General features: G+C 41.4%; 1 protein-coding gene and 1 non-coding gene across 2 annotated transcripts; one reads left to right on the top strand and one right to left on the bottom strand.

Moving 5' to 3' along the window:
- The first annotated feature begins 2,414 nt into the window (after positions 1-2,414).
- On the top strand, positions 2,415-87,522 carry LOC126473932 (UDP-glycosyltransferase UGT5-like). The gene is made up of 7 exons (XM_050101290.1): positions 2,415-2,545; positions 31,644-31,846; positions 50,694-50,875; positions 50,971-51,430; positions 63,032-63,254; positions 63,340-63,559; positions 85,513-87,522. The coding sequence occupies exons 2-7, from the start codon at positions 31,664-31,666 to the stop codon at positions 85,787-85,789; spliced, it is 1,545 nt and encodes a 514-aa protein (XP_049957247.1). The 5' UTR covers positions 2,415-2,545; positions 31,644-31,663; the 3' UTR covers positions 85,790-87,522.
- Trnas-uga (transfer RNA serine (anticodon UGA)) lies at positions 20,299-20,373 on the bottom strand. Its single transcript has one exon. It is a non-coding gene; the product is annotated as a tRNA-Ser (tRNA).
- Positions 87,523-144,179: the final 56,657 nt, after the last annotated feature.

The raw sequence follows: 144,179 nt of genomic DNA on the forward strand, positions 1-144,179 counted from the left end.
TGTGCTAAAGAAGAGCGATCTGACGATACTAGATGAATCTGACTTAAGTTGCTGTTGTCACGAGAGATCTGCGACTTTCTTCCGTCATGTCTCTCGTCTAACCGATTTAAAATTTTATGGAGCACTGTTTTCAATTTTTCAGGACGACAGCAATGATAGCCCGGCGGTACGTGCGAGTTATAACATTGCGCTTAATCCAGCGAGAGCTGGAAAACCATTTGCCTGAAGGTGAGTTTATAAAGGAGTGCATCAATGACGCTGCTGATTTACTTTGCCCACTGAATGCAAATCAGTTTTGAGCTATCATTCTTTCTCGGCGGACTGTAAGTCGTCGTATAAGTGCCGTGGCGGGTGACGTTTACCATTAATTAAGGAGTGCAGTGCAGGCGTTTATTGCGTTTTTCATCGCACTTGATGAGTCCACAAATATTTCAGACACCGCGGAATTAGTGATTTATGTCCGCGGTGTGGACACTGCTCTCCACATAACAGAGGATTTTTTTGATGTGATATCTTTGAGAAGCACGACCACTGGCTCCGACATCCTAGAAGCCGTTGAAGAAGCTGTCTATTCAGCTGGCTTAAACTGGGAACGTTTGGTGTCAGCGACAACAGACGGAGTACCTGCAATGAAAGGGGAACAAATGGGATTTGTTGGATTACTAAGGAAGAAGCTGCAGCGTACAGAAGAGTCATTGTACAGCATCCACTGCATTTTGCACCAAGAAGTACTCTGTGCAAAAGCAGAAAAACTGGGGGACGTCATGCAAGTGGTTATTCGGGCAGTTAATTATTTGAGATTCCACGGGCTTACACATAGAAAGTTTCTCACATATTTAGCTGAAATTGGGGTAGAGTGGGGTGATCTACCATACTACACCGCTGGCTTAGTCTCCGTAATGTACTCAAAAGAATTTTTGAGCTGAGAATACCAATAAATCAGTTTTTAAAGGACAAAGAAAGTTACGACCCCAAGTTAGAAGATCCAGAGCGGGTTGTCGACCTCACATTTTTACTGGACATTACCGGATACATGAATGCATTGAACACAAGTTTGCAAGGAGAAAATCAGCTAATTTGTGAAATGGCTGAAAAGTGCAAGCTTTCACTAGCAAGCTTGAGCTGTGGGAACGACAGCTCTCGTCAGGGAACGCTGTGCATTTCCCTACTCTGTCTACTGTGCGAGAACAGAATTGCAAAGAATATGTTTCCGTACTTAGTGCAATAAGAACGGAATTTCTGAAGCGATTTTGGGATATATCATATTTATCCCAAGCTTTTGTATGGTTCTCGAGACCATTTGATGTTTCTGTAGATGATAATCATCCCTCTTTGCAAATGGAATTAATTGATCTAGAGTGTAATTCTCGTCTGAGAGACAACTTCCTTTTGGCAAGACGTGTAATAGACTTTTATCACGACTTTCCACAGCAAGAGTTTTCTCGTCTCCATCGTGAAGCCGCGAATATAATGTCAATGTTTGGCTCGACATACGTTTGTGAGAGATTTTTTTCTGTTATGAAAATTAATAAGTCTCGGTTAAGAGCAAACATCAGTGATGAAAATTTACATAACTGTTTGCGTTTGTCTGTATGAAGAAATTTTGTTCCAGACATTAAACGTATTGTAAACTCCACCTGTGATAATTAAATAAAACGTATTGTAGGTAATAGGTACTCTTCCAAATCATGATTTCTTTCAAGCACTCCTACTAACCTCATTCCTTGATTCAATAAAGCAAGCTAGGAAACAAATTGCATTACAGAGGAAGGAGCGGAGAGACGGTGGGGAGGGGAGAGAAGCGGGTGGCCAGCTTGCCCCGGTGTGCACGCAGAACGCCTGTTAATTGCACACGTGCAAGTGCACCGCACACGTGCAGGATTCCAGCCCGCTCCTGATTCTAAGGAGTCAACATGAAAGACTGGCACAATGGAGACGTAGTTTCGGCCTCTTATATTGGCAGAGATTTTCCCAGTTTGGTGAACCGTGCAGGATTCTACTGTCACCCTTAATGAGGCGTTACTTACATGTTAAATAACATTAGTGGCCAAGAAAGTGTAGTGGCAATTCTGAATCCTTACAAAACTGTGGCCCACCCGCGCACAGAATGCGGTAGCAGTTGCTTGATACCGCACGGGTCCTAAAGATCTGTTGGGGGTCCTAGTCCTGCTCAGGAGAAGCCTCGTCATCTTTTAAAGCCGCTGTTGTTGTGAGACGTTACACTGTGCGGTAGCTCAGTGTTACATCATTTGCAAATATGTGTGTCATGCTGACTGTGACTCTGGACCGCCTTTTGCAAGACAGGTCCACGCCTGCGGCGTGTGCTGTCCCGAGCCCACGTTCCCCCCACCAGCGTGGAGGAGCACGATTTCGCTTCTGTGACCTTGCAGTGGTTACGTCCGTCAGGACCGCGGAGGGAGCGGGAGGGGATAAGTTGTGCTGCTGCCGCCATCGCAGCAACACTCAAACGGGAAGACCGGTCGCTGTAGTCGCCACCAAGAGGAAGAGTAGCGACGCCGCTACGGTCGCCATCCCTGCATAATAGGTAAACGTACTTCTCTAGCGACCAGCTCAATTGTCTCTATTTTTTTCCTTTAGAATTTCGTAATAAGGTTCAAACGCAAAATATAGTCATTAGTTAGGTTTGTTGCCTTGAGGAAAACAGTAGTAGCATTACTTTCTATGGAGCGAAATATCTCACCAGCCATAAAGACGTAACGCAGAAGATTTTTGAGGGTAAAAAATTATATTTTATCTGCCGGTCCAAAGCAGGAAGCGAATTCGTGAAATTTAATCAGTAAACTGATCATACAATGAGAAACAACGGAAAATAATATTTGTATAACTGCAGTAGACAGCCACATACGACACGCAACGATATGAGGTATTTCGGAAAAGCAGTTTATCAATGGGGCTGCAGCGGTACGGACGTATATCTTGGTGAACGCAAATCAAGAAGAAACAGTCTTTGGCTGAAGGCGTTGACAGAAGTAAATATGCAAACGCTTTAGGTGTCCTCCGTCTTCTCGTTTCCATTCATTCATTCGTTCATTCATCGTGTCCCGTAGACATTATCAAGAAACTTCAGGGCTATGGAACGAGTCGTGCTGTGCATGCACAGAAGGTAAAACGTCAGAGAAGCGTAATATGTATATTGTAGCAACAACAGACTGTCATAATGCATAATGCTATTAGCACTCAGTCACCTAAATTTAGAGAGGAGGCTGTTACTTAAAAGAAAAAAACTATGCTGCCTCCTCCTGAGCTTTACTATAGAGGTATTATATATCTGCTATTAGTAGCTGAATGTTTGCTTCATCATACTGATATTTTTCAAAGTTTTTTTTTTTTTTTGCGCCTATAAATACTGATTATAGAAGGCAGGATTCCGGGAGGTTTTTGACACTGTACCACACAAGCAGCTTGTAGTGAAACTGGTGCTTATGGAATATCTTCTCAGTTATGTGACTGGATTCGTGTTTTCCTGTCAGAGATGCCACAATTCGTAGTAATCGACGGAAAGTCATCGAGTAAAACAGAAGTGATTTCTGGCGTTCCACAAGGTAGTGTTACGGGCCCTTTGCTGTTCCTTATCTGTATAAACGATTTGGGAGACAATCTGAGCAGCCGTCTTAGGCTGTTTGCAGATGACGCTGTCGTTTATCGACTAATAAAGTCATCAGGATTGCAAAACGAATTAGAGAAGATAACAGTATGGTGCGAAAATTTGAAACTGACCCTAAATCACGAAAAGTGTGAGGTCATCCACATGAGTGGTAAAAAGAATCCGTTAAACTTCGGTTACACGATGAATTAGTCAAATCCAAAGGCAGTAAATTCAACTAAATACCTAGAAATTACAATTACTAACAACTTAAATTGGATGGGAGACATAGGAAATCTTATGGGGAAGGCCAACCAAAGATTGCATTTTATTGGCAAGACACTTAGAAAATGTAACATATCTATTAAGGAGACAGCCGACACTACGTTTGTCCGTCCTCTTTTATAATACTTCCGCGCGGTGTGGGATCCTTAGCAGACAGGACTGACGGAGTACATCGAAAAAGTTCTAAGAAGAGCAGCACGTTTTGTATTATCACTAAACAGGGGAGAGAGCGTCACTGAAATGATACAGGATTTGGTGTGAACATCATTAAAATAAAGACGTCTTTAGTTGCGGCGGAATGTTCTCACGAAATCCCAATCACCAACTTTCTCCTCCGAATGCGAAAATATTTTGTTGACACCGACCTACATAGGGCGAAACGATCACCACGACAAAATAAGAGAAATCAGAGCTCGTACGGAAAGACACAGGTGTTCGTTCTTTCCGTGCGCTATACGAGATTGGAATAATAGAGAATTGTGAGAGTGGCTCCACGAACCCTGTGCCAGGCAGTTAAATGCTATTTGCAGAGTATTCATGTAGATGTAGATGTAGACGACGCAGCGGTGACAGATTTACTTCAAACTTCGCACACCTTTAGTAGGCCAGTAAAGCAACATAATGTGCAAGTAGTAGGGTGCTCTGGCAATTCCGAGAAAATCACAAGAGAAATTTGACGCGTCTGTTACGTGGTTTATGTATGTGTGAGAAGGGGTGGATGTTAGAGTTCCTGGTGGACAAGTGACTAGCGTTCGAGCTATCTAATACGAACTCCGCTCAGACTTAATTATTAATCTAGTTTTTCATTACTGATCATATTATTTAATTTGAATGGCGCTTGAGAGGTAATATAAATATGAAAAACCACGTTCACTTGCATGAAGGTTTAGCGCATTTCATCTTATTTGACTACATACTAATTTTAATTAAATTCCATCGTACAACACCTATATTTGTCAAAATGTTGCGCTATGCACGGTTTGCATCCAAACTAGCGAAAGAAAGGGAAATTTTCCAAAATGTCAACGAAGTGTGTTTTCCCTTAGAAACCCTAAACATTTTCTGTAAATGCGAGAAAACTGTTTTCATTCGATGAAGTAGATGCCCTTTCAATTTATGTTTTCCATGTCTATACGACAAATAGGGTCCTGCAATGCATGATGTCCAGAGCCCATCCATCGAGTGGCACATTGTGACTTACTATATTACTAATTGTGAATAACGTCACTCACATCTCTGTTTATCGAGGTTTGCCCTGTGCTTTCCAAGCCTGTCCCTCGTACTTGAAACTTGAATTAAAAATGGTAAATAGTCAAATAACATATGAAATTCACTACAATTTCATGAAAATGTACATGGTTTTTTCCCCTTATATTACCCAAAAATGTCATATAAATCAATTAATGTGGCCAGTGATGAGAAAAATGTAGTTAAAAATTTAAATGTCAGAGGGATTCCAATCACCTCCTCGTTCACGACCTTATTACTACGCGCAAACGCTAAACACTTGAGTACAATTACTTCTTACAGCCACCGTTCTCACACAGGTATTTCACTTACATAAGAGACGTGTAAAACTTCTCTTGCGATCTTCTCAGAACTGCCAGCGTAGTGCACCTTATAACTTGCATATTGTGTGCGTTAATGGGCTGTTAGAGATGTACAAAGTTTGAAGTAAATCCGTGATCCCAACGTCGTGGCCTCCCCGTGTGAGTCCTAATATACACACGTCAAGAAAAGTTTTGCATCACCTCCGTTCCGTGAGTTCAGGAACCTGTACAGAAAACTGGAATAGAGATCAAAATAAACACCATTTCTTCCCTTTTTAATGCTTATGAAACCACACATTGCATGTTGTACTACCATACAGCGAGACCCTCAGGGGTGGTAGTCCAGATTGCTGTACACACCGGTACTTCTAATACCCAGTAGCGCGTCCTCTAGCATCGATGCATGCCTGTGTTCGTCGTGGCATACTATCCACAAGTCCATCAAGGCACTGTTGGTCCAGATTGTCCCACTCCTCAACGGCGATTCGGCATAGATGCCTCAGAGTGGTTGGTGGTTCAGATGGCTCTGAGCGCTATGGGACTTAACATCTATGGTCATCAGTCCCCTAGAACTTAGAACTACTTAAACCTAACTAACCTAAGGACATCACACAACACCCAGTCATCACGAGGCAGAGAAAATCCAGAGCGGTTGGTTTGTCATGTCGTCCATAAACAGCCCTTTTCAATCTATCCCAGGCATGTTCGATAGCGTTAATGTCTGAAGAACATGCTGGCCACTCTAGTCTAGCGAGGAGGAAGTCACTCACAAGATGTACACGATGGGGGCGCGAATTGTCGTCGATGAAGACGAATGCCTCGCCAATATACTGCGGATAGGATTGCACTATCGGTCGGACGATGGGATTCACGTATCGTACAGCCATTACGGCGCCTTCCATGACCACTAGCAGCGTATGTCGGCCCCACATAATGCTACCCCGAAACAGGAGGTAACCTCCACTTTGCTGCACTCGCTGGACAATGTGTTTAAGGCGTTCAGCCTGACCGGGTTTCCTCCAATTATCTGGTTGAAGGCACATGCGACACTCTTCGGTGAGGACGTGATGCCAATCCTGAGCGGTCCTTTCGGCGCGTTGTTGGGCCCATCTGTACCGTGCTGCATAGTGTCGTGGTTGCAAAGATGAATCTCACCGTGGACGTCGGGAGTGAAGTTGCGCATCGAGCAGTATTGTGCACAGTTTGATTTGTAAGACGACGTCCGGTGGCTGCACAAAAACCATTATTCAACATGGTGGCGTTGCTGTCAGGGTTCCCCCGAGCCATAATCCGTAGATAGCGGTCATCCACTGCAGTAGTAGTAGCCCTTGGGCGGCCTGAGCGAGGCATGTCATCGACGATTCCTGTCTCCCTGTATCTCCTCCATGTCCGAACAACATCGCTTTGGTTCACTCCGAAACGCCTGGACACTTCCCATGTTAAGATCCCTTTATGGCACAAAGTAATTATGCGGACGCGATCGAACCGCAATATTGACCGTCTAGGACACCGTTAAACTACAGACAACACGAGCCGTGTATCTCCTTCCTGGTGGAATGGCTGGAACTGATCGGCTGTCGGACCCCCTCCGTCTAATAGGTGCTGCCCATGCATGGTTGTTTACATCCTTGGGAGGGTTTAGTCACGTCTCTGAACAGTCAAATGGACTGTCTCTGTGACACAATATCCGCAGTCAACGTCTATCTTCAGGAGTTCTGGGAACAGGGGTGATGCAAAACTTTTTTTGATGTCTGCATAATAAATTATCATTTGTCACACAGCTTTATAATAAACATAACTAAACGCCATTTGACTAACAAGCTTTCAGTCCTTAAAAGCTTGTAGAAATTGTGGCTAATGATGAGTAGAAGTTAATTTTCTGTGGCAGTTATAACTGACAGATTGATCGTCATCTGTGGACATAGACGTCAATAGATCAGTATACCTGTAACTTTTTGTTCTGTGGCAGTTCTTTTTCTCTGGGAGTTACGGGCTAGCACAACAGACAGTACATCAGGACGTGCTGATGCAGATAACCTAGAAGATGGCAACTGAGTCCCGGACTTCTGTAGGTCGAAGCAGATGATATTTTGGTTCTTATAAGGAAATAACCACCCGCCATCTGTTACTTCCTCACAGTTGATTTCAAATTAACTTCCCGATGAGCTACAGACCTGAAACTTTCAATATAACTCAGAAGCGGATTTTACTACAATAATAACTGGCTTAGTTGTCCTGTGTGTTCCAGAGGGTACTTTGTTTTTTGTATCTGGTGAACAGTACACATTGATTTTAAACTAACTTCCCGATGAGCTAGAAACTTAAAACTTTCCATATAGCTTAGAAGAGGATGACAGTGAAATATTAATTTGCTTTCATGTCTGTTGTGTGGCGGAGGGTAGTTTCTGTACCACTGCTACTTCTCACTTTTCAACTTTCCAGTTGCGAATGTTTCTCAATTAAGCACGATTGCTGGTAGGTCTCTGTGTGACTTCGAATCTCTCTAATTTCTCGGTCATTTCGCGATATAGTACATACGTTGTAGGATGATCCTCGGATGAGGAGAAACTAAAATGAATCTGAAATTTACCAAATGTGTCTGTTATGACGTCATCAAAGAGTTTGAAATTGATGGACAAATTTCAGACTCACGAGACTAAAAACAAAAGGTAATTATTTAAATAAAAAGTTGTTAATATAAAATAATTTCTCCTATCCCCAGACGGAGTCCATGCCTCATACTGATAGTCCTGAAAATCTGTGCTATGAGTTTTTAGAAGCTATGACAACACATATAAAATTTAAAACGAAAAATGCGAAGCACATGCAATAGATAATAGTAAGGAGCATAAAGAGTAGCTATAATTAAGAAAAATCACACAGCAGTAGATATCATTTGCAGTGCAATAAAATTTTTAGTTACTAAGGTGAAGTATTCATGCATTAATTGACTCCTAACTGTGCCCCAAGTTTTTCTTTTTATTTTTAGAAATGTTGTCATAAGTACTAAAGATCCACAAGAAGAAATGTTCAGAACTATCTCTTTGGGGATTATGAACCTGTATCGGGTTAGAAGAAAATATTTTATACTTTTTAGTCCGTTTGAGAAAGATGTTATAAAAATGCTAAACGTAAGAAATGCACAACACTCTGAAGCCTTGGAGAAATTTAATAAGTCATTCTCACACTAAAAATCTAAGACCCAATAGGTACCTAAAGAAATTTTGCAGATATCGAGCAATTTTTCAAATCTCACATAAAACTTTATTACCAGGCTGTCAGCTTTCTTAAATGAAATGTCTTGCAGTGGAGTAAACGAATCTCTCATGTTACGTTCATTTTTGAGTTGTTTTCATGGTCATACACTTATTGCAGTAAGTGAACAGCACCAGAAATTAAGCTTAGAATTTTGCCTACAGTATTCAGCTTACATATTAGTTAATACTTGCAAAAGATCTTCTTTAACATATTACTTTTCATAGTTCTGTAGCAAAATTTCATGTAATTTCTGTAGTATCTTCGAGTATTAATTTCTAATAGCGACCGATAACTTATATGCACGTAGCATGAAAGAGAGGTAACGCTTCAAACATCAGTTGAAATAGTAAACAAGCCATTATTACACTACTATGTACTTCCCTCCCACTAAGTTCATTATCAGGTGCCGAGTTGCCCACAATGCCTGCGACGTAAACTCATATTCGAGATAGGAAATCTGTCTTCACATCGATATGGCGTTATTAGTTTTGTTATCTTGATAACCACAGTGGATCTAAACCGGATGTAGATAAAGACTATAATGCAACTAGTGCTGCTGTGTATTTACTGTTACTTTCTTGATTTTCTGTAGCGCGATCGCTTAGTAACATTGACATTAATGCTGCGAATGTTGTCCAAATAATCATTGGTTTCATTAGATCAATGGTAAAGGTTTTTGCAAGCTGAATGTTTTTTTTACTCCTACTTTCCGATTTTCCGGACTTTCAAATTCTTGTTAGCAAACGTAAATAAATTAGAATCATGTGGGAAGCATTTTCCTTTGGATGTAAGAAATGTAATGAAAGTGTACTCAGTGTAATACTTTTAATTAAGTTACTGTACCGTACTTACACAGCCTCTCTTCAACTATGTTTTCATTGTCATATTGTGTTATCGAAGTTCTGCCGTTTCCTTAAGACTGTCTGCGCTGTGAACAGACTGCATCTATTGTTACACAATGTGTTTGGAGGATTGTTTTACAGATTTTAGTTTGAAATGTGTCAGTCACTTTCAAGCCATTCTTTGAGAAGTCAGCATTTCGATGCATAGAGCAGACTACGCACAGTTTTAACGGAGCATACATTGTCTTTTATGTTGAGGTGGCACCACAGCTCTTTATTATACTTGATGGCGCACGAATAAAGCCATTTAAAAGTAATTTTGCGTTAAATTTTTAAATTCGCTCATTAGCAGTTCTTAAATACATATATTTAACATTCAGATTTTTGTTGCTGTGAAGTCTCAGTTTTCCCACGTATATTCGACTAATATGCCAGCAAGGAACCAAACGATGCAAATAATAACGTTATGGCCTGAAAACTACACAGTTTTAAGACGATATGCTAATTTCACGAAATTTTAAACTTTTGAAGCTGTTATTCTTCTATGATGGCGAACTTTCCACTTAGTACGAAAATGTGGAATACACTTGCGTGGTGTTACGATGCAGATGAAACTTCACAATTACTTTTGCTTCACATAGCAATGGCACTTAATATAACGAAACTGAAAACATTTTTGTGATAGCTGACTACTACAAATCAGTAAAACTGGCAGAGCCGTGTACATATATGGTTCGGTGCGAAACTAGTAGATGCTGTTCACGTATTGGACCTCCATGTGCTAGAGAAACGGGGTTCAACATCAATTTGCGATAACCACAATTGAGCAGGCGTAGAAAAACAAATGTTGAAAGGCTAGCAAACTGCAGTACAACTGATTAAACATGATTATTTAAGAACATTTGGCTAATTATGAGTATACAAATGCAAAGGGCCGATTACGAACAGGTATCTGGCTACAACGGAAATTTAAAACCAGCAGAATTCATTGACTGTTATTTAAAAACATAATCCATACATAGATAACGATTTTTATTGCATATACCACAATATTATATGCTCTATTGCTCTGTATCTAACCAAGTCTTCAACATTCTAGTTAACTTGGGGACATAATGGACAATTGGCACTTACTTGTGATCTTGCTTGCAGCGCACTTTATGCCAGAACAGAAAGCCGAAAAGAAGAAGTGCTGTACACTGCTTTGTAACCAGCAATCGTGCAGTGGACTAGCTTGCTGCAGACTACGTGGTGGCCCAAACTTTCGCATCCTTTAGTGTTAGCCATCTTGTACTAACTTCGTGGAGATATAGCTTAATGTTCAGACGGAAGGATTGTTACATTACAAAAGGAATCGAAGCTGTAGACATAGACATCACGTGACTAATAAGTGCGTAATAAATCTACAGTACAGGTTAATAAAGCAAGAGGAAAATCCGTGTGCATTATTACCACGTAGCAAAATTTATACTCGGTATACTTTAAACTAAAGGTACACGTGTTCATCACATTGTTCAGGACAAAGCATTCAGGAACAAAGGAACCGAAACTCATGAAGCCCATTTTTATTTAGGTTTTGTATAAAAAATCGAATTAACAATAAAAATTTTACGATACATAATTTAAATGTGAAACTATAAGACGACCCTTCAGACCCTGTCACACTTTATACATATTAGTGTTGGAGGCCTCGGTTTTTCACAGGTAACAAAATAAAATTGTCTGGACGCTGACTCAAATAAACATAACTTGCGATCCATATGAGAGAGAAGTCTTACCTCGTAAAAGCCGTACGGATTCTGGGCTTACTAACCACTACTTGTTCAGACAATGGATTTTGAGCTTGTTAGTCACACAGTGGGGAACAAAATATCGAATTTACAGGAATTCCTCTGCAGGTAGTTACAAGTACACTATACATTTCCATATAACAGATTCCCGGATAGTTACCAAACACGCGAGCACAACAGCATCATGTGAAGTCACACAAAGGCAAGAAACTCCAACCAACATCTAGCTACGCTGGTTTACGAACCAGTACTTGTACGAAAACACGCAAAACACAGCAAGGCAAAGTATCTGTGAAATAAATGAGCAAGTTAATTTCAAAACTGACTAGTGGCTGAGATCCACACGCCTTTGAAGAAACCTTATTCAATAAGTAATCTTACAGGAGACAGATACTGACCAAGTGACGAAATTAATTCTGACTTAAGCAGCGTTTCGCTTCAAGTATTCCGATAGCGGCGGTATCGACCCGTCGCGTATGATATCGCCTGCTGTCGGTTGTTCGCCTCGTCAACCCACAAACGTGCGAATTTTGAAGCAACTACAAACGGTATTATGAGTTCCACTGTGTCGAGAAGTTCTGCTGTGGAAAATGATCCATGAGTATTTGCAATTGATTTCTATATCCCCACGAATACTTGTAAAAAGTAGATTTAAAACGAATGTGACTTACAATTTGATAAATTTATTTTGAAACGCTTTTCTTGGAGATTGTAGGTTACTCTGTAACACATTATATTCTTCGCTGACGCTAAATGGGTTGTATATATCTTTCCAGTGTGCTAATACAATTAGTTTTTCTTTCATTGGTCCTTAATTGCTTTTCTATTCATTTGTCTTGTAATTAAACTGCAAGTATTTATTCAATTTGTTTGTGTTATACATATGGCTATAATGATGTCAATAGCCGCACTACTGATTACCATAACTCTTGTTATAAACTGTGTAAGGGAGAGTTAGATTACATGAAATGTCAAGGGACATGACTAAGCTGTGTAATAGATACGCTTAGAATGTTTAAATTAAAATGTCATCTTAATATTACAATATATATGTTATTCTGTTTAGAATATAAAAAACTTTAAAACGTGTGTAATTATTTCATAAATAACTAAGAATCATCAGATGGAGCCCACCGCATCGGGACTGTTACTGAAAATTCTCCTCAATTCTATGTCTATAGTGTAAGCTCCAAAATGATAATCAATGCAGAATGGAAGGATTTATTTTGTATTGCTTCTTAGTACTGAAGACATCTCTGGCTTCCACCTTACTTCTCTCATTAGTTCGTGGTCTCTGAATAACTATAATGTCTAACGTCAAATTCCTACTCAACGAGCCGGCTGAAGCGGCCGAGCGGTTCTAGGCGTTACAGTCTGGAACCGCGCGACCGCTACGGCCGCAGGTTCGAATCCTGCCTCGGGCATGGATGTGTGTGATGTCCTTAGGTTAGTTAGGTTTAAGTAGTTCTAAGTTCTAGGGGACTGATGACCACAGCAGTTAATTCCCATAGTGCTCTGAGCCATTTGAGCCTACTCAGCGAGGGCAAAGCGAAACGAAAATAACTGCACAACAACGCTTAATACCTAGAGTTACGACTCGCAAACATATTGCCACACATCACTGCAAACCAGCGAGGTAGCCACCCTGCAGATATGAATCTATGCGATGCTTCGGATTCCTGGGATTTCCTTGCGATCAGTGAGCAGTGACCGATCGCTTCGATTTGCCCATACACGTGTGGTATACGAAGCGATCGGTCGACCATTTAACGGATCGTTGCGATCCGTCGCTTGTGTGTGGGGCCCTTAACTGAACCTAAGACCAGTGATCACAGAGTGTGCTCAGCCCGACACACATTTGTGTTACTGAACCTAGCTAACGCAGCGTCTTTGACTGATACATGAGCCAGACTACGCGTGAGAAGCGAATGTTTACGGCACTTGGAGAGCTCACTGCCTGCTCGCGCACGTCGTATACAGGGTGGTCCATTGATCGTGACCGGGCCAATATCTCACGAAATAAGCGTCAAACGAAAAACTACAAAGCACGAAACTCGTCTACCTTGAAGGGGGAAACCACATGGCGCTATGGTTGTCCCGCTAGATGGCGCTGCCATAGCTCAAACCGATATCAACTGCGTTTTTTTAAACAAGAACACCCCCCCCCCATTTTTATTACATATTCGTGTAGTACGTACACAAATATGAATGTTTTAGTTGGACCAGTTTTTTCGCTTTGTGATAGATGGCGCTGTAATAGTCACAAACATATCGCTCACAATTTTAGACGAACAGTTGGTAACAGGTAGGTTTTTAAATGAAAATACAGAACGTAGGTACGTTTGAATATTTTATTTCGGTTGTTCCAATGTGATACATGTACCTTTGTAAACTTATCATTCCTGATAACGCATGCTGTTACTGCGTGATTACCTGTAAATACCACATGTATGCAATTAATGCTCAAAATGATGTCCGTCAACCTCAATGCATGTGGCAATACGTGTAACGACATTTCTCTCAACAGCGACTAGTTCGCCTTCCGTAATATTTGCAGATGTATTGACAATGCGCTGACGCATGTTGTCAGGCGTCGTCGGTGGATCACGATAGCAAATACCCTCAACTTCCCCCACAGAAAGAAATCCGGGGACCATGGTATGGTGCTTCGACGACAAATCCACCTGTCATGAAATATGCTATTCAATACCGCTTCAACCACACGTGAGCTATGTGCCGGACATCCATCATGTTGGAAGTACATCGCCATTCTGTCATGCAGTGAAACATCTTGTAGTAACATCGGTAGAACAGTATCTAGGAAATCAGCATACATTGCACCATTTATATTGCCATCGATCACAATACATTAACCCGCCAAGGTCGCTGATGTTCCACTTGTCGCAGCCATCGTGGATTTTCCGTTGCCCAATAGCTCATATTATGCCGGTTTACGTTACCGCTGTTGGTGAATGGCGCTTCTTCGCTAAATAGAACGCGTGCAAAAAATCTGTCATCGTCCCGTAATTTCTCTTGTGCCGTGGCAGAACTACAAACGACGTTCAAAGTCGTCGCCATGCAATTTCTGATGCATAGAAATATGGTACGGGTGCATTCGATGTTGATGTAGCATTCTCAACACCGACGTTTTTGAGATTCCCGATTCTCGCGCGATTTGTCTGCTAGTGATGTGCGGATTAGGCGCAACAGCAGCTGAAACACCTACTTGGGCGTCATCATGTGTTGCAGGTCGTGGCTGACGTTTCACATGTGGCTGAACACTTCCTGTTTCCTTAAATAACGAAGCTATTCGGCGAACGGTCCGGACACTTGGATGATATCGTCCAGGATACCGAGTAGCACACGTAGCACACTCCCGTTGGGCATTTTGATCACAATAGCCATACATCAACACGATATCGATCTTTTCTGCAATTGCTAGACGGTCCATTTTAACACGGGTAATGTATCACGAAGCAAATACCGTCCGCACTGGCGGAATTTTACGTGATACCAAGTACTTATACGTTTGTGACTATTACAGCGCCATCTATCACAAAGCGAAAAAAGTGGTCCAACTAAAACATTCATATTTCTTTACGTACTACACAAATATGTAATAAAAATGAGAGTTCCTATTTAAAAAAACGCAATTGATACCCGTTTGACCTATGGCAGCGCCATTTAGCGGGCCAACCATAGCGCCATCTGGTTTCCCCCTTCAAGCTATACGAGTTTCGTGCTTTGTAGTTTTTTCGTTTGATGCTTATTTCGTGAGATATTTGGCCCGGTCACTATCAATGGACCACCCTGTATATCAGCAGCTTAAATTAAAAGAGACACGAATTCTAAAACGTCAAACAAAAATATAATTTTAACCTGTTACTCACTCAGCCTCATATAGAAGGCTTAATAAGTCTTTATCTACTTTGACGAGAGTAAACACATAGCCTTTACCTACCTCAAAACTAACTCTTCATAAGTCTTTATCTACTTTGACGAAAGTAAACACATCGCCTTTATTTATCTCAAAACTAAAGCAGCCGCTACTGAGCGCGAAATGGAAACAAAACACGACCTTAATTCATGTCCGTCGAGCGCCGGAGCAGGGCCTGTGCACTGACTTGCGATGTCTGCGAGTTGATACCATACGTCCGTCAGCCCTTCCTTTTGTTTCTGCCTTGGCAGATCATTTGTGAAGCGTCAGTTGCACTGAGTGGTTCTGTTGATGTTCTTGGTTCTACTATTACTACCTGTGAATAAACGATCACGAATTCACAACCGAGGTCTTGTACTTCTCCTTCAACATATCGAAAAGGAGTAAAAGGTAAGTGCAGTTCATTGTACTCACACAAAGAAAGGAGTTGGTGTTTGTCTGTAACGCTCTCTCTTAGTGTCTGACTCTCGCAGCACGAGAAAATCACTACATTGTCTTTCCTCAAACAAATCGCCTTTCATTTTCTTAAAATTTCGCGTACACGCAAATAACAATCAGGAAGAGAGTGTCTCATGACTTGTTTATCGACGGTACATAATTGGAGAAATTATATGCTTTGTCCTTGCAACCTATTGTCCCTGTATTTGTGCGTACTGCATATCATTGCAGTCAAAAACAATACGTAACTGATGCCAAATTTGGTGTATTCAGTTGAGTTCTAACGGCACTGTCTTCCTACTTCAATGCTTTTGGGAAATTTCAAAAACTAGGGACAAGAAATAAGAAAATGAAAACATTTGTTTCCCTCAGTCAGTTTTAAAGCAATTGAGGACAGAGTATGTAAACTGAGGACAGTCCCCAGAAAATGACGATGTTTGGTCACTTTAATTTAATGATTAAATGGGTAATAGTGGATTAGCGTTGTCGTGCAGTCGCATGTTGTTCGTGGTGGAGGGGGTTGGGGAAGAGGATATCGAGGAGGTCAATGGAAGTAAAATAGAGGGGGCGTTATTTTTCAGTTCTCGCCTAGGGCGGCAAAACACCTAGCAACGACGCTGGCTCTCCGATCATCTGTGTCATTCTTCGATGAATTCTCGTCCCCCGTATCCCTTCCGCTGTAAGGAAACCCACTTTTTCCGTTTTCTCTTCGTTTAAGGCCTCCATTTCTCTGGTTTTGGTGTTACTGAGTTTTGACACGTGTTGTGATCGCTCTGTGGTCACATGGTTGTGAAGCCGTGTCCCTCTAGTGACGAGTTTCGGTTCTCAGTGCTTTTATAGGATCCACACTTTCTTTCGTACGCAATGACATTACGGTCTCTTTAGCAGGTTTCATTTTAAAGTCTCTGGTTCGTTCCTTTTTGAATGCACTTTATAGATAGGTCGATGGAGCAAACTTGAGGTAGTAAAAGAATGCTTGGGCTTAGCCATGTTTATAATGCTAATCGCATTAGAATCTATCACATTGAAAGTGACTCGAATGTACAAGATTTCGTCTCCAGATTCAATCCATCGAAGATATCGGTCATCAAGGAATAGGAGCACAAATTATTTCACAAAAATGGTAAAACTCTTTTCGACTAAGTCGTGTTCTTTTATTAATATCGGGAGTCATCTCATCAGGCACCGGATACGTTGTGAGCATGCGGTGTGTTGAACAGTGCCTCCTAGGTCAGTAACATCTGCCATGGCTTCCAGAAGTCTGTTTTCCTGCTCTTCGATATACAGCGACTGTTTGTCGATTTACAAGTTCCTCAAAGAGTAATGATGTGAACATGAGAAATCTCATGTAGTTAGCGAGAGAGAGAAAGAGAGAGAGAGAGAGAGAGAGAGAGAGAGAGAGAGAGAGGTGCCACAAAGCGCACATCAGTGCACGGATTTTATGGTGTCGAGTGCTAATTGCTAACAGTAAATCAGAAGCTATTGCTATCTCAGCAGCCGCTACATTTTACGCACTGGGCAGTGGACAACGCAAAAGAACGAAACTGTTACTAAGGGCGAAAAAATGGGTAAAGTGGAACTCGATATTTCTTCGAAAAAAAAATCTTTTAGAGGACGAATACTCGTTTCGAAATTGAGGATGAGCTAGCATAATTTCTGTTTCTACTGCACCTTACACAACAGAAGCGGGCTGCTGGGATGGAAAAACAATTACTACACTACTGGCCATTAAAATTGCTACACCACGAAGATGGCGTGCTACAGACGAGAAATTTAACCGACAGGAAGAAGATGCCGTGACATGCAAATGATTAGCTTTTCAGAGCATCACACAAGGTTGGCGCCGGTGGCGACACCTACAACGTGCTGACATGAGGAAAGTTAGCAACCGATTTCTCGTACACAAACAGCAGTTGACCGGTGTTGCCTGGTCAAACGTAGTTGTGATGCCTCGTGTAAGGAGGAGAAATGCGTACCATCACGTTTCCTACTTTGATAAAGTTCGGATTGTAGCCTATCGCGATTGCGCTTTATCGTATCGCGACATTGCTGCTCGCGTTGGTCGAGATTCAATGCCTGTTAGCAGTATATGGAATCGGTAGGTTCAGGAGGGTAATACGGAACGCCGTGCTGGATCCCAACGGCCGCGTGTCACTAGCAGTCGAGATGACAGGCATCTTATCCGCATGGCTGTAACGGATCGTGCAGCCACGTCTCGATCCCTGAGTCAACAAATGGCTCTGGCTCTGAGCACTATGGCACTTAACATCTGAGGTCATCAGTCCCCTAGAACTTAGAACTACTTAAACCTAACTAACCTAAGAGCATCACACACATCCATTCCCGAGGCAGGATTCGAACCTACGACCGTATCGGTATCGCGGTTCCAGACTGAAGTGCCTAGAACCGCTCGGCCACACCGGCCGGTCCTGAGCCAACAGATGGGGACGTTTGCAAGACAACAACCATCTGCACGAACAGTTCAATGACGTTTGCAGCAGCATGGTTCAAATGGCACTGAGCACTATGGGACTTAACTTCTTAGGTCATCAGTCCCCTGGAACTTAGAACTACTTAAACCTAACTAACCTAAGGACATCACACACATCCATGCCCGAGGCAGGATTCGAACCTCCGTCCGTAGCGGTCGCGCGGTTCCACACTGTAGCGGCTAGAACCACACGGCCACTCTGGCCGGCGCAGCAGCATGGACTGTTAGCTCGGAGACCATGGTTGCAGTTACCCTTGACGCTGCATCGTAGACAGGAGCGTCTGCGAAGGTGTACTCAACAACGAACCTGGGTGCACGAATGGCACAACGTCATTTTTTCGGATGAATCCAGGTTCTGTTTACAGCATCATGATGGTCGCATTCGTGTTCAGCGACATCGCGGTGAACGCACATTTGAAGCATGTATTCTTCATTTCCATACTGGCGTTTCACCCGGCGTGATGGTATGGGGTGCCATTGGTTACACGTCTCGGTCACCTCTAGTTCGCAATGATGGCACTTTGAACAGTGGACATTACATTTCCGATGTGTTACGACCTGTGGCTCTACCCTTCATTCGATCCCTGCGAAACCCTACATTTCAGTAGGATAATGCACGACCGCATGTTGCAGGTCCTGTACGGGCCTTTCTGGATACAGAAAATGTTCGACTGCTGTCTGGCGAGCACATTCTCCAGATCTCTCACCAACTGAAAACGTCTGGTCAATGGTGGCCGAGCAACTGGCTCGTCACAATACGCCAGTCACTACTGTTGATGAACTGTGGTATTGTGTTGAAGCTGAATGGGCAAAAAATGGTTCAAATGGCTTTGAGCACTATGGGGCTCAACTTCTTAGGTCATTAGTCCTCTAGAACTTAGAACTAGGTGAACCTAACTAACCTAAGGACATCACACACATCCATGCCCGAGGCAGGATTCGAACCTGCGACCGTAGCGGCCTCGTGGTTCCAGACTGCAGCGCCTAGAACCGCACGGCCACTTCGGCCGGCTGAATGGGCAGCTGTACCTGTACACGCCATCCAAGATCTGTTTGACCCAATGCCCAGACGTATCAAGACCGTTATTATGGCCAGAGGTGGTTGTTCTGGGTACAGATTTCTCACGATCTATGCACCCAAATTGCGTGAAAATGTAATCACATGTCAGTTCTAGTATAATATATTTGTCCAATGAATACCCGTTTATCATCTCCATTTCTTCTTGGTGTAGGAATTTTAATGGCCAGTAGCGTAATTCCGAGAAGTTACCGGCAACTTTGAGGTTCCATGCCATCGTTGAATCAAAGTTTGACAAAAAACTGTACTTATAAACCCCCGCTGCCATAACCACTTCTCTTTCGGATATAAATTATATGGCTTTTCCAGCAGTACTTTGGCCGCTGAGTTATTATTTTCTTTTCAATTCCCTCCACTGTGATCATTGACCAGAGAATTTAGTTTAACGCTACATCACGTTTGTTATTATGGTGACAATCTTCACTGTCGATGTGAAGAAGCCACTGTTTCGATTCGTTTTATTAAGTTAAACGACCATGTGTTCTTTGCACCGAGTTGCCATATTCTTTGTTCTTTCCCCTCAATATCAGTCTGCTAGCGCTCAGCGGGAGTTGTGAAGTACACAGCTGCAGACATCTTCGCTACAGTAGCTCTTGTGAGTGAACGCATCGGCTTCTATCGGCACCAGTCGTGGAACATCGTGTGCTTTGACAAGCACGGATATAGATGTGCCTTTGGTTCTGTGCAACATGCAGCAGGAAAGTTGGGGTGACGAATTTACACAGTCTGTGCGACTTCGAGGCTCTCGTGCAGTGTAAATAGGCACAAACGCGTACTCGACATGCGCACATCTGGAGTCCATCTGCGTCTGTTCCGTTCCTTGAAGTGCTAATCCTTGTGATGGTTAGAGCCTGAAGACGGAATCTTGTGCTTATGAAATGCGTCAGTTTCCATATGATCAGATTTTAATATGATTAACATTTAATCGTTGTTTAGCCCAGTTATTCCCTAAAATTCCAGAATGAGATTTTCACTCTGCAGCGGAATGTGCGCTGATATGAAACTTCCTGGCAGATTAAAACTGTGTGCCCGACCGAGACTCGAACTCGGGACCTTTGCCTTTCACGGGCAAGTGCTCTACCAACTGAGCTACCGAAGCACGACTCACGCCCGGTACTCACAGCTTTACTTCTGCCAGTACCTCGTCTCCTACCTTCCAAACTTTACAGAAGCTCTCCTGCGAACCTGGCAGAACTAGCACTCCTGAAAGAAAGGATATTGCGGAGACATGGCTTAGCCACAGCCTGGGGGATGTTTCCAGAATGAGATTTTCACTCTGCAGCGGAGTGTGCGCTGATATGAAACTTCCTGGCAGATTAAAACTGTGTGCCCGACCGAGACTCGAACTCGGGACCTTTGCCTTTCGCGGGCAAGTGCTCTACCAACTGTGGCTAAGCCATGTCTCCGCAATATCCTTTCTTTCAGGAGCGCTAGTTCTGCCAGGTTCGCAGGAGAGCTTCTGTAAAGTTTGGAAGGTAGGAGACGAGGTACTGGCAGAAGTAAAGCTGTGAGTACCGGGCGTGAGTCGTGCTTCGGTAGCTCAGTTGGTAGAGTACTTGCCCGCGAAAGGCAAAGGTCCCGAGTTCGAGTCTCGGTCGGGCACACAGTTTTAATCTGCCAGGAAGTTTCATTCCCTAAAATTATTTTTTCATCCTACTACGAGTAGTTACAAAACTTGTGTGATAATTGTCAGCTATTATTTTTCCTTTTAGAGATACATAATAAAACTAATTTATTTATTCTCATTTTTATCTTTTGTGGATGCAGAACAACCGGTTTACAATGATTGCATTGATTGTTGGTTTCAAGTGATGAAGCTATGCTTTATTTACAGTACATATTAGTGCATATAATGGTAAGATAGAGATTTAGGAACCAGGTTTTAAATTGTAAGACATTTCCTGGGGCAGATGTGGATTCTGATCACAATCTATTGGTTATGAACTGCAGATTGAAACTGAAGAAACTGCAAAAAGGGGGGAATTTAAGGAGATGGGACCTGGATAAACTGAAAGAACCAGATGTTGTAGAGAGTTTCAGGGAGAGCATAAGGGAACAATTGACAGGAATGGGGAAGGAAATACAGTAGAAGAAGAATGGGTAGCTCTGAGGGATGAAGTTGTGAAGGCAGCAGACGATCAAGTAGGTAAAAAGACAAGGGCTAATAGAAATCCTTAGGTAACAGAAGAAATATTGAATTTAATTGATGAAAGGAGAAAATATAAAAACGCAGTAAATGAATCAGGCAAAAAGGAATACAAACGTCTCAAAAATGATATCGACAGGAAGTGCAAAATGGCTAAGCAGGGATGGCTAGAGGACAAATGTAAGGATGTAGAGGCTTATCTCACTAGGGGTAAGATAGATACTGCCTACAGGAAAATTAAAGAGACCTTTGGAGAGAAGAGAACCACTTCTATGAATATCAGTAGCTCAGATGGAAACCCAGTTCTAAGCAAAGAAGGGAAGGCAGAAAGGTGGAAGGAGTATATAGAGGGTTTATACAAGGGCGATGTACTTGAGGACAATATTATGGAAATGGAAGAGGATGTAGATGAAGATGAAATGGGAGATAAGATACTGCGTGAAGAGTTTGACAGAGCACTGAAAGACCTGAGTCGAAAGAAGGCTCCCGGAGTAGACAACATTCCATTAGAACTACTGATGGCCTCAGGAGAGCCAGTCATGACAAAACTCTACCATCTGGTGAGCACGATGTATGAGACAGGCGAAATACCCTCAGACTTCAAGAGGAATATAATAATTCCAATCCCAAATAAAGCAGGTGTAGACAGATGTGAAAATTACCGAACTATCAGTTTAATAAGTCACAGCTGCAAAATACTAACACGAATTCTTTACAGACGAATGGAAAAACTGGTAGGAGCCTACCTTGGGGAAGATCAGTTTGGATTCCGTAGAAATGTTGGAACACGTGAGGCAATACTGACCTTACGACTTATCTTAGAAGAAAGATTAAGAAAAGGCAAATCTACATTTCTAGCATTTGTAGACTTAGAGAAAGCTTTTGACAATGTTGACTGGAATACTCTCTTTCAAATTCTGAAGGTGGCAGGGGTAAAATACAGGGAGCGGAAGGCTATTTACAATTTGTACAAAAACCAGATGGCAGTTATAAGAGTCGAGTGGCATGAAAGGGAAACAGTGGTTGCGAAAGGAGTGAGACAGGGTTGTAGCCTCTCCCCGATGTTATTCAATCTGTATATTGAGAAAACAGTAAAGGAAACAAAAGAAAATTTCGGAGTAGGTATTAAAATTCATGGAGAAGAAGTAAAAACTTTGAGGTTCGCCGATGACATTGTAATTCTGTCAGAGACAGCAAAGGACTTGGAAGAGCAGTTGAACGGAATGGACAGTGTCTTGAAAGGAGGATATAAGATGAACATCAACAAAAGCAAAACGAGGATAATGGAATGTAGTCAAATTAAGTCGGGTGATGCTGAGGGAATTAGATTAGGAAATGAGACAAAGTATTAAAGGAGTTTTGCTATTTAGGGAGTAAAATAACCGATGATGGTCGAAGTAGAGAGGATATAAAATGTAGACTGGCAATGGCAAGGAAAGCGTTTCTCAAGAAGAGGAATTTGTTAACATCGAGTATAGATTTAAGTGTCCGGAAGAAGTTTCTGAAAGTATTTGTATGGGGTGTAGCAATGTATGGAAGTGAAACATGGACGATAACTAGTTTGGACAAGAACAGAATAGAAACTTTCGAATTGTGGTGCTACAGAAGAATGCTGAAGATAAGGTGGGTGGATCACGTAACTAATGAGGAGCTATTGAATAGGATTGGGGAGAAGAGAAGTTTGTGGCACAACTTGACTAGAAGAAGGGATCGGTTGGTAGGACATGTTTTGAGGCATCAAGGGATCACAAATTTAGCATTGGAGGGCAGCGTGGAGGGTAAAAATCGTAGAGGGAGACCAAGAGATGAATACACTAAGCAGATTCAGAAGGATGTAGGTTGCAGTAGGTACTGGGAGATGAAGAAGCTTGCACAGGATAGATTAGCATGGAGAGCTGCATCAAACCAGTCTCAGGACTGAAGACCACAACAACAACAACAACATTAGTGCAAAAACATAGCTGGAATGTTTTCGAAATGTTCCGAGCGTTGGCGAGAAATTCGTTTTCTCTTTACTTGCTGGATCAGAATTTAACTAGTGTCACATCAGTTCCAAACAAACACTTCTCTAGTAAAGTCATCATGTGAATTCTACCACACTCCTTCTTTTCATTTGCCTACAACGTAAGTTGCTTCACATATCTGTAATCAATAGGCATTCAACACCATACTGTGTGGTTTCTTGATTTTTACAGCTAGTTTGCAATTTTCTGTCACTCTGATGTTCGAGGGGACTGCAGCAATTCAACGGTTACGGAAGGGTTTTTCGAGAGCAGATGGTATTTTTTACAGCTAGTTTGCAATTTTCTGTCACTCTGATGTTCGAGGGGACTGCAGCAATTCAACGGTTACGGAAGGGTTTTTCAAGAGCAGATGGTATTTCTGTTCAATGAATAAATTCTGCAGTTTCTTTTGAATGAGGCCATATTATTAACCACTGATCTTATTGGGGACAATATGTGCTAAAATAGAGTAGCTAGAATATCGACTCACTTAACAACAGCGTGCACGAAGTGTGTGAGCAACGTAGCACTCATGCTCAGTCAGAAAGAGAAAACTGCGTCGCTACTTTGAGTTCATCGTAGCATGGCTGACCAGATTTCAGCACTCAACACTAGTTTATAGTTATTGCAGAGAGAGCACTACAAAACCTGTAATCCTACATTTTATTTGCATACTAGCACGCAAAGAAATGGCGAAATTTTCGTGTGATATCTAGCTCGCATTTGAAGAGAAATGGCATAATTTTAGTGCGATTCAAGGAGAAATGGCGTAGTTTTACTGCGACATTTACAGTGTGCGTAGCTGCTCCCTCCTGAAGTAAGAGCATTTTCTCTGAATGCACGGAGTCCCTCCAGAACGTCATATGATGGGAAATTGTATAGATAAATGCGATTATAAAGTGAACTGCCAAATAAAGAAATACTTTTACTTTAAGTTATGAAGACCGACATTCCAGCCTGGCATGTCTTTTTCGAAATTTATTGGGTGATCTACTCGCGTCTTTTGCCAGAGTCAGTGCGGCAACTTAAAGTACCTCGTATCTTTTTACAAGACGTCTTCGGTCAGTGATGCAACTTAAAATATTTCCGAAGCAGAAATAATTTCACATATGAGTTATCGACTTACCTTCGTATCTGAACTTTGACGTTGAAATACTATTCAATTTCACATCTTATCAGTGCTATGGTCACAGTCATTAATTTTCGCACTACTGGCCGATTTTGGGGTGTACCATATTCAACGGCTCAATATGAATCCAACGTAGTACATAAGTAGTTTGATACTGGTTTGTTGGTGATCAAATACTCGTTGTGTCCACCTGGTTTGTCTGACAATAAATGTTCACATAGATTTGGGAGAACTAAGTTTATTTAACAGAATGTATCTTTTCTGTTATGTGTTTTAGTACAATGTTAGAATGAATCAGTTGACAAAGACATTTATTCTTGAATAATGAAAAATAGTACTGGAAAGAAAGTATCATTTTGAGTGCTAAATGAAGATGTATTTACAGGAAGAATAGATAAACATCGAGGCCGGCCGGTGTGGCCGTGCGGTTCTAGGCGCTTCAGTCTGGAACCGCGTGACTGCTACGGTCGCAGGTTCGAATCCTGCCTTGGGCATGGATGTGTGTGATGTTCTTAGGTTAGTTAGGTTTAAGTAGTTCTAAGTTGTAGGGGACTCAGAGCTATTTGAACCAAACATCGACGTTGTCTGAAGATGTAAGAACTATAAGAAGAAAACAAACACCGTTAGAAAATATCACTAACTAGTATATACACAATTCACTCTGTTAATCAAAGTTCAAGTCCTGATGGGACAGGTGAAAGTTAAAGATTTGTGCACTTACACTCAGTATGAGTTAAAACTCCCAGAACGACACCTCAGTCTCAGAGTTCCAGTATGATGAAATGCTGCCTAGTCTAGAGTAGAAACGCAGACATGAAATGTTACAAGTCCACTAGCTGATCACTGACATGAAACACAGCGTCCTTCTTGATTGATGGAATGCGACTGCATTTGGCGCCTGGCCCAGAAAGTGAAATACTCTTCTTCTCTCTCTCTTTTTGGGCATGGGGGGGGGGGGGGGGCAGAGGTTGCGATACAGTGCGTGACTGATTTATACTCGTCTAACTCCAATAGTTTAGGAATAAAATATTTCTATGTTACAATGACATAAATACAATGACACCATTGTATTGGACGTTGAAGGTATGGCGGTGGGATTTGAAGTCCTGTACCAGCCTCCTGTGGTGGAAATTTAATGTTGTCAGTAAGAAGTGACACAACTACATCGGTAGTTATAGTAATGGCCATAGCAAAGATTGCACATAATGAGTGGTATCATCAAATTCTACCGCAGTATGAGTTGCTGTTAGCAGGGCTATCGTTAGCCGTGGTCCAAATCCTAGTCCTCGGGGATCCTAAGAGGAACAGGGTGGTGGTGCCAATGCCTGGGAGTCGTGGTGCCAATGTGTTGACAGCCATTGACCGTGTCACGCAGGGCGTCCAATTTGTCGTACAGGCGCCTCACCTTCTCTCGAATGGTCGTCTTTAGAGAGACCATGTCTGCCTCCTCTTGCAGAGTTAACAATGCTCGTGAGTTGAGGGACATGCAGGCTCCCCGAAGCACCTTACTCTGCAGGCGCTGGAGACTGTGCCACTAATCGTGGCTCACGCTGTCGAACCATAGGTGAGGGAAGTATGGACAACCGTATGGCACAGTTGGAGTCAAGGACCTCTATTGCTACATGGGACGCGATTTCGCGGTAGGTTGGATGATGGCTAAAGTAGGTCTGTCTCCGGGAAGGCCGGCTCCTTTCGGCTATGTAACCACTTTCCTCGGATGTAGTGTTGACTGCTGGCTGCATAGGCGCAAGATGTCCTACAACAATACTGTACCCTTGTCTGGTTAGGAAACAAATGAAAAAGCTCTTTATACCGGGTGGAATATGAAAAAGTGTATATAATTCTGGGATACTGATGAAACAAATCCCTTAGACGCGCGCATTTAAGAGCCAAAGCAGATTAGGACAATCAACAGGGTTGAAAGTATTAAAGCAAACAAAGTAGCAAAGTTACGTGCCTGCGTTATACAAAAATCTTTCATTCTTAAGAAATACAGAATTTTTTCTGTAGCCTTATGTCCCTCAGCATAATAAATACAAGCGAATTTACAAGTACAAGAAGGCTCTTAGATTCTATTTAACATCCAGGGACTGATGACACATTCTTACAGCCCGTAACTTTGCGTTTAGAACAGTGGTGTGTCTGCAACACTAAAATAAGTAACATGTAATGACGTTAACACCTTAAGCACGAAACCTACGGAATATAATCGTCTTTATGCTGTATGTTCCATTAATACAAGTGTGCTTCAATTAAAAGGAATAATGAAAACATGGCCAGGTCATTACTTTGGTATACCTTTTACTTCAGTTCTCTAGACACCAGATGTTGAGGGTCCTATTGAATTCAGAGACGGTAAGACTTTCAGAACAGTTTTTCCATAAGCATTTATACTGATACTATAGTTGCTTGTGCACATCCAATGCGCTATTGCCATTCCTAAACGAACACATGGCGAAATACGCTGCTCTTCTCTGGATTTTTTATCTGGCAAGGGTCCCAGGCTGGCGAACAAAGCAGAAATATCGGTAGAACAAGGCTGAAAGATATCTCCTTTGCTGGTGGACTACGCTTTCCAAGGATCAAGCAATGAATGGCTTGCTCCTTTCCTATGATTAGTTTTATGTACTGTTAACACTTAAAACCACGGCGTACGCATTCACTCGGATATTTAACGGATGTACATGTTTCCATTGAGTGTTCGTGAATTGTGTAATCATAACATAACAAGTTTTTCTACGTATTTGTGCATAATACATCACTTCACGTCACATACATCACGTCAACTGCGAATCCTTGCACTAAGCATCGATTGCGGCAGGTCTTCCAGTATTTCGCTACATTTTTATAGTGTTGTTACTTCTACCAAACCTGGGCCCAGCCGGGACAGAATGAATACATTGAAGCACTCGCCATGTATAACTAGCCAATGAGCGCGTATGGGCTATCGAAATGTCATAGAAACGGCAGTATTAACCCCTCTTTCAAAAGTACACCGAATATAAAGATTTCTGCAGGTCAATTTTATGGTGCCAGCGCTGTTCGGGAGACGCAATCATTTGCTCGCTATCTTACCTGCAGTACAGTAAGCTTGGAAAAATTTGCCAAAGGAATCCTTTAAACAAAGAAAAATGAAAAATACGAAGAATCATCTCGTTTGTAGCATCTACGAGGCCTATTCGGAAAGTAAGGTCCGATCGGTTGCAAAATGGAAACCACTGTGAAAATTAAAAATGTATTACTTGCAACAGTAGGTACACTTTCCAGCTACTTCTCTACGTAGTCGCCGCTTCGACTTAGACATTTGTTGTAGCGTTCTGCGAACTTTTCAATATCCTCATCACAGAAGGAAGCAGCCTGTGCTTTCTGCCATTTCTCTACGCTGGTCTACTGCTCATTGTCTTTGCCAGAACGTCGTCTTCACAGCTAGCGGTTCATATGAGCAGAGATGAAACTTAGGGAGAGTCAATTACGGACTCTGTTGTGGGTGATCAAACACTTCCCATCGAAAACGCTGCAGGAGCATCTTCGTTGCCCTTTCAGAGAGCGGCCGAGAAGTGTCATGCAGGAGGAATGTTACGTCGACTTTTTTTTGTTATGTTACGTGTTATGTTTCGTGGACTGCATGACATCAGGCGAAATCTCACACCAGGCCCTAATGCCTGGCGGGAGACATTATTGTTCTAAGCAACATTACGTGCTCACTGTGCGCTCAGAACCGATGCGATCGACGAACATACTAGAGACACTGCCCAACAGATCTATGCAAAGCTTCATCGGATTTTCACTGCCGTTTCCATTTCGCACCTCGCCGGACCTTACTTTCCGAATAACCCTCGTAGTAGCAAGTCTGTGCCTCACTGTTCTCCGTACGCCATAAGCATTTCGGTCATAGTTGTAATCGAGGAAGAGGATCTACACCGTCATGAGCTTTCGGCCTTATCTTCTTCCACGATTTCATCGTCGCGAAATTGTTCAAGTAGCCGCACTAATTTGGTATCCTGTGACGAGACACAAGTACTTACGCACGACGGTAACTTCTGAGTCCTTTGACGAGAAGATGAAACTCTGTGGATTAGTTCTCACATTTGTTCTTGCTTTAGCCAGAATAAACCAGTGGCCAATTGCCGTGTGACTCATTTATCAATTGTTAAAAGTAAAAGTAGCAGATGTTGACTCCACGAAGCCGTATTTCGTTGATCATAACAGTCAGCCTTAGTAGAAACTGTTTTACCTGAACTGTAGTATTTCGGCAGAATTTTCGACCACGTTAGATTAAATCTGGGCAAATTACTGTCACACGTCCCTCAAAATTATCGTACCGTCGTCGCTGGGAACGTTGTTTGTTTCCTTGTTTTTCAGATGGGGTTGGAGGGGGGCGAGGGCGAGAGGACTCTTAAATTACTATTGTACTCACTCCGGCTTCAGGTCACGACTGGCCTACCGGCACTATCCGACCGCCGTGTCATCCTCAGGGGAGGATGCGGATAGGAGGGGTCAGCACACCGCCCTCCCGGTCGTTATGATGGGATTCTTGACCGAAGCCGCTACTATTCGGTCAAGTAGCTCCTCAATTGGCATCACGAGGCTGAGTGCACCCCAAAAAATGGTAACAATGCATGGCGGCCCGGATGGTCCCCCATCCAAGTGCCGACCACGCCCGACAGCGCTTAACTTCGGTGATCACACGGGAACCGGTGTAGCCACTGCGGCAAGGCCGTTGCCTAAATTACTGTTGTCCACTATGGATTTGCATCTGGACATCCAGTATTAAAGTAAATATCCTTTACTTCACGTCAATGGTCAGAAATATTTTTGTCATAAAACTGCCGGTTTCGGTCTATAATAACCATCTTCTGATCTGCAGAAAAATACGGGAAAAACATAAATACACTAGCAGATTGTCTACAGCTTAAAACAATGAAATCGACAATAATGAAAAGTGTTACTGGCATACATCTGCATTTGTGCACTTTAAATACGAAGCATTAAAGCTTAAGTCTCTAAATACACTTTGTCATCAAAAGTGTCGGGACACTTGGCTGAAAATGACTTACAAGTGGCGCACTCCATCGGTAATGCTGGAATTCAATATGGTGTTGGCCCACCCTTAGCCTTGATGACAGCTTCCACTCTCGCAGGCATACATACGTTCAATTAGGTTCAGGAAGGTTTCTTGGTAATGGCAGCCCATTCTTCACGGTGTGCTGCACTGAGGAGAGGTATCGACGTCGATCGTTGAGACCTAGCACGAAGTCGTCGTTCCAAAACGTCCCAAAGGTGTTCTATAGGATTCAGGTCAGGACTCTGTGCAGGCCAGTCCATTACAAGGATGTTATTGTCGTGCAACCACTCCGCCACAGCCCATGCATTACGAACAGGTGCTCGATCGTGTTGAAAGATTCAATCGCCATCCCCGAATTGCTCTTCAACAGTGGAAAACAAGAAGGTGCTTAAAACATCAAAGTAGGCCTGTGCTGTGATAGTGCCACGCAAAACAAAGAGGGGTTCAAACCCCCTCAATGAAAAACACCAGCACACCATAACACCACCGCCTCAGAATTTTATTGTTGACACTTCACACGCTGGCAGATGACGTTCACCGGGCATTCGCCATACCCACACCCTGCCATCGGTTCGTCACATTGTGTACCGTGATTCGTCACTCCACACAACGTTTCTCCACTGTTCAATCGTCCAATGTTTACGCTCCTTAGATCAAGCGAGGCGTCGTTTGGCATTTACCGGCGTGCTGTGTGGCTTTTGAGCAGCCGCTCAACTATGACATCCAAGTTTGCTCACCTCCCGCCTAACTGTCGTAGTACTTAAAGTGGATACTGATGCAGTTTAGAATTCTTGTGTGATGGTCTGGATAGATGTCTGCCTATTACACATTACGACCCTGTTCAACTGTCGGCGGTCTTCGTCAGTCAACAGACGAGGTCGACCTATACACTATTGTGCTGTACGTGTCCCTTCACGTTTCCACTTCACTATCACTTAAAATTGGACCTACGGATCTTTAGGAGTGTGGAAATCTCACGTACAGACGTATGACACAAGTATGACACAAGTAACACCCAATCACTTGAGCACGTTCGAAGTCCGTGAGTTCCGCGGAGCGCTCCATTCTGCTCTCTCACGATGTCTAATGACTACTGAGGTCGCTGATATGGAGTACCTGGCAGCAGGTGGCAGCACAATGTACCTAATATGAAAAACGTATGTTTTTGGGAGTGTCCGGACACTTTTGATAACACAGCGTAATTTTATGTGCTTTCTGGTTTGTTCCGTCCAAATATCTAGGTATTTTTATTGAGTATTTGTTACTTACAGCCCCCAAAAGACGGATTTTAACGATATAATTATAAAATGCATAAACGATATTGACAAGTATAGAGATAAGTACCTTGATGTACTTAATAGGATGATGACGCGTGGAGTAGTGAAAACTGTGAGGAGTACAGTGCTTTAGGGTGCTGTTACGAATTTCTAGCTGAGGATATTAAATGTAGTGTTATCGGAGAGGAAGTTATGTGATATGGAATGAGTATTGGGAAGAGTGAGGGGAGGGGAGGTGTAGAATTGTTGGATAGGTTGGAGCCTTCTCTTGGAAGAGGTAGTGGTGGGACAGGTTAACAGCGTAGTCTGGGTGGATGTCAGGAATCATTTTATGACCTGGGAGCGGAAGGGTTTGAAATTATCGTGTGGAAGGACGTAGAGTGTAAGGAGAGGTAAGTAAGGTGGCACGAGGTGGGCCAGGATTCTCACTGCTGGGGGTGTGTGGTGCTGGGATTCAATTTTGGGGTGAAGTTATTCCGGGTACTATAAAACACGTGGCAAACTGAACAGGGATATACGGTATGGGTGCGGGAGAGTGAGCGGATACAGGAAGCGAGGTGAGAATTTGGAGGGACAGGGTGTTCGGTATTGCAGCCGCTTACTTCATTAATCACCAGAACGAGTGCTCCGTCTCTGGCGACAATACAATCGACAAGGCATCACATTTTTTCTTTCTTTCGGATGTAGATGTATATACAGCTAATACTGCTCCCATGTACGTCAGTACAATAACATTACTTTCGTTTACAGAGTTTCCTGACAGTGGTGCCATGAAGACTATTTTGGTGCATACATTGACGCTGATTTTGGTTGTTGGAGGTACGCATTCGGCCAGGATTTTGGGTATCATCCCAACTCCCTCTATCAGCCACCAGCTGCCCTTCCGACTGATAGCTCTCGAACTTGCCAAGAGAGGGCACCAGGTCACACTTATTACAACGGACCCTGTGAAGGTAAGAGTGCAAACCATAAAAACCAACACATGAACATGAGTGCATTATATAAATCTTACTCTGAAGCGTAAAATCTTATCTTCATAAACTGAACTGATGAAACTCACTGCCTTTCACTGACGAGTCGCTCGGCTGGGTAGCACTATCTTGGTGGAACGTTTCGTCTATTGATCAAAGCACCATCACGTGGTAAAATATTGGAGTCCGTCAAGCATCTTTTTTTATAAATTCCGAACATCGTTTTACCCGTCCTGAAGAAGGTAAGAGATGCACAGAAGGTACTCCCTCGCAGACGCGCAGATCAGGAAAAGGTGGAGAGGACAATGGTGGAGAAGACAAGTGTTTGGCAACTCGGCCACGCATAAAAAGCCCAGCTATAGGAACCTCGGTAGGATGGGTATATGTAAATTTCGCACTTAAAATACATAACTACGAGATTTCGTTTCACATTCTATTAACGATCCAATTGTGGTATAGGGGTCTCTATTATATTTTATTTTATTATTTTTACTACAGCGCAGTTGTGGTCTTCAATATATGACCAAATACGACGCTATAAGGTGATACAGAACGCAAACTCAGCAAGCCAACAATGTTCGACTAATAAGGTCTAGTGATACTATCCCTACGGATGCTAGGAAGTAGTGGAGATTTAATGTGATACAGTTAGCTGGTTTGCTGGGTCAGTGGCTTCCACATAAGCTCTGCTTGGAAATTATACATCAACACAAATTCGCTGATAACATTCTGACTTCTACATCTACATCTACATCCACATCTACGTAGATACTCCAAAGCCACAGTGTGGTGCCTGGCGGAGGGTACTCTGTACCACTACAACACATTTCCTTTCCTGTTCCACTCGCAGATAGAGCGAGGGGAAAATAACTATGTATATGCTTCAGTTAGGGACCTAATTTCTCGTATTTTATCTTCACGGTCGTTACACCCAATGTGTGTGTCGGCGGCGACAGAATCGTTTGGCACTCAGCTTCAAATGCCGGTTCTCTAAATTTTCTCCGCAGTGTTACTCGAAAAGAATGTAGCCTTTTGTCCAGAGATTCCCATTTCAGCTCCCGAAGCATGGCCGTAATACTTACGTGTTGATCGAACCTAAGAAAGAAGCAGCTATTGATAATTCGGAGAGTACTCTACCAGTATCACTGTCATTGGTTCCACAAACACCTAATATCTTTCGTTTCGGAATGTACGTTGTTATTTCGCCTGTAACGCAAAAATATGAGACCGGATGCTAATCTTCTTCTCACTGGTCTTATCGAAACGTCACGTTGAAGGGACGCTGTAGGTTGATGCTAGCCGAGAAGACTTTTTTTATAAAGGCTTTTTCCAGGCGCATCTTGTAGATGCAGATATTTTATTTATCTACATTGTGAATATGTCTATGCGGTTTTGTAACGTAGACTGCTTGCAATACATCTTACGGGGTATTCAGCTAATTTATTTGTAGACAGTGCACAGAAAATTATTCCTCACAGTAGCTCTTCGTCACAGGCACAGTTGTATAACATCAGACGTGCTGAAGACCAACGTAGCAGGATAACATGATCGCGATGTACCATGTGCTAACGGTTGCCACAAAATTTGCTCAGTTCCCTCAGTATAAAATAGAAGAAAGGAAACCTCCAATTTTATTTAACGAAAACTTAGATAACAGCATTATACAGCTCACAAACCATATTTTTGATCACAGAATCAGAATTTACCACATGATCCAGTGCTGCGACACTCACATCATAAGATATGTTGTTCAAATGTGTGTGAAATCTTATGGGACTTAACTGCAATGGTCATCAGTCCCTAAGCTTACACACTACTTAAACTAAATTGTCCTGAGGACAAACACACACACCCATACCCGAGGGAGGACTCGAACCTCCGCCGGGATCAGCCGCACAGTGCATGACTGCAGCGCCCTAGACCGCTCGGCTAATCCCGCGCGGCTCATAAGATATGTTGCTGGGAATACCAGTGGTGCCGAAAGATAGCTGCAATCGTTCGCACTCGAAAAAGAAAAAAAAAACATCTTTGCGTTGTACAATATTAGCTTGTTATTTAGCTACTCTCTTCAAAAGGAAATTATAAAAAATTACATCGCTATATCAAGCAGGTTCTTGTTCACATTGATTAAAGGAGACTGCATGCTGCCTGTACTTAAAATATTGCAAAAGCAATAGAATTACAAAGGATTGTACCTATCGTACGTAGCTGCAGGGACAACAGTCTGGATGACAGACTAATCTGGTCTTTCAACGTCAAGCAAAACGGCGTTGCTGTGGCGGTACTGCGAACGGCTGAAAGTAGCAGTAATTTTTCCCGAGGACATGTAGCTCTACCGTATAGTTAGCTTTTGACAATGTTGACTGGAATACTATCTTTGAAATTCTGAAGGTAGCATGGGTAAAATACAAGGAGCGAAAGGCTACACTCCTGGAAATGGAAAAAAGAACACATTGACACCGGTATGTCAGACCCACCATACTTGCTCCGGACACTGCGAGAGGGCTGTACAAGCAATGATCACACGCACGGCACAGCGGACACACCAGGAACCGCGGTGTTGGCCGTCGAATGGCGCTAGCTGCGCAGCATTTGTGCACCGCCGCCGTCAGTGTCAGCCAGTTTGCCGTGGCATACGGAGCTCCATCGCAGTCTTTAACACTGGTAGCACGCCGCGACAGCGTGGACGTGAACCATATGTGCAGTTGACGGACTTTGAGCGAGGGCGTATAGTGGGCATGGGGGGAGGCCGGGTGGACGTACCGCCGAATTGCTCAACACGTGGGGCGTGAGGTCTCCACAGTACATCGATGTTGTCGCCAGTGGTCGGCGGAAGGTGCACGTGCCCGTCGACCTGGGACCGGACCGCAGCGACGCACGGATGCACGCCAAGACCGTATGATCCTACGCAGTGCCGTAGGGGACCGCACCGCCACTTCCCAGCCAATTAGGGACACTGTTGCTCCTGGGGTATCGGCGAGGACCATTCGCAACCGTCTCCATGAAGCTGGGCTACGGTCCCGCACACCGTTAGGCCGTCTTCCGCTCACGCCCCAACATCGTGCAGCCCGCCTCCAGTGGTGTCGCGACAGGCGTGAATGAAGGGACGAATGGAGACGTGTCGTCTTCAGCGATGAGAGTCGCTTCTGCCTTGGTGCCAATGATGGTCGTATGCGTGTTTGGCGCCGTGCAGGTGAGCGCCAGAATCATGACTGCATACGACCGAGGCACACAGGGCCAACACCCGGCATCATGGTGTGGGGAGCGATCTCCTACACTGGCCGTACACCACTGGTGATCGTCGAGAGGACACTGAATAGTGCACGGTACATCCAAACCGTCATCGAACCCATCGTTCTACTATTCCTAGACCGGCAAGGGAACTTGCTGTTCCAACAGGACAATGCACGTCCGCATGTATCCCGTGCCACCCAACGTGCTCTAGAAGGTGTAAGTCAACTAACCTGGCCAGCAAGATCTCCGGATCTGTCCCCCATTGAGCATGTTTCGGACTGGATGAAGCGTCGTCTCACGCGGTCTGCACGTCCAGCACGAACGCTGGTCCAACTGAGGCGCCAGGTGGAAATGGCATGGCAAGCCGTTCCACATGGCTACATCCAGCATCTCTACGATCGTCTCCATGGGAGAATAGCAGCCTGCATTGCTGCGAAAGATGGATATACACTGTACTAGTGCCGACATTGTGCATGCTCTGTTGCCTGTGTCTATGTGCCTGTGGTTCTGTCAGTGTGATCATGTGATGTATCTGACCCCAGGAATGTGTCAATAAAGTTTCCCCTTCCTGGGACAATGAATTCACGGTGTTCTTATTTCAATTTCCAGGAGTGTATTTACAGCTTGTGTGGAGCCTATCCTCGATATCATTCAATATGCACATTGAATAAGCAGTAAAGAAAACCATAGAAAATTTTGAGTAGGAATTAAAGAATAGGGAGAAGAAACAAAACTTGGAGGTGTACCCATGACACTGTAACTCTGTCAGAGACAGTAAAGGACTTGGAAGAGTAGTGGAACTGAATGGACAGCGTCTTGTATGGAAGATATATGATGTACATCAACAAAACCAAACAAGGATAATGGATTGTGGTCGAATTAAATCAGGTGATGTTAAGGGAAACACATTAGGAAACGAGAAACTTAAACTAGCAGATGAGTGTTTCTATTTGGGCAGCAAAATAACTGATGATGGCCGAAGTAGAGATGATGCAAAATGTAGGCTGGCAGCATTTCTGAAGAAGAGAAATTTATTAACTTCTAATATAGATTTAATTCTAAGGAAGTCTTTTCCGAAGGTATTTGTCTGCAGTGTAGCCATGTATGGAAGTGAATTATACACGATAAACAGTTTAGACAAAAAGAGAGTGGAAGGTTTCGAAATGTGGTGCTACAGAAGAATGTTGAAGATTTGGTACGTTGAACACGTAACTAATGAGGAGGTACTGAATAGAATTGTAGAGACAAGAAATTTGTGGCTCAGCTTGAGCTAAAGAAGGGATTGGTTGATGGGACGCATTTTGCGACGTCAAGGGATCACCAGTTTAGTACTGGAGGAACATTGGGAGGGGGGGGGGGAGGGGGAGTAACAATCGTAGAAAGTGACCAATAGATGAATACAGAAGCGTGTTCAGTAAGATGTAGCTTGCAGTGGTTATTTCCAGATGAAGAGGCTCTCACAGGATAGAATACCTTAGAGGCTGCGCTGAAGAAACTGCTATAGGCATATGAGTATTCAAATACAGTGATACTGTGAATAGGCGGAATACAGCGCTGTGGTCGGTAACGCCTGTATAAGACAACCAGTGTCTGGCGCAGTTGTTAGGTCGGTTACTGCCGCTACAATTGCAGGTTATCAAGATGTAGGTGCATTTGGACGTGGTGTTACAATCGGCTCACGAGCGATGGGACACAGCATCTCCGAGCTAGCGATGATGTGGGGATTTTCCCGTACGACCATTTCACGAGTGTACCGTGAATATCAGGAATCCCGGTAAAACATCAAGATAATCTCCCACATCGCTGCGGCCGGAAAAAGATCCTGCAAGGACGCGACCAACAACGACCGAAGAGAATCGTTCAACGTGACAGAAGTGGAACCCTTTCGCAAATTGCTGCAGATTTCTGTGCAGGTCCATCAACAAGTGTGATTGTGCCAACCATTCAACGAAACATCATCCGGCTGGACCCGGCGGAGGTTCGAGTCCTCCCTCAGGCATGTGTGTATGTGTATGTCCTTTGGATAATTTAGGTTAAGTAGTGTGTAAGCTTAGGGACTGATGATCTTAGCAGTTAAGTCCCATAAGATTTCACACACGCATTTGAAACATCATCGATATTCGCTTTCCGAGCCGAAGGCCCACTCGTGTACCCTCGATGACTGCACGACACAAAGCTTTATGCCTCACCTGGGCCCGTCAACACCGACATTGGACTGCTAATTACTGGAAACATGTTGCCTGGTCAGACGAGTCTTGTTTCAAATTGTATCGAGCGGATCGAGGTGTAAGGGTATGGAGACTTGGGCAATTCCAGCAGGACGTTACGACACCGCACATGTCCATAATTGCTACAGAGTGACTCCAGAAACACTCTTCTGAATTTAAACACTTCCGCTGGCCACCAGGCTCCCCAGACATGAACATTATTGAGCATATCTGGGATGCCTTGCAACGTGTTTTTCGGAACAGATCTCCACGCCCTCATACTCTTATGGATTTATGGAGAGCCCTGCAGGATTCATAGTGTCATTTCCCTCCAGCACTACTTCAGACGTGTTGCGGCACTTCTGCGTGCTCGCGCGGGCCCTACACGATATTAGGCAGTTTCTATGGCTCTTCAGTATGAACAGCAATCATGACATCCCAAGCTATACTCCTTGTCTATATCTTCTTGTAACACCCCATTTCTTGGAAATGAACCAGTCAAAGAGGTTTCAATTGTCTTAAGCCACGATTCTTGGTCTGTAAGAGAGCTTTTAAGGAAACATACCCACATAGATCTACCAATAACAACCTAGTTTCTTGGTGACCAGTCACATTATTTCATCTTCATCGTAACCCACCCAACTTGACAAGTCGGAGACCTTCTAAGCAAAAACACACTGTTTGCTGTACTATAATAACAACTCAGTATTATGCCAATGATTTAAGTGAAACATCCAGCGGCAGCGTGGTTCCTTTCGTCCATTACCTACACCTACCTGTGAACGTGTTGCAGTAGGTCAACGGTAGGAAAACTGAACAGAAACCTACCGTACTGCAACTCGCACTAGGCAGCATAGAACATAACTATTCCAAGAATCGGGAGAAGGTTTTAATTTTGAATTAAAGGTGGAAATACTGGAAACTTCGGTATATTCTGAACCTTGATAATGTACACTTTCCCTGCCAAGCCCGTGCTAATCTTAACATAGCCATGCACAAATCCATTCATTCACGTTTTCAAGTTCATGGTAACGTATTTCCCGAAATCTGAACAGCTACTAAGCACGGATTGTTCTTAAATGAAAATGATCGCCATATTATTAGGTTTATCGGTATCTAATGCACTCAAGTTTTTAGTCAGCGATCTGCTCAATATGGCATGCGAAATACACAAAATTTCTAAAAAAATCCGTACTTCCTGAAAAAAACACCGGAATAAATATGCCTTCCCTTTAAAACACTTTTGAAGCATGTAGTATAACTAAAACTGGCAAATTATAACTTCCTTCGGAGCTCATACTACACATGACCGTACCATTGAAAGGCTGGGCTCCGACTATTCTAGACTGCGATTACTCTAGACAGCTGTAAGCATTCTGTATCACCAAGAGAAAAGACGCGCGAAGAGCACTCCGTTCCGACTGGTCAGTTTTCCTTAATGTTGTTGTGGTCTTCAGTCCTGAGACTGGTTTGATGCAGCTCTCCATGCTACTCTATCCTGTGCAAGCTTCTTCATCTCCCAGTACTTGCTGCAACCTACGTCCTTCTGAATTTGCTTAGTGTATCCATCTCTTTGTCGCCCTCTACGATTTTTACCCTCCACACTGCCCTCCAATGCTAAATTTGTGATCCCTTGATGCCTCAGAACATGTCCTACCAACCGGTCCCTTCTTCTTGTCAAGTTGTGCAACAAACTCCTCTTCTCCCCAATTCTATTCAATACCTCCTCATTAGTTATGTGATCTACCCATCTAATCTTCAGCATTCTTCTGTAGCACCACATTTCGAAAGCTTCAATTCTCTTCTTGTCTAAACTATTTATCGTCCATGTTTCACTTCCATACATTGCTACACTCCATACAAATACTTTCAGAAACGACTTCCTGACATTTAAATCTATATTCGATCTCTTCTTCAGAAACGCTTTTCTTGCCATTGCCAGTCTACCTTTTATATCCTCTCTACTTCGACCATCATCAGTTATTATGATCCCCAAATAGCAAAACTCCTTTACTACTTTAAGTGTCTCATTTCCTAATCTAATTCCCTTAGCATCACACGACTTATTCGGCTACATTCCATTATTCTCGTTTTACTTTTGTTGGTGTTCGTCTTATATCCTCCTTTCAAGACACTGTCCATTCCGTTCAACTGCTCTTCCAAGTCCTTTGCTGTCTCTGACAGAATTACAATGTCATCGGCGAACCTCAAAGTTTTTATATCTTCTCCATGGATTTTAATATCTACTCCGAATTTTTCTTTTGTTTCCTTCACTGCCTGCTCATTATACAGATTGAATAACATTGGGGGAAGGCTACAACCCTGTCTCACTCCCTTCCCAACCACTGCTTCCCTTTCATGTCCCTCGACTCTTATAGCTGCCATCTGGTTTCTGTACAAATTGTAAATAGCCTTTCGCTCCCTGTATTTTACCCCTGCCACATTTAGAGTTTGAAAGAGAGTATTCCAGTCAACATTGTCAAAAGCTTTCTCTAAGTCTACAAATGTTAGAAACGCAGGTTTGCCTTTCCTTATTCTTTCTTCTAAGATAAGTCTAAAGGTCAGTATTGCCTCACGTGTTCCAATATTTCTTACGGAATCCAAACTGATCTTCCCCAAGGTTGGCTTCCACTAGTTTTTCCATTCGTCTGTAAAGAATTCGCGTTAGTATTTTGCAGCTGTGACTTATTAAACTGATTGTTCGGTAATTTTCACATCTGTCAACACCTGCTTTCTTTGGGATTGGAATTATTATATTCTTCTTGAAGTCTGAGGGTATTTCGCCAGTCTCATACATCTTGCTCACCAGATGGTAGAGTTTTGTCAGGACTGGCTGTCCCAAGGCCGTCAGTAGTTCTAATGGAATGTTGTCTACTCCCAGGGCCTTGTTTGGACTCAGGTCTTTCAGTGCTCTGTCAAACTCTTCACGCAGTATTGTATCTCCCATTTCGTCTTTATCTACACTCCTGGAAATTGAAATAAGAACACCGTGAATTCATTGTCCCAGGAAGGGGAAACTTTATTGACACATTCCTGGGGTCAGATACATCACATGATCACACTGACAGAACCACAGGCACATAGACACAGGCAACAGAGCATGCACAATGTCGGCACTAGTACAGTGTATATCCACCTTTCGCAGCAATGCAGGCTGCTATTCTCCCATGGAGACGATCGTAGAGATGCTGGATGTAGTCCTGTGGAAAGGCTTGCCATGCCATTTCCACCTGGCGCCTCAGTTGGACCAGCGTTCGTGCTGGACGTGCAGACCGCGTGAGACGACGCTTCATCCAGTCCCAAACATGCTCAATGGGGGACAGATCCGGAGATATTGCTGGCCAGGGTAGTTGACTTACACCTTCTAGAGCACGTTGGGTGGCACGGGATACATGCGGACGTGCATTGTCCTGTTGGAACAGCAAGTTCCCTTGCCGGTCTAGGAATGGTAGAACGATGGGTTCGATGACGGTTTGGATGTACCGTGCACTATTTAGTGTCCCCTCGACGATCACCAGTGGTGTACGGCCAGTGTAGGAGATCGCTCCCCACACCATGATGCCGGGTGTTGGCCCTGTGTGCCTCGGTCTTATGCAGTCCTGATTGTGCCGCTTACCTGCACGGCGCCAAACACGCATACGACCATCATTGGCACCAAGGCAGAAGCGACTCTCATCGCTGAAGACGACACGTCTCCATTCGTCCCTCCATTCACGCCTGTCGCGACACCACTGGAGGCGGGCTGCACGATGTTGGGGCGTGAGCGGAAGACGGCCTAACGGTGTGCGGGACCGTAGCCCAGCTTCATGGAGACGGTTGCGAATGGTCCTCGCCGATACCCCAGGAGCAACAATGTCCCTAATTTGCTGGGAAGTGGCGGTGCACCTTCCGCCGACCAATGGCGACAACATCGATGTACTGTGGAGACCTCACGCCCCACGTGTTGAGCAATTCGGCGGTACGTCCACCCGGCCTCCCGCATGCCCACTATACGCCCTCGCTCAAAGTCCGTCAACTGCACATACGGTTCACGTCCACGCTGTCGCGGCATGCTACCAGTGTTGAAGACTGCGATGGAGCTCCGTATGCCACGGCAAACTGGCTGACACTGACGGCGGCGGTGCACAAATGCTGCGCAGCTAGCGCCATTCGACGGCCAACACCGCGGTTCCTGGTGTGTCCGCTGTGCCGTGCGTGTGATCATTGCTTGTACAGCCCTCTCGCAGTGTCCGGAGCAAGTATGGTGGGTCTGACACACCGGTGTCAATGTGTTCTTTTTTCCATTTCCAGGAGTGTACATTCTCCTCCATTTCCAGATTATTGTCCTCAAGTACGTCGCCCTTGTGTAGACCCTCTATGTACTCCTTCCACCTTTCTGCTTTCCCTTCTTTGCTTAGAACTGGGTTTCCATCTGAGGTCTTGATATTCATACAAGTGGTTCTCTTTTCTGCAAAGGTCTCTTTAATATTCCTGTAGGCAGTATCTATCTTACCCCTAGTGAGATAAGCCTCTACATCCTTACATTTGTCCTCTAGCCATCCCTGCTTAGCCATTTTGCACTTCATGTCGATCCCATTTTTTGAGACGTTTGTATTCCTTTTTGCCTGCTTCATTTACTGCATTTTTATATTTACTCCTTTCATCTATTAAATTCAATATTTCTACTGTTACCCAAGGTTTTCTACTAGCCCTTGTCTTTTTTCCTACTTGATCCTCTGCTGCCTTCACTACTTCATCCCTTAGAGCTATCCATTCTTCTTCTACTGTATTTCTTTCCCCCATTTGTGACAATTGTTCCCTTATGCTCTCCCTGAAACTCTGTACAACCTCTGGTTCTTTCAGTTTATCCAGGTCCCATCTCCTTAAATTCCCACCTTTTTGCAGTTTCATCAGTTTTAATCTACAGCTCATAACCAATAGATTGTGGTCAGAGTCCACATTTGTCCCTGGAAATGTCTTACAATTTAATACCTGGTTCCTAAATCTCTGCCTTACCATTATATAATCTATCTGATACCTTCTAGTATTTCCAGGATTCTTCCATGTGTACAACCTTCTTTTATGATTCTTGAACCAAGTGTTAGCTATGATTAAGTTGTGCTCTGTGCAAAATTCTACCAGACGGCTTCCTCTTTCATTTCTTCCCTCCAGTCCATATTCACCTACTATGTTTCCTTCTCTCCCTTTTCCTACTCTCGCATTCCAGTCACCCATGACTATTAAATTTTCGTCTCCCTTCACTACCTGAATAATTTCTTTTATCTCATCATACATTTCATCAATTTGTTCATCATCTGCAGAGCTAGTTGGCATATAAACTTGTACTATTGTAGTAGGTGTTGGCTTCGTGTCTATCTTGGCCACAATAATGCGTTCACTATGCTGTTTGTAGTAGCTTACCCGCACTCCTATTTTCCTATCCATTATTAAAGCTACTCCTGCATTACCCTTATTTGATTTTGTATTTATAACCCTATATTCACCTGACCAAAAGTCTTGCTCCTCCTGCCACCGAACTTCACTAATTCCCACTGTATCTAATTTTAACCTATCCATTTTCATTTTTAAGTTTTCTAACCTACCTGCCCGATTAAGGGATCTGACGTTCCACGCTCCGATCCGCAGAATACCAGTTTTCTTTCTCCTGATAATGACGTCCTCTTGAGTAGTCCCCGCCCGGAGATCCGAATGGGGGACTATTTTACCTCCGGAATATTTTACCCAAGAGGACGCCATCATCATTTAACCATACAGTAAAGCTGCATGCCCTCGGGAAAAAATACGGCTGTAGTTTCCCCTTGCTTTCAGCCGTTCGCAGTACCAGCACAGCAAGGCCGTTTTTGTTAATGTTACAAGGCCAGATCAGTCAATCATCCAGATTGTTGCCCCTGCAACTACTGAGAAGGCTGCTGCCCCTCTTCAGGAACCACACGTTTGTCTGGCCTCTCAACAGATACCCCTCCGTTGTGGTTGCACCTACGGTACGGCCATCTGTATCGCTGAGGCACGCAAGCCTCCCCACCAACGGCAAGGTCCATGGTTCATGGGGGGATTTTCCTTAAGGCCAATAGAAAAACATTATTCTCGCCCGTTAGTTCGCGCCTTGCATGACTAACAAATCAAAAAATAACCCACTTTCGAACTGTACTTTGTCCCGTAGTAAATATTTGTTTTGTTTATACTTTACATTATTAACTATTTTCATTTGCACTCGATTAGCTTTCATTTTACCATAAACTTACTTGACATATTATGATACAAAATTCCCCGTCGTCTGCATTCACACTGTCTTAAAACTTTCTCACACTCGTTGGTAGAGCGTTCATCAGTAGAGCAATGATCTACATATTTACTTTCGACCACATTCACGCATCATTCACACTACTAAAACATATGCAAAACTTTACAAAGATAAATAACAAAAAAAAGCCCCAAGAAATAAACAGACAAGTTTACAAACACATTCTCTTGACATGTTTCTTGAATGCCTCTGTACACTACTGGACTCTGGTGGATGAAAATTAAAACTACGTACTGGACTGAATCCGCTTCAGACCATCTGTCACTGTGAACGCATGAGTCATTCTCCCGATACACAAGCTCTAGACGGGAGCGATGAAAAGTGGGTATTACACGGCGATCCGCCGCGAACGGTACTGGTCTAGTGCAACAGCCATCTATAATCCGTTCATCATAAGAATAAACCTGATGTAAACAAACACAAACGCGATGATTGGTCATAAGCCGTAGCACTAGTATACTAGTGTTGTTACGTTCTTGGAAGTAGGGTCCTACTTATGTATTAGATATCTTATTAAGAAGTTACGTTAAATGAAACTTTAAGATTTCAAATGTATTAACAGCCATCAATGTTTTTCTTAAACATGCTTTAGCTGTGTAGTTTTTATTTCAAAAATCGTGTACAGTTACAGCCTCTGCACTGTTGTGCTCTCATTGTCGCGCTGTTAAATCGCAGCATGAAAGTGACTGAAGCTGCTTTCTGTTCGTGGTGAAACACGCACATGGAACACTGTTAGAAAGGGCCGAGAAATGAGCTATTCTTAATGTTTTTCATAAATTTATGGAGATTATCGGCTATAAAATTTTCAGAGCGTTGTATATACTGCAAATGACAAAGCCACCTTGAACGTACAGCGCAATCGGTAGTGTGACTGAATGTAGATCCAATCATGCCATTCGTGCGTTGCTTCAAATCTCCTCAGTATCATTTTTTTCTCATTCAATTTGAAATACCTACATCACGTAATTATAAAACTCATCATCACTTTTTGTGAATGATGCACTTTCCATTTCAAATACAAATTCTTAATTATCGATGTTTTATGAAAGACTGTTCATAAAAGTTGTTTAAATTAAGAAATTAAAGTTAAGAAAACATAATAATTTAATTTTAAGGCAAAAATTAAAAACCAAATCCTCTCTATTTGGACTATGTTCATCGTTTTATACCACAGAGTATCGTATATATACGTATCGCAGAAACATGAAAAATAATCATTTTCACATTATCGAGCACATTATACAAATGCTGCATTTCTGCATTTGCTACTGTACCATTAAAATATGAACCCACCAGCACTGATCTGGAGCCAAGTTGCGAGATTTGGCCCGAGAAGTAACAACACTGTTAAGTTGCCAGATGTACTCGAACTAAAGCACGCAGCTTTTTCACACGTCACTGCCGAACGCTGGCGGGATATAGAACGGTCGTCATAAAAGAATAAGAGAAAATGCTGCGCGTGGTTGGATTCGTGGATTCTGTTGTTGATTGGCTCGTTATCAACGTAGGAGGTGACACTTCCAGAACTGAAATGTATTTCTCCGATTCCGATAAGGAAGGAGCTAAGAAATTACCAGACGACTGACTGTAATACCTTCAGTGGCTTGAATATTTAACTGTACGGTGAAATCCTTCAATACTCTCTACCGTTAAACACAGCTTATGCAGAAAAATTACCCTGTCGTTACGTCAGCAATTTTCATCATTCTTGTTTTTAATTAAAGTAGTAAGTTAGCTAAAAACGATAACATGTTGCGGTTTTCGTCTAGTTGTTTAAGGAGCGAATTGTGGGAGATTTAACTATACGGTGAAATCCTTCAATACTCTCTAACGTTAAACACAGCTTATGCAGAAAAATTACCCTGTCGTTACGTCAGCAATTTTCATCATTCTTGTTTTTAATTAAAGTAGTAAGTTAGCTAAAAACGATAACATGTTGCGGTATTCGTCTAGTGGTTTAAGGAGCGAATTGTGGGAGATTTGCAGTGTATTATTTCATTCTGCTTAAAAATTAAATGATATTCGAAGCCGGATTGCTCCCCTGCTCGTCTCTTTTTACTTGTGAACTACAGCTGGTCACATCACTGCAGCCTAGCTGTACCAGCTGATCGGCCAGTGCTGTCCAAGTTAAATGCGCCAGTACATCAGTTGTCCTGTATTACCGCTAAGTCGATGTGCGCTTCACGCACAGCACAAAACGTACCCTTATTATGACAATACCCGAGACAGTTTGGCTGCAGTCCCACGTGAAACTGAAATCTATTGAGGTTCAACCAAACGCGAAAGAATACAAAAAAAAAAAAATGGTTCAAATGGTTCTGAGCACTATGGGACTTAACATCTGTGGTCATCAGCCCCTAGAACTTGGAACTACTTAAACCTAACTAACCTAAGGACATCACACACATCCATGCCCGAGGCAGGATTCGAACCTGCGACCGTAGCAGTCGCGCGGTTCCGGACTGCGCGCCTAGAACCGCTAGACCACCGCGGCCGGCGGAAGAATACATAGTGCAATGCTTACATCAGGTTTATTCTTATGACGTACGGATTATTTCGGTAGAACGCGCGCGAAACTACGAAAATTTGCAGACACATTATCCGCGCGCCAAAATAGAGAGTAGTTCTAAACTGCAGTCAATCCGCGCATGCGCACTAGGCAGCGATAACTCGCGCATGTGCATAAGGCGGTACCACACTGCTTTCTGCTTGGTATTTGCTTACTGTTAGGCGGCTAGTGGCTAGTTCCAGATTGTCATCTGGGGATTTTTCCGCATGTTTTTAGTAAGTAGGTTTCATAAATACAGAAAAAAGCTTTTTTTGCAGTAGACTCTCTTTCATACTGGCTGCTTGTGAAAGCATATTTACTATTGATTGCTTCGTATTCTAGAAATGAAATGGAACAAAGAGGTGTTAAGCATACAGCGAGGGAAGATGTATGTATGAACAGCTGTATAATAATAAGGTACGTCGGCAATTATTTCCTTCTGAGTAATGTGCATATGACGTTATACGGTGATTTTCGTTTTGTATCGTAATGCCTTAATTTACAAAGTTCATGTTTGATTTGACTGCGTCTCTTGCTTTATTTCAGCGTGTCAGAAAAGAGAAACTGGCCGTGATAGGGGAGAAAGTCCGTGAGTTTGACGAAGTGAGACAGACGGGGACTGCAAAACTCTGAGTAGAACACACACATACACACACACACACATATATATATATATACCGGGTGGTCAAAAAGTCAGTATAAATTTGATAACTGAATAAATCACAGAATAATGTAGATAGAGAGATACAAATTGACACACATGCTTGGAATGACATGGGGTTTTATTAGAACCAAACAAATACAAAACTTCAAAAAATGTCCGACAGATAGTGCTTCATCTGATCAGAATAGCAATAATTAGCATAACAAAGTAAGACAAAGCAAAGATGATGTTCTTTACAGGAAATGCTCAAAATGTCCACCATCATTCCTCAACAATAGCTGCAGTCGAGGAATAATGTTGTGAACAGCACTGTAAAGCATTTCCGGAGTCATGGTGAGGTATTGGCGTCGGATGTTGTCTTTCAGCATCCCTAGAGAAGTCGGTCGATCACGATACACTTGCGACGTCAGGTAACCCTAAAGCCGATAATCGCACGGACTGAGGTCTGGGGACCTGGGAGGCCAAGCATTACGAAAGTGGCGGCTGAGCACACGATCATCACCAAGCGACCCCCGCAAGAGATCTTTCACTCGTCTAGCAATATGGGGTGGTTATAATAAAACCCCATGTCATTCCAAGCATGTGTGTCAATTTTTACCTCTCTGTCTACATTATTCCGTGGTTTATTACGTTTTCAAATATATACTGACTTTTTGATCGCCCGGTATATATATATATATATATATATATATATATATATATATATATATATATATATATATATACGAAATCGGAAAAATTAACACAGGTGCACCATTAAGTACTGGTCCTTTAAGGTGTTGCAAATTGCAGTGCATATATCCACAACAACTTTCGAAATGATTGGCAGTGCTATTCTGTAGCTAAAAGCCAGACTCCTAAATGCTTCTCCAGTAGCCAGGAAACGTAATGTTACAACCAGCCTGCAACGTAATAGGGCTTTGACCGGTATTTTATGCGTGATCTAAGCTGGTATGGTTCAAATGGTTCTGAGCACTATGGGACTTAATTTCTAAGGTCATCAGTCCCCTGGAACTTAGAACTACTTAAACCTAACTAACCTAAGGACATCACACACATCCATGTCCGAGGCAGGATTCGAACCTGCGACCGTAACTGTCGCGCGGTTTCAGACTGTAGCGTCTAGAACCGTAAGCTGGTATGACCACAAAACGTATAAACATATGATTTAATTCTTCCTTTCGGAAATGTGAGACAGCCTCCCTTATTACTGTCACACTTGCTAATTCCATGGCCGTGCGGTTCTAGGCACTACAGTCTGGAACCGAGCGACAGCTACGGTCGCAGGTTCGAATCCTACCTCGGGCATGGATGTGTGTGATGTCCTTCGATTAGTTAGGTTTAATTAGTTGTAAGTTCTAGGCGACTGATGACCTCAGAAGTTAAGTCGCATAGTGCTCAGAGCCATTTGAACCATTTTTTTGCTAATCCCATCTTCTATGATAGATAGCAGCTTCTCGAAACTGGCCATATTCATCCTCACGAAGCTCCAAAGTTCATATGGATCTTCGGGCCTCAGTTCTTTCATAAGCAGTGAATATAATCCTCCACCACTATCCCTTCCTTTCAGCAGTGGTCGAACTCAAAAACGTCAGGCTTTTTGTTTTCGTCTTCGTTGTGCCCTAATCCGAAGATTTACTGTCACTGCCAGAGCAATAGTTCTAAAAACAAGTGGGTCCTCCTTGTGCAAAATGCTGTATGAATACATATAGCTGTGTAACCAAGTCTCGTAATATAAAACTAACTGTTGAGTCTGTAATTCAGTACAGTAGTAACCTAAATAAGATAATAGTAGTCACTTAATAAATAATGATAAAAAACAATTTCTTATTAAATAGGAACCTCGAGACACATAAATAATTTGAAAAAATGTTGTCCTAATATGTCACAGGGCACCCCTTGTGTTTCGCGCGGCAGAACGAACGACATTGCAAGAGGTCAGGAAGTTCTGTTTGCGTTTTGCTCGTTATCATTGTGTACTGCGCACGTGCGGCAAGTACAGGGTGTTTCAAAAATGACCGGTATATTTGAAACGGCAATAAAAACTAAACGAGCAGCGATAGAAATACACCGTTTGTTGCAATATGCTTGGGACAACAGTACATTTTCAGGCAGACAAACTTTCGAAATTACAGTAGTTACAATTTTCAACAACAGATGGCGCTGCGGTCTGGGAAACTCTATAGTACGATATTTTCCACATATCCACCATGCGTAGCAATAATATGGCGTAGTCTCTGAATGAAATTACCCGAAACCTTTGACAACGTGTCTGGCGGAATGGCTTCACATGCAGATGAGATGTACTGCTTCAGCTGTTCAATTGTTTCTGGATTCTGGCGGTACACCTGGTCTTTCAAGTGTCCCCACAGAAAGAAGTCACAGGGGTTCATGTCTGGCGGATAGGGAGGCCAATCCACGCCGCCTCCTGTATGTTTCGGATAGCCCAAAGCAATCACACGATCATCGAAATATTCATTCAGGAAATTAAAGACGTCGGCCGTGCGATGTGGCCGGGCACCATCTTGCATAAACCACGAGATGTTCGCAGTGTCGTCTAAGGCAGTTCGTATCGCCACAAATTCACGAAGAATGTCAAGATAGCGTGATGCAGTAATCGTTTCGGATCTGAAAAATGGGCCAATGATTCCTTTGGAAGAAATGGCGCCCAGACCAGTACTTTTTGAGGATGCAGGGACGATGGGACTGCAACATGGGGCTTTTCGGTTCCCCATATGCGCCAGTTCTGTTTATTGACGAAGCCGTCCAGGTAAAAATAAGCTTCGTCAGTAAACCAAATGCTGCCCACATGCATATCGCCGTCATCAATCCTGTGCACTATATCGTTAGCGAAAGTCTCTCGTGCAGCAATGGTAGCGGCGCTGAGGGGTTGCCGCGTTTGAATTTTGTATGGATAGAGGTGTAAACTCTGGCGCATCAGACGATACGTGGACGTTGGCGTCATTTGGACCGCAGCTGCAACACGGCGAACGGAAACCCGAGGCCGCTGTTGGATCACCTGCTGCACTAGCTGCGCGTTGCCCCCTGTGGTTGCCGTACGCGGTCGCCCTACCTTTCCAGCACGTTCATCCGTCACGTTCCCGGTCCGTTGAAATTTTTCAAACAGATCCTTTATTGTATCGCCTTTCGGTCCTTTGGTTACATTAAACCTCCGTTGAAAACTTCGTCTTGTTGCAACAACACTGTGTTCTAGGCGGTGGAATTCCAACACCAGAAAAATCCTCTGTTCTAAGGAATAAACCATGTTGTCTACAGCACACTTGCACGTTGTGAACAGCACACGCTTACAGCAGAAAGACGACGTACAGAATGGCGCACCCGCAGACTGCGTTGTCTTCTATATCTTTCACATCATTTGCAGCGCCATCTGTTGTTGAAAATTGTAACTACTGTAATTTCGAAAGTTTGTCTGCCTGAAAATGTACTGTTGTCCCAAGCATATTGCAACAAACGGTGTATTTCTATCGCTGCTCGTTTAGTTTTTATTGCCGTTTCAAATATACCGGTCATTTTTGAAACACCCTGTATATCCCGCGTGGATGGTGTAATAAGTCTATGTGAACCAGTCTGTAGTTACAGACATGCACGCTTGCAGGGCTGGTGCATAGGTGTACGGTTTACGCGCATCGTGTAATAGGGGCATAAGGCGCCACGCCTCAACCCCACCACAGAGTTTGCAACAACAAGAATGATATCGATCTTACACACAAAGCAGTTAGCCAGAAAATTGAAAGATATGTGTCAGCAAGTTGATGTTTGTCGATGCCAGCAAATCAGACTTATGCAGTGAGTAGACAGTATAAGTAGCCATGTACACAAAATTATTGCTGAAATACTTTACCATTTCTTTTCAGAAAAATGTACAGAATTACACGGAAATAGACTTGTCTAGTACGTACGATTACTGGCGAGCAACGTTTGATTTTACATCCATGTCTGAAACAAGTCCCATTGCATTGATGAGTATGATGGAAGAAGCTGGGAAACGTATTTGCGAACTACAGCTTGGCTCTTCTCAGATCAAAGACTTCCTCAGGTAAGTGGCACAGTGGAGTGTAGATGTGAAAAGCTATATTTGATAGCTTTCCAAGGTTTGATATCGAGTAGTTAACGAGCGGTTTCATGTTTCAGATCCCGGCCGTCTTTCGACGTCATTATTCTGGAGCATCTCATGTACCAGTGCTACTACGGTTTGGTATATGAGCTGGGATCACCGCCGCTGGTTGGTTTCGTGTCCCTAGGTATCCCCTCTCCCGTCCATACCTCGTATGGAAATCCCAACAATCCTTCCTACTGCCCAGATCTCATGCTTGGCTACTCCGATCACATGTCCTTCTGGGAGCGAATGTACAACACGTATATAATACTCCGTCTGAATTACCTTTGGCGGAATGTAATACTGAAGACTCAAGATGAGGTCATGAGAACGTATTTCGGTGCTGAACCGCCATCTGTGCTGAAAACAGAAACAAACATAAGCCTGATCCTCGTGAATAATCACTTCAGCATGAACTACCCACGGCCGATGCTACCAAATGTGATAGAACTGACAGGGCTGCACATCGAAAAGCAACGAAAGCCTCTACCCAAGGTAGGTACTAATGTTGCTGCACTTAAGTGCTTAGTTAAATAAATCAGTGTTGGTACAATATTAGTTCCACATAATGTGAAAGAAGACAAGAATGCATGCAAATCAGGGAGGAGTAAAATTTAACATATATGGAGTAGTATCTTAGAGGGAGAAGAATTAAGCGAGGAATCAGCTGCTCGTTGATGGAGGAAACGAAACGATTTGGATGTATCCTACAAACCTAAAGCAGGATGACTGGAAGGGGGCGATAGCGAATCACCAACCTCCCAAAGACAAACCCGGAGGAATGATATCAGGTGTGTTTTACTCCAAAGTAAGTATCAAGTGAGGAAAGAAGTTATAGTCTATTTGCAAGAGAACCAGGAACAGAGATATGAAACACAGGCATTGTTAAAAATTTTCTGCATCAAATCAGCAACACATTTTAACCTGCAGGGACCATTTTATCCATGATTCATAAAGATACCTAGGTGAATAAAACAGATCTACATCTACAGGGATACTCTACAAATCACATTTAAGTGACTGGCAGAGGGTTCATCGAACCACCTTCACAATTCTCTATTATTCCAATCTCATATACCGCGCGGAAAGAATGAACACCTATATCTTTCCGTACGAGCTCTATTTCCCTTATTTTAGCGTGGTGATCGTTCCGCCCTATGTAGGTCGGTGTCAACAAAATATTTTCGCATTCGGAGGAAAAAGTTGGTGATTGGAATTTCGTGAGAAGATTCCGTCGCAACGAAAAACGCCTTTCTTTGAATGATTTCCAGCCCAAGTCCTGTATCATTTCTGTGACACTCTCTCCCATATTTCGCGATAATACAAAACGTGCTGCCTTTCTTTGAACTTTTTCGATGTACTCCGTCAGTCCTACCTGGTAAGGATCCCCCACCGCGCAGCAGTATTCTAAAAGAGGACGGACAAGCGTAGAGTAGGCAGTCTGCTTAGTAGATCTGTTACATTTTCTAAGTGTCCTGCCAATAAAACGCAGTCTTTGGTTAGGCTTCTTCACAACATTTTCTATGTGTTCTTTCCAATTTAAGTTGTTCGTAATTGTAATACCTAGGTATTTAATTGAATTTACGGCTTTTAGATTAGACTGATTTATCGTGTAACTGAAGTTTAACGAGTTCCTCTGAGTACGCATGTGGATGACCTCACACTTTTCGTTAATTAGGGTCAACTGCCACTTTTTGCGCCATTCAGATATCTTTTATAAATCTTTTGCAGTTTGTTTCGATTTCCTGATGACTTTATTAGCCGATAAACGACAGCGTCATCTGCAAACAACCGAACACGGCTGCTCAGATTGTCTTCCAAATCGTTTATATAGATAAGGAACAGCAAAGAGCCGATAACACTACCTCGGGGAACGCCAGAAATCACTTCTGTTTTACTCGATGACTTTCCGTCAATTACTACGAACTGTGGCCTCTTTGACAGTCACATAACTGAGACGATATTCCATAAGCACGCAATTTTACTACGAGCCGCTTGTGTGGTACAGTGTCAAAAGCCTTCCGGAAATCCAGGAATACGGAATCTGAAATCCCTTGTCAATAGCACTCAGCACTTCATGTGAATAAAGAGCTAGTCGTGTTTCACAGGAACGATGTTTTCTAAACCCTTGTTGACTGTGTGTCAATAGACCGTTTCCTTCGAGGTAATTCGTAGTGTTCGAACACAATATATGTTCTAAAATCCTGCTGCATATCGACGTTAACGATATGGGCCTGTAACTTAGTGGATTACTCCTACTACCTTTCTTGAATATTGGTGTGACCTGTGCAACTTTCCAGTCTTTGGGTACGGATCTTTCTTCGAGCGAACGGTTGTATATGATTGTTAAGAATGGAGCTAATGCATCAGCATACTCCGAAAGGAACCTAATTCGTATACAGTCTGGACCAGAAGACTTGCTTTTATTAAGTGATTTAAGTTGCTTCAGTACTCCGAGGATATTTACTTCTACGTTACTTATGCTGGCAGCTGTTCTCGATTCGAATTATGGAATATTTCCTTCGTCTTCTTTTGTGAAGGCATTTCTGAAGGCTGTGTTTAGTAATGAAATTATATCCATATTCTAATTTTATTTACAAACAACTTCTTTTCGAATCATAGACAACAAGAATGCGTAAACTGTACCTCCTTATAGGTGCTTTGGAGTCTTTGCTTCCCAAACTACCTCCTGTTAATTTATGGAGTATATGCACACTGCCTAAATTTCATTAGCCAGATTTTCTGGAACGTACAGCTTCTTACTTGTAACTCCTATTAATATTCAGTCCAGAACCACGTAGATGCATATTATTACACCATTGTTAATCACTCCCAGATAGTACTGACATCCATGGTCCTAGATATCTGTATAAACTGTTAGTGATCTACAGGTCTTTTGTAATCGTTTTTCAATAGTATTCTACATAAAATTTCACTGTCCACGATCACCGTCAGCACGCTGTCGACGTTGTCTGTTGATCACTACAGTAAATGAAGAACAGTAATTTTCGTGCCACATTTCCTTACATGATGCACATGAATGTTACTGAAAGAATCATTACACGCAAATCATGTAATCCTAGGGCTAAGGGCTTGTATTTCGCAGACAATGGAAACATACCAACATAACTTACATCGAGAACATTTCATGACAGGCAGTTAACTTCAAGAGTCTTTTATACTGGCGACAAGTTTGGAAAACAGCAATTCGCAACTTAAAGGCACAGATAAATTAAAAAGCAACAGCTAACTTTATAAAGTTGTGTCAGAATAACCTTGTACTTCATATAGGTAATTCTGGGGAATATTTAGGAAAATATTTCAGTAGCATTTTAAAGTTTTTAGATTGAATGATTTTCTTAAGTCTCTCACCGATAAACGTACGGAAACAACAAAATGTACGAAATAAATCAAAGTCCCAGATCTTTCTCACGACAAACAAAACCTTATCTATTCAAGAGCTATAAATTTATTTATACATAAAGTATCTTACTCATTAGAGGGACAAGCTGAATTGCGTGTTCTTTTTCTAGAAACAAAGGCACATGAAGCAGGACCCATAGGGGTGAAATGCCATTATGTGAGGCGTAAGTAATGGTATTTTTAACCGAAGGAAGTACCCTCTGCGCAATGGCGGTAAAGAGGCGGTAAAAATGTCTTAACTGTGTGTAGTGTTGGCAAACTTCGTGATGTTTGTGAAACGTTCTTCATAAATACTCTTGATGTCATGTGTTTTAAGATTGTACATTAGCAGGCTGTCATAAAGACTAAGAAGCTGTCGATCTAAATTCAGGAATACGTGCATAGATCTGGAGAAGCGATGGTTATGGCGGTTAAAACCATTAGGGAAGACTGATGTACCTATAACTGATTAGAGAGTAAAAAGCATCGAACAGAAGACGAAGCATTGTTCTCTCGTAATATTTGTTTACAGCATTTTTAATTTTTTAAATGATGTTATCTTGCTTTTAGCTGTTAGTGTTTTATTTTACAATTGCAGTTTTGACATTTATGCCATTTTCAGGTATAATATTTTTGAATATAGGCAGACATTAGACAGGTATGTGGATATTTCGTTGTTATCTCTGCTTAGTGACAACCTATACTTCCATATATTATGCTTGAAAATGGCGCAAATGCCGAAACTGCAATAACAAAATAAAACACCAAAAGCTAAAAGCAAGAGAACATCGTTCAATAGAAGGAAAAGAGGAGGCGACCACACTAATGAAGTATCCTTATCCTAAAGGATATCACTAATCTTAGTATCTTCTGACGCAGCGTTAAGTTTAGAAATAGTGGGTACAAGACATTTTCAACACAGAAACCAGCGGGAGGGGGTTCATATTTGAATGGTTGTTTGATAATAGTCCCATATTATTTCTTCACAAAGCGTATTACAGTTGCTCCTCTACATTAAGCGTCAGATGGAGTCACTTACATCGACCATTTTATGTAAACTTTCAGCAGTAGTTATAAAGCCCACTGCAGATTTAAAATGTTTTCTGTAAACGGTATATTGTTACTTCAGGTAAATGTGAAATTTGTTTAGTTACCAGTTCTCTACATATATTTCACAACTAAAACAAATGTTTTGATAACGATGAAAATTTCGAGTTATGTTTGGCGTCAGTTTTTCGTGTGGCTACATTAAGTAGTGTATAAAACCATTAATTTTCGTACATGTCCACACATTTTATTCTCGTTTACAAGTCTGCTTATAATTCATAAATATTCTAGAGTTGTACGAACTTAATTACATCTCCCACGGTCCGCATAGTTTGTTGTGTCAGTTCCCTACGAAGTCGAAAATAAATAAACTTCCGTAGACAGTTGTATGTAAGTAACACACTATAGTTGAGAAATTCGGAAAAATGAGTTATTATATTATCTATAGACTTAGCTAAATAGTATGGTTACGCTAAGTCTATATCTACATCTACATCCACACTCCGCAAGCCACCTGACGGTGTCTGACGGAGGGTACTTAGAGTACCTCTATAGGTTCTCGAAGTCTAGATTCGTAGATGAGAATTTCTGTACATAATGACTGTATTCTTATTAATAAAAGCATCGATTATTCGACTACCTGGAACCAGTTTCTGTGTCCTTTCATCTTCCATTACTTCATACCTCACGCTCCCTATCTTCAGAGAAGTGAATGTTACGTAATTCATATCCAGTAATTACCCTCCAGTTTTTCTATTGTTAATCAGTCTAGAATGGATATGAGCTGCCTATTCCTTTATGACCTCTTGCTGTATCTGGTCTTTCGAGGAACTTATGTCTAGGACTAGATTTGTCCCCTTGGTTTTCTTTATTATAATTTTTTACATATCTTTGAAGGATCCCTATGTTTGAAATGTTTCTCCACGTCCCGGACTTGTGCTCTGACAAGTAGAGGGCCGTCAGAGTCTGTGGCAGTGGACGAAATTTTCCGTAACTGTATTTTGCTGGTGCGTAATTGGTGATGTGACGGTACCAGGTCTGAGCTGCCCTGTTGCTTATAACAACGGGGACAGTAAACAAGCAATATACTAAATTCTCATCATAGTCGGTTTCCTTAAAAAGATATGCGTTTCAAACATTCGTTTTTAGTGAAACAATGTTTCCCTACCGTACAAGGTTGGCAGCTGGGAGTCTAATGTGCGTTCCCGTTCTGTAAATGTTTTCCACTTCTCTCGTTCCTTTTTTTGTGGTTAATACGGATTAACTAAAAAAATTTAACAATGTCACTCGATGTACTCCGTAGCCATTGGTTCATTTTATAAGAAACACGGAACTCGATACTAAGGGTGTTAAATATAAACAATATTTATAATACCAGTTGCCGCGCGGGATTAGCGGAGCGGTCTAAGGCGCCGCAGTCATGGACTGTTCGGCTGGTCCCGGCGGAGGTTCGAGTCCTCCCTCGGGCATGGGTGTGTGTGTTTGTCCTTAGGATAATTTAGGTTAAGTAGTGTGTAAGCTTAGGGACTGATGACCTTAGCAGTTAAGTCCCATAAGATTTCACACACATTTGAACATTTTTTTATAATACCAGTTAATTTTTATTTTTTGCTCCACACTGTTCATATTTAAATTCTGTGTTTCTGAATATTGTTATTAGAGGCTAATTGTATTTAATCGCCAGTTTCTTCGAGCTTACAAAATATATAATCTGAATTTATGTGCCTTTTGACTTTAAGAGATACTAAAAGAAATCACGAGAAATAAATTGGAATAGGTGTTGAATGGAAGATTTTATCTAATTTTGGAAAAGTCATAGTACGTCTGCTGCTCAACAAGATTCAAACTGGTAGAGCAAAACAAGACAAATTATTGGCAACAGTATACTGTGAGATCGTTTGGTGGAAAATAGCTCTCTACTTTAGTGTGGTAGAAATGGAGGAGGATTTCGACGTGGAAGAAATAAGTTATTCTGTGAAATACCCAGTGTTTGATGGAGCATTGATTGGTAGGAGCTGAAACAAGTCTGCGTGAGTCAATGAGACACCTTCGAAGTTTCTAAAACTAATGGTTGCTGTACACAGTAGTATGACAGTCAAAACCTTATGAAACTAGAAGCTTAATTTCATACTTCCAGAAAACATGAGAAGGCACGAATAAATCTGCTAGGTGTATGAGGACTGTTAATTACAGACTGGAATAGTACTCAGAGGAAAAGAAGCAATTATTGAGAAGTAGCGGCTCCGGCCACGAAAACTGACAACGGCCAGGAGAGCAGTTTACTGATCCGCATCCAGTGACACCTATCGATCGAGAATGACGCAGCGGTCGGTCGCTATCGTTGGGACTTCCAAAGCCTGTTCGGACGAAGTTATTAAAACAATCAAAATCTTTAAGATAAGAAAAATACTCCAATAGGGGAATGACAGTAAGAAAATCAAATAACAAACTTAGAAGGTGACCAATTGGCTTAGACCCAATAAAACATATGTCTCATTGGTAAGCCAGACTAACTTAGGTTACAATTAGGTACAGTACAAACAGTTAACAGAGTAATAGTGCAATACCATTCGAAAATTATTCTTATCAACTGCACCAATGGGTTAGGACCCAATGATAAAAGCGTGTCACAATACGGTAAGCAGTTGCAGTGGGAATAAATAACTATAGATTAAGAACATAAATGCTATGAGATCTCAGGCTTTCCTGGCGAATGTGCTGTATCCAAGGTTCTCGGGTGTCAAGCCGGATCCGTTCGTCGAAGTTCCACGATATTTCGGCGGATAAACGTTCCGCCATCATCAGGTGGTGCTGATGGAATGATCTGTCTGCGCTGTGTCCGTGATATTTATGTCCGCGGGGTCCCGAGTCGTATCCCGGCGCGGGCGACCGGTGGGGCGCCGCGTGTTGGGAGGGGTGGGGGAAGCTGCAGCCACGCCCGGTGCTAGGCGCAGTCCATCTCCGTCCGCCGTGGCGAAAGGATCTCGCGTCCGCTCGTGCCGTTGCTCTTTGATGGTGTTTAATAACGGTTTCCAGGCCTTGCTAAGTTGAAACCTGGTGTCCCTGTTGATGAGGTTATCTGTTACTCGAATTTATATGCCTCCTTGTAGATACTGTCCCAGTAGGCACTTGTGGCAGTCAGGATTTTTGTCTCTTCGAATTTCGCTGTGTGTCCGGTTTCAATGCAGTGTTCTGCTAGGGTCGAATGGCTGGGTTGGCGTAAGCGGGCGTGACGTTCGTGTTCTTTGCATCGGCCCTCGACCGTGCGAACTGTTTGGCCGATGTAGGATTTGCCACAGCCGCACGGGATTTTGTATACGCCCGCTTTCTTCAGCCCTACGTCATCTTTTGCCGTTCCTGGTAGGTCACGAATCTTTGCTGGTGGCCGGAAGGCTGTGTCAATCTTGTGTCGCCTTAACAGTCTCCCTATTTTTGACGACACGTTGCCAGCAAACGGCAGAAAGGCCAGAGCTTGCTTTTCTTTTCGGGTTGTTCTTCATCTCGGTTCTTGCTGCACCTCTGTTGTCGGAAGGCCCTTTGGATTTGGCGGTTGCCACCATCCGGCGCAGCTTAATCGAATGCTCAACACCTTGGTACATAGAGCACACTCGATCTCTGATGAACAGAACTTGCCAACGGAGCTCAAACACCTGGAGACCGTGTTCCGCAAGAAGAAATTCGAGTAACAGATAACCTCATCAACAGGGACATCGGGTTTCAACTTAGCAAGGCCTGGAAACCGTTATTAAACACCATCAAAGAGCAACGGCACGAGCGGACGCGAGATACTTCCGCCACGGCGGACGGAGATGGTCTGCGCCTAGCACCGGGCGTGGCTGCAGCTTCCCCCACCCCTCCCACCACGCGGCGCCCCGCCGGCCGCCCGCACCGGGGTACGACTCGGGACCCCACGGACATAAATACTACCGACACAGCGCAAACAGATCATTCCATCAGCACCACCTGATGATGGCGGAACGGTTATCCGCCGAAATATCGTGGCTCACGCAACACGGCCCCTAGTTTTACTAGGGCCGTGTTGCTCGAATATCAAACTTATCAGCGGAAGTGACGTCACGATAAACGGCGCGTGACGTCTTATCAGCGCTCACGCTGCGCCGCAGCACGGAGCGTCATTCGCTCTGCGAGGAGTGCATAGCTCTGGGTCTCGCTGGGCGTTGGCTTGCTACGTTCTGTTAGTTAACGTGCCACAGCAATGCCTTTGCGACGTGCATGGCGCCGTCGCTGGCGGCGCAGCGTTTCTGTTTATCGTTCTTTGAAGGCAATTGATATTGACTTGGCTGGTCAGTTTAATAAACAACAACTAATTGGAGGTCCAAATGTATTTCGTGGACTCAAATTGAACTTCACATGTGATGTACAAGCTGTGTTTGGAGGTAGTACATGGCTGACACTTGCAGTTGTGTGGGGCAATCATTGTGATTATGGTGGCCTTGAAGCTTTCCCAGATGCAAATATTCTTACATGGAAGAAGTCCCACGAACGGATCCGGTTGGACACCCGAGAACCTTGGATACAACATAAATGCTGAAACCAATGACTATATATAGCAGCTTCACCAAACGGTCCATGTTGAAGCAAAACAAAATTTTAAGAGCACCACAAATTTTACATGTACTAAACTTCAGTAGTATTCAGATAAATAAGAACATGTACAGCTTAATCGAATTAATGGCTGTTGACCATGCAAAAAAGGTTTATAACCGGTGAAAGTGCTCAAAGGTTTGCCTGAAATTTGCCTAAATCGCAAGGAATGCATAAGTAACTACGTACTGAGATTTACAACAAAATGACGAAACAAGAAACAGGCTGATCTTAAAGACGATGTTTCTTAGATTTACTTGAAAATTTAAAAGAAACCATTTATATTAAATCACCTACTGCCTAGATAATTGAAAAGTTTGAAGTGAGGTAAACCCCTAACCTCGGGACGACCGGGAAACAAAAGCAGTAGCCGATCAAATACACAAACACAATGTGTAGGACCTGGCAGGTAGCAACGCAAATAAAGGGACGACAGATGACATCCACTCAGCTTCTTCAAACAGGCAGCAAAGGACAAGTAATACGAATTTGATGTAATCAACTGCCCAGCTGCCTTACTAAAATAGATACCTTTTCAACAATTGTATTACAAAACTGGTGAATATCACCGGATCCGTTAGAGCATGCAGTGAAGTCCTTAGCAAAAATTTCATTAAATAAAGACTAGCCTGTCCTTCGTCAAACACATACAGATAGAATTAAACCTTACTATACTTAAATATAAGCCAATACACGAGTTCCAGTAGGCCTAAGTACTATACAAAGCCAACTAGACTGAGGGCTAAATAGTATCTGAATGAAATTCAAAAACGAGCAGAGCCTGACAACTTCAAAGCAACACTATTTTCATTAAAACGGGAGGCAGTAATAGGGACTAAAATACAAGGCGCCCAAAAAGGAAAATAGTAAGCAAGATCATGGCAAGAAATTTACAGATTGAAATTAATGAAAGCGCCTTGAAGAAAGTTCAGTGACATGGCGACGAGACAACAAACTTGATGCACGTTCGCCACAACTTGCGAAAACGTGCTTTGGATCAAAACCACAAATAAGCGCCTTTCGTTCACAACAGACAGATGTAAAAAGACTAATACCGAGCAGGTGCGAAAGGAAACAGGATGCATTTACTGAGCTCAAAATTAATGCCTTTTATCAAAGGGAAGGTTCACAGTGCTTCCTCCAAACAGACTCGTTCCTTCCACGGTTGAATAGCTGCAAGTTAAATAAATCCCCGGCTTGATTCCGCCAAAAACACTCCACAGGTGGGCTCGCCATCTTTCAGCAATGTTCGGCCAAAATGGAGTGCTTACACGCTCCTGGTAAACGCTGACCTCCAAGCGCCACAGCTGCTAACCTGTCAATTTCCCATAGCTCACCTAGCTCGGGCTTAAATCTGGTCCGCCACTGCTTACGTCCGCACTCTTGTGGCCAAGAGTCCTCTGATCTCCCAGCGATGAGCCAGAGACAAACCCAGAGCAGAAAAAAAACGATATTAGGAAAAGACCCGCACATGCATGGCACAGTTTCTAAGCTTATTAATAAAAATAATATTTATGAATTTTTTAGATGGAAGAGGATAATGTACACAGTCATCTCACTAATGGACTGTCCAACATAAAGACAATTACAGGTTATGTAATTGGAAAATCTAAGAAGATATGCTAACGTTCAGAAAGGTGTAGGATGGGAAGTAACTGATCGCCATTCTTGTCTAAATAGTATGTCGAAGACATAATGAACGTCAGCTTAAGAAGAAATACAGTGGTTTTGTTTAATGGACATCATATTCGCCACTGAGTGTGGGATTATTTATTTCACAATTGCCAATTCGGCCTCTGGGCCATTTTCATGAGGTACTTCAGAAGATTTTGCTTCAGCACAAATCCTCTGGCACAACGTCAAAAGTAGGCCTTTTCATTGTAGAGATACAGCAACATCAGACAAGTGCGAAGTTCTGTACGTCGTCAAATGACGTAAATTGTGTACACAGTTTCGCATTCGTCTAATATTACTGTATTTCTATAGTGAAAAGGTCTGTTCATCACGATGACATGCGTACATGTCGGAGGATGTTAAAGTCTGACAAGCACTGAAGCAAAATCTTTTGCCGTTCCACTTGAACATTGCCCAAAGACCGAAACTGCAACTGTGAAGTGAATAATACCCTACAGACAAAGGCGAATATGATGTCTTTTAAACAATTCTGCATGACTGTGAACCCCGATCATGAGACGTTAAACAAGACTATGAGTGTTTTGAGGAAGCTGATAAAGCTCAAATGCCACATAGACTTTTGGCTGAAGGTAAGACTGACTTAGAAGAACTGAGAAATGTAGTGGACAGATTAGTTAATATAAAATATGGGTTTCAGGGATAAAAAAGTAAATATATAGGTTTTGAAATATAGCAGACACGAATAACTAATCACCTACGTACAAAAAGTGGGAAAAACTCATTAAAAGACAGAGATATCATATCCACATACAGGAGAATAATGCCTTTTGAACAAAATAAGTTTGCTGATAGCCATAATAACACAGCAATGGAAAAGCAGCTCCTACGACAGTAGGTATGACAGAAAGCCATTTTACAGGCGTGCAGTGTGGATTGAGGGGAAATTTGTGTAGAAGAAACAGGAGCAGTTGGACAGTGCAAAAAAAAATGTGTACAGTTTAAGTACCGTGACGGAGCACCACCGAGGGATTCTTTGCAAAGAATAAGAGAGGAGATAAGATTTTACATATTACTTATCACGTTAAAGGTTGTATTGTAATGGTTGACCTGGACTTTTATAAGTGAGATAATTTGACATTTGAAAAAAACAGTTGTTTGGTGGGACGAGTATGTGTGAGGGTGGGGTTGGGAGCTGCGGGTGGTGATGAGGGCTAGAACGATGAATTTCGAAGAAATAAAACAATAAAATGTCTATACATATTATGGACGACTAGAAATGTAATAGGCTATGTAGGGATGCACATATTGTAATATTTAATGGAGGAACAGAAGATGGTATCTAAGACGTCAAGGCCTTATGACTGTTAATGCTGTATAACTTAAAGCCTGTTTTATGAAATGTCATAGGATATTCAAAGTTTTCTTGATGGCGCGGAAAATGGAGTCATCTACTTCAGCCTGGGTACCAACGTCCGAGGCAGTACGATGCCCGAGCACAAGCGTCGGGCCTTCCTGGAGGCTTTCTCGCAGCTGCCACAGAGGGTACTGTGGAAGTGGGAAGCAGATGACCTCCCTGGCCGTCCAGGAAATGTCAAAATATCCAAGTGGCTGCCACAGCAAGATGTGTTGGGTATGTGAAACCTTTATGTCTGTCAGGATATCTAATGGTAGCATATATTGGCATAATGAGGCGACATGGTTCTTCTGTTCTGCAGCTCATCCAAACATCAAACTGTTCATTACACAAGGTGGGCTCCAGAGTATGAATGAGGCAGGCTACTTTGGTGTTCCTCTAATCGGAATTCCATTCATGGGTGACCAACAAAACAATGTGGCGAAAATGGTTCAAGCAGGCATTGGCTATCATCTGGAGTTTAAAGATGTCACAACTACTACTGTTTTGAATGCTATTCGCACTGTTCTCGGCGATCAAAGGTAAAACACAAATTCACAGCGATACTTTCAGCACAAAGTTGCACAAAACTCATAATAGGGAATGAGACAAACACTACTGACATTGTGTGAGTACTTTAGAGATACAAAACTTTACAAATAGTCGAAAACTTTGCATTTACGTAATATACCAACATCTGTAAATGAGAAGACTGTTACATCAGTAGAGAATACAAACTAATACAGGGTGTTTCAAAAACCACTTTACAACTTTGAAAATTCATATAAATTAATTCATAGTACCTACAGAGATGATTGTAGTGACAATTTGTAGGGAAATACATAAAGTTTTATCTCACGTAGTTCGCTAGTGCCGAAACGCACCGTAAGGAGCGCTAATGGCAGTTGCGTTAAAGATGGCTGCCTTCACTGGACTCGAGGGTGCTAGCTGTGTGTTTTAGTTTGAAGAATCGAAGTCGGCGACAACAGTTCAGCGTAATTTCCGTACCAAGTATACTAAAGATCCTCCTAAAAGGCCTACAATTTACTATTGGCATAAATGTTTTGTAGAAACAGGGTGCTCGGTAAGACATGTGAAATCATCTGATCTACCAAGCACATCTGATGACGTCGTTGAGCGAGTGCGAGTGAGACAACATTTTGTCAACAGCCCTACGTCCCAGTGTGCATCTCGCGGACTGCAAATCCCACCTATGACTGTTTGGTGTGTGTTGAGAAACCGTTTGCTTTTGAAACCATACAGACTTAAGATCATACAAGTGATAAAAGACACTGATAAAATTGCACGCAAGCACTTCTGTGCGGATAGGTTAAATCGATTACATGAGGATGAACATTTCTTGGTCAAAATCATCTTTAATGATGACTTTTCATTTAAGTGGCATGTTTATCACACAGAACTGTAGGATTTGGGGAGTGAAAACTCCACATCAAACATTTCCACATGTTCGTGATTGTCCTAAACTGAATGCTTTTTGTGCACTGAGCAAGAACAAAGTGTAGAGCCCATATTTTACCATGAGAGAACCATCAATGGGATAGTGTATCTGGATATGTTACAATAATTTTTGATACCACAGATCTATGAGGATAACCAAGAACGAAATGATTGCTTCATGCAAGATGGTGCACCACCTCACTACCTGGCTGATGTCTGGGATTACCTAAAGTAAAGTGACAACTTAACCATGATGTGCCAACTACATGACTCCCCCCTCCCCCCCCCCCCCCCCCCAGACCTGACACCACTTGACTTTTTTTATGGGGATTCACCAAGGATATTGTGTTTGTGCCTCCTGTACTGGCTTATCTACCTGAAATTAGAGCAAGAATTTACACCAGCACTGAGCAAGTTACACTTACAATGCGACACAGAATGTGGGAAGAAATTTACTTCCGATGAGATGTTAGCAAGATAACCAATGGAAGCCACATACAACATCTTTAGTTTAAGATAAAAAAAAAACAACTTGATGTGTTTCCCTACAAACTAGCACTAAACCCAGCTCTAGATCTTCTTTCAATAAATTTATATGAATTTTTGAAGTTGTAAAGTCCTTTTGAAACACCCTGTATGTGTAAACATTTCAAAGCAATTACTAACTCTTAATGTACAGTCTTCGCTGAAATAACAATTTGAAATCAGCGATTTAACGATGACCATAAAACAGAATTGAGAACATTGCAAAGGAAAGAAGATGAAAGCAGAACAAAAGCAGTAGTGGTATGCATTCCCAGATGTAAGTAACTTCAGAGAGATTCTATCATGTTTATGATTCAACCATGCCATTTATATTATTTATATTGTATCATTTTCACATGGATCTCACTCAGAAATGACAAATCCATGTAGATGTACTAGTGAACAGAAACAATGCTGTAATGGATGAACATAATTATACCTTCTTCACTTAGCAATTATTTCATTTTGTAGTTATTCTTGCGTTCTGTTCAGCATTGGCGGAAAATTCATTTAATGCTGGTACAGTATTATTAAACGCTTCCTAATCTATCTATTATTCAGGATAGACTAAATCTAATGGTACTTGTAATAATGAGGCACAGGCTTTATAGGTATTATTCAAACTTTAACTCATGATTAGCAATTCATTTATCTTAAAAATTCATTAATTATTTTCTTTTCTTTTCTTTAGAAACTTACCTTCTTTGCTTCAAATGGATTAAAACTGTTGAAGTCTCCTCATCAGTATTATATAATACAAACTATTGTTTGGTATTTAGCAAATTACATGTTTGTTAGATTTCATTAAGATATGGAAAGTCTCAATTACTTTAAGGAAATAACATTTTCTTTGTGTAAATATATTTAAATGTAGGCTGCAGAAAAGAAGCAGTTATCAACCAAAATGGATTTCAATTTCTATTATAATATCATGACTGAGAGGACTTGGTCAGTGCATAGGACTAATGTTGAGTTCTTATCTGTGGGATAAAGCTTTAGAGGTAGAACCCTGGGAACTGCATTGAAAGCTTAAGAACTCCAGAATATGTGGAAATTATAAGCTGTATATAGAACTCCATTTATCTTCACATAACGCTGAATGTATCTGAGTGTCTGACAGGTGAGAATATACTCGATTACAAGTAATCGATCGTTACAGTTCATCTGTTTTTGCAAAGAATCTATATACTTATTCCTTTCTCTTAATATAATTATTATGTTTTTGTATTTATTGCGACTCTCTATGCAAACATGCATGGTAATACAACTTTTGATTAGGACGCTAGTCTCATGTAATTTTATTTCATGGTCTTCACAATTTAAAACACTTGGGGAGGAAAGAATTAGTTTCCTGTCTTGGTCATCGCCTCTCTGCTTAGAAGTTGTAACAAAACTGAACATGACTTGTAAACACATACATTGAGGATGATTTTAATTGTTTTTAAACAAGTAATGAAGGTTTTCTGTCTTTTCTTGTGTATAAAGTCTTATTTCGACCAAATGCGTTTTGCTTTATTTGAAGTACCTTCAGCAGTCTTTGTTTTGGCTCCTACATTATTTGCATTCCTTCTTCTATATACAGGCCTTCTATATACAGCCCTAAGGGCTCGTACTCTTCTCTATCATCCTGTCACGGTGCTGTTGATTTAGAAATTCCTCCATCAGTGACTGAATGTGATGTGAAACTCAGTATGGTTTCTTGTACCGTCATGGTTAACTCCCTATGGGAATCTAATGCTGCATTATCTGTGTTGCTGACAATTATGTGGGATGATTAGATAATTCCACGCATTCCTCTAACAGATTTTCTGTCTCCTCCCTGTCACTTAATTGCAAATGTGAAGCTCTTTTGACACTCTTCTCCATTGTGTGCCTAAATTGGAATGCTGTCGCCGCTTAGAGCATTCTACATTATCCATCAAAGACTTCCGAGACTGATTTTATTCCTCTCTTATAAGGCATGTGAGTGCCGTTACTATGATAGTAGCTTTAAATAACAACTGTAAACAACACATATGGATTCGATCAGTTATTGTGAAAAGGCAGTTTTAAGTAGTAGAAGTACAGCCATAGCATGTAAGTGTTGTCGTGTCACAAATCCCAATGGAACAATACCTCTAAATCACAAGTCTAGCACTTTATTCAGAATGTTTTGTAGAAGAGGAAGTTTGTCATTCACATCTTGACTCATAAAGAAAAACAACAACACGTGAAAGCTGCTTCAGCTTGACTGAAATTCAAAACGATGAAAACTATTTTATGGAAAACATCATCATGGTTGATGAGAATTTAAATACGAACCTTTCACAAAATGACGAAAGTGCGGAAATCCACATAAAGGGTCAACACATTGACGATGTAACCGACATTAAAGACAATGTGATGCACGAGTTGAACAGAATCCCAAAGAAGGACTTTTCTGACAGTTTCGCATGGCTGTATGAAAGTTGTGTGCGTAGGACACAGCTGGGAGAAGACTATGTAGGATACCTGAAGCAGTAGAACAACCAGCTAAATGTTACTCTAGTTTTTATTAATCCAGTCCCTAAACTTATGACACAGACAGGTATAATGAAATCTCTGTCTACTCTTCTTCCTCCAACACTTGTAGGTTGTCTGTCAGTACACTTTGTGATAGCTCTACTTTTTTTTATTGTTCCATGGGACCAAATTAAGGAGAAGTCACCATGGTCATGGAACGAGTCAATACATGAAATCATAACACGATAGTAGAAACAGATAAAATTAAATATAGGAAACATATTCAGGCGACAAGTCGTAAGTTAAAATAAAGAAAACCAACAATGTAACACTGGAATTTGCTTAATTTTTCAGCTCTTCCAGGAGCTCCTCGACAGAATAGAAGGAGTGAGCCATGAGGGAACTCTTCAGTTTAGACTTAAAAGTGTTTGAGCTACTGCTAAGATTTTAAGTTCTTGTGGTAGCTTATTGAAAATGGATGCAGCAGAATACTGCACTCCTTTCTGCACAGGAGTCAAGGAAGTGCATTCCACATGCAGATTTGATATCTGCCTAGTATTAACTGAGTGAAAGCTGCTAACTCTTGGGAATAAGCTAATATTGCCAACAACAAACGACATTAAAGAAAATATATACTGTGTGGGCAATGTCAGAGTTCCCATACTATTGAATAGTGGTCGACAAGAGGTTCTCGAACTTACACCACATATAGCTCGAACAGCCCGTTTTTGAGCCAAAAATACTCTTTTTGAATCAGAAGAATTACCCCAAAAAATAATACATACGACATAAGCGTATGAAAATACGCGAAGTAGATTACTTTACGTGTTGAACTGTCACTTATTTCAGATACTGTTCTAATGGTAAATAAAGCTGCATTTTGTTTCTGAACAAGATCCTGAACATGGGCTTTCCACAACAGCTTACTATCTATTCGAACGCCTAGGAACTTGAACTGTTCCGTCTCGCTTATAATATGCCCATTCTGTCTGTTCAAAATATCGGTTCTTGTTGAATTGTGAGTTAGAAACTGTAAAAACTGAGTCTCACTGTGATTTAGCATCAAATTATTTTCCACAAGCCACGAACTTATTTCATGAACTACATTATTTGATACTGTTTCAATATTACACACAAGATCCTTCACTACCAAGCTGGCGTCATCAGCAAACAGAAATATTTTTGAATCACCTGTAATACTTGAAGGCATATCATTTATATAAATAAGAAACAGCAGTGGCCCCAGCATCGATACTTGGGTAACGCCCCACTTAACAGTGCCCCATTGGGACTGAACATCACTACCACTCTCAATATTGCGGAGAATTACCTTCTGCTATCTGTTCTTAAAGTAAGAAGCGAACCAACTGTAAGCTACTCCCCTTATTCCATAATGGTCCAACTGCTGCAGTAATAGTTTGTGGTCAACACAGTCAAAAGCCTTCGTTAAATCAAAGAAAACACCTAGCATTCGCAAGCTTTTATTTAATCCGTCCAAAACCTCACAGTGAAAAGAGAATATAGCATTTTCAGTTGTTAAACCATTTCTAAAACCAAACTGTACATCTGACAGCAAATTATGTGATTTTAAATGCTCCAGTAACCTTGTACATACAACATTCTCGATAACTTTAGCAAACACCGATGGCATAGAAATAGTTCTAAAATTGTCAACATTATCCCTGTCTCCCTTTTTATGAAGTGGCTTCACTACCGAGTACTTTAATCGGTCAGGAAACCGACCACTCCTAAAGGAAAAGTTACAGATATGGCTAAGTACTGGGCTAACATACATAGAACAATACTTCAGTATTCTGCTAGATACCCTGTCATATCCATGAGAGTTCTTGGTCTTTAGTGATTTAATTATTAACGCAATCTCCCTCTTGTCAGTATCATGGAGGAGCATTTCAGGTAACAGTCTCGGAACACTTTCTTCTAAGAGCGCTATATGATTCCCTGTTGGGACTAGGTTTCTATTTAGTTCACCTGCTATATTCAGGAAGTGATTATTGAATACTGTTTTAATTTTATCCAGAGACTTAGCTATTCTATCTGCATATCGCATACTTTTTGCCTTCCTAATAACATTTGTAAGCACGTTGGAATACTGTTTGTACTGGGCTGCTGCATTTAAATTTTGATTGTTTCTAACGTTTTGATATAATTGCCACTTTGTTCTACAAGATATTCTTATCCCTCTAGTCAGCCACCCAGGATGCCTGTTTGTGCTAGTACCCAGTTTTGAACGTTCTAACGGAATGCAACTTTCAAAGATCACGAGAAAAGTCTTGAGGAAAGCATTATATTTATCGTCTACTGTATCAGCACTATAAACATCTTGCCACTCTTGTTCCTTGATAAGGTTTACAAAGGTCTCTACAGCAACTGTCTCAGCTTTCCTAAAAAGTTGATAACTATATTTAACATGTGTTGCAGCACAAAAATCTTTTAGAGTTAAAATTTGCGCATCATGACCTGAAAGGCCATTCCCCTTTCTGCTAACAGAATGCCCTTCTAAAGTAGTAATGAGGAATGAACAAAAATGTTGTCTAAGGTTGTTCTACTGTTCCCTGGCACTCTCGTTGAGAAGAATACGGTTTGCATAAGATTATATGAATTAAGGAGGTCTACCAGCATGCGTTTCCTTGCACAGTCACTTATACAATTAATATTGAAGTCACCACATATAACTAACTTTTTGTATTTCCTATAAAGTGAGCCAAGAACCTCCTCTAGCTTTAGCAGAAATGTTTTGAAATCAGGGTCTGGAGACCTATAAATAACAAGTTAGAAGTTTAGCTCCACTAATTTTAACCACACCTGCGCAGCATACAAACACCTTTTCAGTGCAGAACTTTGAAACATCAATTGACTCAAATGGGATGCCGTTTTTCACATACATGGCTACTCCCGCACACCGCAAAGAGCTCATGGAAAAGCTGCCAGCCAATCTGTATCCTGGTAAAGGAAGCCTCTGAATTATCCCCTTATTTAAGAAGTGTTCAGATATACCAATAATTTCAGATTCAACATCTATAAGCAGTTCACTAACTTGATCTCTAATACCCTGTATATTTTGTTGAAATATACTAATTCCCTCATTACTCGGATACCTAAGCTTTGTCGAAAGTGGTTCCTTTGTTAAAATACCTAGCAGCTGACTTCAATCTAAAAAAGGTGCAGCTCTAACACCCACTACTACAGGAATTTTCCCATGAGTGATTCCACTACCCCCACCTATGCTGTCACCTATAAGCTTTGCCAACCTCCCCTTCCCATGTCTGTTGAGGTGCAGGCCATGTCTAGTGAATCCCATCCTGCTGATAGACTCCACCGACACCACTGAAATGTGACCCATGCCTTCTGTCATCAGCGCACCCCCAAGTCTCATGTTATTACACCTGACGGTTGTATTAAGTTGAGGCCGATCGTGACGCTGAAACAGTCCCACGAAATGCACATTCGTGTTGCCAGTCTGAGTGGCTATCTTTTCCAGGTCACCATCTATGTCATACTCCCCATTCCTGTCAATACTATTACCAGCCCCACCCACAATCACTACCTCATCCTCTTTAGTAAAATCCCTACATAACCCCCCTATGTTAACAGTCACTTGAGTCAATCCTGCAATAGGCTTCACAATGCTGGTAACCTGGTACTCACTGCCCAACACTTCCTGCAACTGCTGGCCTACACCTCTGCCATGAGAACTACCTAACAGCAGAACCTTCTTCTTTCTCTTAGACTTTGCAACTGTCCTAGCCACCGTAACTGCTGAGGTCTGCTGCATACTTCCTACACCTACAACTACTAAAGATTCCTCTCCACTAGACTCTGAAAGTTGGTCATATCTATTAAAAACACCAATAGTTAAACTATCTGAAAATCTCCTTCTCCTAGCAGATCTCTTACCAACAGCCAGATCCCATTCCCCTACCCCTTCTCCCTCCTCATCCTATGTAGCTCCTCCTGTGCGTTTTTCAACTGCACCTGAAGGGCACAGATTTTCCACTCATGTTGTTGTTGTTGTGGTCTTCAGTCCTGGGACTGGTTTGATGCAGCTCTCCATGCTACCCTATCCTGTGCAAGCTTCTTCATCTCCCAGTACTTACTGCAGCCTACATCCTTCTGAATCTGCTTAGTGTATTCATCTCTTGGTCTCCCTCTACGATTTTTACCCTCCAAACTGGCCCTCCAATACTAAACTGGTGATCCCTTGATGCCTCAGAACATGTCCTACTAACCGGTCCCTTCTTCTAGTCAAGTTGTGCCACAAACTCCTATTATCCCCAATTCTATTCAATACTTCATCATTAGTTATGTGATCTACCCATCTAATCCTCAGCATTCTTTCGAAAGCTTCTATTCACTTCTTGTCCAAACTATTTATTGTCCATGTTTCACTTCCATACATGCCTACACTCCATACATATACTTTCAGAAACGACTTCCTGACACTTAAATCTATACTATCTATGTTAACAAATTCCTCTTCTTCAGAAACGCTTTCCTTGCCATTGCCAGTCTACATTTTATATCTTCTCTACTTAGACCATCATCAGTTATTTTGCTCCCCAAATAGCAAAACTCATTTCCTAATCTAATTCTCTCTGCATCACCCGACTTAATTCGATTACATTCCATTATCCTCGTTTTGCTTTTGTTGATGTTCATCTTATACCCTCCTTTCAAGACACTGTCCATTCCGTTCAACTGCTCTTCCAAGTCCTTTGCTGTCTCTGACAGAACTACAATGTCATCGGCGAACCTTAAAGTTTTTATTTCTTCTCCATGGGTTTTAATACCTACTCTGGTATTTTCTTTTGTTTCCTTAGCTGCTTGCACAATATACAGATTGAATAACATCGGGGAGAGGCTACAACCCTGTCTCACTCCCTTCCCAACCACTGCTTACCTTTCATGTCCCTCAACTCTTATAACTGCCATCTGGTTTCTGTACAAATTGTAAATAGCCTTTCGCTCCCTGTATTTTACCCCTGCTACTTTTAGAATTTGAAAGAGAGTATTCCAGTCAACATTGTAAAAAGCTTTCTCTAAGTCTACAAATGCTACAAACTTAGGTTTGTCTTTCCCTTATCTTTCTTCTAAGATAAGTCGTAAGGTCAGTATTGCCTCACGTGTTCCAATATATCTACGGAATCCAAACTGATCTTCCCCAAGGTAGGCTTCTACCAGTTTTTCCATTCGTCTGTAAAGAATTCGTGTTAGTATTTTGCAGCTGTGACTTATTAAACTGATTGTTCGGTAATTTTCACATCTGTCTACACCTGCTTTCTTTGGGATTGGAATTATTATATTCCTCTTGAAGTCTGAGGGTATTTCGCCTGTCTCATACATCGTGCTCACCAGATGGTAGAGTTTTGTCATGACTGGCTCTCCTGAGGCCATCAGTAGTTCTAATGGAATGTTGTCTACTCCGGGAGCCTTCTTTCGACTCAGGTCTTTCAGTGCTCTGTCAAACTCTTCACGCAGTATCTTATCTCCCATTTCATCTTCATCTACATCCTCTTCCATTTCCATAATATTGTCCTCAAGTACATCGCCCTTGTATAAACCCTCTATATACTCCTTCCACCTTTCTGCCTTCCCTTCTTTGCTTAGAACTGGGTTTCCATCTGAGCTATTGATATTCATAGAAGTGGTTCTCTTCTCTCCAAAGGTCTCTTTAATTTTCCTGTAGGCAGTATCTATCTTACCCCTAGTGAGATAAGCCTCTATATCCTTACATTTGTCCTCTAGCCATCCCTGCTTAGCCATTTTGCACTTCCTGTCGATATCATTTTTGAGACGTTTGTACTCCTTTTTGCCTGCTTCATTTGCTGCGTTTTTATATTTTCTCCTTTCATCAATTAAATTCAATATTTCTTCTGTTACCCAAGGATTTCTATTAGCCCTTGTCTTTTTACCTACTTGATCCTCTGCTGCCTTCACTACTTCATCCCTCAGAGCTACCCATTCTTCTTCTACTGTACTTCTTTCCCCCATTCCTGTCAATTGTTCCCTTATGCTCTCCCTGAAACTCTGTACAACCTCTGGTTCTTTCAGTTTATCCAGGTCCCATCTCCCTAAATTCCCACCTTTTTGCAGTTTCTTCGGTTTTAATCTGGTCTGTTAGCAACGTTACCGTAGCACACACCTGCAGTCACTTTTATGCCACTTAACACTTGTTCTGCCTCAGAGCTACGCCAACTACCTTCTACCGCCAGTATTACGCGCTCAATCTGTACACTGTTCTCATTCTCGGGGATTCCCCCCAGTCCTAAACACTATTTTACATTACGCCACGTTCTCTATTTACAATTAAACATACCATAGCATTAAAATATTCAATTACAGTCATTTTCATATATTAAAGTAATATTACATTTATATTTTTACTACACATAACAGTATTATTTAGTTTAATTCTTTTGTTATTTCGCTGTCAGAGTGCAGCACAAGCCAGACACTGTCTCTCGCATTTTTTTTTTTTTTTTTTTTTTGGTCATCAGTCTACTGACTGGTTTGATGCGGCCCGCCACGAATTCCTTTCCTGTGCTAACCTGTTCATCTCAGAGTAGCACTTGCAACCTACGTTCTCAATTATTTGCTTGACGTGTTCCAATCTCTGTCTTCCTCTACAGTTTTTGCCCTCTACAGCTCCCTCTAGTACAATGGAAGTCATTCCCTCATGTCTTAGCAGATGTCCTATCATCCTGTCCCTTCTCCTTATCAGTGTTTTCCACATATTCCTTTCCTCTCCGATTCTGCGTAGAACCTCCTCATTCCTTACCTTATCAGTCCACGTAATTTTCAACATTCGTCTATAGCACCACATCTCAAATGCTTCGATTCTTTTCTGTTCCGGTTTTCCCACAGTCCATGTTTCACTACCATACAATGCTGTACTCCAGACGTACATCCTCAGAAATTTCTTCCTCAAATTAAGGCCGGTATTTGATATTAGTAGACTTCTCTTGGCCAGAAATGCCTTTTTTGCCATAGCGAGTCTACTTTTGATGTCTTCCTTGCTCCGTCCGTCATTGGTTATTTTACTGCCTAGGTAGCAGAATTCCTTAACTTCATTGACTTCGTGACCATCAATCCTGATGTTAAGTTTCTCGCTGTTCTCATTTCTACTACTTCTCATTACCTTCGTCTTTCTCCGATTTACTCTCAAACCATACTGTGTACTCATTACACTGTTCATTCCGTTCAGCAGATCATTTAATTCTTCTTCACTTTCACTCAGGATAGCAATGTCATCAGCGAATCGTATCATTGATATCCTTTCACCTTGTATTTTAATTCCACTCCTGATCCTTTCTTTAATTCCATCGTTGCTTCCTCGATGTACAGATTGAAGAGTAGGGGTGAAAGGCTACAGCCTTGTCTTACACCCTTCTTAATACGAGCGCTTCGTTCTTGATCGTCTCCCACATAGCGCTCTTTAATTTAGCTGCCACCAGGCGGAAGCACTTCCGCTTTGCTTTCGATTCTGGCCCACAGATGGCTTAAGCGTCCACTTTCTCTACCGTTGCGCCTTGATTATGCCTGGCTTTCACTAAATGCCACGTTGTCACATTACAAACTCCATCCCATATACTGACATCCAGCATCTGTGCAACACAATGTATTTACGTTTGCATGTTTGCATTCAACATTCTGACCATTACACTGGTTATTAAAGTACGAGCATTTCACAGTTGCGGTGGCTTATTTCGTGCTTACACTAACCTGTGATCTTGCAGTGTTAATCACTTAAATATAGATGTATTCCCGAAATTTCATTACTCTACATTAATTATCTGTTCGCGTTGTAATGTTTCTTCTGTCAATGTATTTACTGGGAAATCCGCCTAGTGGGGGCAGTGTTTCTGTTTTATTTTAACGTCGAAGTGCGAGTTCCGTGCTGCGACGACCTTCCTTGCGCCTGTGGACGTTCCTGCTGAGAATGTCCAATATGCTTACACATTCCAAACTGATTTTTTCCCACGGGTAGATCGACTATGTCTAGACTGACCACAATGATAAGTTTTGATTCCCACTTTAAAAACCACCCTCATTCCCTAGGCCTAGTCACCGCATCTGTTTCCAGCAAAGCTGCCGAAACTTGTACTCTCACTTACAAGGGAACCTCCCCATCGCACCCCCCTCAGATTTAGTTATAACTTGGGACAGTGGATAGGCCTTGATAAACTGAACACAGATCAATTGAGAAAACAGGAAGAAGTTGCGTGGAACTGTGAAAAAATAAGCAAAATATACAAACTGAGTAGTCCATGGACCACATAGGCAACATCAAGGACACGTGAGCTCAGGAGCGTCGTGGTAGCGTGAGCAGCTGCAGAAGGAGAGGTCCTTGGTTCGAGTCGTCCCACGAGTGAAAATTTTACTTGCTTTACTTTTTGCATAGTTATTATCTGTCCGTTCGTTCATTGACGTCTCTGTTCACTGTAATAAGTTTAGTGTCTGTGTTTTGTGACCGCATCGCAAAACCGTGCGATTAGTAGGCGGAAGGACGTGCCTCTCCAATCGGAACCGAAAACATTTGATCGCAAGGTCATAGGTCAACCGATTCCTCCACAGGAAAACACATCTGATATATTCTATACGACACTTGAGACGGCATGTGCGTCACATGACAGGAATATGTTGTCGACCCACCTAACTTGTACACTTGGCGAATGGGTAAAAAGATTCTTCTACCTTGCCCGATTTAGGTTTTCTTGTGGATGTGATAATCACTCCCAAAAAAGTGATGAAAACATAAGAGTTTGTCACATAAACTGAAAATAAAAAATTAAAGTTTTCACTCAACGGTAGATTTGAACCTGCTCACGTTACCACGAGACCACGGCGCTCCTGCAGGCCCAATGTCCTTAATATTGCCTATCTTCCCATGAACTACTCAGTTTGTATATTTTGCTTATTTTTTCACAGTTCCACACAACTTCTTCCTGTTTTCTCAATTGATCTGTGTTCAGTTTTTCAAGGCCTATCCACTGTGCCAACTTATAACTAAATCTGAGGGCGGGTGCGATGGGGAGGTTCCCTTGTTAGAAGAAATTTCAGCTGACAAGCCCGGAAAGAATGCATCTGGTGTCCTATGCTCTGCCTCTTGAAGAACAGTTTTGTTGACTTTGGCATTATGTGTCAGTTTGCAAGTATTAGTATTTAATTTCGTAATTCGATCAATGATATGTTCCATGAACTCCTGTTGCCTCTGAGTAAAACTACTGCGCTGCTGTCGATAATACCTACAGGCGCTCCAACAGCACATTATGCAAATACTGGCAGATTCAAATATTCCACAAATCCCTTGCAGCCCATTTCAATAATGACCGAGACATACTCAGTATCGATGGTCATTCCAGCCCTCAAAACCTACAGCCATCTGTAGGTTATTTATAAAACTAAATATTTCCTCCCCTGATTAACTGAAAAAAGCAGTCACTATCATGGTAGATAGGGACGTACTATTATGAGAATTTTCTCTTCTCGCCATTCGTAACCTCTGTAGTTCCCTACGTAACTCTACGTTATCTGCAAATTACAGATAAAGAATATTTGCAAAATCATACTTCAGTATATACTTCTGATTCTAACTTTGAGAGTTTACTTGAACAAACGACATGAATGAGAGCGCTCCTGAAGATTTGAGGGTTCAACAGTAGATTTGTCAAGGTCGCAATGGTACTGAGACTTGATCCATCTTGCTGCTGATATTTCTGTATGCAAGCAATGTTACAACCCCCCCCCCCCCCTTGGGAGTTGTAATGCGTCAGAACGACTGAGAGCTAGGGTCTGGGAGGAGAGAAGGGTGACTCAGGCGTGCAGAGAAACACAGGGAAGTGTGTCACTGACTGCATTGCATCAAAACCACACAGCGAGCCTTCCACGGATCCCGGTGGTGGCGCCACGCGGCGAGCGTGCGTGTCTCAGCGCCACTGGCATTTCCAGAATCTGCTGCGTCGGCGTTCGTCTACCTTGCAGACAATGCGCTCCCGCTCACACCACGACTAAGCAGTCCCCACTCGTGTTGGCTGCACCACTGGCCCGGGATCGGTAGCCCGGGACACGGCTGGCTGCTCCCTCAAGCACAAGTCGTGGGCCCCATGTAGAGCGTATAACGGAAACAGGCGAACGCCGTCGTGTGCTGAGGCTCAGCAGCTCTGGCCGTCCGCCCAGGGCAGTTAGGTCAGTAACCACAGATAGCTCTGCTCCCAGGAGGTCGCGAGATCGCGCCCTGGCCCTGCCCCTGCCCCTATGGATGACTGCTTGCAGTCCGCAGGACGATGTCCCCAGAGAGTAGAGGCCAGCAGCCCTCTCACTCCTCGCACTGGTGCAGCTCCAAGGTTAAGCCTGTCCGGCCACAACTATGGCTCGTCTGTGCAGCGGATGTTAGTGCTAGTTTCAATGGGCCAGTTGGCTGCCAATATCCATCGCCAGAAGGTCGTCGTCGATGGCCCGCATTCGAGCCTCTGGGATCGGTTGCTTATGTATTTTTCCTACGTTTCTGACTTTGTTCCTCTGGGCTGTTATAACTTCGACGTGCACTATGTGATCGAAACTATCCGGACACCCACCAAAACACACGTTATTCATGTTAGGTGCATTGTGCTGCCACCTACTGCCAGGTACTCATTAGACATAGTAAGAGAACACAATAGGGCACTCCGTGGTACTCAAGGATTTCGAATGTAGTCAGGTGATTGCGTGTCACTTGTGTCATACGTCTCTACGCGAGATTCCCACACTCCTAAACATCGTTAGGTCCACTGTTTCCGATGTGATAGAGAAGTGTAAACGTGAAGGGACACATACAGAACAAAAGCGTACAGGCTGACAGAGACCGCCGACAGTTGAAGAGGGTCGTAATGTGTAATAGTCAGATATCTATCCAGACCATCACACAGGAATTCCAAACTGCATCAGGATCCACTGCAAGTACTACGAAAGAGGTGAGAAAACTTGGATTTCATGCTCGAGCGGCTGCTCATAAGCCACCCATCACGCCGGTGAATGTGAAACGACGCTTCACTTGGTGTAAGGAGCGTAAACATTGAACGATTGAACAGTGGAAAAACGTTGTGTGGAGTGACGAATCACGGTACACAATGTGGCGATACGATTGCTGGGTGTGGGTATGGCGAATGCCCGGTGAGGGTCATCTGCCAGCGTGTGTAGTCCCAACAATAAAATTCGGAGGCGGTGATGTTATGGTGTGATCGTGTTTTTCATGGAGGGGGTTTGCACCACTCTTTGTTTTGCGTGGTAATATCACAGCACAGGCCAACATTGATGTTTTAAGAACCTTCTTGTTTTCCACTGTTGAAGAGCAATTCGGAGATGGCGATTGCATCTTTCAACACGATGGAGCATCTGTTCATAATGCACGGCCTGTGGCGGAGTGGTTGCACGACAATAACATCCCTGTTTGCTGCCATTCCCAAGAAACCTTCCAGCACCTGATTCAACGTATGCCTGCGAGAGTGGAAGCTCTCATCAAGGCTAAGGGTGAACCAACACCATACTGAATTCCAGCATTAGCGATGGAGGGCGCCTCGAACTTGTAAGTCATTTTTAGTCACGTGTCCGAATACTTTTGACCAGATAGTGTACGTGGTTCGTCACAGCACGTTAGTGCCCTGTGCTTCTGTGATTACTTCACACTTGTATGCAGTTCCCGTCGGACTGTACCTTCTTTCGTGTGAGTGGTGTCGGGTAAAACTGCCTCGCAAGTTCATTTGCTGGATATCAAGGTTGCCTCCACCTACCAGCCGATGTAACAGCCGGTCCCGTAAGTACTACCTTCCAGCCATAACTGCGTGAAATTTACAAGAATTCCCCAAATCCACGCCTGTATCTATTCGTGGCGCAGCAGCAATGATGTGGAAGTCAGTTTATTGACATAAAAAGTTGATTAGAAAGTGTCAGGATTTGTAAATGATTTCTCTTACTAGTCAGTATTAGATTAATGGTAATAATTCTGCGTTTACATTCAACCATAGATGTAGCTGTAATTTCGACTGCTATCAGAAATTATTTCAGAGCAGTGGGACTGTATTGAGTTTCTCTATAGAGTCGAAAATTTTTAACTAGTGGCACACATTTTCTTTTACTCCATTTAAAATTCACCTTCTTACATAAACGAAGAATTGACACGTGACATCAGAAAAAACAAAATCCAAGTCTCTAGAGTGGTTTTATGTATAACATAAGACAGAAATAAGTGTCTTCCAAACGTTTGAAATTTGTTATATTCTAGGCAAGATGGTTTATTAATTATGACTCCTTTGAATGTGCGCTCTTCTTCCAACCTTGATAGTATCATCCTAATTCGCAGGGAGTCACTGTTTTCAGTGTTTCCATAGTTTTTACAGCCTCGTCGATCTCTTTTTTTGCATTAAGGATTGAAGAATTTCTGTTTCGCGTAAGGAATAATAATACTTACAAAACTTCTAGCGTCTCATAAAGCGCAACCAGTTCCATTATAAGAGACCGCTTTGCGAGACATTTTAGCAAACCTTCAAAGATAGACCTCACATTAGGTGATGAGGAAATATCATGTCTTTTTCAAAAAGATGGCTACAGAACTGTGACTTTCAGAAAGCGCTCGAACAGCGTTAAGTGACGAGGTGACCAGAGGTACATGAAAAACATGGCCTAATTTTGATACCTGAGAGGATAATTCTTGTGAAACTTCCTTTATTAGACTCTAAGTTTGAGACTTTCATAAAACACAGAAAATAAGGAATTTAAAAAAAAAACAATCTGTATGTGGTACACATCTGCGACGTCATTCATAACACAAGGACAGCTAGTAGCATTTTGTGGCTGGTACATAGAACGACACTTAAGTCCTTTTCTATATGGTTTCGCAATAGAGCAGCTACACTACGCCCTTAATGCACCATCTGTTGCGATACCTACAAGATGGGTTTTTAGTACACCGCATTTAATTTATCACTTTTCAAGAGCTTCTACCAGTGTACTGAAAATCTTCTTCTTCTTCTTGCATTACGGCCTCTGTAGGACTACGGGTAACCCCTTCGTGGACTGCAATCTCCTCTTCTTCTCCCAGAACCTCTTCATTCTTTCTCTTCTTCTCTCCCGCTCTTCTTCCGAAATTTTCAGTGTCCGTTTCTCCTGTTGGCTCCACTGGTGACACTCTAATCTTTTCTGAATTCTTCTCTGTCATTGATCTCCGGCATATTGGTCGGTGTATATTTGTTCGTGCAATTTTCCATTCCTTCGACCTTGATCCCCAATTCCAACCAGTCCTTCCGAAGTTCAACAACCCACTTGGTTCCTGTCTTTCCCCTTCTTCTCCCTGTTGTTTCCCACACTCTCTTCGTCATTCTGTCCATACTCATCCTAACTACATATCCAGCAAACCTTGCCCTTTTGAGTCTGATTTCCCCGGATATTGTTCTCATGTTCCGGTACAGTTCCTCCCTAGGTCTTCGCATCCACTTCTCTCCACCTCTTTTGGGACCTAGTATTTTTCTCAGTATTTTTCTCTCTTCTTTCTCTAGTTGTTCTGCCCCATTTCTTCCTAGTGTCATCGTTTCAGCAGCATATAATACTGCATTCCTCATCGTTGCCTTGTAGTGGCTTATCTTTGCCTCTGTGGATATATTCTTTTTATTGTATATCTCTCTAGTCATGCAGAAGGCTGACCTCATCTTCTTTATCCTCTCTTTTATTCCCACCTTGCTCCTGTTCCTTCTTGTTATAAATTCTCCCACGTATTTAAATTTGTCCACCATTTCCACAGTGCCTTCCGGTGTTCCCCAGTCTGCAGTGGTATTTAATATCTTTCTCTTGTTATAGGCTATCCTCAGTCCCACCTTTCTGGCTACCTTACTTAAGTTGTCGAGCTGTGTGTTTGCGTCTTCTTCCGTCTCACTTACAATTGTACTAGTGTACTGAAAATATCTTTTCCGTCCTACTTTCTAATTTAACAACATCGAAAAAATAATTGGAAGTAACTCTCTCAAACTAGAGGTATTATTAAACACGTTTTATTTGAAGGCGTTGTACTTTCGCCCATCATGATACTAAAATTTGTATCCTATTGTATAAGAAAGTGAACAAGATAATTTATCATTTATTTTTCAATAACCGTAATGATATTCCGGCATGCCTGGTCAGAATGAAGCATTTTACCGACTTGTAAACCGTTAAAATTTTTAGTTCGATTAGCACGGGATGTAATTTGGATGATAATTGTTGTTTAGCTATTACATTTGCAGATCTGAACAACAAAGCAGTTCTGATTATTATTATTATTATTATTATTTGGTGTTGCATTTCCCACAACTTTTCGCTGTCACTCATGCATCTTTCTATACTTTCCTTTTCTTTGCTCGTATGATTCTACGCAATTCATGATCACCGTTTAATCATGTAGTTTTTTGGCATTATTACCAGAATCACTTCTTGAAATGTATTAGCGATTCGTACATGTTCCATACTTCCCACCTTAAGTTCACGAACTACTAAACACGCTGGACATTACCAAGGGTTTTATTTTTCACGTACAGGCAGCAACAGCTTAGTCTTATGCCAATTTTGAAAACGTAGTTTCAAGTCTACTGCCACTCCCGTCCCTAACTTGAGACTTCTCACAGTTTTCAGTTCCCAAACATTCACTATGTTTCTCTTCGTTATCATCGTCATTACCACTTCGTCTTTTAGATTCATCGATTATTTTAACTCCTTTAGCAGTATTCTCAGTATACTAACTGCCAATGTTTAATCACGTTCCCGGTAATGTATTGCTCTTCAGGAATGACGAAATTTTGCTTTGTTTGAAGGATGAGAGGAAATTCCATAGTTCTTCCGCAGCCTGCACGCACTCAAATGAAAAATAATGTTAGTTGCCTCGCAAGCTCGCGAATAACGGATATCGGAACTTACGTTAGATTAAAGCAACAATGACAGCGTGAGATTGAAGATTCTGTGTGAAGTGTTTTGAAATGTTAAAACAAATAACGTCTCTTCCAAAATTATTGAGCAGGCTTGTTACGTTAAAATAGTGACAGTGTAATAAAACTTTCTATGTACAGATCTACAAATTTAAATTGAATGTTAAATTTTATATATCCAGTGAACGAAAAAGAAAAACATCCCTGGCTGGGATAGGTGATTTAAAGTCAGAGGATGGGATGATTTGAAAGAGAGGGGAGGGAAACCCCTATCATTCCCTGCAGTTTACACACAGCGACGGCCTGACAGCAGTAACCCGCAGTAAAGTGGTCGCTGATTTGACGCGTATTGCTGGCTGGATGGCTTCTTGACGAGCAGATATTCCCCGGTGTCACGTACTCTACTGGCCCCAATGCCATCAAAGCGTCAAGCATACCGCTAATGCTATCAGTCATTGACCAAGTGGTATGTTGGTGTACCGAGATGGGTGTGGTGGTGAAATGCTGCTCTGGCTATTTATAGCAAGCCGTGGGATTACGGTAATGAGCACTTGCACGGTCGTGTATCACAAGCCTGCATTGTGCGCAATCTCTGGGTAACAATGTGGAGCACTAAAATATATTATGAATTAGGATTTCAAAGCAAATGTTTCTATAGCCCATGTGTGGTGGAAAACTAAAGACCTGCTTTGGGCCAAATGGGGTTTCCAAGAAAATGTTTGTATAGCTCATGTGTGATGGATAATTAAGGACCTTCTTGTGGTGCTCTAAAGTAAGTAAGTTACTTGTGGGTTCACCCACATGAGACTAGGTGGTTATTGTTCACGGCTTGAAATAAAGGTGTAATCTAAACGGTAATCAGGAAGACAACAAATACTGTGCAAGGTTCGCAGAAAAATCTGATATATGTTCCGTTATGCTGCTAATAATTTAATAAATTAAACAGCAGCTACTGAAATTTGTTAGTAACAGAAAAAAGACACTTTTCGTCATTGTAATGTAATGGTTACCGACTACTTTGTACAAATGTAGAGCCCTCAATGGATGCAAAAGATGATTCTACTAGGAATAACGATGGAAGAGGTTTAATTACATCTTAGATTTAAATGAACCAAACAGAATACACGCAGAAGTGCATTCCGGAAAGTATTGCACATATAACTGTTAGTATCTACAAAGTAACCATCTTCATACATAATTTTGTGAGGAACTAATACGTAGAATCTGCACTCCATTTGCTATTTTAGATAGAGAAGTGAGCCAGTCAAAGTCTGCTACCATTTCGGCAAACATATTACAGGTGAGGCGAAAAGTGATTGCCTAAGTACTACACTGGTTGGTGAATAGAAAACTCTGCTGTGCCGGCCGATGTGACCGAGCGGTTCTAGGCGCTTCAGTCAGGAACCGTGCGACCGCTTCGGTCGCAGGTTCACATCCTGCCTCGGGCATGGATGTGTGTCATGTCCGTAGGTTAGTTAGGTTTAAGTAGTTCTAAGTTCTAGGGGACTGATGACCTCACATGTTAAGTCTCATAGTGCTCAGAGCCATTTGAGCCAAACTCTGCTGCACTATCATCAGTATACCATCTGTTCATGTTAAGCCCAGTTTGAAAGATACAAAATGAAACGGGCATGAATGCAGACTGCAGTGAAAATGACTTTGTCAAAATTAAGCTCAGTTCATACGCCTCAGGAAACTCTTCAGGTCCTGTCCGGTTAGACATCATGCGTGGCGTTGTCCGAGGCACTACTAACACTTGCGTTCTTGAGGCTGGGCGTTCTGGCTTGCCTAAAGAAGTATTGGGCGTAGCTTACTGAAGAACCGACTTCAGTTGGCAAGCTCAGCTACTTCTACAACTTCACCTTTCTAAGCAAAATTTTATTTAATTGACAAAAACATGGCTATTCTCCACCTAATATCCCCTACTAATTTTTGTTGGGGCACTATAAATTACAGAACTTTACATTCACTGGGGATCATACTTTCGTATACTTTCTTACATCTTTATCAATATGATTATGATAATATTACTTGTCTTACCTCAGTTTTCAGATTTCATTATGTGTACACATCAGCTCAATACTTTCTGAACATGCATAAAATTTATGTTTTCGTAACTGATTACAATGAAAGATTTGTAATGTCTATTTAATTCACTTGTTTTTACTAGTAAATATTTTTTTTGCTTCAACACCATTTTCATATCTTTAGATATTGATGCATCTACCATTCATGGATGTTTTCACTGTGCAATTTACTAACTTACCTCATATTTTATGCTATAATAATGAGTATGAAGCTGACCAAACTTTCTGAACAACTATATTAATTGTTATAAATGTGATTTAAATTAGAGTTTTGTGATTTTTCTTTAATTCACTCGATTTTCTAATAAGCAGCATTTTGTTTGTTTCTTTGTCATATTCTGTCGTTTCCCATAGGATGTAAACCCTGTTTCTGGATCTTTCCTAAGCCCAGTATCTTAACTAATCCTTTTATCATACAATGGTCGTTGTTAAACACTCACATTCCGGCTTAAGTATTAATAGATGCAAAAGTGAATTACTTACTAATATGACCCTTCTTTTGCAAATTATTTTTCGTAACACTTTGTTACCCTTAGGGTACCTTCCTCTGCTATCTAATTTCTGTATTTACTTTCTCATATTCTTATATAGCACCACAACTCAGTCATTTGAAGTTTTAGTCTTCTCTGTTTCAGTTAAGTATAATACAATGTAGGTGATATTTTCAAACTTCTTAATCTTAATGTGATTGCCAAGATGAGGGTTGTGATACTAAATGAGTCTCACATTCACAACGCTGTGACTGACACTTTGATTGTTGCTCGACATGGTTACGAGTGTTCCATTAATTCAGAGTGACCAACATGATTTATAGGAGTGCTATAGAAATGTTGTAAGTCTGGTGGTACTTTTCTAGTTCTACTTTTATGTGTTGTACTAGGTGTTGTGTGTATTCTGTTTAGGTAACCAACAGCAACAACTGTAAAAGTTATGACATTTTCTCTCTTTAAAAATGTTTCTGTCATAGTAAGCACGTGAAATTACACCCCTGTATTTACTGCTTAGCTATCGGGAGAACATGGAGCGCTTCTCAGCAGTGTACCGCGAGCACCAGGAGACGTCGCTGGACAGAGCCGTGTGGTGGATCGAGTACGTGATACGCCACAAGGGAGCTCCGCACATGCGTAGTGCAGCCCTCGACCTGAGCTGGTGGCAGCTGCTACTGCTCGACGTCATCGCGTTCGTTGTGGTGACTGCCAGCGTTGCTCTCTACGTCACCTACAAGGGAGTCAGCTACGTAGCGAGGACGCTAAGTCTCTCTCGAAAATTGAAAAGTTCGTGAGCCGTTCAGAGGTCATGATGGGATGACGACAATAAAATTCCACAGTTGTTTGCATAACAAAAGTGCAAAATCTATAAAACAGAAATAAAGATTTAATGGTCAAATCCATAATTCGCAACTGTGGGCACTTCGGTCTCATTACCAAGTGTCAAAATTATTACCAAGTGTCTCGCTGTGTAGGCAGTGATCCGCAGGTTGAACAGTTTTCAGTGGAATTGATTACAATTTTCGTGAATGTGTGAACATACTTGTGGATAAAGACAATCAGACCCATCCCCCGACTGTTCATTCTAAGTGTAAATACAGTCATGAGTTAGGGAGCATGTTGTTCTCAAGTGTATCAGTTATATGTTTCCGCAAGTACAACGAGAATTGCATGCAGTGTCTCCTTCCCCAATAACATATTATCTTCGATATTTTATTTTCTCTTAACACTACTCCCTCCCTTTACGGACTGCACTGGTCTTCTTATCTGGTCAAGGACATTCCTTGCTGATGCTGCTTAACGATGAAAATCTACTCAGGAACACACAGCTAAATTCAGCGAATATGAAAGGAGCTGAGGGTAACCTTGAACGGTGGGTGTTGTAGAGGACATATAAGTGACTGTACTGTATTGCATTGTACACAGTCCACGAAAATATTGTTTTGAGACTGTATTGAACACAAAATGTTTTCAGACTTTCGGGATGCAAGTGTTTCGAATCTCTGCCTGGTCATCCAGACTTGAACTTTTCGTAGTCGCTCGAAATATCTTAAGCTTAAGATTTACGCCGGGACTATTTCCTTGAAATGAGCAGGTCCAATTTGATTTTCCTTTGTTCCCCTACCCGTGTTTGTGCTCCGTGTCTGAAGACGTCTGAGGAACGTTAAACCATAATCTTCCTTTGTTCCTTTATTTAAAGATAGTCCCCTCAAGAGGAATACAGCCAGTTTCCTTCCCCTCATGTACCCAAGTGAACCAGCACGCTTCCTGTAAGTGTCTTGTAATCAACAGGAAGTTAATCCTTTTTCCAAAAAAACTCATTGCGTTACTGAAGATGCTACAATGAATCAGACTTGTTGATATACATTCAGACAGATTTAAACATTTATATTTTTACAGTTCACATCTTGTCCATGTTCTCGGCCATTACAAGAGGCCACAAACCTATGTGCCGACTACATGTGTATCTTTCTAATACAATTTGTATTATTAACACCAGCCCGTGAAAAGAGGTATAATGGTAGTAACCCCATGCTGAGAGACACATTGCGTGTATCTGATCCTCGTAGTAACTCTTCATATGGTCATTTCACCCACAACTTTTGTAATATTCTATTTCTTGAAATGGCTGTGAAGTTTTGTTATGTTATTCTTAGTCTTGAAATGTACTATGTTGATACCTCTATAAATATTATTCTTGCTGGATAACCTAACCGGAATCAACTTAATTTTAACATAAACTGAAGTACTTCCATATCTGCAACCCGCAACTGCCTACTTCTTCCGTGTAAGTAGTGTCTAATACAACTCCACTTTCATATCTATTTAAGTCTTAACGAAGTATGTACTGCGTTATTCTGCACCTCCTCCATGGAGCAAAAGTATTTTTGCAGCACTGTTGTGTGTTAGGCAGTCATATGAACACACTTTTGTTTTCAAACAGCACCTGTTTATGTTACTATGAAATCAATGCTGTATAACGGAAACGTATTTTTGAAAATTTATCCTGTTACTGTCGCCTAATAAAATATCTTTACACAAATGTGTTTTCTGAGATTTTCTTATTTATATTTGATAAAGTGTGACATGAAGGGAAAAGAATCCAGTGTATGAAATTGTAGAATTACCATCGGTCTTTAATTTCAAGCATTTTTTATGTAATCTTTCGATCAGTTAAGAGCAACTTTAGGTAAGACTTTAAATGACAAAAATAATTTTCACAGTTATAAGGTAGAGCAATGGTACAATAAAATGCTATAGTTTGAAGCTTTCCCGACGTTAGTAACTTTTTGACACGTTCTCTGGCAACGTGTCGCATTGTGTCGTAGAAATTGCACAATATCATCTTCCGACTGCACTGTTAAAAAGAATAAGAATTTGCATAGTTATGAAAATGAGCAATGCGGCTGCCAGGCTAAAAACTGCTTTACAGCTTTTCAGGCGTTTCGTAGGATGATATTGCGAAAAGTGATAAATATCGTCTTAGGGCAACGTACCTGTGTTAACAAATTGGCATAGAAACAATTTTTTTAGCCTAAAATGGATGTCACATAATATGAAGCACGAGTTAAGTGAAAAGTACGCATTTGTATGTGTCCCATATTGTGATATCAGCTACCACACACTTAGTCGGTGTCACTCGTTGCATACTCGTTTTGCTGTTCTGTGGATAAGAATGACAATGCTCTACATTAACAGGTATTAAGTTATATTTTAATATCATTACTGTTATTAGCGAAAGCCTCCATTGGAGAACGATAAGCAAGTAATTTTCAATCTGTCTTAGAGTTTTTATTTTCACAATATTTCTTGATTTTCTCCCCGAAGCGTTTTTTTCCTTTCTTCTGTCCACTTTGGTCAGTATGTTTTTGGTTGCATCTCTGAAATACACTTCGACTTATCAATTTTGCTTCTGAATGTATCCCTGTCTGATGTGTTTGCTACGTCAATTTTCGCTTTTGTCAAATCTGTTTTAACTTCAGTTATCCAATGTATTGATGCTTTAAGGGATGTCACGTAGTCCAATAGACGTTTAGTTAGTCTGTTTCCAGATAATCTGTCTACGTGTCCACAGAATTTCATTCGTCTGTTTCTGATGTCAGTTTCGATGTTTGATACTTTTTCTGTTGTCTCGATGGTTTGCAGTGTGTATCCATCTTGTGTGTAAAGTGGTCCCAGAATTTTTCTAATAATCTTCCTCTCTGCTTTCTTAATTGCTTGTAAATCTATTTTTCTATTCTGTGAGAGTATTTCACTTGCATATGTGACTCGGTTAGTTTAATGGGCTGTACTGGTCAATTTTAGTGCCTTTTGACAGGCATTTCTTGTCATAAAAGTATAAAATAAGTTCAGGCGCTTTCTTGATTTTCTGCAATGTATTTTGTCCTTTTTCAAGCCCTGTTGGTTCAATAATTTCAACGAGGTGCTTAAAGTGTCTGTTGATTTCACTATAATTTGTTTTAAGTTTCGGAATGTCTAACTTGTTGCTGTTGTTGTCTTCAGTCCTGAGACTGGTTTGATGCAGCTCTCCACGCTACTCTATCCTGTGCAAGCTTCCTCATCTCCCAGTACTTACTGTAACCTACATCCTTCTGAATCTGCTTAGTGTATTCATCTCGTGGTCTCCCTCTACGATTTTTACCCTCCACGCTGCCCTCCAATACTAAATTTGTGATCCCTTGATGCCTCAGAACATGTCCTACCATCCGGTCCCTTCTTCTTTTCAAGTTGTGCCACAAGCTCCTCTTCTCCCCAATTATATTCAATACTTCCTCATTAGTTTTGTGATCTACCCATCTAATCTTCAGCATTCTTCTGTAGCACAACATTTCGAAAGCTTCTATTCTCTTCTTGTCCAATCTACTTATCGTCCATGTTTCACTTCCATACATGGCTACACTCCATACAAATAGTTTCAGAAACGACTTCCTGGCACTTAAATCTATACTCCATGTTAACAAATTTCTCTTCTTCAGAAACGCTTTCCTTGCCATTGCCAGTCTACATTTTACATCCTCTCTACTTCGACCATCATCAATTATTTTGCTCCCCAAATAGCAAAACTCCTTTACTACTTTAAGTGTCTCATTTCCTAATCTAATTCCCTCAGCATCACCCGACTTAATTCGACTACATTCCATTATCCTCCTTTTGCTTTTGTTGATGTTCATCTTATATCCTCCTTTCAAGACATTGGCCATTCCGTTCAACTGTTCTTCCAAGTCCTTTGCTATCTCTGACAGAATTACAATGTCATCGGCGAACCTCAACGTTTTTATTTCTTCTCCATGGACTTCAATACCTACTCCGAATTTTTCTTTTGTTTCCTTTACTGCTTGGTCAATATACAGATTGAATAACATCGGGGATAGGCTACATCCCTGTCTCACTCCCTTCCCAACCACTGCTTCCCTTTCATAACCCTCGACTCTTATAACTGCCATCTGCTTTCTGTACAAATTGTAAATAGCCTTTCGCTCTCTGTGTTTTATCCCTGCCACCTTCATAATTTGAAACAGAGTAGTATTCCAGTCAACACTGTCAAAAGCTCCCTCCAAGTCCACAAATGCTAGAAATGTAGGTTTGCCTTTCCTTAATCTATTTTCTAAGATAAGTCGTAGGGTCAGTATTGGCCTCACGTGTTCCAACAGTTCTGCGGAATCCAAACTCATCTTCGCCGAGGTCGGCTTCTACCAGTTTTTCCATTCGTCTGTAAAGAATTCGCGTTAGTATTTTGCAGCTGTGACTTATTAAAATGACAGTTCGGTAATTTTCACATCTGTCAACACCTGCTTTCTTTGGGATCGAAATTATTATATTCTTCTTGAAGTCTGAGTGTATTTCGCCTGTCTCACACATCTTGCTCACCAGATGGTAGAGGTTTGTCAGGACTGGCTGTCCCAAAGCCGTCAGTAGTTCTAATGAAATGTTGTCTACTCCCGGGGCCTTGTTTCGACTCAGGTCTTTCAGTGCTCTGCCATACTCTTCACGCAGTATCGTATCTTCCATTTCATCTTCTTCTACATCCTCTTCCATTTCCATAATATTGTCCTCAAGTACATCGCCCTTGTATAGACCCTCTATATACTCCTTCCACCTTTCTGCTTTCCCTTCTTTGCTTAGAACTGGGTTTCCATCTGAGCTCTTGATATTCATACAAGTGGCTCTCTTTTCTCCCAAGGTCTCTTTAATTTTCCTGTAGGCAGTATCTAACTTATCTCTAGTGAGATAAGCCTCAAAATCGTTACATTTGTTCTCTAGCCATCCCTGCTTAGCCATTTTGCACTTCCTGTCGATATCATTTTTGAGACGTCTAACTTAGAGCGCATTTATTCGGTCTTCTCAAAGCAGGACAACCTTCTCTACACATTCTTTGAGGGTCTCGACTTGTTTTACTGCTGTTTCTCCACTGTCGTGACTTCTTCCTAGTTTGACTGACTTCCAAAAATTTTGTTTTCTTTTTTCCATTTCCCATTCTTTCATTACTTCATCTAAAATTATGTTGAATAATAGTGGCGAGATCCCGTTACCTTTGCTTACTCCTGTTTTAACTAAGTATGGTTCCTAAATTTCATCTATGAATTTAATTTTTGATTTGGTTTCTGACAGTGTTTGTTCCATGAGTTTTTGAGTTTTGGTGTCTAGTTCGCGTTCTTCTGGAATACTAGATAGAGATTGTGTATCTATATAATCGTATGCTTTTTAAAAATCAACATATGTGCAGACTATTGGTTTTGGACCTGATTGCTTTAATTTTTAAAATAGTTTCAAGATTAACGATATATTCTCGGCATGATCTGTTAGGGCGAAAGCCTGCTTGGTAACCTGAAATTGTATGTTCCAACTGTTTTTGTGCTGTCTTTACAAGACACACGGATAAAGCTTTGTAAGTGACCACCAAAAGTGAAATGCCTCTGTAGTTGTTTACATCTGATCTCTGTCCCTTTTTGTGCAATGAGTGAATTAGTGCACAGTTCCAATCCTCTGGAATTTTTTCTGTCGGCCAAATTTCTTGGATGATTTGAGTGATCTCTTTTAAGGAATTTGGACCAAGGTTCTTCAGTAGTTCAGCTGCAATTCCATCATCTCTCGATAACTTATTTTTTCTGAGCTCTTTAATGTGACTATAAATTTCTTCTTGAGTTGGCGGTAGTGAAGTTCCATTCGTGTGTTCTGGTTTGTAAGTTATGGAATATCGTAATGGGTTGTTAGCAAATTAGAAGTTGTGAGAAATATTTGGTTAATTCTTGACAGTTTTCTTCGTTAGTTAGTGCCAATTTTCCATATTGTTTACTGAAACAGAGATTTCGTGGATTGTATCTTTTGATTTAATTTGCAAACGTTTAGTAAAAGTTGTGTGTTTTGCGGTTCCTAAAGTCCTCTTCAACTGAGTTTAGTTGTTCATTATGATATATTTTTGTAGGTTGTCTAAGCATTTTAGTTGTTTATTTTCTGACTTCGAAATGTTTCTCTTGTGTGGTTCTGATTTGTCACAATTATAGTTGAAGAAGGCTCGTTGTCTCTCTTCAATTATATTATCACAGGTTGAATTCCACCATGGGTGCACGGAATATTTCTTTCATGGGATCAGTTCTCTGGCTTTCTGTATAATTTTCGTTTGGAAATCTCTCGAGTTGTTTGTAGGTTGTTTTTCTCATACTTCTGTAACTTTCGATTCTTAGATTTTTTCAAATCAAATTTGGGAATTAGTGGTGTTTTCCTTCGGAATTTCCTTTCTAGTGTGAATTTAATTTTTACTCTGGTAAGATAGTGATCAAAATCTATAACTGCCCTCTGCAAACTTCAGAGTCACGTAATTTTTTTTTAAACATAGGAGACCGCTACATGGTCTATTTGAAACTCACCTAGCTGAAGGATCGGGGATCGCCAAGTTTTCTGCTTCTCAGGGTTCTTTCAAAATGGTATTGATATGATTTTGAGATTGTTTTGTTGGCACAACTCGATGAGCCTGACACTGTTGCTCGTGAATTTGTGTACAGCGTAATTGCCGACTGTCTTTTTTTTTTATATTTCCGCTCTTTGCCCATTTGTACGTTGAAGTCACCGAGAAGAATTTTTACGTCCTCCTTAGGAATTTTGGACATTTCAGTATCTAGTCTTTCTCAAAACTTTTCTGACTTTTCAGATTCTTTTTCGTTATCAATGTTAGCAGATGCGTGAACATTAACAAATCTATATGTTTTGTTGGTGTGCTTAATTCGCACGGTCATTAGTCTGTTGATGATTTGATTTACATCTGTAACAGAGTCAAGGATGTCCTTATTCTCAATAAAGGCCATACCGAATAACGCACCTCCTTTGCATATTTTCTTGTCTGTTTTGTTTCTAAAGATAGGGTAGTTGTGGTAGTCTGTTGTTTCCGAATCGGTGAATCAAGTCTCTTGAAGTACGAGGACCTGAATTTTCTGTCTGTCGAGTTCTGTAGTGAGATTCGGTAATTTGCCGGTCTGAATAACTGTTTGGATAATAAAAGTTCCAATATATGTATGTGAGACTTTCGTCGAAATTTACCAGAGAACTCTGACTTCCTCTGTCGTACGAACTCAAGCACCCCAGATTCCGACAGCTTGGTTGTAGTCACAGGGCAAGTGGATTGAACACCTGGACTTAACGTTAATATTACTTGCACGAATCATTTTGCTAGTAATTAGATTCCAGCTAAAGCTGGTTGGGTAGAAACAGGAACTGTTGGTTCCTGGAGCCCAGTGTTCAGCCGCACGTCACCTGGTGAACAGGCGCTGGTCCGTGCACCGGTAGTTACCACACAGACGTGTCTGGACTTTTAAATATGTTGTATCTTGTTTATAAACCTTGAGTCTTCCGCCAGTACCACAGTTCCGATGATCTTCATTTCCGCTTTCACTGCCGTTGAGGTCTTTCCCGTTATCCTGGCAAGGAACCCTTACCAAGTACTATCATCAGGGAGGTGAACCAAGGTTTTTTCACGAGCTGTTACTCCTCCCTCTCCTTCTTTTTCAACCTGGCTTGGGACCGGCTTAGGTAGAGATATTAAATTATATAATTATTAATTTATAATAATTCAATTGTATAAATTATTATTTCAATTTAGATTTAATTTATATCGTCCAATTCTATTATTTCAATATACTTCCGGCTCAAGTTAACGTACGTTAATTTAGACTTCTACTAATCCTTTGTCACATGCAATTGTAAACTGTGTATACAGCTTGCGACACCAGTGGGCTAAGCCTCTTCAGTTATCTGCGCCATGACTGCAAGCATAATTTACCGGCATTGGCCCATCGTATGGCTCAAGTAATGTCATTGTCTACCTTTCAGTTTCATCACGTACTGTATTTTCTGGCTCTACCATCCTTTTTGCTAAAAATTTTATGTTTCTTAAGCCAATTTATTAAGAAAGGTATATTGCTCTACGATGATATTTAATCATTTCAGATGTCACAGTTTTAGTGATTTTTTTTTGTTGCACTGTTGCTACATATAAATATGCACATACTATTTGACTCGTATCTTTCGATACGAAGAAGTCTGTATTTGTTTGAAAATGGTAACAAAATAAAACATTAAAAATCTTGCCATTGCATATATATAAATTTGACAATTTCTTGTTGATGGATAAGTATTATTTAATTACAATTCATTTATTATTCAGTTTTTGTGATTTTTACGTTAACCTTTAGTGAAGAATGATTCATTTGACAACGTCACGAAATTCTATTCTGGCGAACGGATTACATTACTTCACCCAAACGACTTTTCACTAAAACTAAACATAGTTTTCGAAACGCATCACAAAGCATTTGCATACTAAAGAGTAACGAGAACAGTCTCAAGAGCTGACAGCATGGTTTCTACAAACATCTCCATAACAAACAATGCCTGTCTCCTATAGTTCCTGAGATCATAACCAATGGACACTAGGTATCCCAACATAGTGACAAACAGAAAGGTAAGTGACTTTAGCTGCATATGACAAAAGGCTAGATCCTTTATGTTCATCAGACTTATTAACGAGTGTGTATTTCATTGATGAGACGTACGTCAAACAAAAGTCGTGAGGAGTACACGTTTATAGTTTGACGATGGGGTGTCTTATGAAAATACTTGGTTCCCAAGAAATGTATAGTGAAATACTGCTGACTACTTTATTGTGCTTAAAAATATAACATTCTGTGACTATCGAATTAATGAGTGACGTCTTGGTTAATTTTATCATACTAGTAATTGGGAAGTAAAGAAAGACAATTACATAGATAAACTAATTTCAGTACTTTATTCTATCAGTAATATACTGCGAATGCATTGTCTGTCTGCTTAACAGATTGTTTGTACATTGGATAATACTTTAGTGGATGACGTCTATAACACGTAAAAGTAACAAGAAGTGCTGTCTTTATAAATACAAATAAGAGTATAAATGGAGATACAACGTTTGTATCACTCACCAGAGAGTTACTAAAAAGTTCTTAAAAACTTGCTATGATGAACGTTCAGCGCCTGTCTGAATGAAATGCGTTAATATTATAAGTGAGGAGCACGGGCTGTGTTTCACAGATAATGTTTCAGTGTATTAGATACATGATGTCCCTTGCGATAAGAAAAACAGTTTAAGCGTTATGAACAGAGAATTATTAAGATTTTTCGTATTTATTATATTGTCCAGATAGCTAAATAATTCATTAAACACGGCTGAGCGTTTCAAGTGTTTCCATGGAAAATACATTATTTGTGCAACAGGTATCAGAAGTACTCCAGAGTACTTTCTGTAGCCTTGCTAGTTGAAATTACAGAAAAGTCGTCACCGTACTGATACATTACCACGGCAAACCTTAACATCGAATTCTGTCTACTTTTTAAACTTAGTTTGCTTTTGAACCGTGTTCTGTGGATGACTGTCAGCTGCCTGGCATACACAAACTTCCTACGATCTAACGAAGAATCATTTGTGCGTACTGGAAGAACTGCTTGACAAAGCCTACCAATTACGAATTTGAAACTAAGGATACCCTGTTCGTCTGGTATTGAAGCAGCTACCTCTGTTATTGCTAAGAAACAACAATTGAATAGCAAACCCTCAAGAGTCCAGATAGGTAATACTAAGCTTCATTACAATTTTTTTCAGCATAGTATGATAGCTTTTGTTGTTTGGATTCCACTATTAAAAATTTTAGCTCATGAGGGACGACTGATTTGTATAATCTGATTGCTGTGTTGCTGTACGTAAACAGAATAGCACACGAAAATGGAGTGTGCACTGAAGGACCATAAATTATCTTTAATTACTTTCCATGGGATGCAGGAGCAAAAGTGCTAGGCTCTTCTCCACGTTTCCACCACAGTGCGCCGTTCCGATTCCGTTGACATAGCGATCGTCAAGTTTTGTAATACACAGATATATCGATAAATCCATAAATAGAAATATCGGGATTGGAAGGATATACAACACAACACAACGAATTAGAAATAGAGTACCACTGTAAAACCATTAATCAATTCCAACTCTCTCTAGTTCTAGTGTAGAATAATCTATCGGACAATCACAAACAATAAAAATTTTAAAAAGAGTCCGGTGTCGTATTTTCTATGTCCTTAACTGCAACTCCAGAACAAAGTTGTCAATGGAAGAGTTAAAATGTGGTTGTCATATACATATGTAAGAGCTGCAAATACATTCAGACCTAGAGATACAACGCTCGCAGACGACACGTGATTTCCAAAAACGTGATGGATTAGGTACCGCTGACTGTTAGCCATTATCACTTGTTACTTTATTTGCAGGAAAGGAGGAACATCCATGGCGAATTATTAACACTACCGAACAACAGAGCACAATAAGCTAACGCATTTCCGGAAGTACGAAACCTATTACGAAGGTTACTTAACAGTAACAGTGTCCTACTAAACAGAAAAAAAAGAACACAAACAGAAGTTGTGGCTTCAAAATTCGATAGGACACTAACTGTTTCATGGTATGGCAAGGTTCAGACAAAGGACCTTTAAAAAGACAAGCAAAAAAGAAGAGGAATATTCATGTATAAATATAGTACAACCAAAGATACAAGTTCGTATACAGTGATTTATTATTGTTCTTATCTTTTCTTTCCACTACGCCAGAGAGGATAAATAACTGAATACATACATATAACACTTTCTTGCTACTTTGTTGGCTGGGGAGCATGTTTGTGTGGTCTTCAGTCTAGAGAGTGGTTTGATGCAGCCCTCCATGATACTCTATCCCGCGCAAGTTTCTTCATCTCCCAGTACTTACTGCAACCTACATTCTTCTGAATCTGCTTAGTGTATTCATCTCTTGGTCTCCATATTTGATTTTTACCCTCCACGCTGCCCTCCAGTACTAAACTGGTGATCCCTTGAAGCCTCAGAACATGTCCTAACAACCGATCTCTTCTTCTAGTCAAGTTGTGGCACAAATTCTTCTTCTTCCCAATTCTATTCAGTACCTCCTCATTAGGTACGTCATCTACCCATCTAATCTTCAGTATTCTTCTGTAACACCACATTTCGAAAGCTTCTATTCTCTTCTTATCTAAACTGTTTACTGTTCATTTTCCACTTCCATACGTGGCTACATCCATACAAATACTTTCAGAAAAGAGTTCCTGACACTTAAATCTATACTCGATGTTAACGAATTCCTCTTCTTCAAAAACGCTTTCCTTGCCTTTGCCAGTCTACATTTTATGAACTCTCTACTTCGACCATCATCAGTTATTTTGATCCCCAAATAGCAAAAGTCATCTGCTGCTCTAACTATCTCATTTCCTAATCTAACTCCCTCAGCATCACCTGATTTAATTGGACTACATTCTATTGTTCTCTTTGTTGATGTTCATCTTATATCCTCCTTTCAAGACACTGTCCATTCCGTTCAGCTGCTCTTCCAGGTCCTTTGCTGTCTGCGACAGAATTACAATGTCAGCGGAAAACATCAACGTTTTTATTTCTTCTCCACGGATTTTAATTCCTACTCCAAATTTTCTTTTTTTTTTCACTGCTTGCTTAATATAAAGATTGAATAACATTTGGGACATGCTGCAACCCTGTCTCATTCCCTTCCCAACCAATGCTTGCCTTTCATGCCCCTCAACTCGTATCACTGTCTTCTGGTTTCTGTACAATCAAAGAATACTTTTATTTTTCATTAACAATATTTCTTATTTTATTAGCATGAAACCGGTCAAAGAAATGACTCTTGAAGAGTTTAACACTGGTCTAGAGGGGGTCGATGCAGGTTCTGTGAAAGAAATGGGTATGAAAAAATGTGGATAAGAGTACGAATGTCAAAACTTTCGGTCTGGCATTTAATTTTAATCTTGTTGTAAGTGGTAAATGAGCATATCTTGATCAGATTTGAACATGGCTTGTAACAAACAAAATTCCTTGTGGAAAGTACGAATAACGTCGCGGGGTGAACTATCATTTTTCCGGAACGTCGATAAGAGAACGAATGTCAAGATCTCCGGTTCCAGTCAAGGTCTGGCATTTAATTTTAATCTTGCTGGCAGTGGTAAATGAGCATATCTTGATTAGATTTGAACACGGCTTGCAAGAAACAAAATTCGTTGTGGAAAGTATGGATAACGTTGTGGGGTGAGCTATCATTTTTCCGGAATACAAGGTTAATTGCTTCCCAATGGTTTTGTTACTGACTATGAAGAAACCCTATCGGTAATGCAGCTAATTCCTGATTTCATTTAAACACGTCATTTCTAATGCAACGCACATAGCTCATTACAAAACGAACATTTGTACGTAGCACACTGGAATATGAATTATGATTATGTGAGGCAGAAAGGTATATGTCAGATCCATCGAAGGCGAAAGTTTTTAGTTCTCAACTGTTGCTTCAAGATGTGGGATAACAATATAACAGGGCCAGCCTCAGTTATTTAGACGCCCTAGAAAACAAATGCATTTGGAGTCACCCTTTTTCCCCGTCAAGACCTCATTCTTACCTCGCCTCTAAGAAAACAATGCCAGGTATCATTATTACGTTATTAAGATCTAAGGCATAAAAATTATAGGACATCACAAATTTAATTACTAAAATAATGTGAAATGTAATTATAAACACCAAGAGTAACATCGCAATTGAAAATTTATTGTGTGTTAATATTATGGGAGGTAAAACAACAACATTTCTTTTCTGTACTTTTGTGAAATCAAAACAGTATTAAATGCATTGTAATAGTAGTTGCTGTGGCGGACTATCAGTACAATGCATTTCATATAAGAAACAATAATGTTATCAAGGGTCCTTCAGCTACCACAACAGCTTTCAGCCGTTGTATCTACGCCAGTTTTTAAATACGTGTCTCAGTTTCCGATAATAGTTTCTTCGCAAAATACAAATTTTATGTTTTGTGAAATACAAATTGGAGATACTCGATGCTTAAAATCAAAGTGCAGCTACTCACAGAGTTTGGCTGTAATTGTTGCACGGCGGAGAAACTTCAAAAATGGTTCAAATGGCTCTGAGCACTATGAGACTTAACTTCTGAGGTCATCAGTCGCCTAGAACTTAGAACTACTTAAACCTAACTAATCTAAGGACATCACACACATCCATGCCCGAGGCAGGATTCGAATCTGAGACCGTAGCGGTCGCGCGGTTCCAGACTGTAGCGCCTAGAACCGCTCGGCTACTCCGGCCGGCGGGAGAAACTTCCTAGACGTACTAATGCGTTAATGTAGAACCGAGTTATGCTGGGAAAAAAAAATTGTACCAATTTTGGTCATCAGGTGTCAATCTATTGCTGTGAATGGAAGAAAGATATATAGAAATGTTTTCATATCTAATGAATTAGGAATGGGACGTGTGCAGAAAAGGTCAAACAAGTGAGAAAGGCATAATGTTGATTTTGTTATTAACAGTCACTTACAAAATATGCTGATTATGAGCACCGGAGATGTTGGTGAGATGCTGCATCTGCCATACTGGCCTTCAGATCAAATGCTGTTTATTTTTCGAACACAACCTACGACCAGCTTAGAGACAGAAGTGATGACACTTTCTGCAGGACCCGGCCATTATTTTTGCAGGACAATGCTCAAGCACATACAGTGCAAGCTGTTACTGATTTGTTTGACTGATGGGGCTGCTAAGAGCTATACCAACTACTGCTCTCCCCTGACTTAAGCCCTCGTGAGTTCAACTCGATTTCTAAACTGAAGGAAACACTTCTGGGCATTCGATTCAGAACCGCTACAAATTCGTCGGGCCACAGACGGCGCCGCTCGAACTGTCATCACAACTGGCACTGCTAAGAGTATCCCACGACTTTCACATCGCTGGCAACCGCTTATACACATCACTGATGACTACTTTGAAGTTCAGTAACTCTTTGACACGTATCTGTTTTGTACGAGATGTAAATAAATAGTTGCCACTACTGAAGTTCCAACCTTGGTATAAAACACTATTATAAATACACCTTGTAGCTTTTCAAGTTCTTTTGGAAATACTAATGAATGGCGTTACAGGTACGTGATATCTGAGTAGAGTAACAGTAACGATTTTATTAAATGTGCATCAGCAAAGAAAACAACTAACAATTATAGCGGCAAGAAACATCAGCTGTTCCGGTTTTTTGAATTTAAGCTCGAAATTTGGCACCCCTTACATCTCCGTTCCCTAGAAAGCTTCTGGGTTCGCTTGTATGGTGGATCCAGCGCTCCAATAAAGTAAAAGTCGGATGACGCTGGTATAGACTGACGTGATAAAAGTGATGGGATACCTCCTAATTTCGTGACGAACCTCTTTTTACCCGACATAGTGCAGTAAATCGACGGGGCGTCCATAACTGTGACAGTGTTGACAATGCAGGATTTTGTGCACTAACTGACCTCTAGATTATGTCCCATAAAAATTCGATGGGTGTCCAGATTGTTCTTCAGACCTTCTAACACCAACACTAATTCTGTAAATATTTTGTACTGATTAATTCTGTTTAATGTTAAGTATGTACACTACCGGCCATTAAAATTGCTACACCACGAAGATGACGTGTTACAGACGCGAAATTTAACCGACAGGAAGCAGATGCTGTGATATGCAAATGATTAGCTTTTCAGAGCATTTACACAAGCAGCAGTTGACCGGCGTTGCCTGGTGAAACGTCTTGTGATGCCTCGTGTATGGAGGAGAAATGCGTACCATCACGTTTCCGATTTTGATAAAGGTCGGATTGTAGCCTATCGCGATTTCGGTTTATCGTATCGCGACATTGCTGGTCTCGTCGGTCGAGATCCAATTACTGTTAGCAGAATAAGGAATCGGTGGGTTCAGGGGGGTAATACGGAACGCCATGCTGGATCCCAACGGCTTCGTATCACTAGCAGTCGAGATGACAGACATCTTATCCGCATGGCTGTAACGAATCGTGCAGCCACGTCTCGATCCCTGAGTCAACAGATGGCGACATTTGCAATACAACAGCCATCTGCACGAACGGTTCGACGACGTTTGTAGAAGTATGGACTTTCAGTTCGGAGACCATGGCTGCAGCTACCCTTGACGTTGCATCTCAGACAGGAGCGCCTGTTGTAGTGTAATAAATATTTAATGTATTGAATTGGCTGTGAGAAAGCTAAGTGGCAAAGACGTTATCTGAGAGACTCTATGATAATTATATCGTTGACTCGGAATATTACTCTCTCTGTGGTTTATTCGTAACTAAAGGTAACTAGAGTTTTCTGTTCGCTACTTTTGATTTTATGTGGAGAATTGTACAAGAGACACAATAAACCGTTATTATTTCATGAGAACAAAGGTGAGCGTCAGGAACTTTATTAGTATTTTTGGAAGTATTGAAATAACAGAATTGTTTCAGATTGAATGCGACGTGTACGGGAAGAGACGTGGACAACAGCACTCAAACCTGCAATCTTATGTATGAATAGTTGCTAAAAATATCCAGCCGTCTGTCCCAAGACTCTTCAAACGCGCAACAAACAGTAATTCTTTCAACAGCACTACCAGAGACAATTTTATCACGTTATTACGATCTTTTACCGCGAGCATAATACATCGACAACAGACAAATAAAAAATAGACAAACACATAAAAGAATCTACCACACTGCGATGGTGTACTCAGCGTCGAATCTGGGTGCACGAATGGCGAAACGTCATTTTTTCGGATGAGTCCAGGTTCTGTTTACAGCATCATGATGGTCGCATACGTGTTTTTTGCGACATCGCGGTGAGCGCACATTGGAAGCGTGTATTCGTCATCGCCATACTGGCGTATCACCCGGCGTGATGGTATGGGGTGCCATTGGTTACACGTCTCCGTCACCTTTTATTCGCATTGAGGTTACATTTCAGACGTGTCACGACCCGTGGCTCTACCCTTCATTCGATCCTTGCGAAACCCTATATTTCAGCAGGATAATGCACGACCGCATGTTGCATGTCCTGTACGGGCCTTTCTGGATACAGAAAATGTTCGACTGCTGCCCTGCTCAGCACATTCTCCAGATCTCTCACCAATTGAAAGCGTCTGGTCAATAGTGGCCGACCAACTGGCTCGTCACAATGCGCCGGTCACTACTCTTGATGAACTGTGGTATCTTGTTGAAACTGCATGGGCAACTGTACCTGTACACGCCATCCAAGTTCTGTTTGACTCAATGCCCAGGCGTATTAAGGCCGTTATTACGGCCAGAGGTGGTTGTTCTGGGTACTGAGTTCTCAGGATCTATGCACCCTAATTGCGTGAAAATGTTATCACATGTCAGTTCCACTATAATATATTTGTCCAAAGAATACCCGTTTATCATCTGCATTTCTTCTTGGTGTAGCAATCTTGATGGGCGGTAGTGTATTTTTTTTACTATGTAATATCTTTCACCTATTGTAATGAAGTGAAAAGTTGTGTAAAATATTTTCTCTTTACCATTTAAATTCTTTGTATTAAATTGAGGAAAATGTTATATAATCATGTGGCTTTTGTGTTGAAATGTTAATGTATTTAAATATTAAGATTATTTAAAAGATGTTTGTGTACAGCTATGTACAAGCTGGTTCATATCTAGGGACTTGCATTGTATAAAATGAAAAGCAACAGTACTTCCCATTTGTAATGGAAGTGAGTTGATGCGCGCCAAAAAGTGGTTGGCGCGGGCTAAAAGGTGGATGTGGCGCTCGGTCTGGGCGTCAAGTGAGAGAGCACAGTCAGTTGGCAGCTAGCTACCGGAAAATCTGGTCTGAGCAGCTAGTGAGTGAACAGCGCAAGTGCCGAGTGAGGCATTCGGTACCTGGATTAATATGAAAAGGCCGCGGATGTGTGTTCGACTCTCAAATGGTGCTCTATTATTGGAAAATGCTCTGAAGTTGGTAATTTCAGCGCTAAGAAGAAAATAATAGAGTAAATTACATCCAGAGGAAAGACGAGGTAGCCACTATGTACTCGCCACCAATGTTGCGCCATCACTTCAGCAAATCTAAGAAGTCAGATTTATGTCAAAGTATGGACCAGTAGATTTAAGTATTGTTTAATTTGCAATAATAACGCAAATTATGTTAAGCTGGGGTGTCCGACCCTTGTACTGGTTCCTCTCATCACACCTCTTAGGATCCATTCCACATAATTTCTAATATCCGACTACCCTGTATGTGAAAAACGATTGAAAATAAATGATGGTTGGTGTTGCTTAATTTTGAATGGAACAAGATGTATAGAAATATTGTGGATTTCATTGAAATCAAGGGAGGTAGCCAGGATTTAATTTGTGAAACCTCCATAGTATTTGATTGGTTTTAATTCAAAGCATCTGTGCTGCAAAGATTAACTGCATTTAATTCCGTCACTGAAAATTACTGGTTGTGCTAATAACAAAAGGAATCTCGTTGTTTTGAGGTTAGTTAGAGTAAACTGCATTTAAAGTCATACTTAAGGACCTGCATAAAAGATCACTGACATTAACTGTTTAAAAGGTCCTGCAAGGTGAGTAAAATTAGTTAAATAATAATACCAAACTTTGCATCTCACAATTTGTCTCAGAAAAGTGTGTTTAGTTTGCTTTATGGTATTGGACAGTTTACGAGTCCTCACTTTTCTGTTGCTTAATATGAGAAAACATTCTTGAACAATGACTTTACTAATTGCATTTTGAAGAAATTCTATAATTTTGTGTGCTTTGTGTAGTAAAATTTGGAAAGACAGTTTGAGGGCCTCCACCTAAGTTTTTGCCTATGAAAGATAAAGTTACCGTAATTGCCCTTATCCATAAAAATAGAAACAATATTACTTCTCAATGAGTGTAAAAATCCTATTGCGGGTGACTTTTAAATATATTTGTACTATTTGGAAAGTACTGTTGAAATAGGACTAAGTCCATGTCCAATTTCTGGTTTAGTACTGACTTCATAACTTTTGATGATCACATAATTCATATATAACAAAGTAATTTCTGTTGAGAAGAAACAAGCCGTTAGCGGTATCTCTGAGAACTTGCATATACTATTTATAGCTGCTAGCATCACTCTACCACTTGTCTGGTTATGCTAGAATTTATTACACCTCTCTGGGAAAGAAGTAACGGTAGCTTTCCTTTACCAAAATTCAGTACAGATTTTTTAAAAGTAATGTTTCATATTACTATGCCTAATTAAGCTTGCGACCGTATTTTATTTCATTTAAGTAAACTTGGTTACTTAAGCAGTTTTCCAAATTTCAATCTTTAGCTTTCTGGTTTCTACTGTTACATTAAATTCAGGTTCGATAATCCAAATCCATTAGGTAACTCACGGTCAGTTTATTTCAATCCTCCAAGAGGGTAACATTTACTGCAACTAACGCCATATTTGGTAATACACGTTGTGCCTGTATAAGAAACGGCGCAGTATAGTGTCGTATTTGGCTTTTCCCGCTGCAGTACAGTCTGTTGGGCAGTAAGTGTTATATTTGGCATGCCTGTGACGGGACTAAAATCTTATCGTCACTAGGTAAACTGCATAATGATATAACAAACGTTATAGTAGTGTTATAACCTGTTGTCAGCAATTGTGGTCCGGTAAAGCATAGCATTGCCATCCATAAAAATTACATCTTTGTTGGGCAACATGAAGTACATGAATGACTGTAAATGGTCTCTTAGTAGCCAAACTGAACTATTCCCAGTCAATAATTGGTTCAGCTGGACTAGAGGACCCAATCCGTTCCATATAAACACAGCGCACACGATTATGGTGCCACCGCCACGTTAAACAGTGCCTTGTTGATGATTCGCGCCCATTGCTTCGCGCGCTCTGCCCCACACTCAAATCCTACCATCAGCTTTTACCAACTGAAATAGGGGCTCATTTGGCCAGGCCACGGTTTCCAGTCGTCTAGGATCCAACCTATATGGTCAGGACACTCGCTTCGGTCGCCTGCTGCCATAGCCTATTAACACCAAATTTCGGCGCACTGTCCTAACGGATACGTTCGTCGTACGTCGCACATTGATTTCTACAGTTATTTAACTCAGTGTTGCTTGCCTGTTAGCGCTCACTGATAACTCTATGCAAACGCCGCCGATCCTTGTCGTTAATTGAAGGCCGTCGGCCACTGCGTCGTCTACGGTGAGAGGAAATGCCTGATATTTGTGCAGTACAGTGCAGCGAACAGTGATAAAATGCGTGACGTTACAATGCGTCTCTTGCAGTTCCATCACACGAAACTAGCAGAGTAAGAACTCTAAACTCTGAAACAAGAAATACCCTGTAAATTTATGTACGCAAATTGACTAAATAAAACTCCAAACCTTGAAATACACACACACGAATGCAACATTCCACTATAAGAGTAAAAATGAGATGTGAACTGAACTTTACCTAAACTGACCCTGATATTGGTTTTCACATACAAAGCCTGACTGAATGATTTTACTGTGTCCTGACTGTAATATCAAAGTGGTCCTAACAAATTTTGCGAGTTAACTAGTGGACACGGAAACTCAGTACTTCTCGAAAGTGATGAATGTGAACTAGCTAAAGAAAAGAAACTATGCCCAAGTGCAATGCAAGGAAAGGCATCTATGTGAACTGTGTCGAAATGTTTTCATGTTTTTTTGGTCTACTTATCGTCGGGACATGTTTGCAAAGCTACGTAAGTAATCATAAATTACGGAGGAAATTAATTCAAAATTGTATACAGATAATAGTTTATTCATTTGTACTAAAATCCGGTACGAGGATGGCTGCTTCTTAAAAACCGACACAGCAAAGCTGAGAGCGAGGTACGAATTTATCTATTGTAAATGTCTCTGATTTCAAGTGAACAGGTTCCTTTTTATGCTTAATTGGGAATGCTGGTGCGAGATAGCTCATGCTGTAGCTAGGAAGATCTCTTTAAGAGTTGATGCGAATAAGTAGATTAATACAAAAAGTTTAGCACCTGCAGTTCTTACTAATTTCCGCTATTTTTGAAATATCGATTGGTACTGTGGATTTGGTCAGCCTGAGGATCCGATTTGTTTCCTTTAAAGTAAAGGTAGAGGATCTGTTGGCCCACTCAAATGTAACTGAGTGTGAGCATTCTTTTGATTTGACAGTTGATAGCGGTTTGGGATTGTTATAGCACGATGGCGTCTCGAGGTGTGTAAGCGATTATTGTATTTGATATAACAGTTTCTAGCAATGAGAAAATTAGGAAACTTTATGATGAAAGATTACAGAAAGCAGCGAATAGTGGTATAGCTGTGATCTTCCGTAGATGTGATAGTAATATGGAACCGTATTAGGAGACTGCATGTGTCTGTGCTGTAATTTGGTGATTGTGACGAATGACCGTTATCAATCTTAAGTTCATCATTGGGATTCGCGAACTGTCAACGCCTGAAGAGTCGTAGCTTTGTCTATGAATTGTCCTAAGATAAGTGTTAAGTGGTCGTTACACTTAGGGTTTTTGTTTTATTTCTGTTGTCCTTTCGATTTCGTTAGAGGGGATTAAATTGATTTGCTGTCACTCGGTCACTACCTTTTGCAAAATGTGTAAAATGCAGAACTCAATTAACAAACTAAAGTATAAACACAAAGGAGACCCCTAGAAGTCTAAAACAGAAATCAGTATTCTTAATTCAACGTATAAGTTTTACGGAATTTTAGAATGATATTTTTCGAGTTCTTTTCGTCGTAAAGTGACACACTACAAAGTAATTTGTGTGGCTTCTTTAATTACGACTACTATACTCGCATGGAGAAAATTGAATATCTTGGGAGATATCAGAACAAGATCCCTTACGATAATTAATATTGAATGAGGGAATAAATTGAATTTTCTCATTTTCTTCCTAATACATACTCAGCGGTCATAGATATTATTGGTTTTAGTAAACTGAAATAGGGAAATATACTATTAACACCGCTGATATAAACAAAAGACAAAGAGAAAATTTTCATTCGCAGAAGTTGAGAATTTCTACGAAGCTTCTTAATATTATATTATTAAAAGTAATCTATTGACCACAGGAAGACAGCGGTTCTAACAAGATATAGAGTCTAAAGGAAAATATTTTAAAATTCTTTGTTTATTAACAACAGAGATGAATAACTTACGAAGTGGTCATCGAAATTCGACTAGGTACTCTGAATATAGACTAATAAAAGGAAGATGTTTCTTAAAGTTGTACATGTATTTTTGTAGTGACAAAAACCTGTGTAGGTTTTGCAATGAATTATTGATACTTGGTAGATGTTACAGAATTTTTTACTTGGTTTAATCATTCGCCACGTAGACGGAGTTGCAGGGATGTGTTTGATTCCGTAGTGACAATTTTATTGAATATTAATAAGCTTAACGAACTCTGAAAGTGCAGTTACAACAAAAAGAATAACTAGAGAAAAATAGATGATGTGTCCTCAGCTAAACCCATACCAGAAACTACAAATTATTCTACTGCGTACTGGAATCAGAAGTATATCAGGTCTCTTGGCCACATTATTTATCAAAGAATTTTTTGCTGATTTACGTGGTGCGTCTTATTATGGTTGAGTGCAGTGTAGGTATTGTTCAGTAACACCGTCGTTAACATCAAGGTACGGTACTACATAAATCGTATTAAATGAAAGTCGAACTTATAAATGTCACTCAATAGACAGGGTAGGTGGACACAATACATATGTTAACCACATCATACATTAAGCATGAGAAAATGTATTCTACTAAATACGGTGTGGTAACTCACGATTAAGAAATAAAACTTTAGTGAGGAGAACGTGGTAGCAGCTGAATTTACTGACTGATGTAGAAGAGACTAGCATTTATGTATGTATTCTGTGTTATGCAACTCATTCCTTAATAATTACAACATTCTTCACAAAATTGATTTCTTATTTAAAAAATATTACTCTACCATATACACGTTACTGAAATAGTAAATGGGTGATGAAACTATTGCTCTGAGTCCAAGCTATGTGAGCAGATAACTTCGTTTAATCATGTCTCGACCTTCAAACTAACTGACCCGAAACAATAAAGAGAAATCATTCTAAGCCTTTTTCTAAATCATGTTCAATTACGCGCGAGCAAGTATATTGCAAGCAACATTACCTGAATATGTTCACACTTCTCAAATGAATCTCCAAAAAGCAACATCCTCTGCACTCGAAGCTCTGCGTTATTTTCAGACCGCTCAGCTATGTGACCAACATCCGACTCAATCACATGCTTCAAACTGAATGCTGCACTGCCAACGACAATACTAACTACAACTAGAAATCAAGTTGCTTGTACTCATAATCTCTGTGGTCTAACATATCGGCTATTAAAGACTTCTGTTTGAAAAGTATCCAGTGTAGAGATACGAAGTATGACACATCGGATAAAAAGAGAGCTCACATCACTTTCAACGAATACCAAGAATAAGCTATCAACTTTAAAAAATGGTTCAAATGGGTCTGAGCACTATGGGACTCAACTTCTGAGGTCATTAGTCCCCTAGAAAGTAGAACTAGTTACACCTAACTAACCGAAGGACATCACACACATCCATGCCCGAGACAGGATTCGAACCTGCGACCCTAGCGGTCTCGCGGTTCCAGACTGCAGCGCCTAGACCGGCATGCCCACTTCGGCCGGCTATCAACTTTAAAAATGTTTAAAAAAATCTCTCAAAAATAATAACAGTAAGTCACCATTTAAGTCGGAGTGAATATTTTTTGTGTTACTTAAAACTCGAAATGTTCAGTCTTTCATAGATAATGTCTTCCTGATTCACTAACATAACAATGTAGTCATACCATTTAGAGGCCACTTTATTATAAGGTTGCTACAAAACTATTTAACGTGGCAGCGAATTCAAGTAGAAAGTAAGTAGTAACGTCATATGTGTCAACGTGTGAATGATGTTATGTAAAGTGTGTCACGTATACAGGGTAGCGCAGTTAAATTTTACCCGCCTGCCCTTTGAATGCGAATACAATATTTCGACATCTGAAATAAACAGTTACTACAATGGAGAGATATATGGAAATAATCGGTAGTTAGCATTCTTCTGTCAGCATTTCAGTTTATTTCGTTAGAGGAGTTACACGTTTCTCTTTGCGGTTTACAAAATGACTTTCGATAGAAGAAAGAATTGACTCCGCGCGTGGTAGACTTTCGGTCTTAGGCGTCATGTCACGGTTTGCGCGGCCCCTCCTACTGGAGATTCTAGTCCTCCCTCGGGCATGGGTGTGTGTGTTGTCCTTAGCATAAGTTAGTTTAAGTAGACTGTAATTCTAGGGACCGATGACCTTAGCAGTTTGGTCCCTTAGGAATTCACACACATTTAACGAATTTTTTGTTCTCATTGTAAGCTCAGAATGTCTTGCCACGAAGGGTTGCAAAACTGACGATCTAATGTGCCAACTCGACAGATACCCCTCAGGTGGATATCCAAAAACTCTGTCGGTCAATGCCCAACCGAATAGTTGCTTGCATAAGGTCCATAGTGGACCAAGCATTCATTGATTTGCTCAAATTGTGAAGCTCCTTCTCTTGAATAAATCATCCAGTTTCTCGGAAAATTTTAATTATTGGTTAGTCTTTCCAGGTACGTTACATAACCGATTTCCGTGCCATTCGCATTATTCTTTCGTGGTGCGTCTTTTTATTTATTTATTTTTTTTTATTTTTTTTCTTAGGATGTGTTATCACTTTGCTTAAAATGTGACGAGACCGCTAGAGACGCCATAAAAATTAATTGGCACCTATAAACATATGGTTACATAATTATGTAGTTACGTAAATGTTTTCAGGTATATGTCCGCTGTCTTGATACACAGTAAAATCACAGTGTCATAGTACCACAGCACGCTCACTAGATGATCCAAAAGGAAATGGTTCAGCCCACTTGAAGGACAAACTTACTACAGTCCTTGTGAATTAGTGGAACAAAGCAACATGTCTCAGTGGTTAGGTGTTGCAGACGCTCCCAATGTGATTAAACAACTATGAATGATGAAGAACGAAGTGGCAGACGATCTTTTTGTGACACACTGGGAATAACAAGAGAAGTGCTCGAGGACCGACGTATGGGGATCATGGAAAAGGTCGCCGTCCGCTGCATTCCGCAAGTGTTCGCACCAATTCAGAGGGCCCTCCGAAGTTCGGCAGCAGCAGACACGTCTCAGATGTGTCAGTCTAGATGACTTCTTTAGCCAACTAATCACCGTTTGCCGGCCGGAGTGGCCGAGCGGTTGTAGGCGCTGCACTCTGTAACCGCGTGACCGCTACGGTCGCAGGTTCGAATCCTGCCTCGGGCGTGGATGTGTGTGATGTCCTTAGGTTAATTAGGTTTAAGTAGTTCTAAGTTCTAGGGGATTGATGACCTCAGAAGTTAAGTCCCATAGTGCTCAGAGCCATTTAATCACCGTTTAAGACGGGTGTTGTATGTACGAGGTTCATTCAGTATGTAATGCAATACATTCTTCTTTTTTCTGAAAGGAAATTGGTTTTATTCAGGATTAGAATACAGCATACTATTCCCCCTTCCCTCTTTTTCAATCTCCGTTCAATGCGACAACCACTCTACTGATCGGCGTCTTGCTGCATCAATAGCCTCCCCGCCATGTATCATACACTCCTGTGGGCAGACAAATGTAAGTCTGAAGACGTGAGACCCGGGCTGTAGGGTGGATAAGGGAAACAGTCCAATGATGTCCTCTCAGGAGTGCAGACTTGTGTGAGGCCTTTCGTTGCCAAGGAGACGCAGAAGTACATTTGCATTTTTGTGGCGACGAACACGCTGAAGTTTCTTCTTCAGTTTCCTGCGGGTTGATCCCTGCACCGTGAGGTTTGAAATCAAACAAAATAATCGTTTCAGATTCCCAGAAGACGGTCGGAATTACTTTACTGGGTGAGGGTGAGGCTTTCAACTTTTACTTCGGAGGAGATGCAGAGTGGCACCACTTCACACATTGCCATTTTGTTTGTGATTCGAAGTGACAGACCCATGTTTCATTGCCCGTGACAATGTTCGACAAAAATTGTCACGATCAGCCTCGAAAGGCGCAAGCAAGACAGTACAGACGATCCGTCGTTGCTCTTTAGGTCTAGCTGGCCGTTGTGGCCGAGCGGTTCTAGACGCTTCCGTTAGACGGCCAGGAAGCCAGCTGGCATACACCTGTAAGTACACCAACTGGCGAACGAGTGTGTCAGCAGTGCCAACAAAGACGTCCATTTGCGCAGCATCATGTTTGATTGTGATTCGCGGGTCAAGTCGAATGAGAATGTCCGCGCGCTCCAACGTTTCACGAGTCACAGTTGTGACGGGCAGGCGGGCACGTGGGACATGGGAAGGATTTGCGGGACCTTGTTGCGGTGATAACGGACGGTACGCCCAACGACTCATCTTGATTTTTTTCACTGCCAGGTCTCCGTAGACATTTTGCCAGCGCCTATCAATATCTGCGATGCTCTAGTTTTATGCAAAAAAAAAAAAAAATCTCAGAAACAGCTCTCTCCTTGGAACGCATCTCCGTTTGAGACGCCATTTTGGAGGCTATGTTTAGCGTCACTATCTCTCGGAACTTCATGAAACTAAAGGTCTGAAGTAGGAGTATTTCACGACATCTCACATCTTATTCTGCATTTTTTCGACCGAAACTGACCAAGAAAACATGTTTCTTATTACTTATTGAACGGCACTCGTATCACTATTACCTCGAGATAAACGAACAAGCCATACAATGGAATCATGCGGATTCACGATGGCCGAAAAGGTCTGAGACCTAACCATCATCACGCAAGCTGATGTAGAGTGTTTTCTGGCAATAAAAAGTTAAACGCTAACACAGTATGCTCGTAATGGACAAACAAACACAGGAGCGTACTACCGATACCTTTCGACGATCTTATGGGAGGCTGACAAGACGAAACATCTAGGGAAATGATTAAAAGCTCCAAGACAAATCCCAGCTCACTTGGACCAAGACACAGTCACGCGTATCTCCCCTATGTTTACTTGTCTCTAGGAACCTACTAGCACGATTTCAGACCTCAACAAATCATTCCATGGGAAATCCTAAGTTGATAACACTGAACGTTTCATACTTGACCAGATGTCTAAGGAAAAGGGAAAAACGAACGTTCAAAAATGGCTCTGAGCACTATGGGACTTAACATCTATGGTCATCAGTCCCCTAGAACTACTTGAACTTAACGACATCACACAACATCCAGTCATCACGAGGCAGAGAAAATCCCCGACCCCGCCGGGAATCGAACCCGGGCGTGAGAAGCGAGAACGCTACCACACGACCACGAGCTGCGGACGAAAAGCAAACGGTTTCCAGAGATGTATGATATAGAACTCCGGGTGAACTTCGGAACACCTAAATCCTAATTACTATTTCTCCATCCTAGATTACTATCAGTCATCAATAAGTGTCTGTACATTCGTCGAAGTGATAATGTTACAGTCAAAACCCGTTAGAACGCGTTCTTACTAGTTAAAACTAGTTTATACTGAGCCACTTCGTGAAAACGCGTTTTGCCTTGTGAAACTAATTTTAATTTACTTTCGCTTTTGAGAGTCTGTAAATTCTAATTGTAAGTAAGGCTATCAGTATCACCTAGTTTCAACGAGTAAGAACGTGTTCTAACTAAGCTAGACAGATCTAGTTTTCACTAAATTTATTCAGGGGCGAATGTTAAAATTGAGACCACCTACGTCTTGATTGAAATAAAAAAAAAGCATTTTTGTGTTGTGCAATGCAATACTTATTGAGAATATTGATAATGCATCTAAGTCATTAAAGTCAACTACAGTAATACAAAAATAACCTTACACTGAAGGATCATTTTAAGGAACATTACAGAGCCATATTAACAGTATTAGTTACGAAAGTGGAAATAAAATAAGCATACAATACAATTATATTAATTACTCATACATTTGACAAAAGTTGCTACAGTCTCAATAAAAGATAAACATACTAAAAAAATTAACAATTAAATTTTGATTAGTTCTTATTCTAAAGCAAACTGTCGTGACATTTTGAGTTACAAAGGTTTCCCTTTTTCCTACAAAAGCACCTTTTTGAAATACGTACCTTAAAACACACACAGCGAACAAATCCTTGCCCTAATCCTAAGGCTGCCATCTCGGCAGCAATTCTTACTGATACCTTTGCCTCTGGCATGTCTTTCAGCAGCAAGAATTTTTCTTTGGACACGTAGAATTCAGGTCTGGAAAAGAACTTTTAATTAGCTTGTTTGAAAGGCGATTAGGTACTTAATACATATTATAAAATATATTACAATGTAAGTATTAAAACTTAAAATATTAATTAATTACTTGAACAGTTAGCAACATTTTCAGAGCATTAAATCAGTGAAGTAATGAATATGTCTGACATTTGTCCTTAATTATTTGAATCAATTCAGAAATACATACCTGCAATACAATTTGTCGAATATCTCATATTTCGTTCCAATCTTGTGCAAGCCCTGTTCATCTTTCTGAAGAACAACTCCCATAATATTGGGGAGATCTGCTTTGGCTCTGTCGATAACAGGAATCGGTATAATTATGTTGTCACTGGTTTCTGCAATGGCGTGTATTGAATCTGAAGCCGTCTTCATTCTTTTGGCCTGTTTCGTCAGGTTTTCATGAGCGTTTTCTATAGCTGTTCCTATTTGAGATTGTCGTTTCGTAATAGCCTCAGCTTCTGGATCTTCGTGACAAGCAAGAGTTATTTGAGGCTCTGCACTCGTACTAGCTACGGCTTCTGGATCCTCTTGATTGGGTGTTGCTGTTGTTGGAGACTGTATACTTGTACTGGGCAAAGCTTCTGCATCTTCTTGTCTGGCTGGAGCTGTAATCTGTCCATTGTTACCAGCCATAATCACAATCTCCTCTGAGCCGTGTAATATGTTCAGTTCATCAGGTGTCTCATTTACTGCCTCTACCACAATAATTTTATTTAAATCCTCTTTAAGATCATCTTCATCTTGTATCTCCTTAATAACACGTAGAGGCAAACTCGAAATCATAAGCCCTACTCGAGGTCTTGCCAAACATGGCTTTCTAAGATGTTTTCTTGATACCAGAATGATATGCCCGATTTTTCATAAACTGTACAAAGCGAAGACAGTTTGACCAGTTGGTGGTAATGTTGTGTTGCATCCATGAATTTCTCTGCCGTTGTCAGAGTGTAAATTACAAGGAGCACCAAATGTTAAAAATATATCTGCTAAATGATGTGCCACTTCCTCTGCCCTCTTCCTTTGCAGTGCACGTAACAAAACAAATTTTGTCAAGTGGTCCTGATACACCATTATATACGTAAATCCATGATCTTCTTGAGTTTGCATGTCGATCAGATCAACTTGGCAACGAGTGTTCATTTCTGAATGAAGTATATTTTTCGAAACACGCCCCCTATTCTTAATGCTTCATTTGCGCTGACAAGTTGCACACATGGACAGATAAATGTTTATCATCTCCAATGTTATGTTTGCATATTTTCTTGAAGTTTCAAACCTTAATCTGTTTCGACCTCCATGACCAACGGCCTGATGAGCTGCTTCAATAAGATCGAAAATTTTTTCGACACGTAAGTAGTAATGTACAGGCTGTTCTCTTGTCACTAACTCCCTGGTCCCACAAATATTAATAACCTTGAATCGATTTAATCTTCTTGTTATCAATGGAGAGACGTCTACAGACGTTAAAGTAACCTCTGGCGTGCCACAGGGGAGTGTTATGGGACCACTGCTTTTCACAATATATATAAATGACCTAGTAGATAGTGTCGGAAGTTCCATGCGGCTTTTCGCGGATGATGCTGTAGTATACAGAGAAGTTGCAGCATTAGAAAATTGTAGCGAAATGCAGGAAGATCTGCAGCGGATAGGCACTTGGTGCCGGGAGTGGCAACTGTCCCTTAACATAGACAAATGTAATGTATTGCGAATACATAGAAAGAAGGATTATATGATAGCGGAAGAAACAGTGGTAGCAGTTACTTCTGTAAAATATCTGGGAGTATGCGTGCGGAACGATTTGAAGTGGAATGATCATATAAAATTAATTGTTGGTAAGGCGGGTACCAGGTTGAGATTCATTGGGAGAGTGCTTAGAAAATGTAGTCCATGAACAAAGGAGGTGGCTTACAAAACACTCGTTCGACCTATACTTGAGTATTGCTCATCAGTGTGGGATCCGTACCAGATCGGGTTGACGGAGGAGATAGAGAAGATCCAAAGAAGAGCGGCGCGTTTCGTCACAGGGTTATTTGGTAACCGTGATAGCGTTACGGAGATGTTTAATAAACTCAAGTGGCAGACTCTGCAAGAGAGACGCTCTGCATTGCGGTGTAGCTTGCTCGCCAGGTTTCGAGAGGGTGCGTTTCTGGATGAGGTATCGAATGTATTGCTTCCCCCTACTTATACCTCCCGAGGAGATCACGAATGTAAAATTAGAGAGATTAGAGCGCGCACGGCGGCTTTCAGACAGTCGTTCTTCCCGCGAACCATACGCGACTGGAACAGGAAAGGGAGGTAATGACAGTGGCACGTAAAGTGCCCTCCGCCACACACCGTTGGGTGGCTTGCGGAGTATAAATGTAGATGTAGATGTAGATGTACTGCTTCTGTGACTTTTTCTCAGCTGATTGTGCTTCTTCAATTTCGTCTACTAATTTATCGTAAGATTCTTTTGTCATAACATTGTAGTGGTTTTCTCTTTTGTCGTGTTCTTCAATCTGTAACGTCCTTCTCACAAAGTCTTCTTTCCATCGCTTTTCTTGATTTAGATCTGCCATGATAAATACGTAAAAGCTGATCTGCACGTGCTTAACTCTTCGACCGTGTTGTTTGTTGTCGCGAAAAGCGCCCAGTGGCGGGCTATTGTCAGCCGCTGCAGCCTTGCTCCGGGGGGGAGTTTTGGCGCCTAGAACTGATAACGCGCGTGTAATTCTTTCCGCGCCTCTAGCGCTTATTGTAACCGCCCGTTGGTTCAAATGGCTCTGAGCACTATGCGACTTAACGTCTGAGGTCATCAGTCGCCTAGAACTTAGAACTAATTAAACCTAACTAACCTAAGGACATCACACACATCCATGCCAGAGGCAGGATTCGAACCTGCGACCGTAGCGGTCGCTCGGCTCCAGACTGTAGCGCCTAGAACCGCACGGCCACTCCGGCCGGCGTAACCGCCCGTATTTGACACGCTTATGTGCGATTGTTGTGGGGGAAAGTTATTATCTAACACCTAAATACCTAACAATTCGAAGGTTTTTCACAATAGTAACGCTGTTGCAGAATTAAAAATTATTTATTGTTAATTTTTATATAATGAGGAAACGGTTTAGTGGTAGATCTACAGGAAACACAGTTTCTTGAAGAATATTTATTAGAAATAACTCTTTGTATGGTATAGCTCAAACCATGGTATTGCTCACAATCCAACACCGCACTCTTCACAATACACACGCGTTTCTCTTCTTATGTTTTTCCCGTTGTCATCCAGTTTGCAGCAACACTCGCGATTTTCGTGTCGGTGCATTCTTGTTTTCTTTATCTGGGATGTGTTTGGATGTATGGTCAATATTCCAATAAATATTGCATTGTACAATACAAAAATGCTGTTTTTTATTTCAATCAACACATAGTTGCTCTTAATTTTAATAAATTTAGTGAAAACTAGTCCTGTCTAGTTTAGTTCGAACTCGTTCTTACTAGTTGAAACTAGTTGATACTGATAGCCTTAGTTACAACTAGAATTTACTGCTGGTCAAAAGCGAAAGTCAGCGTTTTGACGAAGTGGCTCAGTAAAAACTAGTTTTAACTTGTAAGAACGCGTTCTAACTAAAAACGGGTTTTGACTGTAACAATAATATATCTAAGCGAGACACGGAACAGGATGTGGGCTAAGCGCAATAACTGATGTAGGTGGCGTTTAAATCATCAGAATGACGGACCAGGAGAGATAATGAGCGATAACTTTGCGAATTCGCAGTCCACCTCATTTCTATTTTTCACACACTTTCAAATGTACCGCCTGTGGTGGTATGATTACTTATTGTTCATGGTTCACGTACCTCAGTGAACTCCACAACCCCGCTATCAGATCCAAAGCAACAGCTAATGTAATTGATTCAAGGAAAGACTTAATGTATCCAAAGTGTCCCTAAACTGCTCTCTGTTGAGAGTTAATCTACTGTAAATTTGTTTTCACTACGTTTCTAGATTTACCAGCAAAATGAGGTAAACTGATAAGCTACTTCAAAACTACATGCATTGCATTTTAGTGATGGATAATCTAAATACTTCCACCATGTCCACACTGAATAACAAAGATACTTTCCCAATGCACACACCCTGGTAGAAATGTTAATGTTCATCAGGTTTTTTTAAATTTTCACCGAACTCAAACTACACACTCTTGCTAACACCATCTACACACAACAACAAAAAGTTTTGCATCACCTCGGTTCCGAGAACTGCGGAACGTATACAGAAAATTGGATTAGAGATCGACATAAACATCATTTCCGCCCTTTTTATTGCTCATGAAAACCACACACAGCATGTTGTACCACCATACAGTGAAACCTTCAGAGGTGGTGGTCCAGATTTCTGTACACACCGATACCTCTAATACACACTAGCATGTAGTTTTTCATTGATGCATGCCTGTATTAGTCGTGGCATACTATCTACAAGTTCATCAAGGCATTGTTGGTCCCGATTGTCGCACTCCTCAACGGCGATTCGGCGTAGATCACTCAGAATGGTTGGTGGGTCAAGTCATCGATAAACAGCACTTTTAAATCTATCCCAGGCACCTTCGATAGGGTTCATGTCTGGAGAACATGCTGGCCACTCCAGTCGAGCGATATCGTTATCCTGAAGGGAGTCATTCACAAGATGTGCACTATGGGATCGCAAATTGTCGTGACGAATGTCTCCCCAATATGCTTCCATGACCACCTGCGGCGTACGTCGGCCCCACATAATGCCAACCGAAAACAGAAGGACACCTCCACCTTGCTGTACTCACTGGAGAGTGAGTACAGCCTGACCAGGTTGCCTCTAAATAGGTCTCAGACGATTGTCTGGTTGAAGGCATATGCGACACTCATCGGTGAAGAGAACGTGATGCCAATCCTGAGCGGTCCATTCGGCATGTTGTTGGGCCCTTCTGTACTGTGCTGCATGGTGTCATCGTTGCAAAGATGGACTTCCCCATGGACGTCGGGAGTGAGGTTGTGCATCATGCAGCCCATTGCGCACAGTTTGAGCCGTAACGCGAAATCCTGTGGCTGCACGAAAGCGTTATTCAACATGGTGGCGTTGCTGTCAGGGTTCCTCCGAGCCATAATCCGTAGGTTTCGGGTATCCACTGCAGTAGCAGCCCTCGGGCGGCCTGAGCGAGGCATGTCATCAACTTCCTGTCTCTCCGTATTTCCTCCATGTCCGAACAACATCGCTTTGGCTCACTGCGAGACGGCTGGACACTTCCCTTGTTCAGATCCCTTCCTGGCACAAAGTAACAATGCGGACGAGATCGAACCGCGTTATTGACCATCCAGGCACGGTTGAACTACAGACAATACGAGCCGTGTACCTCCTTCCTGGTGGAATGACTGGAACTGATTGGCTGTCGGACCCCCTCCGTCTAATAGGCGCTACTCATGTATGGTTGTTTATGTCTTTGGGTGGGTATAGTGACGTCTCTTAAGAGTCAAAGGGACTCTGTCTGTGGTACAAGATCCACAGTTAACGTCTGCCTTCAGGAGTTCTGGGAAGTGGGGTGATGCAAAACTTTTTTTTGATGCGTGTATATCGAAACATTGGCATTCCGATTAGGAACTGCAACCAAAATCGGTTTAGTAATAGTCAGATCTTCACACGAAGTTCAATAATTAGGTTTACTCGCCGAAATGTTACACAGTTCCTTATTTCTCATAGAGCCAGTGTCTCTTAGCAAGGCCATACAATACGCCATAATGTGTTACGGCCTTTAGTAAGAGAAGCAAGTTTTTAATTTAACTAAGAAGATTCACTGGAACGTCATTCAGAGTGGGAACAATTTACTGAAACCTCAGAGTAACAAGAGACACACGCTTCCTTTATGACAACTCGATTCTCTCTCCTTGACTTTGTTGACGGGGCCACGACATCACAGCTGTTTGCAGCGCTCCGTCAAATGAAAGTTAAGTCGTCGAAGGTGTTCCTGAAGTTTTTGAAAATTATGACAACCGGATGGGGCCAAGTCGGGACTGATATGTTCAGATGCTTCAAGTGTGACAAAAATGTCATAATAATCTTTGACTTTGTTACACTTTGGGACCATGAGCAATGGGAAATGCACAGTATTCCCCTTGAGGATAAAATCATGTGGATTTGATAACTTAATGAACTATCAAGCGAATTCTTACTTTCGGCTATCACATTACACGGCGACGTTTACGTGGTACAAATGACGCACTCCATGAATCACTGTCTTCTCCTCGCGACATGTTTGCTGTTGTGGGCTGTATCTTTCAAAGTGCAGCGTTCTTTAAAATAAATGTGAAATAATAAAACTTTACGATTACGTTGAATGAAGTCTTAACTGTGGATTGGCTACAGAACTCGAATTGTCAGTTGCGTTTTGTAACTGCAAGTTGTGTGATTACTCTATGTTATTGTTAGCAAAACTTCACCAATCGTTTGGGCAAAGCAACTATCAGTACCAATAAAGAACTACAGTCACTGCAAAATACATTCTGCCCCTTAAGTACTGAATACTAAGGCCCTGTTCACATAACAAATAAATTAAATTGTCTTACCTCTAAAGCAATAACGGAGTAACACGATACATTCTGGACTCTTCCAAAAATTATGAGTGTTAGCTACAGGCTCAGCACCGTGCAATGCTGGCCATAATACTTGAAATGCACCTGAAATTGTTTTGGCTGATAAACGAGAATATCTAAGAAATTTCAACTTCCTTAAAAACTATATGACCTGGATTGGGAGCCAGTACTGATTACGGTGAATTGCTAACATTCAGTTTTTTTTAACAAAATTATATTGCAAGTTAAGTTTGGCTTTTCAAAAACATCTGACTATCGCAGTTACATTATTCGCAATTGATTCTTCTTTAATCCAACATAAATGCATACCAACAAATTACACATAGCTCTGTTAACAAATCTTAAAAGCATTACAGACATGAAATATCAAACCAGTCTCTTTCTCAAAACAGTTTACGTACATTCTGGGGTTACTCAACAGTTACAAATTATCAACCAACTCAGCTATACTAACGCGCTGGAAAAAACAGAAATCATAATTATTTAACATATTTACCTTATTTGCCTGAAGACTTCTGCTTCCATGTTCAACAATATTGGCATACCTATATTAATATAACTCTTGGTGGCTTCACACAGCAAACCACAGAAACTGCCTACTCATCGTCTTTCACTCACAGCTACCTACAACTTTGACCAGCGCTCCTTTACTCCAACAATACAGTACAGTATCTTTGGCTCTCTGGTCGCGCACAGTCAGCGATTCACAGTATCGTTCCCATCAGAGACATTCATTGTTTATAGTACACTAGTTTCATTTTTGCTTTTGACAATGTTGACTGGAAAACTCTCTTTCAAATTTTGAAGGTGGCACGGGTAAAATACAGGGAACGAAAGGCTATTTACAATTTGTACAGAAACCAGATGGCAGTTGTATGAGCCGAGGGGCATGAAAGGCAAGCAGTGGTTGGGAAGGGAGTAAGACGGGGTTGTAACCTATCCCTGATGCTATTCAATCTGTATATTGATCAAGCAGGAAAGGAAACAAAAGAAAAGTTCGTAGTAGGAATTAAAATCAATGAAGGAATAAGAACTTCGAGGTTCACCGATGACATTGTAATTCTGTCAGAGACAGCAAAGGACCTGGAAGAGCAGCTGAACGGAATGGACAGTGTCTTGAAAGGAGGATATAAGATGAACATCAACAAAAGCAAAACGAGGATAATGGAATGCAGTCAAATTAAATCGGGTGATGCTGCGGGTATTTGATCAGGAAATGAGACGCTTAAAGTAATAAATGAGTTTTTCTATTTGGGGAGCAAAATAACTGATGATGGTCGAAGTAGAGAGGATATAAAATGTAGACTGGCAATGGCAAGGAAAGCGTTTCTGAAGAAGAGAATTTGTTAACATCGATTATAGATTTAAGCGTCAGGAAGTCGTTTCTGAAAGTATTTGTATGGAGTGTAGCCATGTATGGAAGTGATACGTGGACGATAAATAGTTTAGACAAGAAGAGAATAGAAGCTTTCGAAATGTGGTGCTACAGAAGAATGCTGAAGATTAGATGGGTAGATCACATAACTGATGAGGAGGTATTCAATATAATTGGAGAGAAGAGAAATTTGTCGCGCGACTTGACTAGAAGAAAGGATCGGTTGGTTGGGCATATTCTGAGGCACCAAGGTATCACCAGTTTAGTATTGGAGGGCAGCGTAGAGAGTAAAAGTCGTAGAGGGAGACCAGGAGATGAATACACTAAACAGATTCAGACGGATGTAGGTTGCAGTAAGTACTGGTGGATGAAGAAGCTTGCACAGGATAGAGTATCATGGAGAGCTGCATCAAACCAGTCTCAGGACTGAAGACCACAATAACAACAGTTTCATTTTAATTTATTAATATGCTTATCTTATTCTGGTGTCACATACAAGTGTGCCCCAGTATACTCCTTCCAGGGCAACAAAGCTTTTTGCAATTAATCTCTGCGAAACTAGTCCTCTTTACACATCTCCGGCTTTGTCTAACTCGTCTTCACTTGGAGATTCTTACCGTACCACGGCCGCTTGTACTTCAGCTCAACAACCGTCAAGTGGTGTACTCACATTTTATTTTCTTACCCAGGTCGGCGGCAGCGGTCGAACGAATGTTTTTCGCGGTAACGTCTGTGTAGTAGGTGGCCAGTACTGCGACGCCGGCCGATGGAATGCCGGCTGGCAGGGGCGCCGCAGGGCGGCCGTCTGTACTGTAACTCAACACACGTCAAGTGATCGCCACTGCAAGGGCCTACCGCCTCAGCGTAACGCCAAGTAAAATCGAGTGTTAAACTACTTCTAGTATTTTGACAAATTATGGTACCCTAGAGAGACAGAAAAACTTTAAATAACTTTAAAAGTCTGAAAAATTGAAGTAACGAAATGGGTTCCATAATGTGCACTACTGGCCATTAAAATTGCTACACCAAGAAGAAATGCAGATGATAAATGGGTATTCATTGGAAAGATATATTATACTAGAACTGACATCTGATTACATTTTCACGCAGTATGGGTGCATAGATCCTGAGAAATCAGTACCCAGAACAACCACTTCTGGCCGTAATAACGGCCTTGATACGCCTGGGCATTGAGTCAAACAGAGCTTGGATGGCGTGTACAGGTACAGCAGCCCATGCAGCTTCTACACGATACCACAGTTCATCAAGAGAAGTGATTGGCGTATTGTGTCGAGCCAGTTGCTCGGCCACCATTGAGCAGACGTTTTCAATTGGTGTGAAGTATGGACAATGTGCTGGCCAGAGCAGCGGTCGAACATTTTCCGTATCCAGAAAGGCCCGTACAGGACCTGCAACATACGGTCGTGCGTTATCCTGCTAAAATGTAGGGTGTCGCAGGGATCGAATGATGGGTGGAGCCACAGGTCGTAACACATCTGAAATGTAACGTCCACTGTTCCAAGTGCCGTCAATGCGAACAAGAGGTGACCGAGACGTGTAAGAAATGGCTCCCTATACCATTAAGCCGGGTGATACGCCAGTATGGCGATGACGAATACACGCTTCCAATGTGCGTTCACCGCGATGTCGCCATACACGGATGCGAGCATCATGATACTGCAAAGAGAACGTGGATTCATCCGAACAAATGACGTTTTGCCATTCGTGCACCGAGGTTCGTCGTTGAGTACACCATCGCAGGCGCCCCAGTCTGTGATGCAGCGTCAAGGGTAACCGCAGCCATGGTCTCCGAGCTGATAGTCCATGCTGCTGCAAACTTTGTCGAACTGTTCGTGCAGATGGTTGTTGTCTTGCAAACGTCCCCATCTGTTGACTCAGGGATCGAGACGTGGTTGCACGATCCGTTACGGCCATCCGGATAAGATGCCTGTCATCTCGACTACTAGTGATACGAGGCCGTTGGTATCCAGCACGGCGTTCCGTATTACCCTCCTGAACCCAACGATTCCATATTCTGCTAACAGTCATTGGATCTCGACCAACGCGAGCAGCAATGACTTAAAATTGATTTACAATGAAAAACAGTGAAAAATACATTTATGGAAGATGTTGAAAACAACCCCCTGCAACATCAATAACAGTTGTGCAAGCATACTCAGATAAACCCGGTGTAAAGTTCGGATATCGATGGGGGCAACTTCACATCTGATGTCTTTCAGTACCTGTATTGTGTGTGAGTTTGATTACAGACCTTGCTCTTCAAGTGTCGCCACAGCAAAAAAATAATCGTTTATTAAATAAATAATGGACAGAAGGAAGCACAAGACGTGTAAACACAGTTCTCCCCAAAAGTGTTATTGATGGGATGTGAAGATTGCTTACTTCGCCAGCGTATGGGAGGTTACATGTAATATATACAAGTAGAAACTAGAAGAAACAGTTGGTTTCCCATACAACAACCAGAATTTTGTATAACTGCTTCTTGTATAAATAATGGACAGAGGCAGGCACATGTGTTGCTGACGGAATGTGAAGACTGGATCTCCCACGCATACATCCAGAATTTCAAAGAAATGTTTATTAAATAAATAATGGACAGAAGTAAGCACTTCTGTAAAACACAGTTCTCTCCAAAATTACTGTTGATGGATTGTGAAGACTCCATACTTCAACAGACTATGGGAGACCATGGCCCGCATTTCTTAGGTCACATCTAATGTACAGATATAGAAACCAGAGGAAACAAATGACCCGAAAATGTTAGACATCTTGTAATATGTTGACACCGTTCCATCGAACAGCTTAATATTAATAATGTGCATCTCATTTCCTTACACAGAAACGGCTTCTAATGAGAAGAGCGAAGGACAGTCTGTGTCATAACTAGCATAGTTTGTAAAAGAATGTTTACAGTTGTGAATATATTTGACCATCACCTGGTCATTAATTTAGGATACCTAAAAAAATCGCCGATTCCCGATCCCTGTCTAAAAACACGACCCACAGCATACCACAGAAATATCAAGATCACCGTTAGAGCTGCTTCCATCTGAGGCAATAGTACCCAATAGGGGTTCCACGTGAGAACATGTAATTATTTGAGTAACAGCAACATCTGATGCATCCTCTGCTGAAGTCAGGCCTGGAATAGTCCGTACCGAAGTCGCCCAAGTTACAGAGGACGATGCAGATAAAAATAAGCAATAGCTCACATGTTTTATCTTCGGATTCAGTTGTTAGTTATTTACTTATTGAGCTAATTACAGTTTCGTGGATTATTTTCAAGATTTTTACCTAAAGCGTGCAGTACAGGTTAGTTACAAGGCATGTATACATTATTTGTTTGCGGATATGATTGCATGATGACAATTTACAGAATACTAAACGTCACAGTGTCTGAAATTTAATTAATATTAGCACGGTTGTCCGTGTTACTAGACAGGTTGAGAATGAAACAAAATTTTAATGACAAAGTTATTGTAATTTTCTACGACGTTATACATGGTATTAGGGGCTAATTAACTAGTCATACACGGTACAAAAAGAATTGTTCAGGATTAGCTTTAAAATTTGTTTTCTTATTCCTTGGCCAAATCATCCAAGTAGCTAAGCGTTTAATCCTTCCTCGAGCCCCTGACAACTTTAGGACTCATGTACGATATTGACTGTTTTTCTTTCATGTAGATTTGATGTTTCCTATGAATATTGGAATATTTGTGTTAAAATTTTCTTTGACTAAACACATATCAAATCAAATATTCTTCTTTTATACGAAGTTATTTAAAAAGAATTATTTTGTGAATGTATATCTTTAAACTATGTTCTTTCCTAGTATAAACTTGTTGAACTATTTTACGTATGAGTGGTTCATGTGCAGGGCATGTAGGATTGTATCAAATGTAAATCCTGGAGGGAAATCCCGCCGCAACGAAAAGCTATAGGTGGGAGAGTAAAAGATGGATTGGCATGAAGTAGCACAAGAGCAGCAGATGTAGTCTGTGGCCAGCATCCGACCAGCTAACGTCCTGAGTGCTTAATGGGACAAGAAATGTAGCAAAATTAGATTAAGTATGCCTCGGATGTGGATTTATACGGTCTACTAGTTAGTGGCATTTGTTGGTTTTCTCTGAAGCTTAAAATTCCGACACCAAGAACATTGTTTGTAGAGCATTTACATAAAGAGCTGTGATTACGCCTGATGGGTTTTCTTTTGCAACAGAAGATCGCCACTGTCACCACCTTCACGACAAGTAAATTTTAGTATTATATTCATTTGCATGGACCAGTAATTTGCTTAATGTTCAAGTAATAAGTGTTCTATATTCAAGTCTGTATGGAGAATACTGATGTATCCTCAGTCATTTTCCTATATAGATTCTTCTTCGTAGTGCTGAAAATACCCCAGTGTCCTATTATAATGGACTATGAAATCATAACTGTTTAAAACAATTATTAATTTCCGTGGAGTAATAATTTTCTCATGTGCTTAGTTAGTTGTTTGCATGAAATATTCCACATGGTTAGTAATGTGAATACTAAAAATTCTACAAGAGAATGAGTGTTTGAAGAAGCCCTTGTTACAGTACTATTTTCATTCTCAGAAAAAGGTTTGCTCAATACTCAATCTAACATAACAGGACACTGACTGAGAAAAATGAAGTGCAGGCCATAGCAGTTACAAAGCCTGTACTTATCTTGTTAGTGCTACAGGTTTTTAATAATGTGATTATATATATATGTTTATCTGCTTATTATAACTGTTTCATGTTAGCAGTTAAGAGACAGATGAGTTTGCGGGTCCCCACTTATGCCGAGCCAGTAGTTCAGTAAATTTGGGAGTGAAGCCTGGTATTCGTACCAGAGACATTTGTGTTCTTGTAAATATAGGTTGCAACGACTTAGAAAAACCATAACAGAATTAATCTCATACTTCATTTCTGCCCTGTAAAATACAAAGACTTACATGCTTCCCATGAAAATAAATAGTGCCCATGTTAGTTAGCATAAAACAGATTGGTAACCTATTCGAAATTAGTTTCTCTCAACAGTGAAGATTAAAGCCACCTAATGTCCCATTTAGCCGCGTTTATCTCATACTAAATATTAATAGGTAATGATCTTTATGTTTCGCACTTCAAAACAGTGTTTGTTAGTGGGAGAAAGTTTGTTGCTAACACATTTTAAACTATTAGCTTTGTTGCTCATGGTTAGCTGCTTTACTGGTATATGCTACGGTGTGCTGTTGTTTACATGTCCGATTTCCAAAACAGATTTATATCCCAATTCATACTGCACTTAGTTTTCTTTATTAGAAATATATTGTAACTACCTTGCCTAATTTGTCTGGCGTCCGATTTGTTTTATATCATTATAAATTTATTATTATTATATTTATATTATTGGCAATATCGCTTTATCCAATTTAATACTGTAGATTTGATCCCCGCCAGTATCACTACTACCCCCTTTCAATAAGCAATTTTCTGCATGACGAAACACAGTTCGATTGCTTCCCAATCGTAAACAGGCACGGTCAAACCTTTGATTTTTATCAAACAGGTAACATTACTGGGGGCTTGCTCTTGTAGTAATGAACCATAACGTTATAAGCTACAGTAAGAATATAAAAGTTTTTCCGTTATTTACTTATTTAGCATGTGGCATCAAATTACATTTCAATGTTGAATTATATTCATTATTTCTAAACACGTAATATTTAATCACAAGCAGGCATCTAGTCCTTGTATAAAGGGTGTAACTAAATTCCACTTACACACTTTGAGGACAGGTTCCTTACACAAAAAAAAGAAAAAAATGTCATGTTAACATGGCACCTAAATTGCAAACCATAAGAGCTATGAGAAGAGCTATGAGCACTTTTTCATCTTCGATACTGTGCAACACATTTTTTTCTACTGCTAGCTCTTAGCTTTCCATATTTTGTAGTTGATGTGAGGTTGGGTTCTCGAGTGATACAACTAACTTCCACTAATTTTTTAAAGCAGGGATCATGTTTATATAACGAATACTTACAAATCCGTTGCATAAATAGTTTCCGTCCATTTTTGTTGTCGCGCAATATCTAGGCTGTGTATCAGACCGTATGCTATTTCTCTGTAAGCGCTGTTTTGAGAATCATTACAGACTTCTTAACATTTCTCATTGCAGCCTAGAATGTGCTCTTTTCGATATCCTTTGAGTTCTTTTTGATGTTATGATAACTGCTCCTACAAACCTGTTGTATTTGTCAGCAGTTGGAGCACGTACTAACCCAGCGATGTTGTTATTATATGTGACAAAACAAAATTCTGCGTCGTACTCTTGTATCCATGTTGTGGACCTAAAGGAACCGTGATCATTGGCATCGAAAATAACATGAATGTTGTTTCCTTTTGCCAAGTTTACTGAGGCTGCACCATTGGTATGAGTTGTTCTATATCGCCATTGCATGTAGTTACCTAAAGTCTCTCACAAAGACTACAGTATGTCGGCATACTTGAAGAACATGAGTCGGCCTGGGACAAATTGATGGTTTATAGATACTTCATATTGTCAGATCCCCGATTTTGATTGTTACTAAGTGAGTACTGTCGTTTGTGGAAGTGGGTATCAGGTGTGCGTTCTCTATTTTATTCCGGACGTATGTGGCTATTCCATAGCCATGCGGTACGTTGCACCAGCGATATCATATTTTGGTATTCTTGCTGAATGGCGTTTGTGGTCTTCATTAACCGTATGAGTTTACTGTAGGGCAATCACGTGGATGTTGTGCTTAATCAATAATTTTATAGTATGTGGCATTCGCTTCTGCTAACGCCCTCAATGTTCCGTTGACATAGTTTAATAATTGATTCAGCTTCTCTGGATGTTTGGTCCTGAAAACGGTGTTTGACGCAGTGTTGGAGATCTAAAAAAATTCTCTGGCAGCCAGTTGATTTCTTAGCACTACCCAGGGTCTCGCGTAGGGCACAGTGAGGTTTACACCCATGGAAATGAAGCAACATCAACTCCATTTGTTGCTCTCTAGTACTGTAACTATGGGCATTACTATTCTTCTAAAATATTGATTAATTATTTATTACTACATTCATCAGTAAATACACTATAGAACCAAAAACCGACGGAGTTATGGAGATTAGTCACAAACTGATATTCATACAGGCATCGACGGCATCGACGGAAAACGCAAAACTGTAAACATTGGTGGCCGATGGATAGATGTTTGACGTTGCAGCGGAATTTCGCCACGCAGCTGACAGGATAGTAAACAGGGATATATCGATACCAGGGCATAAAGTCTTTACGTGTTTCTTTCTGTGTACCCAGTTGTATTGTAATTCTGCTAGCAGAAAGGTACGTGATGAATATACACACATATGACCATTTGAGAGAGAACCGATAGTGCATGTGGTTGTGCTCAAAGAAGCCGGTTGGAGTAATAAGCGAATCGTTCGAAATTTAAATAAGAGCGATGCCACTATTCAGTGTTGTTGGCAGGAATTGGTGAACTATGGCCAAACACAGCATCAAGAAGGAAGTAGTCAACACAGAGAGACGACAGAACTTGAGGCTCGAGCAATCGTCAAAGAAGCACTCAGAGTCTCAGATTCATCATTATCATCGATCCAACGCGCAGCTGGTGATTCAGTGACAACAAGGACTATTTATAGACGGCTCACAGAAAGGAGGCTGAGATCATTGTGCCCCTTGCAGAGACTACCATTGACGTCTGTACACCAACAAGCCCATTTGCATTTATATCAGCCACAATGGTCCTGGAATCTCATTGACTGGAGTAGAATTGTCTCATTTGATGAACCCCGATTCGAACTGAGCCTCGATGACAAGCAAAGACGAGTCAGGAGACGTAATAACTTTACTGTCACCCACCAAATGTCCCGATAACCAGGAGTGATGATATGGGGTGCATATCATAGCAGGGCCCTTTGGTTGTCAGCTGCGGCACCCTCACAGCACAGCGATACGTCGACGATATTCCTTGCCGTGTTCTGTTGTCCTTCATGGTAATCCATCCTGAGCTTACATTTCAATAAGATAATGCCCGCCATACACAGCAAGAGTTTATACTGTTGTCTTAGTGCTTACCAAACCCTACCTTGGCCAGAAAGTTCGCCCGATATCTCACCCAACTGAGAACATTTGGAGTATTAAGGACGTAGTCTTCGCATTATGACGATCTAGCGCGTTAACTGGACACAATTTGAAACGCTATCACTGAGGAGGACATTCAACAACTCTACCAATGAATGCCAACTCGGACTACGATTACTCAGCGAACGTTGCTGCATATGGGCCTCAGCAGAAGGCTCTAGTCTCATGCACCCTTGCTGACATCAGTTCATCGGCGACGAACTGGACGTCCCGTAGTGGCATCTTCTGTCACCGAATGTATCAGGATGACCAAATGTAGCAGGAAGAGGTAGAAGGCACTCATACGAGCTTTACAAGTGATTTATTGTTTCCAACTACAGTACCCCCATTCCTCTCGATCTGTGTCACTGGATCCCGCAATGCTGAGGACACAAACTTCACTGCCTACTAAACGGCTTGGCGAGGAATGGCTGCCTCAGCGACCTGTGCACACAATGCTGTGAGTCAGCCTTATACGGCAGCGGATTTGCGACGTTGTCAGGATGCTGGCAGTCGACTCAGCAGTCTGCATTGCTGCTGACTCAGCACTTCTGGATGGGAACTGCAGGTGGCCAGCTGCGTGCTTCTCGCCGGCGTGGCTAAGGTCGCGGCGACAACAAGCGCCCACGATCCAGAGTCTGAATCTGCAGCCCTCACTTCAGAATGCCTCCAGTGTGTGTTGGAAGCCAGTACGACTGCCTGCAGTCACTCCATCAGTGATTGGCTATCTTCCTGAGTCGTCATCGCTTGTGTTTCTGATCCTGGGTTTCGTTCAAATTCAATTCACCAAAACTGCTATACACTTCAAGTACACAAAAATTCAAAGATTCCCAGCACAAGCATTCGGGTATAAGAACAAGAAGAAATGCCTACAGTCATTATGGTGAATACTTAATCACCTCGGCCTGCTACACTGATTGCCTTTTGCCCATAACATCAGAAGGTAGGCCTACCATACATTTTTGGCACCAAATGCTTACTAGTCAACCTGTGACCTGCCATAGTACAATGCTGGTATCACACTGGCCATAATTAGTGTTTCCTATGTTTCCCTAAACTGAGACACAAGCGTGGTCCTTCTGGTTTCACAAATCTCACCTGCAGCTTTCTATGTCCCCCTCATAGTTCTATAAATATTCCTAGTATTATTGGTCTTAAGTGATACACACAATAAGAATCATTTACTTCATGTTGGTAACATGCAGCCAAAATGGTTTCTTATTTGACTTATCTTACATCCAGTTGGATCATTTCTTTTATGATCTGTAGAAGGAACATTAGCCTATCATTTTCCTTGTAAATATGTGTCAGGTGTTCTTGTATTATGACGTGATCTAGTTCACTAAGGATCTCCAAATTACAAATCTATGAAACAAAAGTGTTTTTAATTTAATCTAATGTAAATAACAACATTAATAACTTCGAAACTTCAATATTCTATGTTTATCTTGCTGTGTCCCGCTTTATGTTTGTTAAGAATGCTAATAACACAAGGATGCGACAGCGCATATATTTCAGGATAGGTAAGGTTTGTTTGAGGATACACTGTATTTCCTACAGAAACTAAAGAGGAAAGGAGAGTAAAGACGACAGTAAAATTACAGAATATGAACCATCAGCAGGAAATCGGGAAGAATGTAGCAATGATTTGGCCATAACCTTCTAGATGGAGGTATTCTCCTATTTTCCTCTCGGTGAAGAAGGATACAAAAGATTCAAGACTAAATTGGTTTACTGAGAAGGTGAAACTAGTACATTCCATAAACTTCTCAGTTTACGACTGAGCTATGTCACACCCTTCATTTCTCCATAATTATCTGTTACTCATTATGAACTTTCGTCTGTTATATGTCTCCCCTATTACAGTACTGATGCATCCCAGGCTTGGTACCATTTAACCATACAAGTTCACCGAACAAAAATTGTTGATGGTGTACAGATGGGAAGGAATGAAAGACAGACCATTCCCAATTCGTGCAGAATAAGTAAATTTATTTTGGTTAGGTTTTCGCGAGGCTATAGCTGACAATGTGGCGAATTCTGTGACATGCACAAGCAATTTCTGACCTTGATAAACTCTGCGTTCTTACATCGGTTTGTTTTCTTTTTTTCCTTTTTTTAAATGAAACTAAGTACATGCTTGCATGGCACTTTAGAGTCCAAATAGGACTTCAGTGACAGAATATGAGTAGAACTTGATCAGTCAATAACAAGATAACAACGCCACAAACTGAACTGCCGTCAGAAGATGTCCAACAAACGTCTGCCTTATTGAACCAAATATAAGCAAGCACTTACCTGAGACATTTCGTTTATTATATTTGCAGCCATATCAAGAGCTGCAAAAAGGTGGGAATTTAAGGAGGTGGGACCTGGATAAACTGACTAAAGCTGAGGTTGTACAGAGTTTCAGGGAGAGCACAAGGGAACAATTGACAGGAATGGGTTAAAGAAATACAGTAGAAGAAGAATGGGTAGCTCTGAGGGATGAAGTAGTGAAGGCAGCAGAGGATCAGGTAGGTAAAAAGATGAGGGCTAGTAGGAATCCTAGGGTAACAGAACATATATATTCAATTTAATTGATGAAAGGAGAAAATATAAAAATGCAGTAAATGAAGCAGGCAAAAAGGAATACAAACGTCTCAAAAATGAGATCGACAGGAAGTGCAAAATGGCTATTGCTTATCTCACTAGGGGTAAGACAGATACTGACTACAGGAAAATTAAAGAGACCTTTGGAGAAAAGAGAACCACTTGTATGAATATCAAGAGCTCAGATGGAAACCCACTTCTAAGCAAAGAAGGGAAAGCAGAAAGGAGGAAGGAGTATATAGAGGGCCTGTACAAGGCGATGTACTTGAGGACAATAATATGGAAATGGAAGAGGATGTAGATGAAGATGAAATGGGAGATACGATACTGCGTGAAGAGTTTGACAGAGCACTGAAAGACCTGAGTCGAAACAAGGCCCCGGGAGTTGACAACATTCCATTAGAACTACTGATGGCCTTGGGAGAGCCAGTCCTGACAAAACTCTACCATCTGGTGAGCAAGATGTATGAGACAGGCGAAATACCCTCGGACTTCAAGAAGAATATAATAATTCCAATCCCAAAGAAAGCAGGTGTTGACAGATGTGAAAATTACCAAACTATCAGTTTAATAAGTCACGGCTGCAAAATACTAACGCGAATTCTGTACAGACGAATGGAAAAACTGGTCGAAGCCAACCTCGGGGAAGATCAGTTTGAATTCCGTAGAAATTTGGAACACGTGAGGCAATACTGACCCTACGACTTATCTTAGAAAATAGATTAAGGAAAAGCAAACCTACGTTTCTAGCATTTGTAGTCTTAGAGTAAGCTTTTGACAATGTTGACTGGAAACAAAAGAAAAATTCGGATTAGGTATTAAAATCCGCGGAGAAGAAATAAAAACTCTGAGGTTCGCCGATGATATTGTAATTCTGTCAGAGACAGCAAAGGACTTGGAAGAGCAGTTGAATGGAATGGATAGTGTCTTGAAAGGACGATATAAGATGAACATCAACAAAAGCAAAACGAGGATAATGGAATATAGTCGAATTAAGTCGGGTGATGCTGAGGGAATTAGATTAGGTAATGAGACACTTAAAGTAGTAAAGGAGTTTTGCTATCTGGGAAGCAAATTAACTGATGATGGTCGAAGTAGAGAGGATATAAAATGTAGAGTGGCAATGGCAAGGAAAGGGTTTCTGAAGAAGAGAAATTTGTTGACATCGAGTATAGATTTAAGTGCCAGGAAGTCGTTTCTGAAACTATTTGTATGGAGTGTAGCCATGTATGGAAGTGAAACATGGACGATAAGTAGATTGGACAAGAAGAGAATTGAAGCTTTCGAAATGTGGTGCTACAGAAGAATGCTGGAAATTAGATGGGTAGATCACTTAACTAATGAGGAGGAATTGAATAAGATTGGGGAGAAGAGAAGTTTGTGGCACAACTTGACTACAAGAAGGGATCGGTTGGTAGGACATTTTCTGAGGCATCAAGGGATTACCAATTTAGTATTGGAGGGCAGCGTGGAGGGTAAAAATCGTAGAGGGAGATCAATAGATGAATACACCAATCAGATGCAAATGGATGTAGGTTGTAGTAGGTACTGGGAGATGATGAAGCTTGCACAGGATAGAGTAGCATGGAGAGCAACAGCAAGCCAGTCTCAGAACTGAAGACCACAACAACAACATCAGGAGCTCAAGACGTTGGCTTTTAACGTTGAACTAAGCCATAAAACAATTCAGGACAAACAATAATGGTAGCCGAACTCCATCTGCAGTTATCAAAACATAGACCTGTGTTATACTGTATTTCATGTCTTCGGGAGTCGTCGAAGATCCCTTGTAGACAACTGGCGTCTTGCAGTTTTAAGCGTAGGGAATGGCAAATCTAATACGTATAAATGCAAGTAACAATGACAATGAAGACTATAGTCTCCGATTACAGGAGTGTTATGAACTCCTACAGTCTCTCATACAGTGTTTTGGCGTAATTTTACGAACCCAAATTATCTGGATTGAACACAGTTGTAGGGAGGTCGATTGAAGGCTCTGTTTTGTTAAAAGGTTTCTGGGTATCTGTGGTTCTTTTGTAAAGAATATCGCATGAAAGAGAGTAGTATTACGTATTATCCAGTATTGTTCTACAGAATGGAGTTCTTACTAAATAGGCGTGACGGAAACCACAAAAGATCAAGAGACGCGCTGCTAGGATTGTAGCAGGTATAGTAAGCATATGAAACGTTAACGAAGATGCTTAGCTAACTCGAATGGGTGTCTTTCGAAGAAAGGTGACATTTTTGCGAGTCGCTGTTGGATTAATTTACAGCTCGAATTATACGACTTCGTTACTGACAGTTTACAGACGTCGGCGGCAGTATTGCCGGCGTGCAGCCAGCCTCGCCTGACACGCTGCATGGGTACAATATGTACAAAACAGGACCAAACCAAAGAAAAAGTTGCGCTTGAGATAGAACGATCTGCCGAATACTAATCACAAACCTATTTTCATCGAAGTATTGAGGATCTGCGTGCGAGGAATTTTGCCTACCATTCTTCGTTGTTTATTACTGTTAGAGACCATGAAAATAAGATAAGAGAGGTCAGTCCGCGAATAATGGCATACAAACAATCAGCCAATTTTATTACACCGTGTGTTGTGTAGAGGGTTTCGGGTTATATATGTAGACAGAGTACACAGAATGGAATCTGCTGCTCGTTCGAAATACAAATTCAACGTTTCAAACAAGGTGTTCGTCGATTCAGGCAACTTGTTTTAGACGTCTTGTGGCAGAGTAAACAGTTGAACAGTTGAGTAAGCGGCATTTTATACAAACAACTTGTAAATCTGAGACATAAGACTAATTAAATTAGGAATACTGTATACGAAGCACAGAAGACGTTGAGTTGAGTCCGGCTATCAATGTCACACTGCGGTTTAAAAATATGACAACTTTTGGGGGGCGCTACGACACAATGTTGGGATACCGGAGAGCGATTGAGCTTCTCAACTGCTGTTGAGCGTAGAATGGATGGCAGCTATGCTTCTCGGTCTTCTTGCCGCCGTTGTGGCCGAGCAGTTCTAGGCGCTTCAGTCCGGAACCTCGTTGCTGCTGCGCTCACAGGTTCGAATCCTGCCTCGGGCATGGATGTTTGTGATGTCCTTAAGTGTTAGGTTTAAGTAGTTCTAAGTCTAGGGGACTGATGACCTCAGATGTCAAGTCCCGTAGTGCTTAGAGCCATTTGAACCATCTGATTCAAATGGCTCTGAGCACTATGGGACTTGACATCTGACGTCATTAGTCCCCTAGAACTTAGAACTATTTAAACCTAACTAACCTAAGGACATCAAACACATCCATGCCCGAGGCAGGATTCGAACCTGCGACCGTAGCGGTCGCGCGGTTCCTGACTGTAGCGCCTAGAACCGCTCGGCCACTCAGGCCGGCGAACCACCTGAACCTCGGTCTTGTTGCTTACATGTAGTCCGTTTGAGTACGTATGGAGTACCACGTGCAAGTTGTGACTCATATCCGTCAGTGTCGTAATCGCACATACAGATAATCCGGCTCTTAGGTAGCAAGGCTGTTGATAACGTCCGTCTGACGTTCTGTGGGCTCTAGAACGCATATTCTTGCAATGTCACTGCCGTTCTTGTTAAAACTGGTTTTCAACACCTCAGTGTTGAATGTGGTAATGAGAAAATGCATTATTATGATGCTACCGAAAAACTGAAGACAGTGTTTATTGTCAATGGTTGTAGTCATGTTAATGAGACAGTGATGCACCTGAGTATTTAATTCACCAAGATATTAAGTGGAATACCCTCCTATAGACGTTTATGCAATATGGGAACATGTAACATATTTTCTACTTACGTTGAGAAATGGACAAACAAACGAAAATCCTCGTGCTACACCTGAGAATACCCACGGTAGTTCCACATCATTTCCCCCGTTAGTTGTAGTAAATCGCCTAAGGAGCCAACACGATCAGTAGTACGATTGCAGCAACGTATATTACACCACAGTGAATTTCCGATGTGTCTCACAAATGCATTATTCATGTTGCTGAACTGTAGTACAACAAGGTTACATTTTTAAAAATATAATATGCGCTCTTACGTGTAGTTTTTAATCAAGTACTATACCATGATGAAACATTAAATACTTTGAAGATACGTTGTGTAACTTTTCATAGATCAATTTTAGAGATCTCTAATAGCCATGATTTATCTCTCGAAAATAATAAGTGATGTAATGACTTTGTAGCAATATTTTTCTACTATTTATTAAGTCAGATCTCGCAACCATCATTAAAGACAGAATTCAACAGGTTTATCTTGTTTTATTTGACGACATCTGTTACATCTTAAAATCCTCAACTGTGGGTAAAATCGTTTTTTTCTGGCAGAATGAATGATGCTGAGGGTGTCAGGAGTCGTGTCGGAATATATATCTGAAAATATTTTATGTCTCGATGGAACATCTGCTCGCCATGCTCGTGTGATGTCGAGCTCAGTTGGGCGTTATCTATCGTATCGAAATACGAGAGTTCATGTACAAAGCAAAAATATTCAGCTACGAGACCCTATTGGGAAGCAGTAGAAATAAATTATCCAATTTATTTTAATATATTTACATATTTCCCTTCATTAATATCATATGGCGTAATTGTCTGGGGTAGCTCACAATTTAGGAAGAATATATCGTTTAAACAAACACGAGTAGTAAGAGTAACACACATTAATGTGAGCACCTGTTAAAAGCCTGAGTGACCTCCTTCTGCAGCACAGCCCGCTGCGAGACGTGCAGGAAGAACTTCAATAAGCTTATGAAAAGTACTGACAGGGATGTGGAGCCACGCAGACTCCCGTACCGTGGCCATCTGCGTCAGGTTTCTCGGGTGAGGATCCGTGGCCGGCCGGTGTGGCCGACCGGTTCTAGGCGCTTCAGTCTGGAACCGTGCGACCACTACGGTCGCAGGTTCGAATCCTGCCTCGGGCATGGATGTGTGTGATGTCCTTAGGTTAGTTAGGTTTAAGTAGTTCTAAGTTCTCGGGGACTGACGACCTCAGATGTTAAGTCCCATAGTGCTCAGAGCCATTTGAACCATTTTTTTGAGGATCCATGGCGCGAACAGCCCAGTCGAGGTCATCCGACATATTCTCGATTCGGTTTACTTGGGCTAACCTTGTGGCCAGGGAAGTACGGTAAACCCATCCTGTTGCTCTTCGAACCACACATGTACACGGCGAGCTGTGTGACAGGTTGCGTTGTCCTGCTGGTAGATGACGTGATGCCGCGGAAAAACAAACTGCATGTAGAGGTGGACATTGTCGCCAAGGATAGAGGCATACTTGCGTTGATCCATTGTGCCTTAGAGAATGAATAGATCACCCAGGGAATGCCCTACTGCTTGAACCGTCCCAACTAATGTGGCTGGGCTTTTGTTTTCAGACGTTTCACGCCATACATACCAACAGCCATCTGACTGATGGAGCATAAAACGCGATTCATCTGAAAAGGCCACCTTTCGTCGCCCAGTGGACTGTAGGAGCACCACAGTTTAGAATAGGGAAAGTTAGTTTTGTGCAATATTCTGAGCACACGTCACAGCCAGGTGCGGACTGAATTGCAGTGAATTACGCATACCAACAGTTGCGAAGTGCAATAGAGGCCACAGGGCCGTTAAATTGTTGAAAGAGTATACGTATCAGTTTTTCATGTCACAAATCACAGGCATAAGGGACCCACTGGCCAACCGAGCGTGTAATGAGTACGTGATGTGAAGCGGCACATATGGCAAAACAGAGGCGCACAGCCGCTTATGTCTAACGAGGTTATTCAAGTGTGGAAGCTCTCCTGAATGGCGGGACGTGTCACACCACTAGCTACATGCAGCAGCAGGTGGGGCGCCAGCGTTCCAGTCCACAGCGGGTCGCTGGTTCGACACTGAAACCGACGCAGGGTCCGTAGCCAGCCAGCGGCGGCCACTCCACGAATGCCAGGATCACAAATACGAGCGATGACGACTCAGGAAGACAGCTAATCATTGATGAAACAGATAGTTGAGCTGAAGGAAAAAAATACTACTTAGCAAAGGCAAATGGATATTTTCACGGGAGGCTTCGTGGGAAGACAGGATGTACAAGCTGGGGTGACAGAAACAAAAGGTTCATTCACCGTACCCACGCCTTTCTTGAATTTGGCTGCGGCTAGTCTAGTGACCCCTTTTTCGAGTCTGGGTAATGAAGATGCGTCAGCATTTACTCTGGAAGCTGCCACAAGTCTGGGTGGTTGATCGGAAGAAGTATGTTTGCACATGGACAGGCTATGGCTAACTGGTGAAGCAAAGATGTACCATGAGGGGTAGAATAAGGCGCATACATTTCTAAATTTCAAAATGGGGCTCATTCATCGCTACCGTAAAGAGAACGCTGTTAGATTTCGTAGGGAGCAGCTCAATGAAATATCCTGGTAATGGAAAGATGTGGAAACTTATCCCACAGGATTACGAAGATAATGGTGAAATTTATGATTTGACGCAGAAGGATATAATGAACGAAATTATCCTCCAGGAGATGGGTCACAGAGTATTATATGCTTTTCTTTTTTTTGGGTGGGGGGTGGTAGGTAGCGACTTCCACTCGATGGAAAATTCAGGCAAGAGCTGCTGCGAATAAGACTACTACGCACCCACAGGAGGTGGATATAGCAACATGAGTGCAGACTAACCAAAGCGTTTCTTCCTCGAAGATAAAATGTACCTGTGGGTCACATTTGGAAGAAATGCCGCCCAACACAGTGCTACGACTGGCAGGGCTCCCGTTGCGGGAGTTTAGGAATAAGAAATAAGGTAGAAAAAGGTCTTTAAACACTAGTGGGCACCACGCAATCGGACACCGTTAGGTATTACGAGGACATATGCGGAGGCGGAAAGTTGCTTATCTGGTATGTTGAACGGTAAAAACACAGTTTTTTGGTGGACACAGGGGCTCATGTGTCAATGGCGAGTCTGGTTCAAATGGTTCAAATGGCTCTGAGCACTATGGGACTTAACATCTATGGTCATCAGTCCCCTAGAACTTAGAACTACTTAAACCTAACTAACCTAAGGACAGCACACAACACCCAGTCATCACGAGGCAGAGAAAGTGGCGAGTCTGAACCTCATGCGTAGGAAGAGGCTTGAGTTGTAGATTCTGTTGAGTAGGGGGCAATGAAGGGCTTCATTGGGATCAACGTTGCTCAATTGGAGTTAGGAATTTTTGGAAGCACGTGGAAAAGTGTAGTCACGTGTTGGTGGAGGTACTACATGATCCTGGGGTTAACACTGTTCCAGATCGGAGAAACTGCTGCAGATGATACGCTGACGCAAGGGTCACCCAGCTCGTAAGCAGAAACGATTAAAATGCTTACTCATTCATTAAGACTAACTCTGCATGATTAGGTGCGAAAAGATACCTGAAAACTACTTTGAGTAAGCTTAGCTAGTCGTATACCGAGTGATGTTTTGTGTATTATAGAGCCGTAGCAACACAATGACGGCTTGGATATGTCACATAGTTTCTTGTGTGGGAATGTGACACATGTGAAGTTGATGAATGGCGGAAACAGGGTTCCAGGTGGTATGGATAATTTTGGCACCGATTAAGTGGTTTTGCTGAAGTCGTGGTTAATAGCCAATCTGGATGTCCTAATCCTGACAGGTCAGGTGTAGACCTTTGCCATAAACAGTCTTCAGTGCATCTGCGTTGCGTGAAAAGGAACAGCATCTGAAAGAGAAAGCCACAGAAACGCTATTTTTGCTGTACGCGGACTTGGTCAGTTGTATTGGACCATTAGCAGCGATCTTCTTGTCTATCAGAAGCCATACAGAATACCTCATCACCTGAAGCTGATAATGGAGGAGTTCATCAATCGAAAGTGGAGGGGTAACATTGTTGAAGAGTATGTCTGCCCGTGGATAGCTCAAAATTCATCAGATGTGATGAGGGAACACAGATTCTGTTGGTACTATCATTACTTAAATGCCAGAACTCTGATGGTCGCACATCTAAGACCAAATATCAGAGAAACATGACAACCTAGATCAGTGCTAGTATTTCTTAACAATGGGTCTAAAAAGCGGTTCCCATGCGAAATTATGAATATTAGTGGTCACCGTTTGCACTTCTGAATACACCAATCACATTTTAGCGATTTTTGGATGGAGCGTTATAGGGATTAAAATCACGCCAACATATATGACAGTGGCACGTAAAGTGCCCTCCGCCACACACCGTTGGGTGGCTTGCGGAGTATAAATGTAGATGTAGATGTAGATAGTCTACTTAAATTACATCAATGTTTTTTTTTATAAGGATCAGAAGGATAACAAACAGCAGCTAGTTAATTCCATGTGCCTTCGTCCTCAATTACGTGCTGGATGTATTCCAATCTCTATCTTCCTCTAAAGTTTTCGCCCTTTACCGCCCCTCCTTCTCACCCCCGTAGTGGAATGGAATTCATCATGTGATGTCTTAACAGATGTCCTATCAACTGGTCCCTTTTCCTTCTCAGTGTTTTCCACATACTTATTTCCTCACCGATTCTTTGGAGAACCTCCTCAATCCTCACCTTAGTCCACCTAATTTTCAACATTCGTCTGTAGCACCACATCTCAAATGTTTCGATTCTCTTCTGTTTCAGTTTTCCCACAATCCCTGTTTCACTACTATATGATGTTGTCCTCCAGCGTACAGTCTCAGAAATTTCTTGCTGAAGTTAAGGCCTACGTTTGCTGCTAGTAGACTTCATTTGATTAGGAATTATATTTTTTCCGGTGCTAGTCTGCTTTTGATAACTTCCTTTTCCGTCCGTCATGGATTATTTTGCTGCCCAGTTAGCAGAATTCTTTAACTTCATCTACTTCGTGATCACCAATCCTAATGTTAAGTTCCTCGCTGTTCTCATATCTCCTACTTCTCATTATTTTCGTCTTTCTTCGATTAACTCTCAATCCATAATCTGTACTCACTAGACTGTTCATTTCATCCAGTAGATCCCGCAGTTCTTCTTCTTCTTAGGATAGCGATGTCATCAGCTAATCTTAACATCGATATCCTTTCAAAAATTGCAATGCTGCTGTTAATTTTTTTTACTTCCGTTATTGCTTATTCAACGTATAGGTTGAACAGCGAGGACGAAGAACTACATCCTTGTCTTACACCTTTCTTTAATCCGTGCACCCGTCTTTCCCTACAGCTTACCCCTATTTTTCTCAGGATTTCGAACATCTCGCATCATTTGACATTGTCTAATGCTTTTCCCTGGTCGATAAATCCTATGAACGTGTCTTCATTTTCCTTTAGTTCCTTAGTTCCTGTTTATTTCATTCCTAAATGACTTGCAATTCTGTTTTCCTGAATTTCCCTGAACATTTTTGTACATCTTTCTTTCATCGAGTATTTCGTCTGTTACCCATGGTTTGCTCCCAGTGTCCTCTGTGCCTATGTTTTTCCTTCCCAGTTGTGCGATTTCCCTTTTCAGATATGTCCATTCCTCTTGAAACGAACTGCTTACTGAGCTGTTCCTTATAGCACTATCTATAGCCTGAGCGAAGTTCAAGCGTACCTCTTCATTCCTTAGTACTTCCGTATCCCGCTTCCTTGTGCATTGATTCTTCCTGACTAGTCTCTTTAACTTCACTGATTTCTTCATCAATACTAAATTTTGATCTGAGTCTATAGCTGCTCTTGGGTGCGCCTTACAATACAGTATCTGATATCGGAATCTCCGCCTGACCATGATGTAATCTCGCTGAAATCTTCCCGTATCTCCCGGTCTTTTTCCAATATACCTCCTCCTCTTGGTTCTATTGAACAGAGTATACGCTATTACTAACTGAAATGCATTGCAGAACTCAATCTGTATCCTCTCTCATTCCTTGTACCAAGCCCATATTCTCCCGTAACCCTTTCTTCGGCTCCTTCCCCTACAACAACATTCCAGTCCCCCGTGAATATTAAATTTTCATCTCCCTTTACGTACGGAATTACCCGTTCAATATCGTCGTACACTTCCTCTATCTCTTCAACTTTGGCTCGTGATATTGCATGTAAATTTTAACTATCGTTGACGGTGTTGGTTTTCTGTCGATTCTGATGAGAACAACCCTATCACTGAACTGTTCATAGTAACTAACCCTATGCCCTACCTTCTTATTCATAACGAATCCTACTCGTGTTGTACCGTGTTCTGCTGCTGTTGATATCACCCTATACTCCAGAAAGTCCTATATTCATTCCATTTCACTTTTCTGACCGCCCCACTGTATCTAGACTGAGCCACAGCATTTCCCTTTTCAGATTTTCTAGCTTTCCTGTCACGTTCAATTTAATGGCATTCCACAACCCAACTCGTAGGAAGTTATTCTTTCGTTCGTTATTCAGTCTTTTTCTCATGGTCACCTATCCCTTAGCAGTCCCCTCCCGGAGATACGAAGGAGGGACAAGTCGGAATCTTTTGTCAATGGAGAGATCATCATTACACGTTTCAGCTAAGGGCCACATGCGCTCTGGATACACGTTATATGTCTATAATGCGGTGGTTTTCATTACCTTTTGTATCCTCATGGCGTTTATTAATGCTGATTTTTCCGCCTTTAGTGGCTGTTTCTCACCACAAGGACCTCTGTCCGCTATCCTGCACTCTTCGACAAGGGCGTTGGCAGAATGAGGGTGACTTCTTATGCCGAAAGTCCTCGGCCATCAGAATTTAAGCGCAGGCGGGAGTCGAACCTGGGACTGAAAATGTTTTAATTGTTAATGAAAGATGCCACCCCATTTTTTCACACGTGAGCGGTTGCCTTATAATTTCTTTATTTTTTATTTATTTATTTCTTCAGACCTCTTCCAGTTACGCCGCTGGCTCCTAACACACATACTACTCCCAAAAACCTATCTAACCTACAAACAAAAACAATATCTAGTGCCACCGTAACTTTCATCCTAAAAGGTAACTAGGATGGATGTTTGCCATCACTTCATGTTCCGCTCACGAACAAAAACGAAATACGCCTCTGATCGTTTTGTGAAAAAAAAGGGATAAAAGAAATGGAATATATGACACGCAACAAGCAAGCACCAAAGTTTTTGAACACGAAATATGGGAAAATAAAAAGAGTTTCTCATTTTAAATAATTGGGAGAAATCATACAAGAAAACGGTCTGGAAAAAGCTACAAACGAATGTGGCTATCAAATAATGGCAGTTGCATTCAGATTAACACAAAATATTTGTAATAAAAAATCACTTTCTAAATTCAGTAAACTTAGTCATTACAGCACTGCTATCAAATCCGAATGTCTTTGTGGAGCAGACACTTTAATTTTTTTAAATAGAAATAGGGGTACTGAAAAAATCAAAAGAAACAAAGAAAGATTATTAGGAAAATATTAGGTCTCAAAACTACTGATGAAGAAACTTTTGAGCTGAGAATTAATAAGGAAATAAAAGGATACGCAGACATACATGCTGACATGAGAAAACGTAGACTTAAATTTTATGGGCACATTAAAAGAGTGGCACCAACCAGGTTGACAAAACAAATAGTAGAATTCTAAGGAAACGGAAGTAAGGCCAAAACAGAGGCAACTGAATGTATCACAGCGTTTAAGGAGCACCACGCACTGGGGTCCTAGAGACCCCAGAGTAATTTTTGTTGTGTATTACAAAGAGTATCTTGGTTTCAATTTATTAAAGCTTAGTGTATATTAGGTTAGTAACGTTGCCTACATGTATGCGATGTTAACTCAAACATTTGCATTGTTGTTCTACATCTACATCTACATTTATACTCCACAAGCCACCCAACGGTGTGTGGCGAAGGGCACTTTACGTGCCATGGTCATTACCTCCCTTTTCTGTTCCAGTCGCGTATGGTTCGCGGGAAGAACGACTGTCTGAAAGCCTCCGTGCGCGCTCGAATCTCTCTAATTTTACATTCGTGATCTCCTCGGGAGGTATAAGTAGGGGGAAGCAATATATTCGATACCTCATCCAGAAAAGCACCCTCTCCTAACCTGGCGAACAAGCTACACCGCGATGCAGAGCGCCTCTCTTGCAGAGTCTGCCACTTGAGTTTGCTAAACATCTCCGTAACGCTATCACGGTTACCAAATAACCCTGTGACGAAACGCGCCGCTCTTCTTTGGATCTTCTCTATCTCCTCCGTCAACCCGATCTGGTACGGATCCCACACTGATGAGCAATACTCAAGTATAGGTCGAACGAGTGTTTTGTAAACCATCTCCTTTG

The sequence above is a fragment of the Schistocerca serialis genome, chromosome 4, assembly GCF_023864345.2.
Source record: "Schistocerca serialis cubense isolate TAMUIC-IGC-003099 chromosome 4, iqSchSeri2.2, whole genome shotgun sequence".
NCBI classification, from domain to species: Eukaryota; Metazoa; Arthropoda; class Insecta; order Orthoptera; family Acrididae; genus Schistocerca; species Schistocerca serialis.

Bases quoted from the DNA above. Each gene is read 5' to 3' on its own strand.
- LOC126473932 (XM_050101290.1), top strand. From the start codon at position 31,664: ATGAAGACTATTTTGGTGCATACATTGACGCTGATTTTGGTTGTTGGA. The intron at 31,847-50,693 runs GTAAGAGTGCAA...ATTTCTTTTCAG, and splicing joins TTACAACGGACCCTGTGAAG to AAAAATGTACAGAATTACAC. The intron at 63,255-63,339 runs GTATGTGAAACC...TCTGTTCTGCAG, and splicing joins GCCACAGCAAGATGTGTTGG to CTCATCCAAACATCAAACTG.